At 39.5% G+C, this 114,835-nt stretch overlaps 1 protein-coding gene across 1 annotated transcript; it reads right to left on the bottom strand.

Moving 5' to 3' along the window:
• Positions 1 to 8,043: 8,043 nt before the first annotated feature.
• Positions 8,044 to 86,849, bottom strand: CPXM2 (carboxypeptidase X, M14 family member 2). The gene is made up of 13 exons (XM_076339194.1): positions 86,469 to 86,849; positions 59,548 to 59,657; positions 52,308 to 52,447; positions 38,108 to 38,192; positions 37,425 to 37,575; positions 29,287 to 29,375; positions 23,964 to 24,087; positions 22,304 to 22,500; positions 21,245 to 21,424; positions 19,972 to 20,269; positions 15,658 to 15,797; positions 15,033 to 15,132; positions 8,044 to 9,770 (listed from the first exon to the last, which is right to left on the bottom strand). Exons 1-13 carry the CDS (start codon positions 86,794 to 86,796, stop codon positions 9,517 to 9,519), a joined length of 2,196 nt encoding a protein of 731 aa, XP_076195309.1. The 5' UTR covers positions 86,797 to 86,849; the 3' UTR covers positions 8,044 to 9,516.
• Between the last annotated feature and the right edge of the window lie 27,986 nt (positions 86,850 to 114,835).

Consider the following 114,835-nt stretch of genomic DNA (forward strand, 5'->3'; position numbering starts at 1 on the left):
TTTGTTCTTGTTTCCTCTCTGAAGCCTCTTTACAACCTGACTCATATAAAAACATGGCCAAGTTCCTAAATATTTCAAGGTAGCATTTTCAGATACAGAAGTCACAGGAGACTTTGGGGTTTTCTTCAGCAGGGTGTTTTGGTTTGTTTTTGTTTTTTTTTTTTTTTTTTCTTTTTCCCCTCCTTTTTTTCTTTTTTGGAGGGATGTTAAAACAACTATTTTACATCTTGAGTTTTTAGGTTGCAGCTTCATCACTGCAACAAATTCAACCAGATATAATCAGGAAAGCTGATAAATACTGCAGACTCCTACACTCTGCTCTGATTGTTACTATAATAAGGCTATATTCGTACAGTTTGGTTTTTCTAATGTCAAGCAATTGGCAGCTCTGCAGCGTTGTTGCTCCCTGAGGGCTGCCTGTCCTCGTAATTTCTTCTGTCTACTGAAAGTAAACATATGAAGTGTATACAACATGCCCACACAAGGCACATAAACACATACACCGGTATTGTTGCGGGTCACAGAGACTTATTTCTACTCTATTATTTTTAACATCTTTATTTGCTCCTTCCTCCCCCTCCAGAGGTTATTCCCCCCCCCCCCCCCCCCCCCCCCAATAACAGGCATTTATTTAATTTTAAATTGGGAATGGATCATTTCAACATCCTCAGCAGTTCATGATACTTTTATAATATCTTTCTAGAAACTCAACACGTCTCTCCAGATTCTCTGTTATGGGACAGTGATGATTCAGAGCCATGCCTGTGCCTGGTATGGGCCAAATACTCTGGACAGCAGGAGGTGAACAGAGCCCTGGCTTGACTTATTTCACACATGCTCCACCGACTGTCCATCTTCCTGCCATGAAAAGGATATAATACCATTTCCTCCTTCACACCAAACATGAAATTCATGTCAAAACATAAACTCGTTGAAGGAATGCTTCTTTGACCATCCCACTTCCTACCCTGAGCTTTTACCAGCTCTCCTCCAAGTCCCTTGGTGTGAAAAATACTCAGTCTTCTCCTTCCTGCCAAATCCTAAAATTGAGTCATTTTCTGTTATTCGAAAAATTACAGTTATCAATATTTGGAGAAAAATAAAATATGCCAGCATCTGCTTCTGAACTCTCTGGTTTGGAGTGGAAATCTTCAGATGCCACCATTTAGGCTGTTCCTTGTGGGTCATCTCACTGACTGCTTCAAAAACAAGGACTATTTGAAAATTCAGGAACAGATAAGTTCAGGGAAGATTTTTCAGGACAAATAGGTGAGTAGAAGCTTTCAACTTGAATCCCCTTTTCCATGCTTCAGCTTTTCTCTGAAAAAGTGGTTATCTTTCTCCCCACCCCAATCTCGTGCTTTTTCTGTTCTCATTTCCCAAATACTAGGCCTAAGAAGCTAACAAGTTCCCTGCAGATTACAAGGATGAGTTCCAGGGAAACTCTATTGATTTATATTTTGTGCAGATCTGGTCCTAGTATTTCTTCTCAACCAGCATTAACGGTGCAATTTCAAAAACAGGGAAGTTTGCTCTTCGCTATTGTCCCCAGAGTTAGCACCAGTAAGCCCCCAAGCAAGTGGCCAGGTGAAACCCCATCATTCTCAAGGGCTTATTACATTTGATTTTCCATCTGCTAACAGCAAATCATCCAGCAGTCAAGGAATTAATAATACATCTAAAGAATGTGGTAATCTGAAAAGTAGTCTCTGGAGACTCGTACTGCTTTAAGAATGGCAGATTGCTTCCAAAGCCAAGATGGAAATTCATTAATTAATTTGTATGAACACTTTCATTAGCAAGAAACTGATTTTATAATGCTGGATTTTCTCCAAATTACATATGTTCTGCACATCACTTAATGCTGAAGGTGGCATGGTTATTGACAATATAGTATCATCACTACTCAAATTTACAGTGACACAGAGTAATTAAACTGATCCTTGATGACTTTCTTAGGGCAAAAGTGGTATAAAGTGTGCAATGAAACACTGTTGTGAAATTTCAGTAAAACCAGATACTGTATGTATTTAAAAGACGTGTAGATGAGGCGCTTAGGGACATGGTTTAGTGTGCCTGGTGGTGTTGGGTTGATGGTTGGACTCGATGATCTTAGAGGTCTTTTCCAACCTTAATGATTCTATGATTTGGAGACATAGAATCACAGAAGAGTAACTATCAAAGTTCTAACACTCAAGCAACATATTTTAGCATTTTAAAATTACAATATAGCAACAAACAATAGAAAAAAACATTTAGAATTAAATTGAATAGGTAGATTTAACAGCTTACACTTTGTTTCTGGTGAATCTGTTGACTTGTTGGTCTTGGTCCTTCAGTGCAACCATAGTGGGTTGAAATGATACCAGAAACCATTGTGTTCATTACAGTGGCTCTAGATGCCATGCATTAACCCAATATAGAAAAATAAACTTTTGCATTTAGGCAGACACAGGGTAGATCATAAAAGCAGAGTCTGTTTTTCCATTCACTTCCCACTTCTTTCCAGATTATACTGTAAATCTACCAGTTCTGCTTGTGAGAGGCTGATCCAACCTTGGAGCCACCAGGAGCTTATTAGTGAGCTGGGTTAGAGCTGTGGCATGCCACTAGGAGACAATCAAATTAATGATTCCATTCACCTGTGAGTTAGAGGGCTCACAAAACTATAATAAATAGGAATGTGATTTTAATACTTTTTACATTAAAAAAACCCTAAAGCCATGTAATCAGATCCAGATCCTTGTGGTAAGAAATAGATCTCAAATTTAAATCTCCCTGGTCTATTCAAGTGAGATTATGCTGCCATTGATCCTTATTAACCTAGGTATTGAATTTCTGTCACATCTAAACCACAAAAAGTAATTCCATTTTTCATATTTTTACTTGCTGACAATAAGGCTGGCTGAATTTTATTAGATCTTTAAATGATGGTTTACCCTGAATGCTCTTTTTTGTTGCTCTTGAGGTAGTAGAGAGTTAATGATTGTGCTGTTGACATAATTAGCGTATTGAATGCTAGAAAACAGCTTCTGCAAATTAAGTAAGAGTTAATGACTAGAATAATTAAAATATCAGGTGTTTGATATTACCCCATATAACAATAGGTGGCAATTGTTACTAACTGCTTTCTCTAAACCACATCAGTATTTCAGAATGTCCAGTACAGATTTAGAATGGAAAAGAGAAAGCTTTCTGTTAATAACTGTGATTTGGTATTACTGGTCATAAATATCATTTCAAACATGCAGAGGCGGTTTTTTGCTTGCAAAAAGCAAAGAGTTGATTTGGGTTGTGGGTTTTTTTTTTTGTCTGGTTTTAATTGGCATCTCGTTCTCATGGAACAGCCTATTCTGTATATATATTTTTATCACAAGCCTGGTTGGGCTCCCTCCATATGGGCACTTACCAAGCTGCCATGCTTGAAGCTATATCCTGGGTCTCTATATATTTCTTTAGATCTGCATATGTCTTATACCATATACCTTTTTCTGGCCTTGAAAGCCACTGTGCACATTGATGCTTCACCCTCTGAGACAGCATCTTTCAGCTGCTTTTATCCCCAGTCTACACAGGACATTGCAATTCCTCAGTATGGAGTGAAGGGCAGGATGATTTATTATTTAAGCCACTGGGGAAAAGCGCTCATCTTCATATGGAATTCATAGGTGTTGCAAGACAACTTTAAATATGTCTATAACTTCTTCATAAAGTCTTCATAAATCTAAATGCAAAGCATTCCTTATGGAGCTATCATTTAATCTTATTTTTTTCAACATTTGCTGTTCATCAGTCCTTCAACTTTTTCTTTATCTATGTCCTGATCAGGAAAAATAGAGTTTTCTAAATTGCCCACACCTTCTCGTAGAATAGTATTAAGCTAAAAGAGTAGGCATTTGCAGAGCAGTGCAATGTTTCTTTGTAATATTTTGCTGAAAAAAACCCCCACTTTCAGAAGTGCTGCTGTACCTTGAGAGCCCAAATATTATTTCCAGATGCGATGCTGGCACTCTGGCCATGCTCCAATGACCAACCGATGAGGTTGGACCTTCATCTGGGAGCCTTGCTAATGGGGAGAGGTAAGTGCTTGAAAGGTCTCTGAAGATCAGTTTAGTAAACAGAGTCAAGCAAAGTAGCCTGAGCAGAAAACTCTGTGGGGTATTGTTTAATCCAGCCTGTACAAACCACCCGACACAGGGGAGGGGAAGATGGATTTAACCTCTCAGAGCCTGGCACTACAGCAGATGATTAAAGGCACTCATGTAACTGAAAAGGCAGATTAAGTATGTAAACATGCAGCTATAAAGTACCTTTATGTTCACTGCGTAAACTTTTTTCACGGGCTTTCCAAAATCCTGTTCTTGGCATTTTTTACTGATAAATGTATTCATTTCAGGTAATTATGACTTGAAATGTTACACCAAAAATCGTCCAGTCAATACAGCCCCTCTGAAATTTATGAAAGGCGTAAAAAAAGTCCTTTTTCTGCTAATGACCAAGGAAGAGATAATGAGCATGAACGCATTGTTTAAAATTTTCATGTGAAGCAGTAATCCAAATCTCCATCAAAATAAAATTGGGCAACTTGTCAGGTTAAGAGGACAGAGAAGCTACCACAAAAACTCATCAACATATTGTCCTGCAACTCTGAATGTGGACTTGGTGGGTTTGCAAGTCTCACCTAGGCTTAAACTGACTATGCATGCTGTAAAATAGTGATTATATCAGTGGGAGGTGGCAGAGAATGGCTATTTAGTGACTTACTGTTCCAGGCACAAGATTGCATTCACCGTGATGGCTTCACTGAACATAAATTTTTCAGCTCAAAAATTATATTATAGTGTTACAGTGAAATACAAAAATGTCATCTCAAGCTAAATTACATTTAAAAAGAAATTAAAGACTAGTAAGCACATTAGACTAAGTGTATAATGTGATTTAAGCTTGGAAAATTAAAGAAATACCAGAATAAAGACCCAAAACTTCTGTAAGTTAATCACCTGAAGCCAAAAAGCATTCATAACCATTTATTAAGGACTGAGAAAACTGCTTGCCACTATGATAGCACAAAGAAGCAGAGGCAAAAGTGGTACTAAAATTATCCATGAAATCAACTGTAAAAATCACTGAGCCTCTTTCTATGTATACAGCTGCTCCAGTAAGAAAGGAAAAAGACATTTGGAAAGTTGTATCCTCTTAATGAGTATGAAATAGAGCTTCTTTGGGCTCCTGCTGGATAGTTGGTAGGTGTACATAAAGCTGTTTGTCCTGTGATGTTTCTATGCTGGCATACCAGTGTACTGCAGCAGGAGGTGATGCTACCACAATTTATACGACTTGTATGTGCTTTTATGCTTCCTCCCTCAGGCTTATCGTATTATGACTGAATTCACACAGAGACTGATTACAAAGATAAATGGTAGAGAGGCACATTTGCCTCCAAACTCAGGCATTTTCAGACCCATAGCCAATATATTATATGCTAATTTTTAAAGGTTAACTGGTGAAAGCCATTGGTGTGAAACCACTTGTACCCTATTTTAAGTTAACTCATCTCTGTTGCGGTGTTTCTCAAAAAGGTCAACCACCTACCACAGCACGATAAAAGAGGCAAGTAAATCTGGCTGTATAACTCCATCACTGACTACTGAAATCCACACTTTGGGACGATGTCCCATATTCACTGAAAATAATGAGCTGAAGTTAGAGGAAAAAAACACAACTATACATGGATAAAAGAAGGAAAAGTAGTTGGTGATAGAAGCTGAAAATATGTGACAGGCTTAAAATATCCAATGAAAAATTGCATTTCTTCACCAGCATAGTCAATAACTTCATTTACATTCATTTTTATCAGTGTGTTTTACCCATACAGACCTTAACCTCTGGGTAAAAGGGATACTCGGATACTCCTAACAGTCTTCTGGTGCCAGTAGATTAAATCTGGGTTAGAGATTACCAAGATTCACTACACTTATACTAACCTGTGTAAGTAGATACAGCTTTAGTAGATACAGTTTTATTGGCTTCAGCATTCCCAAGCTGATTTGCAGATACTGAGATCTGTCTTTGAGAGGATAGTGTACTTGTAGTTACTAAGGTGGATGAGAAAAACCGAGATATGGGGTAATAAAAATTATGATAATTAAACAGATAAAAAATGAATAGCTGGATAGCATGACATGGACAGGCAAGGAGAAGACAGCCAGCTCCTACTGTATTTTATGATTGTCAGGGCTCTGCATGGGAGCAGATGACTGATGGCCAGTATTATTAAGGAGAGTGGAATATGTCCTGTTTTTAACCTTTTATTTGTTTAACCTTTATTGTAAGGGTGAGACTGTGCAGCTGAATTTCTTATTACTTGAAAGGTATTGTATTTTTTTCTTTTATATCGGGGTGATCAAAGCTTAGCAAAGTCCTCATATAGGTAGCTGTTAAAATGGATCTGTAATTATAAAAGGAATGTATCCATCCTCAAGTTTTATTTCCTGTCGTTTCTGCAGGGCTGCCTATTTTCCTACAACACTAAAAGGGAAAGAGATTAAAAGCACAGAATTTGGAAAAAATTACCTGTTCTAAAGATGTGGAAAAGGTAGATAAATAGAAAACACTGGTATCCAGATTTATTGGTTTGTGGTTTGGATCTATCTAAATGTTAAATAGTGGTGCTATGTATTTCAAAGAAAATGAACATTTTAACTCCTGAGTGCATAACTATAGCAGTAAATAGGGCACACATCAGTTCAATATTATTATATTCAGGGCAGGCATAAGCATCTTATCTCAGCACGAGATATTCACACATCTGAAGTTCCTAGTAAAATTCCTTTGAACTTGAGTGTTTTCCAGTGTAAAGGTGCTGGACAATCAAAAAATAATTGCACAGACAAGTACACTTGACAGCTATTAGACCATTTATTTAGTAATGCCTGGACTAAAATGGAGTAAGGTCACCTGCATTAGTCACCGTTCTGCTGTGCCCAAGTATGTGTAAGCACTAGTCAAGGCCAGTAAAGAGCACCAAGGCCACTGTCTTCAGCATCTGATGTTACTGAGGTCTTCAGCAATTGGAGTCCATCTAATTTTAGCTAATAGACATCGAAGAATTTCCCATCAAATCTACTTCCTGCTATCAAATAAAAAATAACTTCTCGTTGAGATAACCTCATACCTGAGAACAAAGCATAGGGACCTCTAGGGTTTGTAAAGTAAATCTCAAACCAGCCTGAAACATTATTTCAAGGTAGAAAGAACTGACCTGCCAGGACTAAGATAGTGGTTTCCACCTTCAATCTGATTATCAGAGTGATTTAAATTTGGCTGGTTAGTTCCTCATTTTCCTGTGCATGCCAACCACCCCCAGCAAGATGACTGGGTAGCCTTCATGGAAGTCTAAAGAGAAGCCACTTAAGAAACTCCATCAGATCATAACACAAAAAATCGTGTATGGCCCTGATCTATTGTGATGGTAACAAAATCTACATATGCCAATGAACAAGCCAAATTAAACTGCTAACAGATTGTCTGCTGTCATTACTCCATATTCCAAAATTATTTCACATTGCTACCTGCACTAAGACATCATTAATCCCTTCTCAGCTGCCAAAAAAACCCTTCTTGACAAGTTGCTGTAATATTTGCTATACAAAAATGTATGGCATATAGAATGTTGTAAGGGTGGTAAATAGAGTGAAATAAGTAAAATACAGTTCCAAATGCTAATGTAATGATTGGATTATTTGTTTACCTCTATTGCTTAATTTAAATGATGCTGACTGGGCGCTGGAGTTTCATAATTTCAGTTATAGAAAATTATGTATCCACGCTTCTATTCTCTTTGAGCCCTTGCTGCCAAACACATAGCTGTTATTTAATGGTATCTGCAGAACAAACATGGGCTGGAATTGTCTAAGACATTTAAGAATACGACTATTTATTATGCAAGGGTTCATGATTATATTATTCATTCTGCAATCTTTTGCCTTTTATGTGTTTACAAGATTTGTTGACAAGAAAAAATTTAATACAGACGGCACGTGGTATTTTTACAGTAAGTTTTCTACTTGCACTTTATTTTTTCTGTTTTGAATATGTTGGCGAATGTCTTTTCCAAGAATCATATCAAATAGGCAAAAACTGTAATAGCAATTAAAATGTTTTAAACAGAACTGTATTTGGAAGCGTATGCCGCAGTCTTTCTACCAAGCATATTTATTTAGCCACAGATTTTTGACCGGCTAAAATCATACAGCTAGCCCTTCATTTGGTATAATTAAGGTCATAACATTGAAGTTAACAGAGCAAAGTTGATTTTCACCAACTGATAGTTTGACCAGTGTTTATTTAGTTCATTCTTTCCTAGATCTGATCTGCATCTTTCCTGAACCTCAATCTTATCCTGCTGTAAAATTTTATTACTTAAAAGTCAATAATAAAGCACAAATCCTGCTCTCATAGAGTCATAAGGCCAGAAAAGCAGCAGCAGCTGCAGTGGCAAGATGAGCAGACCATGCAGAGGAATACAAAATCCTTTGCATGTCATGAAAGACGGTGGCACAAGGTGTGCGTGAGCACAAAAAGCACTTATAGGCAGGCCAGAATCAAGAAAAAATAGGATGTCAGTGGATTTGTGAACTATGCACATGCCAGTGACCAAACCTCTCCTCTCACATGCAAGATATGACTGGCTGTATCCACAAGAAAAGCTTTGTTTCAAGTCCTCCTCCTAGGTTAGAGAGGGGATGCCATGCCGCAGTGCTGCAGTGGTCATTATCCCATGCCCTTTTCATTAGATTTAGTTCACGGAGCAAAAACGCAGTCTTAAAAAGCCAGAGGAGAAAACCACTCCTGGCATTAAACTCTGGAATCACAAGACATCCTTAAATATAAACAACCCAAGAAGGAAAGCTAAGGTGGGTTATTTGCTTCAGGTTTTTTCCCCAAATATTATGGTGCTTATTAAAAGGTGGACTTTCAGGGAAAGGGGGACTGAAATTTTGACACAAATTTTAATGCTATTCAACAGAAATTGTCCCCTCTCAGCTCTCCTCCTGTATGAGAATAAAATGTAAAGAGTGTCAAAACTTTTTTGAATTGCAAAAATATACCAATTTTATACTTTGGGAAAAAATTTTTTCAGTTTTTCATTCAAAATGACACTTCTCCTTTATAAGTCTCTTTTTTTTTTTCTTTTTCCTATTTTTAAAGAAAACAGATTTACAAAGGATTAAATAACGCAACAAGCAAAAAAATTTCATTCCAGGTTAACTCAAAACATCTTTCTACATTCTTCCTGCCTCTCCCCGCAAACTGGGGCTTATTTTGGTTCAACTTGAATTTTGTTTCTGATTTTTCACCAAACTGAAAACCCCCACTATTCATTCAGTTACACTAGCAGAAAGGCCTTGTGCAGAGAAATATGTATGAAGAGACAGGCTATGTAACTCTCACTAAGACTACAGCCAGGCTGATAGAAGCAGAGCTCATGGACGCCGTGGGCTGCCAGGCTGAGGTCTATCGCTGCTGCCGCCACTGCCGAGCCCTCTGCCTGAGCCGCCGGATGGACAGGCTGATTGGCTGCTTCCCAAACTTCTTCATGATCTCCTTGATTCTCGCCAGGTTGGTTTTGGAGATGGTGAAGTCGCACTGGGTAGCTCCCATGTCATAGCCGACTTCACAGGTCTTGGTAGCGGCGGTGTAGCCCTCCGCCTTCACACCCACCATGTATTCTCCCGGGTTGAGAAGACGCCAGTAATCCCCATCGGCTCCTGGTAGGAAAAGAGATGGTTTTCAGGACAGTGGCCCTTTCTCCTTGAGGAAGTTGTTGTTTATGAGAATACAGAAATACCTGCACATGGATAAGATGACAGCACAGGCAGCAACCCTGCATCTTCACACCAGGAGGGTGTCAATGAGGCTGCCCCCCATCACACGTACCCCTCCTCGTCCTGCCAACCCTACAGGAAAACACACCTCAAACATATTTTCCAAATGATGAAAAAAGGACAATAGGCTTCAATCTGGCCTAAGATTTCTGTCAGTTGAAGCCAAAAAGATCCTGAGGCAAAGGGTCACCTTGTAACAGCTGGTGATTCCTGAGGCGTATAAAAGACCTTCCCCAAACTAATCCTAACTAACCAATCAAGAGAAGCTCCAGTGGGGTACCCACATCACACTGACGATCCTGGCCAGACCGCCTGAACACATGCATTCACGTGCTACTTAGAATGCAAAGCATGTGCATGCATAATGTCAACTCACTTAGAGATCTAAGTAAATATCCCCTTCCATAAAATCTTACATTGAGCTTTATTACACTAATTTTCCTACAAACTATAATTTTCCTACAAACTGTAATTCAGGGTACTTAACCACTTGCTCGCCTGTAAGTGCATGAAGAGAGCTCCTGTAATCAACTAAACTACTCATGTATAAAGCAAGATGTATTTTAACACCTCGTTGAATTAGGACTTTGTTTTCTTCTTTTTTCCCATATACAATCTCAGGTTACCCATACGTACATAAGGATGGTTTTAGACTTCTTTTTAAATATTATTCTAACTAGCAAGTATGCTGAACTGTGGACTGAAAAAGATGAAACATTAATATCTAAAATTAGTTTTGCACTCTATCCTGGGAAAACCCACTGTGGAATGAAAATGCATATTCAAATATGCAATTCTATATATAAATAGAAATGCAACATCTCTTGTATGAAGAGGGGTTGGGTTTTTTTAACACTGCTAAGAACCAACAACCTTACTATCACTAGCCTTGAGTCGCTTGCAATGCAGTGTATTGCAAAAACTAAAGATGATTTGGTTAAAAATATTACATTTGGGAAAAGATCAGACTAGCTAGCCTCTGTTTAGAGGAATATGATTTTAACTTAGGGCTTGGTAAAATAGTGAATATGTTTGCAAACAGCAAGTGTTAGCAAAACAGCAATATCAACTATACCCTGATATTGCACTCTCTGAATGCAAGTGTGAAATTGTGTGCAAGAAGCACACCCGACCAGGTTAGTTCTTGCATACCAGCTTGCTCAGGTTTTTCTCTCGGCCAGTTTGACCCCAACAGGTGTGATGATCAAGGTCCAGATTTTCTATTTCTCAGGGCTCAGGCATTTTTAGGAACGGGTCTCTGAGAAGCTCTTTATTCCGTTCTCCTTTACTATTGTGTCCATTGGCACCTTAACCAAAACACAAAACATAAAGCTGCCCAGGTTTCTTGAATTTATCCTTAAGGGCTCATTTTTAGCTGTAAATGCTCTGGTGATGCTACAGGGCTGGCAAAAGGCTATGGATCACCCCATGCATAGCTGTGAACGCAGCCTTGCTCAGACGTTGGCTTTAGCCCCTGGACTTCAAAACTGACCCACATTTTTCTGACACATTTAACAGGCAGTTCATCACAATCCCGCACACAAGGCCAGAAAAAAAATCAACGCATTCATACACCACTTGGAAATTATTACAAAGCTGGATATTAAAATGTTAGCAGGATGCACTTTACTTCCTTTCCATTTACAAGTAAGTAGACATTAGTATTTCTGTCAGCTGTCATTGCCCAGAATTTAATACCAGAATAAAAGGGATTTTTTTGAAAATAAGATTAAATACAGTAGGTCAAAAATTTCAGAGCAGATGGCAAGGGAAACACAATTAAAAATACCGATAAATTTAGTAAATAATAGGTTTGCTAAAAGAATAGGCTCCAGTGGGAGCAGGCTGGAGGCAGACTATGTCCTCCTATTGGGTCTGGAAAAGAATTGCTGTGTCTACTTAGATAAAATAACAATACATAAAAATACAAAGACAATATTATTATAAATTAAATGTGCCAGATGACTCCATAAACACTTCAGTTAAGAGGAACACTCTTTGAGCCTGATAGGAAAGACCTTTGTTACAATTAAGTGTCATATTTACACTTAAATGTACCAAATTTTACTAATTTAAACATATTATCGGAATCTATCCTAATGCTCTGTTACCTACAAAAGACTCTCCAGGAAAGCTAGCCATAGTGCTGCACGCCCAATGCATGTAACAACTAAAACTTAACTTTTCTCTACTGAACAGGAAGCCAGGAATGAGGCTGGAGAGTTATAAAACCAGAATTATGCTTAGCTTAGACTAATGTTATTAAATATTACTAAATGCTACTTCAAAATCTTTGGGTTTCATTACATAATGTATACTGAAATCATATGAAACTTACCAAAATAGTCATAAAAATTTCTCTGAACATTGTGCGAAATTAAATTAATTATGCTTTATTGCAGAAATCACACAGAAATGTGCATCTTTCTTTGGACTCTGGTACAGGCTGTGATACAGAAGTGTTTCACTAGAAGGAAACTGTACATTTCTTCATCAAGATTTGCTTTGAGATTTCCAAAATGTGCAATTACAGGAAGCAACCCACAAAACTGCCTTTGCACCATGGGGAAAAAAGGTGTCCAGGTGCATTTGGTCATCCAATTGATGAACTCTTTTTCAAAGGTTATCTCACAGAGCACAGTCCACATCTAATGGTAACAACATGTAATCACTCAGACTTAATCAATAGTTACATCTACATCAAGAGAAAATGGAATCATTTTCCACAAAACTCTTCTTCTCGGAATCAATGGCTTCAATTAGCCTATTAATATTGTTAAGCTTATTGTCAGCAACCCTCTCTTCCCATAAGACATATTGTATGTCCAAGAGAAAGTAAAAAAAATTGCTTTCCATGCACTTTTTTTTTGTCCACAAGAAGCAGAGAAATTTTCTCAAACAAGTAAATGTTATTAGAAGACTTTTACAGACAACTTTTGTCTGGCTCTACAGGGTAGTCGACCACATTAATGTATCAAAGAAATAGTAGATACCTTACAGCCTAGCTCACTTTAAACAAAAGTTATATGAATAGAGATAGTGGCCATAATTCTTCTCCTGCTTGGCCTATTTTTATATCAAGGCAACTCAGAGGTTTAAATGGGTACATTTTTCATTTAAAAAGGTATAAATGAAAGAAGGCTGCTGACAATTTGCACTCTTTCTCTGGAGTTATATGCGCGTCTCTAGTTTTTTGGCTCCAACATAAATCCTCTAGTTTCAAAAACTAATGAGACACACACAGTTATCAGTGTTATATAAAACAAGATAGAACTTTTATGTTCCCATCTACAAAGTGATTCCCAAACAGAGTGTCAGCTTAAACGTCTCATTAAAAAAAGAATGAAAAAGAATGAAATAAGTACTTTTATTTTTACTAACAATTGCAGATGGCCTTGAGCCATAGAAGCTCAGCTCTAAGTCTAGGTGTAAATAGCTGCAAGATTCCCCGAGCATTATAAGGTGGGTTCTGGGGTCTCGCACAGTTATTACACATGCCACCGGGACTCCTTTCCATATGCACGTTTGCTGTCTTTAAACTGTTGATTTTTCTTTCATGTGGTGATCCAGCGTACTGAGAGCTGGAGATTAATCACCTATGGCATTTACTTGGTCATTCCTACTATCATTTCCCAGTGGTCCCATTTTGAAATACGTAAGACAGAATCATTATTGCCTAATTAACTATCTGTCATTCAATGTTTTCTTTTACAACAGAGACACAGTAGCACTGAAATAAAGTTAATATAAACTAAGTTAGATATTCCAAGATTTATTATTGGCTTAGATAATCTACTGTAGCAAACATTAAAGATTTGGAAGTCTCTTATTTAAAGCTCTATGATAGTCCATAGCCTGAAATCAGTTTACATGTCAAAGAGTGCCACACTGTATCTTAGTGGCAAAGCAAGTGAAAGTGGCAGCTAATGAAAGACCCAGAATGCCAGACAGGACATAAAAAACCACATAAAATTAGCATTCCTGTTTCTAAGATTGAACCAAACCTAGAGTACACAACAATATGATCTGTCTGGTTATTCACCATGTTGCTACTTGTCCATAAACATCCAACAAAAACCTTGTTAACTTTTTGCAACCAGCACTTTGAGTGCCAGGCAGCTGTGCTGCAATCACTAGACTCTTGCTAACGTCTTGTTTGGCTATTTCTTTCCACATGCTCCTCTCCTTGCTATATCCCCTCTGTTGTTTCTCTATTTGAGATGACTGTGTGTCTTAAATCATGGCACAGTACCTACACAAACACAATGGCCATTGGACACTATCCCACCTTCTACCTGCCAACAACAATTTTCAGGTATTACTATTAATCTCGTAATTGGCCAGTGTCTATTTAAAGCAGTTCTTTTTTTAGTGCCATAACTACTTTCCAGTCCATTAAATAGGCTTAGAGTTTACTCTGAATATACATATCTATGTCTGGGTATAGATCAAGACTGTGCTAACAAGGCAAACAGCCATTTGTGCATTTTTTTAAAACTATACATATTGAAAAGTAATTCTCTGGGCTGAAATTCATCCATGCAAAGCAGTCTCTCTACTGAGCCCCATTAAATGACCTTTTATAAAGCTGTGATGTTTTGCAGGAGACTCTTCAGGTTGTGAAACTCCCCCTTCCCTGCAACAGCTGTTCTTCCTCTGGACACAGCTCTAAATCACATCTCCAACACATTCACAGTCCTTTAACTGGTAACAACCAGAGAAACACTCTTCATCCACCAAGGCATTACCGACACCCTTGTTTTTCAGCGCTATAATTATTCTGGGTTAGATTTGCACTACGTTTACATGAGAAAAGGAGCAATAAGAGTTCTTTAGTCACAGCCGTATTCAGACTATTGATTTTGGGCAGATAAAAGGCTATTTGCTCAATACTTTAAAAGAGGTGGAGAGAGGAAGAAGGGCAAAGAGGAAAGCCATAGTTCTGTTCTTGTCTACACAGCTGCATCACGGAAAGAAGTGACACCCTCCTCATGTGCCACTCTTCCTGCAACACTCTCCTTGGACTATATAATATCTGCTGGCTTTTCTCAGAAAAGAGTTCAAAGTTGCAATGAGGTTCTGTATTTTGTTTTTAAACCATAAATCTGTTATTTGTACTGCCTTTTTTTTTTTTTTTTTTTTTACCTGTACGAATGTCATGGTTAACACCTTCTACTGAAATAACAGCATTTGGGATTCCCTTTCCATGCACATCTTTTACTATGCCTTTGATGCCTCGATGGACCTATTGAGAGAATAAACAAACAAATATATATTGCACAGCAATGAACAGTACTATCATTAGGAAGGTACAACTAATCATTAATTCCATATGTGAATTAAGTGTATTCTATTCCTACTTTATGGTTCAGCAATTTTGAAATATCGTTATTAACCCAGTATCAGCCTTCCAGGCATCAGCTACTTCTGAACCAGCTTACAAATTCTGTTAGGATTCCTGAGACATCAAATTCAAGAGACAGTTAAAACAAGCAGATAAAGCAGCAGACATAAGGTTTTCTTTTCTGGCAGTCATTTCTAGCAAGCTTTGCACTCACATCAAATTTTAACAAGCGTCATTATTTTGTCCTCCTAAGTTAAAACAGCCTGGATGAAGTGATAAGCCAGTATTGCTTATAGGTAAGGTTTCTATCACAAATACCAATAATCATGTAATTAGTCATGCAAGAAAAATATCAGAAACCTTAAACTCCCTTTCAATCTGAAAGGAGTCATCAAGTTATTCAGAAGTTGTTCTTCTGTCGAATACCTGTTCCATAAAAACAATCAGGGACTCGCGGTTGTTTTCCCATTCTTCGGGCAGCTCGCTCTCGTGGGGATACTTGTCACAGCCAACGTAGATGGATAGTTCAAAGCAGTTTGTGTGCAGATAACTGAAGTCATTTATGCCTGTCAATAGGAGGTAAAAAAGAAACAACTTTATATCCTCTTTTAATCTATTGATCAGATCTGATAATTTATGCAAAATAATATAACTTATTTAAACATAAACTGGGTATTTTTCTAGCTGACTTAGTCTGTAGGCCTGGCAGGGCAAAAGTTTTTTAGAAATGCCACGTCTCCTGTAACAAAGCACCAGAGTAACATCAGAGCTGTACATTTAACAAAACAAGGCTTTCTAAAGACAGCGTCCCATCAACACATTCAAAACAGAGGACACAAGATTGCAGCATGACAGCGTGGGCCACTGTGTCAGCCCAGCACCACATCCCCAATTCCTTTGCTGCAAAGAGCAGCGTCCTTCTGCCACCACAAAACTTAAAGGAAATAGAGATTTAGCAGAAAACAAACAAACAAACAAACAATTTAAGCACATTCCAGATAAAGTTTCTATGACATTGATGGAGAAAATGGGGTCATACCAGGAAGATGTTAGGAAAGGTCTCTCTCTACAGCAAAAAGTTTGTGCTTTGCTTTTAAGAAAGCACTAAGCTTCGCTAATCCTGGACACATTCCCATGGAGCACCTCTCACTTATGATCGCCCTGGGTAGAAATGGGATGGTCTACATTAGTTTGCATGGATGCGCAGCCATTAACCGAATTTATACAACCCTAAATGCCAGGACACAGAGTAATGGGCACTCAGTGATTGTTATGTAAAAATGATTTATCAGAACAGTTGATGAAACAGTTTCTCAGTCTAAATATTTTCCCACGTAAGTAACCTAACTGATAGGAAAGCCAGAAAAATCAAGGTAGTAATAATTCCTTTAAGTCATATATGGTGTCTGTTTTCTTCTAAGGAATGAAAGTATTTATTCTGGTTTTTCTCTATTATGGCTTTGCAGAGGACTGGAATCTGCACCGCTGCTCTGCAGTAGGGATTTCCATTAGAAATATGTCCTAATCAAAACCCAGGAACCTCAGTGCTTCTGACCTCTGAGGAGCTGCAGTTTAAGTCTACGTTACAGAGAGCGCTGTGACCCTTGCAAAGGTCCTGAGCACTAAGGAAGACTGTATTTAGATACAGATCTCAAACATTTCCATTCTCTAGGTTTCTCTCCCGTTTCTCACAATTATTTTTCCTTTGGGAAATTCCATTTATTAGTTCTCCACAATCACACAGATAACATGATACAGTACATGAACACTAGAGGAAGAAATGATGTGAGCTTCATTTCTTATTCCACCTGCATTTCTAATAAAAATTATTTTTAAAAAAGGTTTATTAAAGATCATTAATTGTTATATTTTAAATAGCAAAGATTAGCAGGAAATGCATTCACCAAGTGCTTCTGATTGAAAAGAGTTAAAAAACCCCCGTAGTCCTGTCCAATTACCATGGAGCAGTAGTCAAGTATTAATGAGCCCTCAGTGCCTTCTGGATGCAGAGCAGGAGGATTATATAATACAGATGTTAAGCTTTTCACTTTTGTTGATGGGGAAGGCCTAAATATCAGACAGTGGCATATGTTACTCTGCATAAACGTGCTTCCCCTCCATTTGAGAAACAGCCACAGTTATTTTCCCCTCACACATTGTATTGCATCCTGATTAATATATTGTGAAAAGTTTTGCAATACACAGTAATTGCTCAGTTTTAATACATGTATTTAAGAAAACAGCTTAACGTTGCCAAGAGCAACTCTCCGTGTAGTGTCTGAAATATGCAAATCCAGCCTTGAAAACACTGGAAATAAAATGAAATTCATCTGTTCTTTGCCTTTCTGCAGTTCACCCAGTGCAGAAACGTTACGTGTAAAATTGCTGAAGAACTTGCATTCATTGCAGTCCAAAATATGTGCAAGAAATAGTATGGCTGGGTTTCAAAGGCACACGGAGGTGTTTGATATCTGTGCAAGGTATCTGTGGTGCACATACTTCTCTAGGGGCTCTCTGGTGCTGAAAAGGAATCAGAAAAATCCCTTATAAATTTTCTCATGGCATGAGCAGTGAAAAGTTTATATGCATGATCACTGCAAGGCCAGGCAGCAGGTGGATGAGGAGAGAGAGGATGGGCAGCTTCAAGTTGTGTTACAGCCAGGAGGTGCCACCCACACCAAAAGACACGTGGGGCAGCTTTCTGCAAGCAATATATTGGGGTGTCACCTTCAGGTCAGATATTAAACAAGCAGGGGGTTAGGAGAAGAAAGTGTTACATGTGGATCTAAAAGGCAAATAGAAAAAGTGGAGTGAACTATAAAACTACATCTATATAGTCATGGAATTACAGAGTGCAAAAAAATAGGGGAAATCTGTCTCCAAATCTAGAATCATATTTGGACAACTCTTTACAGCGCAAGGTGCCATTGGTTAACTATCAGCTGCAATACATATATACATACGCGCATATATATGTATGCAATACAAATCATCCTCTTCCATTTGTCTATTTGGAGAAGAGGTCTAAAACCATCCTGCAGGTTGGAGGCTGAGCTCAAATGGAAACCACATCTTTTGAGGCTTAGTCTGGAGTCCAAGGTGTAAAGCATCGAAAGTAAAAGCAATTTCAGCATTTTTCTCAATGACAGTCTTGAAGTCTTATTATAATGGAAGAGAGCAGGATGTAAATTATAATGAGAAACATCATAAAGCAATAAAACAAATCAGATGAACCAAATCCAATATGCAATTGTTACTAAGAAATCAAGATACTATTCAGCATCTATATTGTACATCATTACTTAATGTAACTTAGTGTGACAGCTGTTAGTGACATGGCCAATGTCATCTTTTCTGGATCAATTCATAATCATGTTTCTTATAGCACTTAGGAGAATTGAACTCATAAATTAGATAATTAAGTGGTCAAATTAGCATTCAAAGGTTTTTTTTAGAATTTGCAGAAATGTGAAGAAATGTATTATCAGGCATTGGCCTTGTGATCTAAGAAGTTCAATCTTCCCCCACCTCCGAATTCACCCAGCACTTTTTAACCTCCTGAAAAAATATTTGAAAAGTTAATTCTTGGCTCTAGCCTTTAAAGGCTGGCCAGCATTAACTTTACAGGGGCCAATGTAAAAGCCATTAAAGTTGTGTCCAAAATTTAGAAATGTTTATGCAGTGAAACTACCTGCAAGTTACAAACAAGAGCCAGCTCCAATAAAACGCGGTCTGCACAGATGCTCACTTGCATCTGTTTGCCATTACTGCTGTAGTTGTTCCTATTGTTATTCACATGATGGCAGATACACAGCTCATTTCTTAATTTCATAGAATATGTTTTCTAACTGATGCACTTATAAAAACCAAAGATTTTGAGCAGAACTGTGATGAATCAGCAGAGTGCCTGTTCCGAGTCTGCTCGAAGTGTACACTCATAGAGATAACCCGCCTATTGCTGTTAAAAATGTGTTTCTAATTGGGCTTTCCTAGAAATCAATGCTTTCTCTCCACTCCAGGGACACGGCTTCCCCTTCCCACTCCTTGACAGGGCAACAGGCTTGGGCATATGGTGAGCAATGCAATCTGTAATTTATTCTAACAGCAGAAATACCTACGGAACCCACGCAAAGTTTAAGTGTAAGCAAGTCCAGGTCTTTTAAAAATAGGATGGTAGCAGCCTAGCAGCAGCTTTTTCTGGCTTGTTTTTACAACTCAAAGTGAATGTGAGTGGGGGCTGATCTGCAACTGAGTTCAGTGAGCAGGAGGCTGAAATCATGATTTTCTTATCCAAGGGCCACTGGAGTCTCTCCCCAGGCTCCCAGACTGGTTTGGGAGTCGCTGCTTCGGCTCTGACACTGGTTACCTCTGCTGTTTGACAGCATTTTTCTGTTGACAACTTCTGAGATGGCAACCGACAGGTTCCCCCCTGCTAGTGGGTTTAGACTGGGTTGGTTTTGTCCTGACAAACCATCTTGAATGTATAGAACCCATAAAACGTATTGCATGTGCACTTTTGGAAACCTCAGTACTAAATGAAATGATCACCAGGTATTAGTGACACAGTCTCCTTCAACCCTCTGGTACCTGATGAAATGCAGTGAACAGACTTTCAGACAGGGAAATTCTCCTCTTAGTGCACATGTTTTACCACCATTGCCGCTGCAATGTACACCAGACAGTGATGGCATTATCATACTTAGCAAGGTAATGCTAATTGCAGTTTCTACAGACACTTACTTCCAGCCACGGTATGCCAGGAGGCACCATTAACAGTGCCATCCTCCTTTTGGAAATCCTCTGTGTGACACGCTCTCCTTCTCGCATCTGTCATCAGGCGGTGAGTGGAGGCATAGGAATATGCAAGCCAGCGAAAGACGTGGTCATCTGGGGTAGGTGTGTAATCCTGGGTTTTCCACATCGATCGCACCATATCGTAGGGGTACGCCACCACCAGCTCTCCTCCCTGCAAATTGCCACCCAGCACAAAAGGAATTTTTTCCATCCATGCTATTATTGCCCGTGTCTCAACTGCCACCTGAGAAAAAAAGAAACAGCAGCTTTGATTCAACCTGTGAAATTTGATAATCTTCTTTCAAAGGTAGACCAGACGCAGAGTCCCGCTGTGAGTTTCTTAGCATGGAGTGAGTAGCCAGCACAAGAGATGTGGCCAAGGAGAAGGGCTTCTTTAAATTATGGTGCTTGCCAGCCATGCTTTGGAGGTCACTGACAACCCATAAAAACTAACAAAATCTTAATGTTTGTAATTTATGCAGCAGGAACATCTTTGAACAGCGAGGCCAAGAGCAGCAGCTGACAAAGATGTCAGACCATGATACTGCTCCCCCTGCCATTGGCTGAAATGAGTTTTCGAAATAAGGGATTTTAAACACAGAAATGTTTCTAAAGCCCACAGAACTGCCACAGTTAAGTGCCTTCCCCTCAAACTAGGGGAATCTCAGCCACTAGAAATAGTTGCCATTATATTTAAAAGGCCATGCAAAAATAAGTTAAATTTTTGGCACTATGATCCAACAAACAACTTTAGCATAAGCCACTGCATTGGTTTTGCATATGCCTCAGTGTTTGCTGTGTTATTTCAAATAAGAACATCAAGAAAACCCCAGGAGAAATCTGTACAGCAACTGAGTTTGCAAAGCGCTCATCTACGCTGCAAAACTAGGGAGAAGCCCAATTCACAGGACAGCCCTGTGGTGGGTTTCTCTTTGTCTACCTGTTGCTACCTAAAAGTTGGGTATTGAGTCCTCCAGGTTCTTGGAATAGCCCAGGGAAAAGAGGATCCTCCAGGAAGCAGATGCCTTCACTCCCTACGGGGGTGAATGGTACTTTTGCAGTGTATTTTTATTTCCGTTGACTAACAAGGAAGCCTAGACAAGTAGCTTAGATCAGATATGTAACTTCACCCATGAGTTACTAATTTCTTGAGAAATGTAAAGCTCACTCCTTCAGCCTGCCCCAGCCTTTGTGTTCCCCGTTCTCTGGTCTTACTCACAGTGGCATTTTCGGACAGGTACCAGTCAGGGATTGGGATGTGATGGTTTGGAACTTTTCTTTTACTCATCTTCTGGTCTTCTGACTCCCAGAGCAAAGAGTTTAAATCAGGGAAATTATTGTTGATATCAATGCCATCCTGAGTCCATCGTCCTAAAGACCAGCCCCCTAATTCTGAACCCTTCGATTTAAAAAAATAGAAAAAAAAAAAGAAGAAAAAAAAGACAAATGTTCATTCAGAATGCGACAACCTGTGACCCTCAGCAAAGTGTCTGGGGATGTGTCAGATATAATTCTATACAGAGAAACGGAAGGATGAATTATTTAATTAACTGAAATGAATAATTTGCTTTTTTTCATTTTGTATGAAACCTTGAATGAGGTGAAGCAAAACCCATGAAAAATTACTTGGGGTTAGCCAAAATGTTCTGTTTTGTTTTCAAGGTTTCTATTTAAGACTGGTTTTCCCCTGGGTTGCAATAGGGATGGCATATATTCCCTTCCATGGCTGTGAGTGCAACTTTTGTATTCCAGTCTTCTACAGACTGCCCTGGAATATTTTCCAGTGCATTTGTCCAGCTCCTGCAATTTTTCCTCCTGGTGTCTGTCGTCTTCCAGACTGAATTATTACGATGCCCAACACATTGTGCTCTCCTTAAAGACGTACTATTAAATTTCAGCTGTGGAGGAATGCAAATTTTCATGTGCTTAGCTTGTTTTCTCATGAGAAAGAGACTGCATGAATTTTCCATTTTCCATAATGGTGTTCCCATTGATCTATACACCTCAGTATGGTTTGTTCTGGCAGTCTTCATGACCCTCCTTTCCATATACATCTTCCTGTTAGCCAATGTCACATAGAATACTGTTTCATTCAGCTTTTTTTCTGAGTAAGTTGTTTCAGTGGCTTATGCTTGCTTTGATGTGTTTATTTTTTAATTTATTTTGATTGCTTGTAAAATACGATCTTTGAAAAAAAAAAAACCAATGACAACAGGAGCATGTTTCATTAATCTAATACAACTAAAATAATTCCTTGATATGTCCATAATCATATTACCGCTTTATATGCCTTGTCATATCCATCTGGGTTGACTGAGGGCAGGAGGTGGATTCTGGTATCCTCAATGAGATGTATGATGCGTGGGTTCCCAGCCAGGTATTCCTGACACATGAACTGCATTAACAAAAGGATTAGCTCACGTCCAAGTACTTCATTCCCATGAGCTCCTGCAATGTACCGAAATTCTGGTTCACCTGTTGAAAACACGCGGGGCAGAAGTGTAGTCAGAGCAGCAAATCAAATATCTAACCAAATTTCATTAATGTCAATCAGCAACATTTCATTTAAGGAGAGCTGGAGAAATGCCTTAACTGAACAAATGATAGGTGAAAATGTAACTTTACAGAAACAAATAATTACTTTCTGTTGCTATTTTAGAAGAACTGGCTTACGTATCAGTGATATCTAAAGCCACTGTAAAACCTCCAAAACCCATTTTCCATTAAACAGATTTTTAATTATACTCACAATTTCAGCATGTTACAGGTATATTTTAAAAGCTCTAATAGTCTAAAAATAACATGAAAAATACATTGCTAGTAGTTCTTTGGGACAGCTGTTAAGGGTCTTAGAAGATAACAGTCAGTAACTGTACATAATTGATCTCTGACTTCACACACTCCTTTTCCTTCACTAATCGAAGAACAGGTTCACATGTATTTTTCAAGGTTATACTGAATACCTCAATACTTGCACTCAACTATAAAATACTTCAAAGATGATTAGGAATAGTGCCAGCTATTAAAAAAAGCCCCACAATTTGGTTGTCCTTTGTATGAATAACACTTGCAGACATCAACAGGACAGACGCTAACTGGCCAAACTATGTTTTGTGGCTGGATCCACCCTCCCAGTTTGTCTGGTCCATGATATACTCCTTGCATGTTTTCTGCAGGACTCTCAAAAATAGGTAAGTGGACAAGGCAGATTAGATGAATTATTCTGGTGTTAACATCTGAGATTCAGAGTGCAGTCTAAGGTCAGCCTCAAGTCTACTGAGAGATTACATCTACTGTGCTCCATCCCTTATGGCAAAGTAAAGAGATGTCTTAGGAGCACGTCGCAGCATTCTTCCTTGGCTGGGATGAATACATATCAGGTACTTATGGACATGACAAAGCACAAGACGCCTTTATTCCAACAGCTGCCCCAGGCACTATTATAGCGAGATCTTTCTTTTTCTCCACAGAAGGACCAAAGACCGAATGAGTTTCTATTCTGAAGAATTATATCACCGTAGGAAATTGTATGCCAACACTCATCAGTGAAAGATGATTTGGGAGATTTGACCTGTCCTTTCTTGCAATGCATTCACCCCATATAAAAAAGGTAAATTTCTATCCAAAGGTACATAAATCCCCACCACTAAAATCCATTCCCCAGTACTAAAATTCACTTTTATTTTTTTATTGTAAAGAATAAAACTCATTATCATTAAAGAATTTGATCCCACATTCAAAATGCCTTCTATTTGTGCTCACCCTCCTCTTCCCAATTTAGAAATATAGTGCTGAAGTTCCTCCCACATACATTTGAAATCTTTGTTGCCATGAATATAATTCCATCAGTGATAATTACTGCAGATACAGAGAATGAGCATACAAAAAAAGCCAAATCCCAACACCCTTCAACAGATTTAGTTAGACTAAATCCTAACCAACTTCGTGTTCTCCTGGGTTGTCAGAAATCTCGACAGCATACAGCTTTAGTCCTTGGTTGCTTTTTCCAATATTGTAAATCCTTGTGATATTCGGGCACATTTTATTCACAGTTTTCATCAACTGCCAACAAAAAAATGACATATAGTTAGACAATGCAGCATCAAAGTAGATCCACTACTAATTATTTCATTCCAAATTGGTTGTGGCAAAACCTCTTCAGTTTCTTTTCTGATTATTTCTTAGTTGTAAAAGCTTTATGTTTAGTTCATGAATTACAGCTCTGCTATCACACAACATTATGTTTGTTCAGCTGGAACATGCTGAATACTGTCTGCTGAAACCCCACAGCGTAGGTGAGGTTCAAGATCTTTCTTACATGAGATGTATTTGTAATATTATCACAAAATTAAGGACTTGAGGGGGAAGTCCAATAGGAATAAACCCAACAAAAACATGACTACTATACAACCAAACACATTTTCAAAACATTATGCAATGGAGGATAATTAGCTACCTTAACACTTCTACACAGTCTGTGATTTACTGTAGCTAAGTAACTTGAGATGGCCCGGGGTGTTAATGGCATGGCAATGCATACACATTACAGGTTGCCACAGACACTCTCTGGCCAGTAAAGGAGATTTCTCTCTCCTTTGCCCTATGTGGCAGCAACTTAATTCAAAACAAACTAAGAGACTGATATCATCCATTTAAATACGATTTTCCCAGTGAATTCTGATTACACCTGCCTCCACTGAGGTAGAAACCAAGCCCCCCGCTTCTTGATTTACAATGTGAAATCTCATATGGAAAAATTGTTAATTAAGGCAGTGTTGATGTGGCCAAAATAGTGAGATAAATATAATCTGAATGACTCCATAAACACAGCAGGATATACTCCTTCAGTAAATAACAGATTCCTCAGACTTTGTTTACCAAGTTTCAGCAAAAAAGAGAATTAATAATGGAAATGCGAACAGACGGTCTGAAGACATTCCTATCGTCAAAATCTATTCTATTCATTGTTTCTGCAGATATTGCATGACATAGTCAAAATATAATCGAATAGCCTTAGTGCTTACTAAAGTGCATAAGGAAGGTCATGGTTAAGAGTATAGTTCTGTTCAAATGAATGGAGTCACACAGATGTCATCCAGATAAGGGTATCTGGAATCTAAATTGTCCCACAAACACTTTACTGTGACATTTCAGCTGAATGTTAAAATTTACAAACAAGACTGAAAATTTATGTGTTATTAATAAGAAGTTATTGCAAATAGCTTTAAATGACATGAATTTATCTGTCTTCATTTTTTTTTTCCATTGGAAGGCATTAAAGAAAGAAGTAAGGAATTTACTGTAAATTGGAACCCTAGAGAATATTAATTAGACAATCTTTTAATAAATAAGGGTGCATACATTATTGAAGAAATATTGTAGCATAACAAAACTCTTTCCTCATGCAGTGTTAATTTAGAAATAATATTGGATGATCACAAGGCTGATGGTTTAAAAAATGCAGTAATTAGATGTGTCCGATTCCCATGCCACCATTTAGCAAATCTAAGTGGAAACACAATTCACATTGGGAAGAACATCATTAAAATTCCTCTCATAAAAGGCTTCACTTCTATTTATAATCATGTTGCAAAGAGACCAAAAAGATGCTATTTTTATGTGTTTGTTCATCTCACACGTTGGTTTTATACATACGAGAAACAATTTCTTTTGCAAATCTAAACTCAGCACTCGTCTGAAAAATACAGCCAGATGTGCTCTTTCAGTGTATTGTCTAGTTTCATATCTACTTTTTTTCACCACTGTCATCATCATGCGTGTGCTGGTATTATGGGTTCCCAGCTATTTCCGTGAAACTCTCTTTAATGTTCTGGGCATATGTAAGTAACTACATCATCATTTGTTGTTCCAGCTGAAACACATATGTGAAGCCAGAGGACATTGTTTTATATTTTCTAGTGCTTGGTTTAAACAAGTCAATTCCCAACTTTTTGAGACAGACTGCCTTAAATCTTCACGGTCAAGAGCTACCACATCTGAACCCACTCATAATGAACCAAAAATACTATCAACAGATATGGAACTATGGACCTCTTACTAGAGCCTCACAGACCAAAGCTTATCCAAGGTCTACTGTGTGGAGATTATAGATTTATGTTCTACTGACAAGAGGATGAAATGGATTATTATTAGATCAGACACCGTGGTTTTCTCCAATAGAGATAAACATTATTTTTTTCACTCTGCCAATAAGTACAGATATTGCATTAAAAGAAGGTCTATTTTAGCAGGCTAAAACCCTCTTTCTGTAATGTATAAGTAAGTTACTGTCTCAGCTCTGTGTTTACTAGTTACTAGTTCCTCTCCTTACACTCTTTTCAAACCGCAGGAAAGTCTCTCCTGACTGATATATCTCTGCATCCATGCAGCTCCCCAAGATGCGAAATAGGGAAGATGAGCCTGCCTTCTCAGAGCTGTCTCTGAAATCAAGCTGCAGAGCAGAAGCTTTCCTAACATGCCTGGCACTGCAGTGGGCACAGGATACCCAGAGCATTGATTTAGGAAAGCAGTTAAATGTTAGAAGTTCATTACCAGTGAGAAAAATGCCTAGAACCAAGTTCAAAGTATATTACAATCAGTGGAAATATTTGTATTGGCCTCAGTAAACTCCCCATCATCTCTTTAATTGCAAGCATGTGATTATTTTTTCCGAGTCAAACAAAGAACCTTTCCTGAATTAGGGCCTCTGTAGTAGACTTCACCATGGCTCTTTTGATAGCAGTATGGATATAGTAATGTAGTTAAATGTTTATATGTAAATACAATACTGAAAATGAACATATTTCATATTTGCTTTTCTCATACCCATTTCCTACAAACGGCACAATAGGTCACCTGAAATGTCACAGTGTTTTCTTTGCGCTTTGTACAAACTGTCAAAGACAATTGATGATAACAGTCAGTCAGGGCTTTATTAACAGCCAGCAGGACTGTAAAACACTTCCACAATTACATTCACTAGCAGTTCTTATTTGACAGTTCCCATTTGTTTGTCACTACCAATTATTTACCCTATTAGTGCCCTGGAAAAAGACTGCATGCAGTCTTTGAAGAAGCCCCACAAAACTGGTCTCTGAAGGTCCAATTCCTTCATTTTGCAGAAAAGGTGCATTAAATGTAGGTCTAAGTGCCATCTACACTTAAAGGAGGCAAAAGGGCTCTCAGTCAATGCCTTTCAGGTTAGGGCTATTCGTTATCCTCTGTGGAGATCTCCATATTTCTTGTTCTGCTGCGGGCCAAACCAGAAACTACCTCCTCCTTGAGCCTGGAGACTATCAAATAGAGACTGTCAACCTGGCATTGCATGCAACCTAGGATGTTTGCTGGGTATCGCTCTAGTCTTCTACATTTGGTTGTTTCACCCTCAAATAAACCTGTTCAACTGGTAACATATGCAGTGCTCTTCAATTTTCTGCATTATCATTACATCACTTCATAAACACAGCTGGCCATGAAGAGCAGCACAAGACTTCAGGGGTGCCTGGAGTCTGGCTTGTCCAAAGATGTGAGTCACATCCAGTTAAATGGATTTCAAAATTAACACTCCTATTTCCTAAGAAAGATATGATCCACATTAGCTATTTCAGTCTATTTCAAAGACAGTTGTACTCAAATGTCCATCTCAAACTATTTCCAGGGATATCTATCAATTATTTTAACAGCTTTCTATACAGCATGAATACATCATGTAAATATTTTGGACTGTAAGACAATCCTGACTTCTGCATACAGGATACAGTGAGTGTTCCCATTGACCGAAAGAATCTTGAATGCTCTTTTAAGAGAAAAAATTGGTGCTATAAATTTCATCTTCCTAAACAGAAAGTTCTATTAAAATAATCTGACACTGAGAAAACCCCTCCCCCTCACAAATACTTGACATATTGCAATGTAATACAATGCTTCCTAAACACGGCCCAGGGAACCCTCTTCTCCTCCTCTTTCTTTAGTGTTTATGATAAAGAACTTCAAAGAACAGTGTTTTTCTAAGATGGTTGGCAGTGAAGTATCTAACAAAACTGACAAATAATGCACAGTATTTTTTAAAAAAAAATAAGTTGACTCTGGAAATTGACAATTATTGTTCTATTTTACACTCAGAAAAGAAATTATTAAGTTCTGAGAATAGTTTTGAGTATATAAGACTTATTGCAAACCCAACCCACAATCTTCTTTCTACCAGCAGCAGAACCCAATCAGAATCCCATAACCACTAAATAAATTAAGTATTTTGTCACACAGAAAACCAGGACTTGGGAGAGCACAAAGACAGTTCACAACTGACCAGCTCTCAGCCACAGTCGCCAATTTTCTGCTTCTATGAAAAGTGGAAAAACATTTTGTTTTAAAGCTGTGGTTTTTTCCCCAAAGATATTTCTAACCTGACCAACCTGTCTTTCTGCAATAAGAATCTAAAATACACTTTATTTTATTGTTCTTGACAGTAATTATGCCAATTGAGTTTCTACTTGTCTAATCTTTGTGCTAAGAAATATAGGCCACGAAATCTCTACCGAAATAAATGTGTGACTCAGTACACAATTGCTCAATAAAAATGAATGGTGATTCATGCAGTATAAATACACTGAAAATTCAGCACACAGCAAATGATTCACACACTTCAAGTCCAAACATATTATCTTTATATTTGAAGAGAAAACAGGCAGAAATATTTCTTTAGCACAACCCATACCTGTGTCTGTGGTGATATGAAGCAAGATTAAAAACAACAAAACCAAAAATAACAATAAGGTTGCCTGTTTGAGGTTAAAGGAACAAGATTAACAAGGCTGGTAGATTTAAAATTATACTAATGAATTTTTTTTATTCTTTTATAATATTCTTTATTTTAATTTTTTTATTTTATTCTGATTATCCAAAACCACTGAAATATAGGAGAATTCTGATGGCCAAGTCAGGGTCAAATCTGAAAGGAGAAACCACTGTAACATTCACCACTTAAATATACTTGGAAGAAAAATGATGGCACATCATGTGTAAATACTCCCTCTGTCATGTAATGTCACTGTTTAAGGTTAGACGATGTACAAATTAAGACTTCGGGATTTTAATAGATTGCTGCTTTTAACAGATGAAAACAGAAATAAATGATTTTTAAAATAGATTGCAGAGACCGTTTAATAATATTTTTAACAGGTAGAATTCAGATTCCATAAGGGCTCAAAAGCCTGTACCCATCCACCCTCCATATCCAGGTCACACACCAGCCTCTTTGCCTACCTGCCTCATTTCTTTGTAGTTGTGATGCTTAAAGTCAAGATTATCTGTGGTTGTCATTTCATTTCTTCTGTGGTAATAATTATTTGGGTCTAGGAAAAGAAATAAAAGAATTTTCATGTGCTTATTAATTTCAAATATAAAGATGCTTAGCCATAATGCATGCAAGGAACATGGAAATCTGAATTCCACTGTCCTATATGTATTTAAAACAGGTTTTCAAAAGCAAAACTCAAAGAAACAACAAATTTGAAATATTTCTAATTACTGCACAAATCAGCTGATATAGATCCAAACAGAAGTAAGGAGGCAGAAGGCATCAGCTTGCTAGACAGCTACTCTGCACAAACAACTAAACTTCAATAAAAAAGCAGAAGGGCATCCTGAGGCTACAGAGGAGCGCAAAAGACACTGGAAAACGATGAGTCGGATGCAAGATAAAAGAGTGGAAAAAAATCACATCAGAGGAAAAATCCCCAGTAAATGTTTTGCGTCTACTTGATTAATTTACTGTTACAAGGAATTATCTTTTCATTTTCTTGATGAGTATTTTCAGAGTCTATGCACTGCTTGCAAAATACAGAAAGGATCTGCTGTGCATATTAAACATTCCTGATTATTTCCTTAAACATTTTTTGTGGAAGTCAAAGGTCTTTGTTACTTTAAAATTAGCATATTCATTTCTATATGGATATAATTTATAGTTTGCATGTTTTGAAGTATCAAAGGAGAATATGTGGATAGAACAAAAATCTTTGTTTCCTTGACTTTCCAGGCCATTCACCTGGAAAAAAAACAGGCCAAGACTGTTAGGGCTCAGCTTTATATTTCCTGATATATATGCTCCTAAACCTAATCTATTATGATTTATTTTTAGAGATAAACAAGTCTATTTGGAAAACATCGGAGACATTCCTTAATTTACCATATCTGGGATGTCTGGAAGTTTGAGTAATCATTTGTCAAACCAGTGGTTGTCAGGCTGTTATGATAAATTTTTTCCCTTCGCACAAAATCATCTTCATTTGATTTAAAATTATTGGGAAAAAAGCCAAATATTGAAGCTTAAGTATCACCCTGTCTTATTGCAACACAGCCAAAAGACACTGTCTCTAGAGAAGAAAAATTATTTTTTTAAAACAGTATCACCTAACAGTTGTGATTTTTTTGGGGGTAACAAAAGCATAATTATTAGTAGAAAGAATACACAGATACTACTATCCTGCAACAACAAACACTTAATGAAATTATGGAGAGCTCATAACATAAAGGTATCTTATAACAACATTTTTAAGCTTCATATTTCTGACATAAAACCCTCTAAATTCTTAAATTTGTTCTTGCCAAAAAAATTTAAAAGTTTTTTTTTCTTATGTGGAAGGAAAGCAAACTTTGAACTATTTAAGTTATTTATGAAATGAAACATGCAAGTTCCATTAAGCTTCACTGTAACATTACCCATGTTCTCTACCACTTATTTACTCTTCACTCGCATACTTGTCTCCACTTCTATTCCCTAATCTACAGCAGAAATACTAGAAGGTCAGTTGAACACTGCTCTACAAATATGACTGAAAAATGTAAAAAAAAAAAATCTTGCCTCAACAAAATCTGGTTGTTCAATGCAGTCTGTCCTTTCCAGTGAGAACTTACTCTATAGCAAGACCACCTGGAAATGGATTTGAATTAAAGCCTAACCAGGTGAGGAAACAAGATTTCTTTGCTTACTAAAAAAAGTTTTGAAGAATCAAGAGGGTTAAGTTTCACATAATTCACCTGCATTTTTAGGTCTTCTTTCCAACCTAACTGCAAGCTAAATTGATGCAAGTCCACTGACAGCAATGATGCTGCACTAACCCTGCAGATGATTCTGGAATACCAACTCTTAAAGGTCAACCCATGTTAATTTGTAGAAATTATTCATTAATATATTGATGACTGAGAAATGGAAATAATAAAAAAACCACTTCTTCTAGAAAGAGACAATGTGTTTAATGCCACACAGAATATCTTCACCATTGTAAAAATATCCCTCTGTTGTAAAAATATAAACATAATAAAACTGCCAGGATGCTGAAAGGCTTTCTCTATCACCACCAGCCAAAATATACAGCAACCAGTATTTTTCCCTAATACTTTAATCCCATTCCTTTCAAAGTCTGGCACTTTTTCCATACATAAAACGTTGATATAATGGGAATGACTGTGAATGCTGTAGAGTTGGTGGAAACTTAAAAAAACCATACAGTGAGAATGATTGTATCTTTGGTCCTTCCTCAAAAACAGTGTGCAATTTGACAGCTCCCTAGAGAATTAACACTCTCATTTTGCCAGGCTCTACTGTGAGTCTGCTTGGATCACTGGATTTCTGTTGCAGCAGGAATACAGATTAGAAAATTAAAAGCTAAAATGTAGAAAGGCATACAAGTCTTGTGCACAGCCAGTTAGGTCCACTTTGGCAAAAATTATTTTCTTTAACAAAACAGAGAATAAGAGACTAAGAAACTCAAACCACAGAAGAATTAGAATTGAAATACACTCGTTTATTCATGGCACTACCTGAGACAGTCTCTCTTTCTTCCAAGAAAAAATGATCCTGCAAAAGCGTGGCACTCCCATTTATACAGAGGAATATATTAGTTTTTTCTACCACTAATCTATCTTTACATTACCAGCAGAGTTAATTAAGTTTGCAGGTAAAGGTAGCTTCTTACCTTCATACTTCTATTTGTAAAGATGGTCAAGTGACTAGGAAGCTCCAAAATGCCCAACTACTTTCCAGCATGAGAGCTCTGGGGACTGCCCATATAAAGTACCAGAGCGGATCAATTGCTCAGCAGTTCGACATATAGAAGGAATTTTCTGTTATATTACAGCTCCACACAGCACCTCAAGCAGTGGAGCCCTGATACTTCCAGTGGGTTTCCAGTTATTATGCTAACAGCAGCAATGTGTGTTGGTCTTTTTTTCCTCCTTTAGTTTTCAGTGTTCTTTTAACTGGCACTGGAAAGGTATGAAGTGAGCTTTGCAATGACTTGAAGATTAAATCAACACTCACAAACCAATATTATCAAAATGCTCTCATTTAGTAAGTAAAACTTGCATCCATTCCCAACGTGATTTGTTCATATGCTTCATTCTCACAGAAGTGCTACAGTGAGTTGTATGGTATCATACCGATGGAGGTTGCAGGTTCAGAAATGGTGTTCATATGGTGCTCCAAATGGATGAGATAATGAAGTCAATCCAAGTGATTTAGTTAAGTTTTTAATAAAAAGAATATTCTAGTCTAAATCCTTTAGACTGCCTTAAAAACCTCAACATGCCATTTTGCAAATGACTGATTTTTTCATTTCCGTGTAATATAAGTGAATTTGACTTGTCTTCACAAAACTGAACATGTCACAGACAGCAGACATGTAATCTTGAAAAAATCTTCTGGCAGACATATCAGATGATTGTAAGGTTTTTTCCACATGATCTATTTCATGGCAGTCATAAGCATTAACAACATACAATAAATCAGCAATGAAATAATATTCTTCAACTATAGATGGATTCTTGTCTATATATGTTGATATATAGTCAAATACCAAACAACTAATTTCAGTTAAGCGTAATGAATGACAACAATGGGTAAGAGAAAACCCAAACTCTTAACCTGCAGTAGTTGCTTCTTAAAGGTTTTCGACCAACATTTGATATTTCTAATGATTTCCTACAGTTTGATTATGATAATAACGGTAATTCTGAGGATTATTAATACTTCTTCAGAATAGTATACACTTCATTTTACAAATAAAATATGAAAGAAAACCTTTTAATGACACCCACTGCATTGCTGGGGGATGTTACACATCTGTCTTGATGACTATGGAGAAACATAATACATTGGCCTTTCCCAGGAGAATTATTGGTTTTGGTCTCATTTTTATTCAGTCTTTGCTCAGGCAAACTCCCAAAAAAGTTTTAAACTGCCCAAGATTAAGATTGAGCTTTGTAATGATAAAAGCAGAACACAAGGACAGACTGTCACTCTAAGCAAAAACTTACTCTCACAAGTAGTAGCTCACTGAATTTAGTACTGCTGTATACACGATCACTTATAACCAAAGATAGTTGTAGAAAGTCACAGTTTTATACAAAAAGAGCACACTCCTAGACTTAACCAGGTAGACTGGCAAGAAGAGTCAAGCAATGAAAATAGGACTGAATGATACATCCACGGCAAAACACAGTACTCCATTACAGAGTAGTTCATCTTTTATCTTGGGTTGAAAGTGATGGCATAATCATGATACTAATGATAGTTTTCTATATAAGAATTATTAAAAATTAAATTTAATCACAAATTTATTCCATTGAAATAATTGCCTATTGCCTTGAATACTCTACAGTATAAATAAATGCATGAAGAGCTCAGCTAATTTTCTCTCTCCTATCTCTGGGTACTTTTGATCATATAAAGTTTCTTTTTGATTTTCCTTAGGTTTGAGAAAGAACAGGCAAGGAAAGCACATCCATCCCTCTGAGGCAATTGCAAAAGACTCTGCGTGTCAGTCTACATCTATGTAAATACTAACATTTTTGGAAACTGGAGAGGGAATTAAATGCTGGTGTTTTTGTCTTCTTTTTCCCCAGTGAGAAATGGCACTGATCCTCTGCTATAGGTAGGATTTTCTGGCATCTTTCCTCCACAGATAAATTTTTTCCCTCGGTGAAACAGCAAATCACTTCTGTTGCCTGAAAGACGTTACTGACACAGTTGGATAACACAGCTTTTTTTGTAGAGCTACTGTAATAGTCTAGAAAAGGTTGTTTGTCAAAACTAGCCTACAGTACACCAAAAATGTATGTTATGAATAATATATAAGCATTTCACTGATGAAAATTACAATCATCGTATATAATACTGATTAGATAATCAGTAACTTCTCTGTTCCAATTGTCTAAATAGTGTTTTCTCACTATTTGTCCAACTTTTAGTGCACCTAGCATATGCAGAAGGTTTTATTAACAGAACCCTACCCACAGGAATGGGTCTTAGCTGTCTTTAACCATTTCCATCACATTCTGCCAGTGCTAAGTTTTCCTAGAATATTAATATCTTATTCAGGTTTCTCCTTTATCTGGTATTCCTTTCTTACCCTCCCTTGTGAGCCTACATGATAGAAAGCTGATATAGAGTACAGACTGAATGCAAATCACTTAATTTATTCAGGGATTAATAAAGACATAAAACCTAACAATACAAGTTTAAAAGACATGAAAAGAAATTCACAGTCATGGAAAATGACTTACTTTCCTTCAGACCCACTTTTTTCTTGAGGTATTTCCCTACGCCCCATCTGCCTGTGCATTGTCATTGCCTCAGGAGGACACAGTGCGTGGGAGCTCTAAAACATGACCAAACTGCTCCTCCTGACAACTCGATTTCTTGTATGTCCACACTCAGGGTGCAAATATAATCAGAAACACCCCAGGTATTCAAGGAAACTGAGCATCACAAATTCTTTCATGGGCCTTTGGGCTTCGGAAAGGATAGAGGCGTGTGAACCGACAGCGCTCCACCTCCTGATTTTGATGAATTTAGGAGACTTGCCCAGTGTTATGGATGAAACCTCTGTCAGAAAAGAACCCTTGATTTCTAGTTGCACAGTCAATACAGTGCTATCAAAGATGCTGGACCCATGGCCAAACCAGTCGGTTATCTAACTTGGGACTAGCAAGATGACACCAATAAAGGGTGAGGAATCCAGTTACAGGGAACTGCAAAAAATAAGTCATGTCTGACAGGAAGAAAACATGCACGGAAAGGCCTCTGCAACCTGGGGAACAGCTTTGTTTTGAGACCCTTGCGTGTGATGAATAAAATGAGCCAGAAGAAAGAAATGTCAGTTCTTTCGAAGCTAAAAAGACGGGTCAGCAGCTTATCAAAACCTATTAGTTCTTTCAGTCCAATTATATTTTGAATAAACACACCCCATTCCCATTGTGTTTCTCAATGAATGATTCTGGTATTTTCTTTCAAGAATAAACTGAATCAGCCACTGCAGGCAATTAACTCAATAAATGACTACCATGAAGAAACATTGATACTGTTTCTATGCTAATCCAAGACCTGCAACAAGCCACAACAGCACTCATTGCAACAGTGGTGGAAATGCAGATATGTTCTTACTTCCGTAACACCTTCACCCACTGATACAGCCCCGTGACGCTGAAGGGTGACAAACGCTGACACTGCAAAGCAGTATCTGGCCCTGTATGGGTGTATACCCAATAAAAATCTGGTGTAAATAGCTGCTGCACTTAATAAAAATCACATTTCTAAATATCGACATTTTTGCTCTTTCCTCTTTACGTACAGGTTTATGGAACTGAAAAGGATTGTGAGAATTTCCCTACAACTTGCTCTCCAAAATGGTTTGAGTGTCATCTCTGTTATTCTCTGGAGACCTCCGTGCATGTCCTGCCTGCCAGTAAAGTCACGGTGCTGATGAAAGCTACGCTTTTCCTTCAGCCTCACATCCTGTGTTATGGAGAGTGGATCCTCTGCAAACCTGCATAGGAATTTGGGATAGATCACTGCTCTCTGACAGCCCTTTCAAGAGCTGAGGGAAAATACTGGCCCTGGAATTGCCCTTCCAGGGTAAAAGGTACAGTGGGAAACAAGCAACCCACAGAGCTAGAGTCTTCTAAACCGACAGTTGAAATAAATCAGAATCCTACTGAAAACATGAATATTCACATACACAGGACACCCCTCATCACTGCCATTCAAGTCCAGGATGTATTTGTTACCCCCAGAAAAGCAATTGTCTAAGTGCTGCTAACTTTCACTGCTTCATGGTAATACACCTACAGACGAAGTTTTATGACAATACTTGCCCCATACTTCTCTTCGTCAGAGAATTATCCCTTCCGTGCCCCAGACTGTTGTTTGGGTTTTTTTTTCCCCATGAGTATTTAAACGTCTAAAGGACAAAAATCAGGCTACCTCTGCTTGCAATGTGAAGACCCTACATCAACAGTGGAATCGGAGACAGCAAGTCTCTGAACGGCAGCAGGAACAGTTAAAGCAGTAATGATAGGCTCTGGAAAGGCAGTTCTCTTTTTGGCTCTCGTATTTCTGAAAATACTATTCATAGCCCCCTGCAAAAAAATGAGAGCGCTATCCCCAAGGTGCCAGAATTTAAGATCAAAGAGAAAAAAAAAAAGCAGATGAGAGATGTGGAATGAGTAGTGGGGCAACTTAGAAAAGATTTGAACAAACAGTTTTTCAAATATTTGTATACAAACACACACGTATGAAGACACAAATCCACCATGACACCTATTTACAATGTGTTTAACAGAAACATGGCTTTGTCATAATTTGCAGTATTGAATGCCTTTTTTTTTTTTAAGTGGCCTTGTATAAGGTTTCACTTTGTATGCACTGTTTAGCAAAACCCTAATTGTATTTTGCACTCATATGATAAGAGAAATAGCTAACACCTGAAGCTTGTGCTAACATCAGGTTGTGACTTTTCTACAGTCTTTACCAAGGATAGGACCATTTACCTTCTTCACCTGAGGCTTAACCAGGGATCATGCTGGATTTGATAACACTTGAAATTTGCTAGAAATTCTTTACATCCCCAACTCCCCTCCTTCCCCCCTACAAGATAAGCACTAGTTCAGTCACAGTATTTGCCTTCAAATAAATTCAGGGAAGTCCTATGGCCTGTACAATGAAATAAAAAAAAAAAAAAAATCAGACTACATGATTATAATGGTTCTTTCTTGCCTTAGAAGATTAAGACATCTGCAAGTGACTGTCCCAATACTTAATTCTGTTGCCTCCCTAGTACATGTGCACTCAGTAAGATTAATTGCACTGCACTTCAGCCCAAACAACAGAGAAAATCTTGTTGGATCATCCATGAAATCTTGTTTTATTAATAATGCCACTTATAGATACTATGCGGTTGCATTTGAAGAGTTATCCTGATACTGTCCATATATCTGGACAGACATTTTTGTTTCTTTTTGCATAACTCTACTCACTAAAGACAGGTATTATACTAAAAGAAAAGATATCCAAAGGAGTCTTGGTGCAGGCGGCCACATCAACATCAATTGAGAAAGACTCTTACCTGGCAAAGGACACCCTAAGATTTCCAGTCTCATACAGATGCTACCTTCTTCGAACCAGGACCGAGGGTTTATACGGATATAACGTGCAACCAGTGGCACCGGCAACATATTGAGAACTGGGATCTCTTTCTCACTGTTTCCTTCAAAAATCTATGCAGGCCAAACATATGAAAATGGCAAGATCAGTTCTTCAAAAAGTCTTTTAGCACTTTTGGTAATAGAAACAAATAAAGTCACCTGGTACAGCCCCAGGTTGATGGTGGCCCAGGCCAGAACTGCTCTTCAAAGAGCACAATTGCCCCATGCCCCTCAGAGAGGGGCAAAGGAGCCAGAGCTCCACACCCTCTCTCTGGCAATAGGTACCTCATGGGCATGACATGTCCTCAGGGATCAGCAGACTCATGCTAACCCTTGTATGGGCCATGCAACAAGGAACATATCATAGGCAAGACCGCTGCCAGGGTGGCATTCACATCCATAGGCAGACACATGCAGATTTGCTATATAGGATATTCTGGGTCCCTCTCTGCATTATGTGATTTGCTCTTAAAATTAGTGGGACCACTGAGAGATGTTGCCTTATAGTCTTACATTGACTAATCTTGCAAATCAAAACTCCACGTGGACAGTCCCCACTTTCCCATCTCTGCTCTATTTCATAAAACTGTTTCGTGATACTCACCACATCTCCAGATTCATTTCTGACAGCAGTCCATGCATGACTGTCATTGCTCACCAATACTCTGTAAGAGGTCACCCAGTTACTCCTTGAAAAAGACAAAGAGTATCTAAGTTATTTTTTCCTAACTTAGAATGACTGCAAATTGTGTTTAATGCAATAAAGCTTGTAAGACTGCTAGCAATGGAAATCCCACTTGGCAAAGTCATGTCAACACTTGGCTGAAAAAGTGACATGCAAATCTAGATTCAACAGCTAATTACAAAAGCCTAGCACATAGAAGCAAAAACCCAACAAGATAATATTCTGGGATTCCAGGATTACTGCTCTCCTTTCCTTTTTCTATGCAGAGTTTGGGATAAATGGCTTATCTAAACCAGATGCATCCAGTGATCAAAAATCTTACCTTTTCAGCTACAGAACATTTATTGTTTCTGCTGTTATTATCAGAGAGGATGGAAAAAAGTAATAAATACTCCAGGATGAAAAGTCTGTGAATTTCAACCAGAAAAATTTCAATTTCTTCCAATACAAGAATGACTGGAGCCTGCAGTCATTCCTGTATTTATTAGCAATAGATAAGAACAAAGAGACAATTCTGTCTCTGCACAGCAGAGTCCAATTGATCACAGTACTAGTGCACTACTACAATATCTAGATCAGTCTTCAGTAGGCTGATCTTTCTAGTGGCCTGTTATCTGATTTACAGCAAAATCCCCTTTAATCTAAAAACCAAAAATCTTCATTTGTACTTAAATTATGTCTTGTCTGTATTCAGCTAAAGAAGACTACGAAGAGAAATAAAATGCTGCTTCCTATATTCTGAGTGGAGTTAAAACTACGTAGCTTTTACACTGTCTGGGCATTCCCCATGGTAATATGTATACAGCTATGGAGAAGGTAATGCCCTGACTCTCCTGTCATATTTGTTGGTCTGAAAGGGCAGAAGTAATTTATTTTTTTTCCTAACACCTTCCTGGTTTCAATAGGCAGTGACTTGGAAGAGAGCTGTGGCTTGGAGGTATCTTTGTACTGTAAAGTCAGTCCAGGATGATTAAATTCTATTTTCATGTATATAAACTGATCATGCGTATCCAGCAGTCCTCTAGAGCAGTCATTCTTGAACACAGGTTCTTAGCTAAGCTACACAGTCAGTTGCTGGGAGTGAAACAGGGGTAAGGAAAGCTCTTGGGACTAGAAAGAAGAGGGGCAATTTGGGCAGTTATGGGAGAAGCAGCAGAGCATATGGATCGGAGATAAGGGAGTATCCGGAAGGACAGACACACCTAAGAAAAGCTTCCCCTTGTACTGCACCCATACAAATGCAACTTTGCTTTTCTTTCTTTTAAAATCAACAAATAATCTTAGCAAACTACCCATGAACACACACATTAACTTCACTGTGCTTATGCTTAAAGGGACAAACTAGCTTTTATGTGTTCACTACAAGAAAGTCAGGCTTCTAGTGAAGACCAAAAAAGGGGCAGGGGTGGAACAAGAGCAAATTCATCAGCCACAAGATCAGCACAAGTTCGTCCAGCTTCGTCTTGTACAAAATAGTGACTTTCAAATAATGCCTAAGTCAATGCATGGCAGCAGAGAATTTATAACTTTAGATTTCTATCTGCTATTTCATTTTCTGAGTAACAGCGGTCCCACTTACACAAAAGATTCAAACTGATGTCCAGACTTACAATGACGCCTAAATCCAAATATTAGGTAAGTGTTCAGTAGGATTTAGAAAAACACTTCTGTATGTAGTTTACTAATACTCCCAAAAGTCAAAGATGAGATATCATATGATTATGAAAAAATTACTGAACAAACCCAGCTCTGTTTTACACACTAAACTAGTCCTTTGCAAATCTTTCACCAGCCTTCTTCAATGAATAGATTTTGCCATTCATGTTGTTTTAAATGGAAAAATCTTGACTATTGCCAAGCAGATTGAACTTTTTATTATTGTATTGAAAAGATTAATATATCTGCCACCTGTAATGCACACACTACTTCAACATTTGTTAAACAACTTTAACAAGTTAACAGCCTTCTGAAAATATTGTCTGCCTGTTAGCAGAAAATCTCCTGGGGTAGGAGATTTGCCAGAGATCTTAAAGTGCCATGCTGGCATCTCAAGTCTTCATGACTGTAAAATGATATACAACAAAATATATAAACACACTGAAGTCACTGTCTTAAGTTTCTACTAACTCTTGTAAAGAACTTTACTTTCTTCTCTCAGCTTCTGCAATAACCTGGCAGCTGCACCAGAAAATTTCACTGCGATCTTAAGTTGAAGGAAGGCAGATTTACATCTAGCAAAGATGGAAGTTAGGAATTTTGGAAATGGCCAACATCAAAACTCCAGGAAGAGGAAAAATAACTTTTTCTGATTGAAAAAGAAACCAAGTTTGAGAGCAAAACTCATGGGTGTGAATGGGGGTGGTCATATACATATTCAGTGCACATGAAATGGTGCTGTGGGTTTTTTTGGTGTTTTGTTGGGTTTTTGTGGTTTTTTGGGTTTTTTGGTTTGTGGGTTTTTTTTATGTTCTTGGCCATTTTTCAAAATCAAGGTAAATGACCAAAAGAGGCAATGTTACAAACCAAGAAGACATCATTGCTTCTGAAGTATTACAGAATTTTTTTTACTTCAACTGCACAAATAAGATTAGGAGGACAAACACAATACATCCATATTCATTACTCTACACCTGAAAAAAAAATTTTCAAACAGAATATCACAACCACATGAAAACAAGATAACAGTGGACTCTGTATAATTGAGAATTTTGTAAGAAAATCATGGCATATATAGACAGTTTTTAAAAGAACCAGATCATTTTATTGGCATAAGAAAATGTTACTGTTACGCTAATACTTCCAGTCTAGGACTTTTATTCACTATATTTTAATTTTTTCACTCCCTACAGTTACAAAGGTTCAAACTTCTCCCAAAAGAAACTGTATACTAATCAGTGTACACATATTCCATTTTGAGTGACAAGTAACATGCTTTTCAGAGGTAGTCTGCCAACTAAAATACAAATGGGACTACACCCAGTCTTGTATATTCTCAGTATAGAAGGACTACAGAGGGTCATGGGGCAAGATAAATCAGCGTGATATATTAGGTCACACACCACATCCTATTAACTATGCTTGCCTGTAAGGAATAAGCATCCACTTTGCCTTTGTTGAGTTGCAGAATAAAACCATCACAGGTGACCAGATCCTTCTCCCACTGGCCCTAAATGCAAAACCACTTCTAGGGGCTTAAATTCTTCCCCCTTTTTTCCAACGTCATAAGAAAAACAGCTTCTGCCCATATTAAGAAGGCTGCTGTAAATTCAGACTCCCCTCAGAAATGGCATCTTCTGCCTTGAAATCACATTCCCCATGGTGGGGAAGGGGAACACTGCATGAATTCATGTGTTCAGAGTATCTGGAAAACCAGCAGAAGCTAATGCACAGGGCTTCTGACCAGGCAGCTACCTTTAAAGATATCTTTATATCTACTTTAAAGAGTATCTTTAAATCCCAGATATTTCTACAGATACGTATCAGCAGAAGAGCATTCCCATACTAAATCTTCTTGAAAGCTGCAGATTTTCTACACATGTGCGGCACAGGGGTCTGATGCTTCCAGGAAGCAGATGGATGTGTTGCACATGCTCAAATCAACAGCCAGTCTCTTTACAGTAAGCACAGTGCTTCCTGGAATTGAAGAGTTTAATACATACATGGTGCTCAGTTTTTTCATGTAGAAATTGAAAGTCTTCAGGGAAATCCATCACAGAAACATGACAGCTAAAGCAAACTCTTGTACTAGAAGAAGTATCGGGGAATGTCATCTGCTTTGTGTTGCTACCTGATGACAGGAAGATCCATCTCATTGGCATTGGGATTTGCAGACATTAATTTCTGCAGCACATCACATTGAATCTTTTCGGGGCCCATCAGCATTGAACAATAAAGCTATCTAAGGAAAGCTGAAAGAAAGCTATAAAGCTTTACAGTACTTAGGATGTCCCTACCGTTGTTTTAGAGAAGCTTTGCTGAATTCACTCTATAAAATCTCCCTGGACCTACTATTATATTCCTCAGATATTTGTTGGCTTTATAGAGTCAAGGAGACATAATTCAGGGCAAGTCCTATGCCAGTATTCAGAAAAGAGTGCGTTAATTATCGAGCTTTTTCTTGGCAGGAAGCTAGGCGATACAGAAGTTATTGCATGACTGTATCTTCAAAAGTACTCGAGGTTACCCCTAGTTCATCATGCTCTAGCACAAAGTGCTACTCACATGACTGCCTCACAAATTTCATTAATGCTAGAAAAGGATCACGACATACAGATTTGACAGGAATCATTTGGATTCAGGTGCTTCCCATTAATAATCCTTTTTTAAATTTATGCCAGCCTTATCTCCTCAGGAGAAACTTATCTGAAAAATCTCAGTATCTATTGCAAACATTAATCAATTCATTTCACAGAAAGTAAATGCAAAAAATCAAAATATGATTCAAATTCACTTAATGTGATGGATTTTTTATTATTATTATTAATTAGCTGGTTTTTATCTGTAATGCATTAGAGCTTTAGACAAGGCTTATTTGAACAACTTCGATTTTAAATTCAGTTTCTTGTGATGCATGGAAATGTCCAGCTTGTCCATTTGCATCCAAAAAAAGACAAGCTGAGGGATTAAGTGACTTGCCCAGGGACAGAGAGGAAACCTGAATCAAAGCGGAGAATTAAAAACAGATCTCCTACAGCCGTGGCAGGTTCCTGTCCAGAGGATCAGCTTTTCCTTATGTAACCACATCACCGGGCCACTAAGCATAGGGAAAGACATCATGACAGCACCAGAACAACAAAACATCTTTCTGCCTTGCCTTGCCTTCCCCAATATAATTTTCTTACTTTTCTTCATGTGTATTAGACACATAGATGAATCCCAACTCAGCACAACACACAGCGAGTGCTAAATGAGAAGCAGTGGAGAGATGCCAGGCGTTTGGCTGCCCGGCCTTCAGCAGGCGAGTACATCAGCTGAGACTTCTGACTATTTGGATATGGTTTTATTTTATTTGAACAGCATCTGCTGCATGTAATATTTTAAGGCCAAGCTTCTCAATTATGGAAAGCTGAATAAACAAGTGAATTAAATCTGATACTCTTATCGTAGTCTCTAAGGATGCTTTTCCACATCGCTAAAACCCCACATGATTTGAGATAAACAAGGAAGGTTGGCAGGTGCCGGTCAGTAGAAGCTCCAGCCCACAGTGGTAGAGATGCTGGGGATGAGACTAGCAAACACTGGCAGAGTTCACATTAGCATCATCTACAACGGACATGGTTCCAGCTGACCATATTATTCTTCTGCTGTCATGATAATCTGATTTATCTGCATTACAAAACCCTAAAATTAATAGAAAGCAGAACCAGACAGGCACACAGATGTGTATCCTCCAATAATATATAAATTGACAAGCCAAAACACTCGAAATAGCAGAATCTCTATACCAAAAAAATGCTAGGCAAACCTTAGATTAAACTGTACTCATGCCACAGAATCAGCATGCTGGCAATTAAATGGCTTTCTGCTTGAAAAAGTAATTTGTAGTCTCATGCAATTAAATGTAAAACCATTAATATTTATATTCTATAATAATATTTATGCTGATAAAATTTTAAATCACCCACTGCCCAACAGTTTCAAAAACAAGCCAAGTCAGAAAATGCTCAGGCTAACCGCAGGTAGCCCAGCAAGTTTTACAAACTAATTAAAATAAATATGATTTAAGAGATGGAGCTTGACTAGCAAGCAAGGGTATTTTTTTTAATAATTGAAATCTTTGAATGCTTAATTTTTAAAATTGCTTCTAGCTGACTTAAATGACTATACTGCTGTGAAATCTGGCTCTTCAGAGGCCCTATGAAGAAAAGCTCAAGGCCAGAATTTCACTTGCTCGGAATGAATTAAGCACAGATTTTTCAAACTCTCTTCTCAGTGAGGAGGCTTGGGGTTTGCAAATGCATTTCCCACCCAACAGCTGCCACTTACAGCCAGGTTTTTACAAGGTTTTAATCTCCGACTTTCTGACCTTTCTAGAAAATCTGGTGCCAGCTGTAGGTGTTTCCTTTTGCTGTTGGACATTCAGACAGTAACACCTGAAGGTGCCAGGCCTCCTGCATAGGGTCAGAGACGTCCTCTGCCCCAAACATTTTATGGTCTTAACACCTGTCATTTCAGGCCACTCTTTGCAAAGAGATCTGCACGTGTTTGAAATTCTGCCTGCACCAGACTTTCCCCTTTCATGTCTTCTATATCTGCTAAACACAACCAAGCTGTGATTCCTTTTCTTCTAAACCTCCTTTTGTGACATTTTCAATTTTCCATTCTTGTTTGTGCCTATCACACCTTCATAAATCGGTCACGTATTTGAGGAGAAAAATCTGAACTATATAGGCACTGCCTCACTATGCCTTTTCGTCTCCTTCCCGTGAATTTTAAAGTAATGGAAAATGAAAAGCTCTGACAGTAACCCGCAAATACTGCCATTTGTGTGCACAGCTGTGAGCATATTTAAAGTAATGCTGAAAGGGCTCACATCTACCAAGTGCACACAAAGATGTGGCTGAGTGTCACTTGGTGCATGCAGAAGGGATGCTGACTTGGGAAGGCTGCTCAGGGCGCAGGTGGAGAGGAAAGGAGCAGCTGCCTGATGTCCTTTAGGTAACACCCCCCCAGTCACTCTGATTGCAATGAGTCATAATGCACATGCAAAATATACAAATCAAGGCTGTGATTAATAAGTGTGATAAATCTGTTGCACCAGAGGCCTGTATTCATTTGATGCATCCTTTTCCTAAAGGCTTCAGCTCATGATTTCAAACTGCCTGTTGTAGTCCCTTCCACAGAGGTTAAAAAGCTTTCCTTCCTCTTCTGAACATTCCCAGCAAGCCTCACTGTGCAAAGCAGGTTCTGTCCACACACCACCACCCTTTCCCAGTGCAAAGTGGTGTTTAACCAAGCAGGAGCACTCCTCATGGGGATGGCAGTGACCGGCTGCCTCCCAGCGCTACACAGTGAGTCACCGAGTCTCTGGCAAGAGAGTCATAACTGGAGCAAGAGCACCATGACAAGTCATACCCACAACGGAACATCATCAGTTTTGACATTTTTGTCAAACAAACTTGTGAAAGTATAAATACATTTCTGGGTGTGCTGTCAGAACTCCACCTACGCGGGATCATCTGAGCTGGTCACAAACCCAGCTCCCCAGCGCCAGGAGTGGATGGTGAGTGTTCATTGGCAGCGATGAACGCTGTACCAAAATCCTGTGTAGGGCACAAGAATCAAGATGGAAGATTAACACGGCACAGGGATTGAAATTGAGCAAATAGATAGAGAGCACTCAAGGCTGAAGCTGCCAAAGGCTGACTCTCAGTGCTGCAACAACTGAAAACCCGTGAGATGGCTCCACCAAGCCAGAGTTAACAGAAAATATAACTTATTAAGAAAAGCAATCATAAACACTAGTATAATATGTAACTGGTGACATTAATATATCAAGGGAGGTTTTTTTCTACGCTGAATTCAGGTTGTTTTATAACTCCCATCAATATACTTGATATGATTTCAGTGGATTTGGAACAATTCACTCTGAGAGTCTGACTTTGGGGAAACTGTAATAATCTCTGCAGTCCTGTCACCCAGTCAGGGCAAATAACAGTTTGCACTGATTTAACGCACCGTAACAATTCAAGTCAGTACACAGCAGCTGCTTATTTTATTATATGATTTGGGTAAAACATCAAGACATTTTCATTGAATTTGCTGAAGTTTCATCAGAGTGTGTTTTCACAGCCTCTGCGTGGGGATAGGAGGTACTATTTTGAAAATCAATGCCACATATGCCTGTTGTCCTTGTGAGGTAGACAAGATTTAGAGTTTTTTCTACCATGCTTTCAAAAGCAGCATTGCACTGCTGTTATATTTTGTCCCTTCTTCTTGCATACAGTGCAAAATGCTGTTTTCTTAGGTATCTGTAGAAACAACTCAAATACCTATGAGTAGCCACTATACGGTCCCAAATGCCAATGCAGTTACACTGAATGGATTATCACTGCTCTTTATACTCTGATTATTGGAATACTGAAGATGCTGATGTGATTCTCTCTTCATGAAGCCAATCTTACTACTGAGGCCATGGTCTTAATATTATGAATGGCTGATGAACCAGGGAGGAAGCAAGGACTTTTACCCTCTTGCAAGCAAGGAAGTTTACCATCTTGCAATCCTCACATACAGACTGTCCATAAAAGCAGATCTTAGCTCCTCAGGAATTGCCAGTGAGTATAGCAATAAATTAAAGTTTGGGGGAACACATTCAATTTTTTGACTAAAGAAAGAGCAGAATGCTGTACTGCCAGAATTAGAAGCAAGTAAACTACACTGACCTAAGTTTATCCTCAACTATATCTCTGGAAGGTACCCAGCTTGCTACAGACCTACAATTCCCTAAGGACAGTTTGTCAAAAGGGATGCTGGGGGATCATGAAGGGCTACACTACACACAGAACAGGCTGAGTATGAGGGTATACTATAGAAAATTGCAAAATTATTCCCCTATTCAATTACAAATATCTTGTCTTTAGCAAAAGCATGATCAGACGCAATATCAAACCTGCTGGATATTTATTTGCTATCTCTATAGAGTAGCAAAGTGACACAGTAGGGAGCACATAGTAGTGTCTACACTAGCTTCTAGTTAAAACATAGCTTCAACAGTGATGAACAAGACTGACCAGTTTAAAAGTGGGTCGGTTTAGAGTAAAGCAGTATGTGTAAGCCATTGTAATTATTTCTTCCAGCCAGCAACTTCATTGATTTGTTGTCTCCTCCAACCAACTAGCCTTTTAAGCCCTGTTGCAGGTTTGCAAGGCACACGGACTAACCTCTACCCAAATCAGACTTTGAAAATTGCCACCCTTTTTTTTTTTTCTTAAGGACAAATATCTTGCATAAAAGTAAAAAAATCTTCAATATTTCCATAAGCCTGAAAGGTCTTAAAAGAAAACTTACTTAGAAATAAGTCTGTTTTGATTTTTTTCTAAAAAATTTCAGAATTTTGCTTTGGAATTTGAGCTTTCTGCACAGATTATTTCACCCATGCTTTCTATTGTTGTTGTCATTTCGTTATTTCATGACATGCAGTGATAACACATAGTTTAACATGGTTGAAAGATTAATTTTAATAAAATGCATCGTCACAAATACATCTTACTCACTGAAACATTGCATCTTCTTCTAAAAATCTAAACATCACCTGCATTGAAACAGTCTGAAGCTTTATATTACAGTCAGTACACAGTAAGTCCATTTAGACATGTGGGTCTTCTCTTGACACAAAAGATGGTGCTGAATTATCAAAAGATTGTTTGGGTTGTGGGAAACATGTATTCCTATGTTTTTTAGATTCTTGCCAAACTGCTAAGAATGATTAATATTTTTTTTCCCCTCTCTGTCAAGAGAGTGTATATTTTAAGCTACCACGATTGCTTTAAATATATGGCACAATTCCACAGTGATGCTCCCAGTGTCCCACTCAACAGCCTTGAACAGTTGTATAAAGATACTTGGTTCATAAAACTGAAGAATATATTGGCAGCAATATAAAGAATTACATATAGTATTTCTCCCCCAAATATTCAGCCATAAACCAGCTATGGCACCACCCACCTCTCAAGATGAGGATGTCACATGCCTTTCTAAAAGGTCACATCACTCACATAACTTTCTCTAGCCTGAGAAGGCAAACAAAACAGCTCTGCAAAGAGAGGTCTCCAACATCTGTCTATCAACTACTGGATATTCATAGTGAAACAGTGTGGTAACTGCCCACAGACACTGATCTCCAAATGTTCTCAGGTCATACAAAGGAACTGATATTCTGCCCACTCTCAAGGTGTTAGCTTTTATTCATATCAACCCACACTTGTGGCACCTCTGTGTTTTGGATATCCTCAGTGTAAAAGGCAAAAAGGAGTCCTGGTTCTTGCAGTTGGGCCCCACTTTATCTGAGAAATTCAACATCTGCAGATCTTCTGGATAATCTAAGCAGAGTTCACCATTTATGATGGTAAAAGAGTGCTTTGCCATGATTTCAGGTTTCCCAAGAAAGTCTGAGGTGCCTTGAGCAGCAACAGCCCTTGAGTCCGCATGGTTGCTTTGACTGGTAGAAGGAAGGACTCCTCAAATTCAGGAGTTGTGGTTTGTTGGTTTTTTTTCCCCAAAGCCTGTTTTTTCTTGTTACAGGAGGAAAAAAGAAAAGCAGAAAGATTTGATTCCACATGACTATCATGGAATTCACAGCCAGGCAGTTTGATCACAAAATTTGACTCAGCAGTGTTTTTCCTTATAAAGGAAGTGATTAAACAATTCAAGTATTCATTACTAACCAAGCATGATTTCCTTCTTTCTCTAGGCAGGTCATTTGTGTTTTCAAGAGCTGTTTCTGCACCTCGGCCTCTTCCTCCTCAAGGCTCTCATGTCTCAAGCACAAGAGACCTGGACAGGCAAGCAGAACCACAGCCTGCAGGGGAAGATAGACAAGAAGTAGCAACTTTCCAAGTGAGATTGGGAGAGGAATAACTGAGGTGAAGCAGTTCCTGCCAGCATACAGAAAGCGACAACCCCATGCATTTGTGTTCTTTACATTGTGTCAAGTGTAACCTTCAATTCATCCATTGTCTATAAAGCTCCAAAAAACCAATAAGCAAGGATTGATGTGAATAGACTGTCTCTGGGTGGAGTGGGCGATCAAAAAAAACAGGCTGCAGTTGCCAGTGCTGCTATAGAGGAGTAAAGGGTTGCTTCCACCTTCAGTATACTAGCTCTAGCTACAGCATCAGAAAGACAAGCAGAATCAAAGGCCAGACTGCTAATAACTCAGACGTTGCAGCCCTGCAATGAGGGACAAAGTTATTTTCTGCAGGATTCAGCGGGGTGTCCTTGTTTGCCCTCCCTTGTAATTTTACATGTTCTCACTGAGTCAGCAGCAGGAAGCTAAAGGGACCAGGAGAGGTACAAATCTGATTTAGGCAGAAGCTCAGAGAGGACTTTTAGTTAAGTAAATTTTTCCACTTTGTTAAAGTTTCTTCTTCAATACAAAGAGGAAAAAGGAAAAAAGGCTGTTTTTCTGATTCTTTATCACTATCGCATAATAGCATTGGTGAACTTAGCATATATCCTAGTGTCTTGATTTCTTTTTATATAAGGCTGGGAAAGTCTCCAAGGCTTAAATAAAAATCTTACCTTGGCTCTCAAGCTTGGCAGGCTTTTACTTCTAATACACAGATCAGAGGGTTGTTTTTTGGCGCTCCTACCTGAAATAACTTATTGTCCAACATATGTTTCTATTAGTTATGAAAGCACTATATTCTTGTCACATAACTTTACGAAGTTGGGAATGTGCCTCAGGTAACAGAGTGGCATCTTTTTGTACAAACTTTCATATCATAAACAGTCCTTTTTGATACCATCACAGTCAGTAGCTAACTATAAGAGAAGGAAGCTAATGAGTCTCCTTTGCTTCTAGTGCCCGTTATAGCAGAACAGTCACAAAAGAACCTGCCCACACCAAAAGTCCTACCAGCCTGTTTCTCCCAGGCTGGCTTACAACTCAATTCACTGCATACAACCCTTATGACTACAGTCAGGTCATTATCTTCTGAGTTTGCCACAATACCAAAGCTTCCATCAGTGCCTCTGAACCCCACCCTAAGGCAAATTCTGCTCCAAGCTCAGGGACTCTACTGTTGTCTGGATTCAATTTCCCTTTGTGTAGCTTTTCTCCACACCAGGATTTCATGTTTTTTTCTTTTCCTCTTGCTTTCTTGACTGCTGGAGGAATTGGGGTAGAAAGTCATACCGAGAAGATCATCTTTCAGATGCAACAACATAATTAATTCAGAAAGCAGCATCTTCCATCTTCTTGGGTATGATGTTCCGAGGTGCTGAGACTCTGGAAACCCCAGGACACCGCTCTTGGCCCAGATGAGGGCTGCATACATCAGCCTAAACTCTTTTGAAAACATGAACATTAACTTTGGTACCTTGGGGAGTACTAAGTTATTTTTAAAATCTAAGGATTTATACATGCAGAATCAGAGCATACAAACATCAACTACACTGATTTTATCTGTTCAATCTGATGAAGGGAGAGAGAAAAATGAGGTGGACTCCAGGGAAGGCAGTCCTGCAGCCAAGGCTGTATCAAGAGACACTAAGTGAGATGGAGGTCATCACGCCCTGACAAGAAAAGCCACCTCCATGGCAGTCCCTCATGTGCAATCTGGAGGTAGGGAAGGAGGTCACCACTTCTTGGGGCTATTTCTCCCCACTCCCCCGGCCCCTCCATGGGACAGAGCTTGGTTTTACAGGATGTGTTTTCCAGGAGACATTAGCCTGCCCCACAGTGCAGCTGAAACTATCTTTGCTCCTGTGAAACAGAAATGTGCCTGTTTCTCCGCAAATCTGAGTAACAATCCAGGGGGAGCCTGGACCTGCTCTCCCAGCACCAACCCTGCTCTTCCTGCAGACCCTGGGGGTTCTGACCACCAACTCTTTACAGGGCAAGAGGGCAAAAGCAAGATTCAGTAATTTAAAAACCAACCAAACAAAAAAAAGATGACTGTGAATACCAACTATAAATAGAGTGTCAAGTCCTGCTGTAAACTCACAATAGAGCTGAACTAAAAATAGCAATATGACAAGACGAAGCAGTGCAGCACTGGTGTTGATAGGAACAGCAATGTCAAGAGTATTAATATAGAAAAGAATAAGACTTTGCTACAGTAATTATCTACCTAACACAGAACAATGTGGAATAAATATAGAAACCTTATTGCCAAAAAGGCTCCTACTCCCACAGCAATGTTAAAAGAAATTAAAAATCCCCCCGAAAATTAAACTATAGAAGGAAAAAACCACTCTTTTCCTTTTTTCTTAGATATAATGGCATTTTTCTGGTTTGCCTTTTATTATATGGCACATTCATTTTCTTAAGCGAGAGATCTGACCAGAATGGATCTAAGGCTGTGCATCTCCTGCATACTTGGTCAAAAGGTCTAGCAGCACAAGCAGGATTACTTGCTCATGTAATGCAATGAGACCCAACGATAAATTAAAAGACTGAACAAACACTGTAAGAGTCAGGAAAAAAAAATTAACTCCAGTTTATTTTTTCCAGTTCCTGTTTATGCCAGCTGATTGCTGTATTCCTGGTATATAATTCTTACCTCATTCACACTGGCTGTATTCTACAGTAATCTGGGCACCTACGCTCAGAAGCGGGTCACAAATGAGTAAAGGCACACAAGTCTGTGCAAAACAGTTATTTCCCAGTGCAATATACTCATTCTGTAACAGAAGCAGTAACCAGAAAGCTCACGAATGCTTTCAGCATTGGAAGTGGGCAGCACTATCAGACCAAAGTTAAGTTCCTGGGGTACTCATGGCTGGATTGCCTCCTTAGGCCAATGCAGCAAGGCAGCTGCCTTATTCCTGACAAGCACTCCTTCCTAAAAGCAAGCTCGAACTGAATAGAGTCTTCCTAGCATCCATAAATACAGCACAACATGCTCCCTACCAAACATTGCAATCTTGGTCAGCAAATACCGTGTGGGTTTTGGTTATTATAAATTCCTCTATAGAACAAAAAAAAGTATAGATATAGAATTTGTTTTAACTGCTCATTTAAAAATCATGTTGTTTTGGAATTTCACCAATTATTTGGTGATTGCCTATATATTAGGAAATCTCAAAGATGAGTGGTTATTCTAAACTAATATCTAAAAAACTAGTATCTAAACTAATCAAGTTAAATATTGGAAAAGAATGAGGAAGGTTAACACAAGCAAATTTGACAAGGTAAGTATAAAGGCATATAATCTGAGGGAATCATGTTGATTCTTTTGCCAGATGTAGATAGTGACTATAGAAGTTTGCTACCCTTAAACTTGTATTTTATGCCATATATGATGACTTTGTCTTTTACCGTTCCTCTGTTCAATTACTTGATGTCACACAGCATTTCCATTGTTTTTTCCTTGAAGAACCAAAACACAATACAACATAAATTCCTTGCTCTGAAAGCTCAGGATCTCATGGAGACAAGTAAGCATGTACTTACGACCAGAGAGAGTTTCTTCCTTGTGTGATGACTCCAGTGAATTTTGTTAGCCTTCGAGCATCTACTTCAATCCACTGATATGGGTCATTTCTTCCTGCACACCAAGCACCATCATAAAAATCATTTTCATTAACACCTGCCTGAAGAGAAGGCAAAACTGTCTTCACAAATCAGAACCAAGAAACTGAAGGTCTTTCATAGGAAAAAGAAAAGAACCCATGAAGTCATCATTCATTCCACTTACTCCTTTGGCTCCAGTTTAAGACCCCTGAGACTGTCATTCTCAATAGCTATAACGAGTGACCAAAATACTTTCTTACTCAAAGCGGGGAGGCGAATTCTGCAAAGTCCTTTTAAAAACTAAGCAGCATTACATAGAAATTTAAGTTAGAGCATAAAGAGAGCTTCAGTTCAGTCCACCTGTCTGTGCCTGTGGCCTGATACAGCCTTTATCCAGAACAAGTTATCCACATAGTCTTCAGGGTTATGGAAGTCCTAAAAAGCCATCTCCAACCCATGTAAATAATGTTTAGTGCTGGAGCAATCTCCTTTCCCCTGGAAGCAGCAAAGGGGAGTGTAGGGCATATGGAAACAGCAATACCATTTCCCACCAATTTTCAATCCCAGAATTATTAATTTTTATCACTAGGGATATTCAAGCCTTAAGCAAATTAATATCAAAGGTTAAAAATTTAGGAATGCCCAGCTGCACTCCAACTTGTGTACCAATCTATATCCCAGTTTATGTTGGCAAGAACACCACAAACAGCCTTCTCAACATTTTCAAAGAAATAGCTGCAAGGTATTTTGAGCAAGCTGTATTCTAAATACATCTGAAACAGCATTTAAAGAAACATAGCATCTGAGGTCTTCAGATATTTATCTTATTACTAAAGCCCAGGAAATGTTTGGCACCAAGCTGGCTACTACCATAGAGAGCACAGAATATTTTCCGTATGGTCCTCTGAGGCTACATGTATTTTTATGATATTTCATCTGTGTTTAATGTGGATTTATCATTGCCATCCATGCAATTCCAAGAATGGATACCCTTAAATATTTCCCAAATATAAATTAAAAGTCCGGAAAACTATGTAGGTTTATATTAAAGACAGATCTTAAAGCTCTAGTATACAGTTCAATGGTATATTTTCAGTTAGTGTGTGTATATACAAAACATAAATGAAGTACCCAAGAATACAACTGCCAGTTAAGTTTCCTGAATTATCCCTCAGCTCCCCACTGAGCAGTATTAGCAGATATTACAGCCATAGCTGGGTTACAGTGGCAGAGACTGACAGGTCTGTCTACCTCCATTTTTAGACAGTTTCTACCAGAAGGGCATTGGGTAGGTCTAACTCCCAAAGAAAGGATGCAGTTATTAATCTCTTTTCCCAATGCGAGTCTGGTGCCATCTGAAGGAAGTGCTGCAAAGCAATTTAATTTATTCCTAAATTTAATTCCCAAAACTTCCTGTTTTCTCAGGTATTCAACTCTGAGATAGGGCATCTTAAAAGTTACTTGTTTTCCTGCATCTACTAAATTTACATTAGACCACCTACTTCTATGTACTAACTCTGATATTTTAAAGTGAAGTTTGTATAAAAGTCAAAGTACAAGATATAGAGAAAAACTCTATTAACAATGGAAGATAAATTCTTCAAGGAGAAGTGAACAATGGGAAAACATGAGAATATAAATATGATCACTGACCTGAGTTATACCCTTTTTCAAGAAAAGGTCTCAATGCATTTTAAAATAAGATGGAATTTGAAGTAGCCTTAGGGTTTAAAACCAATGCTTGCCAGGAAGCATTAAGATCTGCAGAGCACCTTGAACCAGCATTGTGCTAATCCCCTTCACACTGATGAAATTCCACCAGTTTCTGCAGACCAAGTACCCATATCTGTCATTGCTTCAGCTGGGATCCTTGGTCCTTATTCAGACTGAGGATGTTGTCCATTAGTGTGACCCTCATCAGGGTGTAAACCTCTCCTCTACGTTGCAGTGAGAAAAGGAAGCAGAGGAGAGAAAAAAGAGCTTATTTGCAAAATACCCCTAAATTACATACTCAAGCCTCCATGGTCTCAACTGGACTTCAACAAAGCTAAGCATGTGTTTAAGTTGTATATCAAACACGGGGAGTCTAAAGGATGTGCTTACAGTTACGTACAGCTTAAAGTACTATGGTCTTAAATAGCGGCAGAGAGAGCATAAAAGAAAAAAGAAGCTGCGGTGCTACTTCTTCCTGCTCTCTTATTTCCTGCCATCAGCTTCTCTGAAGCTAAAAGAATATTTTTACTAGGTAAAAAGAAGCAGGTGTCTGTGTCTAACTATCACAGAGTACTACTTGGAAAAAAAAAGAAGAGTTTAATCAATGAGAAGATTTATTAGAAATATTTCCAAAGGAAAGGAATTCCAATAAAATTGTGTTGAAACATTTCTTTTCAAGCTTCAAGTCTGTATTTTTTCTTGAGGTGCTTGAGGTTTTGGGTTTGCCCTATGGCCACCTTCAAAATATTGTTTCTATAAAACCCCCTTATAAACTCAATCAAATATTTAGTAGTTAAAATTGCTATTAGATTTCTTTGGAAAAATTTTCATTCCTGAAAGACGAGAACAATTATCACCAAATATTCAATCAAAGAATATAGATCAAGATACCTTTTCCTCAGTAAGATGTTTACTTGAATTTAAAAATTGTATATTGAATTAATGGAGATAATGGATTCAAGTTATGACATACATAAGCTTTAAGCTATGCATTTTAAACATTTACATTATCTTCATAAGTAGGAAAGTGAAGGAGCTAATGAAAACTGGAGGTAAGGACTAGGTCTCAAGCAAACCCTTTTGTCCTTCACTGAATTTTCAAGAATAACTCAAAGTCCAACCCAGCTTATATTTCACTTGCAGCCAAATGCAAAAACATTTCTCGATATGCAGTGTCTTATGAAAAAATACCTTTTTGATATAGGAAAAGGGACTTTTTTCTGTCACTCCTGAATAAGTTATCTATAAATGTGAATGTTGAAAATTGTAATTCAAATAAAACAAATCAACTATTTATTATGTACCCAGAAGATAAGATGAAGGGAAATCAAAAGGTTACGATTCCTTTACAAATGATATGACTTCTGAATTTAATTCATGTTTCTTTTCTGAGTTAGACATGTGCAAGACAGAACGCTCACATCATCACTGTTCCAAAAGCCTTATTCTATAATGAGGAGAAAGATATTACTGCCTAAATGTATTCAAATGAAGAAAGAAATTTCAGTCTTCTGCCACAAGTCAGCTAGAGCAGCAATAAAAATATACCTAATATCAAACCCCTTCTGCTTAAAATCTTCATTCTCAGCAGGGTGATCACAAACATTATTTTACCATAGGAAGTTTGGGAGGTAAAAAACAAAAAAGCATTACTCATCACAGGTATTTATAACAACCACTGCCAGTAGAGAACAGAAGAATTGAAGCACACAGGCTGAAAGTAGAACTTCAATAATTTTGTCTTTTGCTTGTGTTTTGACAATGGAGCTTTTCAAAAGGAACTAGTGAAACAAAAAACTAAAAAGACAAAAAGCAATACATCCTGCTTATTTGCAAACACGATTGCATTACTTGATTAATCTTCAACGTTGTCTGGATTTCTCCAACTAGGAAAATGAGGACGGGGAAGAAACATAATTTGACTAATTATTTCAGGTTTTAACCACTGCTAATTATTGCACAAGTGACAAATACTAATGACTTTTATCCCTGAAGGCAGAGCGCCTCACTGAATATTATTTTATGCTGTGATTTTTCCTGATGATGTTAAATTACTACTAGTTGTGCCACTATTACGGTTGCAGGCTAGATCTCCAATATACTGGGCTCTACAACCCAAGTAGCATTGCTCCTGCCCTCAAGAGATCTCAGCTTAATCACCACATCCAAATAGGACTGGGAGCAAAATCAGGTCCCATATAGTGCAAGGTCACAAGAGAAGCAGATCCTAGAAGGTCTTATCCAGTCCTGCTAAGCCTGTTCTTCTTCAGAATAAAGCATAGGCTGCCTGATTAGTTTAATATGCTTTAAATAATCTGAACAGAAAAAAATAACCCTCAGAAGCCTTTGAAAAACTTCATTATTCTGTGAATTCCCTGTGAATAGAGGTAGTGCCAGTTACCTGGGGTGAGCCCTAAGCTTCTTGGCTGACTTCGCATCAGATGATGGGGTTGATCAGAGAGTGGATTTTGTCTTATTTCAGGGAGGAACACAATAGTCACATGAATATTGCAATGGCACTGCGGTGGTACCCAGACCATGCCACAAAGGCAGCAGCCCACAAAATTGCTCATCACCATACATTTAGCATAGTGCTCTTGTGAAACTTGAGCGGCACATCAGCCTCTCAGAGTCTCTCCCACTTGGGCCAAGTGTTTTTCTTCACATACAGTACTAAACAGCATGAAAACACAGCTGCTTAAATACAGTACCTTTTGCCTTTCCCCAGCACACTGCAACCTGCGCTTTTGAGCGGCAAACAGAAAGCACCATGGACCTCATTATCCATCTAACACACCAGTCCCCTGTAGTACCTATTCTTGGTTATAAGTATATATCTTTTAAATACTACTGAAATTCAGAAGTCCTAATGCAAAGTAAAATTAAGCACTGAAACCCAAGTGACAGGGAAGAGATCTGCAAATTCTAAGTGGCTTTGAAAAATTTTAAAGTGCCATTAATTTTAAGTTAATCCCAAGGGAAGCAGTATCTAAAGAAATATAAATGCAAGCCCATACTTTTAACACTGCCAGTCATAGTGGTAACTCTAAGTGGTCAAGGGTTTAAGGAATTACTCTATCTATAGTATACAGATAAGCTTCCAGTAAGGGTAAAAGCCTTTGATTCGAGGATTGCTAGAAATCTTTATTAGGGGTAAAGATGTAGCAGAGAAAAAGGGCTACATTTAAACAAGAAGAGTAAACCAGAGAAGTCACTTTGCTATAAACCAGGTGTTGTTGGATTATTTGTATATGAGCCTCCCACAGTCCTGGGATCAGGTAAGTCCCTATACCAGAAAAGAGTAAAAACAGCTTTTGGGTAATAAGGAGAATCAATCCATGTAGAATTCATACAGCTCAAGAAAACGACAACACGAAAGTCTGTATCAAGCAGAAGCATGACATCATGAAGTCTTTGTTCACAGCAAAAAAAAAAGGCACCATCTTTTGAACAAAGAAGAATAAAACCCCAATTTGCACAAGACGGAAGGTCCTTTCATCCGAGACTCTGCACAGCACTCCAGGGAGGGTACAACAGCCCCCACGCTGCAGAGGTGGGGACCTTATTCTCACAATAAATGCAAAGGAAGCCACTGCCACAGAACCAGCAGAAGCATTATGGTTATAACCAGCAGGGCCCAGGCATGGCTGCTACCCAGCAGGTGAAGGTGGGATGGGAGAAGTGCAGGCCCCGAGGTCCTAGGGGACAGAACACCAAAAGAAACACGCTTGGTCTAATCCAAGCCCCAGGAGCTTTCAGGAAGGAAAAGCTGAGTGGCACCTCACTTCTGCTTGCTTCCCAGCAAGAGACTGTCCCCTTGGCTTTTGCTGGAGGGTCTGAATTATATTTAGGGGAAACATCATCCATAGGTAAGACTCTTACACTTCTCTATTTATTTTAATGCAGTGTTACTGGTGATGGCAGGACACCGGACTAGATAGACTCCTGGTCTAAACCAGTATGGTCATTCTTATGTTTAAATAAATTGAACTTTAACACCAGCATGAAAAATGAGGAACCACAACCAACAAAGAATTCCAAGGTTTGCATGACAGTCCTTGGTCTTATGCCACTATATAAACAAAACTGTAATAAAATAGTAAACATTCTTATAGAACCCATCTAAATATCACCCGCATACCGTTTTTGTTCATGAGGGTTTTTTTTTTTTTCCTAGCAGACAATATGAAGTAAAGAAGTAAGCCACCTCACTCAGATCTCAAAAGGAATTAACTACGAAGGCTGCAGGTGAGACCTCACATTGCACCCAACCCGTTGTACCTGCACACTGGATTGGAAAGGAAGAGCCTGTTCCCACCTCCATGCTGCCTGAGGGCTCCTGCCACTCACCTCTAGCTGGCTCTGTTGATCATGTGGCTGCATAGCAAAGTTGCTTACTGAACTTTTGGACCAAAATCAATTCATTTAAACAAACAATGGAAAAAAAAAAGTTGTTTCTCCCCCCCCCCGAGAAGCTCAGAGAGCTGTTTATACAGAGGTACTAGAAGAAACTGAAGCAAAGAGGGGCAGCTGCACCGTGGGATTTTAACCAAGAGGGGTCCCTCCTTCCAGCAGCTGCCCACCATTACACTGCAGCAGGCACCATGTGAAACTGCACTGCTGATTAGAGATCATCCTTCCTAGTCCCAGTCTTAGTTCATTAACTAGCAAACCCCTTCAGCTGGAAAAAAAAAAAAAATCTAATGGAGGGTCTAATAATGAAAGGTAACTAATAAATGAAATAAACTTTAGAGATATTTCACTGTTGGCTTGTTGCTAGTATCCTGTTTATGACTTTGAGTTTTAAATGTTGTACTTTATTACACAAAAGTAACATTTTTACACTGGAAAAGATTGTAACTCAGAAAGCAGCACTAATGAAGTGGAAAACAGAAACACAAGAAATGGGAAAATAGAATTTGGTCCTGCAAAGCACCTAAGCACATCTTTAGTATTAAATAATAGAAGCTAAAGCAGATTGTATGCTAGCGATTTCTGAATTGAAGCATTTTTTCGTAGCATAATCATTGCCTCTGAAAAGCTGCCTTAGGGCAGGTGCTTCACTTAAAACCACACCTGCAATTAACCATTGTCATTAACTACAGGCAAACAACGAAAAAGCAGCTTGCTGTGTGAGCTTCCTTCCAGGCTGATTGTTAAGGGAGCTGAGATGATTTCCCGCAGCTTGGAAGGGAGCAGTTCTGGGCTGCCTCCACCTTTGCTTTACTCAGAGAGGTGTTTGGATTTGCACCCTCAGCACACTAAGTTTGGAGGTTTTTTTAACTGAGGCCCACAAATCTAAAGGTTATCCATCAACCTTATTCACTTCTATAATTCCAGTGTTTCCCCTTCATTTAAATTACATGAGCTGACAAAGTAGTCAGAACCAATAACCATCCATTGGTTCTCTTTATACAACAGTACAACCTTAAGCCATTCTCCTACTTAGGAGAAAAATTGATGTTACCTGAATATTAAGCCTTCCTCTGTGGGCCCCAAGGCCATACCGCTTTGCTGTAGAGGCATGGAGCTGGAAGTCAGTAATTTTTAATGTCTCTAGACCAAGTGGAGGACAATCTATAAAACAAAAGATTGATTAAAATTTAATTAAAAAAAACCCAACAACAAAACAAACAAGTAGTCAAAGTTTCTGGATTCACTTGTGCCAAACTGGCTGGGGTCCTCAGCTGCTATAAATGAGCACAGCACCACTGAAGTCAATGACAAATGGCAGCTCTCATAAAATCAATGAAGCAATGCTGATTTACACCAGCTCAGGATCTGGCTTTTTGAGGGTCTCAGTTATTACTGCTTGCTCTATGCTTCAGTTTTTTGTGGATATGCAGTCTTTCCTGTCAAGTGCTTTTCTGTACAAAATGTCAGTTAAAGGGCCTTTTATTTTTCTCTCTTTCGGCATTTTCTTTTTCATCTCTTGTTTTGATTCCCCCTCCCTGCCCTCCATTCATTCCAAGCTACTGTATGAAGTTATGTTTTTAATTAAAATCTGTTCTGGAAACTTCAATCACAGTCCCTCATGTTGCACAATATCATCTGTTACAGAGGTCTGAGAGGCCGGACAGCTGAGCTCTGCAGAGGTAATGACTAAGCACAGAGGGCAATTTTGAAACAAGTGGCCATCTCTCTAAGCTCCAAATTGTGCAAAGCCTTGAAGAAAGAAAAGCAGATGCCATTACTTTAGCTGCTAGCCAGCAATGCAGCAAACTAGAGCCTGGAGCTCTGGCTTTGGAAGATAAGATGTTGGAAAGAGTCTACTTCATGATTATCAGAAAAATATTCTGCTCTAAAATGACCCCAGCCACTACAGTATTTAAGTCCCTCACAATGCTTAGCATATTTAGCCTCAAAATACCATGGTGAGGTGGGGAAGACCCACTCTCGGTGTTTCACAGGAGGTGAACAAAAGCACAGAGAGATACTTTGGGAGCACCTAAACTGTACAGCAGAGCACAATTTAGAGACCCCGAAGTCAGTGCCAGCTGGAATTGGAAAGTCTGCATGGGGCAGAGGTGGAAAGCAGTGTCATACTTATTATTTAGATCAGGTACTTGTTAGGTTAGACTAGGTTTTGCACTGCCATGGCCGTGTAACTTCTGGGTTTGGATAGAGGACAGATTTTTTCTGCAGTTGAGTGTGGGAGGTTTGCTGTAACTTGCACAATGGGCTCTGACAGAGACAGGAGCCGAGCACCAGTCGTAGAGCCCAGGCCACATTACCAATCCCCAGGCCGCCCCTCCAGTCCCCAAACCATCCCTCCTCACCGCCTGCCTGACAGCTGGGATTGCAATCTCCCTTGTGCCACAGTTGCTGGACAATTGTCAAAGAAAGAGCTCACTCCCACGCTCCACACCTGTATCCCACTTACATATATATTTTTAATCACTCACCAAAATGTCATGAGGGTATGTACCTGAGAATCTCATCCTGATCATGTCTAGCTTTCAGATGTAGTTTTGCATTACTATGCACAAACTGGCAAAACATATGAGATTTCCTATGCTTCTCCGTAGCGCATAACAACCTAAAATCCCTCAGGGAAAACGTTACGTGCTGTCAATTCACGCTAGTATTTCTGTGTTCATCCTTAGGAAAGTTCTCGCACAAATCCAGGGCCAAATGTCTCCATCAGAAGCAGTAAAGACAAATGCTAAATATTACTGTATTTTCTAAAGTACCAACAGTGATCTTAGTCTTACACAAGAGACAAAATGTAGACAGTTCCTCATTTCGAAGAGCTTTCAATCTGATTATCCAAACAGAGAAGAGACAGGATGTATAAGGAAAGCCAGAGGAAGGAATAGCTCAGAGGATTTTTGTTTCATTGGCTGATTGTTTTAATTGCATTTCCTTATAGGGTGTTTCATCTTTCATCGTACTCTGACTGGAAGAAGTCTCAGGCTCTGACAGATCTCTACTGGCAGTAAATAATGTAGCTGGGAACTGCCTGCCTTTCTTTAACAAATTCAGTCCTCAAGACAGGTTTGGAAATCAGTCTCGTGGTGTAATCCTGCAAACTCTTGTGTACTTTGGTGTATTTTGCTCTATGAACAGTCTCACCATTCCCAGGCACTCAAAAGCCACCCAGAAGTACCTGTGGTCTGAGCTGGAAATAAAAGCAAGCTGTTTTTACATACTCAGTTCATAAAATATCATAGAATCATAGAATCATAGAATCATTAAGGTTGGAAAAGACCTCTAAGATCATCGAGTCCAACCATCAACCCAACACCACCATGCCCACTAAACCATGTCCCTAAGCGCCTCATCTACACGTCTTTTAAATACCTCCAGGGATGGTGACTCAACCACTTCCCTGGGCAGCCTCTTCCAATGTTTAACCACTCTTTCAGTAAAGAAATTTTTCCTCATGTCCATATCATTTAATTCAATATTTTTACTGCACCTAACAAGGCTAAGGGGCAATCTACAGGTACTGCTAGGAGTTAATAAAAAAGTAGAAAATTTCCCACAAAGTGAACAGCCAGCTCCATCAGCAACAGACCCACTGAAGCTTAGTCTCTTCCAGATCTCTTCACAGCCCGTTCTCCACTACCGAACAGGAGCAAAGACTTACGGAGCTACCCCGGGGGCAGTCAGCACATCGCTGCTCTGCAGGACACACAGCCACGCAATCTGCAGTCCCCTTCCTCACCATTGCTCTCTTCTGTACAGAGACCTATTTTCATGAAACCTGTAGGAAATGCGCTATTTTTGAGCCTGGCAGCTGCCTGGCAGACCTGGCTGAAGTTACCTGGAGTGACATACACCTGCCAGCGTATGTATGAGAAGTGGATTTGGTTTTATTCAGGCTGAAATGTTACTAATTTACTATAAAACTGCAATATTCTTGGGTTGCCTGTGGATTTCAGGGAGGGTTTCTTAGACTGCAAGGTGGGTATTTACAGGCTGAAAAAATTGCCTGCATATATTTGTGTGTATTATCTCTGTTTCTAGAGAAACTGAAGCCTAATAATAGACTCAAAAATGTTCATATAGATCTCAGTTAAACACGCCTGACTGCTCTTTATTTTTCAAGGATGAATTATTTGTATTGTCTGTGAATGCATCAGATTAACAGGCCAATATTATGAAATGCTCAATTTAACAGGAGTTTTCAATGAAAGCAAGATTAGGTTCTAAGAGCAGGCAGGAACTATCTATGATATGCAGTATAGATACCTTTGATGAAAACTGTGCAATAGGTTGTTAACAATACGCTGTCCTTTCTCAATGTGCTCAAGCCTTACGATATGTCAAGTGAAATCATTAGGATCTTTACCATCAATTCAATAGTATCCAGGAATTTATTTTTTACTGTTATTTATATAAATTAGTAGGAGAACACCTAACTTGCTTTCTCTGGAAGTGAACTAGACTTTAAGCTGTGACTTCATTAACTTACCAAATCACATAAAGAGTATTTTTCTTTTAACTTGGTAAGAAAAATCAAGTATTTTGCTCCAATACTTGACTGAAAATTAATGAAAAATTAATGAAAAGCATTCCTTTCACAGTTGGCCGCTCTTTCTCCAGTGACCATCCCAAACTGGGAACAGAACAGCAGGATGCTCCATAAAAGACCACTGACCTTTAGATGTTTCCATCTGTGCAGCTCTGCACGGGGATGATATTCTTGGAGTCACCAAGCCTATTGTTTGCAGTAGCTTTGATGTATGGAATTTGTGCTGTTTTCCACAAGAGAAGACCTTTGATTTTGCTTTTAAATGAAATTATGTCTTCTATTTATAGCCATAATATTTGACTATTAACACTTTAGGAATATTAATTTTTTCCACATGCATATGAATTCCAGCACCAATAAAGGGATGAAAAGAGGAGCATATTAGACCAAAACATCAATCTGTAATGTACAGAGATGGTGGGGGAAAATTTTTCAGTATGGCCTCATCTGATTAACTCCAGGTTACTCATTATAATACAACACAATCCAATTAAAGTTGCCATTTCACTACTGAAAAAAACATAAATCCTGAGTCATACTGTGAATTTAATTTTAGATAAGTTATTTTGTTGGTGCGTGTCCCCTCTGCTTCTTAAAGCTACTAGAGATAACCAGGACAACCTATTTTTGACAAACATACAGGAAGAGAAACTGATTTATGTCATTCATAAAGATGGTACTTTTTAAAGTATTGCTATAATGTATTTTATTTAACTTTAAGAAATCTTCCATATAACAATGAAAATTGCCACACAAACAATAAGACTGTCTTAATGATTTTGTATTCTCCATGCTAGTTTGAAAAACACTTGCAGAAGCTACAGAAATTTGATAGCATGAATCATCAGAGCAGTTCATACCTTATAGATTCAACCGGAAATGACCTAGTTATTTGGTCATTTCTTTAACTGGTTGAAAAAGTAATAATTGTAAAATACAGGAAATTCAACTATGGCTTTGAAAGACATTTAAATCCACATACTATGTACATAACAACTTACTAACAAAATGCAGCTAAAGTATTTGTGTTTTAGAGCGACCAAAAAGCAAGCATTAAGATTGCAGGTGTAGGGAAGAGGCTGAGTTATGGACATTTCTGTCTTCCTGGCCCATATCCAGCCATGATTTTGTGTGTCATCTGCAACCATGAATAGGTATTCACTTTAGAAACAAGCCATTAATAAGATGTCTGGATCAAATTAATTAATTCCAAGACCTAAAAAGAAATGGGGCTTGGATTCAGACTTAATAACATTTGTATCTTGAATAGTGTTCTTGTGAGGTTTCCATTTTGAAATAGCTGTCCTATTAGCTATGTTAAATGGCTATATATCAGTACCCACTATTTTCAATTATGCTTCTGCTAGCCAGACAGATGATTGTATCCCAGCTAGGCATTTCTGATACTTTGACACTGTTAGCAATCGCCTGACCCTTGAAGTCGGGGTGGGGGGGGGAACACTTGAGAATTACTTCAGTCACAACCTCATCTCTTGAAATCGGAACTTACCACTTACAATTTAGGGCTTGCCTATACTGAGAGCACTTCCCGAAGGAGCTACTGAGCTCCCTTCTCAAGCCAACATCAACTCAACTCGCAATCTCAGCATGGCTCCGTGCAAGGATATTAGCCCAGGTTTTGAAAGCAGTTTCAGCCTCATGATGGCTGTGGCCTACTGATGCAGCATCTTCCACTGAAACTCTGGTCAAAAAAACCACCTTCTGCAGAGTCAGCTTGGTTGTCCTTACACCTGCAGTATAATTACAGCTGCTCTGCTGCAACGTTAGCTGTTCTTTATGATAAAACTGTATTAGCAGGCGTTCTTAGAAACATATTAATTCCGTAAGTAGAAGATATATGTATGAGCAGGGCAAGGAAAACGCTTCTGTTCATCTTTATTGCCTATATTATTCATTTATTTTATTTTCTTCTGGTCTAAATAAAGATTGTCTTTATAGCTTTTGTATCTAATAAGGATGCATTTAGGAAATCATGCTGTACTGTTCTTTCGGAGGCATAGCAGACAAATTATTGTTTTATTTAAAGAATATTTTCCATCAATTTAGGAATATGTTCAGCTTTTCGAAGGGAAAGAAAAAAGAAGCATCATGTTTCCTTTTCACGTACATTTTTAAAAGCCATACCTATAATCCTTTTCAACTCCCGCAAGTCTGTGCTTGTCTAGCTCCTCGTGCACAGTGATACTCAGATCTAGAAATGGGGAAATATCAGCCTTGTGCAGTCTGACGGTCTGCTTGACATTTGGAGGCAGAATGTACTCTTTATTTTTTATGATTCTAAATGTGTTTTAGCTCCAGGAGCTTTGTCATTTTTAAATACTTAAGAATCCCCTTGCATTTCAAAGTATTTGTTTGGGGAGAAGGGATGTTACACTACAGAGATACAGCAGTTCAGAGAAGACGGGAGGAGGTCAAGGCAGTGCTGACGGTGAGTTAACACAGAATTTTATCTATGCAAAGAACGGGTTTAGTGCCAGGATTTTTTGTTGTTGCTGTTGGGATCTGTAGCTTTGCATTTGGGGCTTGAGCTTGCACCACCAAAGTCAACAGAAGAACATCACTATGATAAATATGAAGACCTCATCACCCTCCCAGTGTAACTATTTCTTTAAGTTGAGCATTTTCCATCAAAACATACATTGCCAGTATGATTTTCAGTAATGCAGCACATCCCAAGTTATCACTGCATTCAGCAGCAACAACGGACACTGAAGTATCTTTAAAAATTATGCTGGTCAGTTTAGAGGATCAAAACCACGTTGCACATCTTGGCCTTATTGTGGCCAGAGTATGCCCAAGTAGGGGGATGACAGTGGCCAGCAGGCACCTACAGCAATGGAGATGATCTGTCATCTCTGGGAAAGGAAGCAGGTATGGTGCCAGCATCATATGCTCTAGGATGCTATTTCTATTTCTAGTAACAACCTATCACTGTAATTAATACCAGTTTCTTCCTTCTGTAAACCCATTTGCCTATCAGACATGGCTATAGACTCGTCCCTTCTCTGGACACCTTGCTTGTCTGGGGACTCAACACATATCTTGCCGACACAATATGGTCGGGTATCTCACGGCACAATCCCATGTAATAAGACAGATTTAGTTTTAGGTTTTGATTCCCTGTTTCTTTTTCTGGGCTATCCCAGGGTAGATGCAGAATTTAGGCCTTGTTTAAGCAAAACACTTAAACATATAGTTAATGAAGAAGATGCAAATCTGTGAAGCTACTGATATAGATAAGTTAAGCACACAATTAGGTATGTATTTTGGGGGATGAAAACTTTAACACTTATTATACTATTCATACTATTCTTAGATCTTTATGGTCTTGGACAAAAATTCTTAATGAGGTCAATATAATAATTTTACCCTAACAGCTAACTTCAGAGCTTCTCCTATGAAAAGTGTGGTTGATAATTCATCTTTCAATAGCAGAAACTTTTAGTGGAAACTCTGGCCATCTAATTCTTGTGTCTCAAGTAATACTTAGGTCACAGGTATGCAAAGTATTTTAATACTGCAATGCACCTGAAAGGTGAAATAACAGTAAAAGCACATTTCTGCTGACCTGCTACTTGCTGAAAATATCTTTTGATTGCTTTTCTGTGAGGCACAGCCCTTGTGGGGGCTGAATTAAACAGAACAAGTTTCTCCATTTTGTAAATAATTTGTTATATTTACAGTCTTAGGACATTTGTGGGGGGAACGCGGTCTAGCTAAATTTTGCTGTTTTGACAATGTGATCGTGGAAGTGTGAAATTTCCGCAGATGTTTATGAGTCACATTCTATACTTGGTATGGCCCAGCTTTTCCCTGGAAACGGGTCCATGCGTTTCAGTCTGAGCCGCTTTCTGACTTTGTTCACATCCAAAGTGTTGCTAGCAATACATACTAGTTTCTTTTCTGGCCAGAATTCAGGCCACCAGCCCCCATGCACCCCAGATTAATTGAAGCAGTACAGGCAGATGAAGGTTCTTCAAGCACACACAGTTTGCTTTTATTTGCTTTTTCTTATAAACCCATTCCCTGGGCACTAAAAGAACAAAGCAAGCAATGTCCACTTACAACAAATCCCCTATATAGAAGTTAAAATACTGAATTACAGTCCCAGATCAAAGATCAAGTAAAGCGTTAAATAGATGCCAAAATTTTCTATCCTAAGATAACATTAATTGTTCTCTAATGTTGCATCAAAGCTGTATATTTTTCTAGGACAAGCAACAAATACTGCACGGGTGTTTAAGACATCGGGGACTTCTCTCGGAAGGAAAAGGCAATATTTATCACAGCACTGCAGCATACATTTATCCTCACAGTTGCTGTTGAAGATTAAAAAAAAAAAAGCCACAAACACTTTTGGTTAGAAGCCACAAAACCCAGCTCTGTTAGAGGTCTGACCCAAAGCCTCCTTAAATCAGGAGGAACATTTTCATGGGCTCTAGGTGAGGGCGACGCCTGAGTAAGGCTACCACAAATGTTACCCATCTGATATCTCAGAGCTGCTTTTGATGATCAGATATGCTTCTTTGCAACCATCTTCTCCAGGAGCTGCCTCTGGGCCAAGGAGCTGTGTTTTGACAGCCCCTTAGCCTGTGGGGGAGGGAGGGGCTTTTTAATCCTAGCTTGCTCGCTAGGCACTGCTTTGTCTTCTAGGTAAACACACTCCTTTCCCTGCTAGGAGTCTCACCAGAAGACTTGCTGCAATGGTCTTCCACGTGTCCTGCACTATCCATGCTTCAAAAACTGAACCAGCTCTTTAGGAAAGGAGGTAGTTACAGAGAGGTTGCAAACAGGTCCTGCCTGATGGCACAAGGCCAGTCCTGGATAGGGAAGGTGTCCACTGGAGTCAGAGGCAGCAGACAAGAGTGAAAGCCCTGAGACAGTTTCAAGGCCACCAAAGTTGTGTCCTCACCATATCTGATACCAGTGACACACAGAGCTCTCCTGTGGTGCAAAGACACGGCACCTAAACACTGTGTACCAGCTGGCAGGATTGGGCACAACAGTTACTTGAAAAGTTGCAGGGTACAGACTCTATGCAAGGGTAAAAGTGTCTCTTGTCCTCCTTCCAAGGTTGAGGGAAAATTCAGCAATTAAAGGGAAATAAAGAATAAATTAAGAATTGTCTTGATCCTTTAGGTCAGGTCTGACATGAAACCAAACACTTCTGAGATTCAGAAAGTACGCTATTCTTTTTTTCTTTCATTACTTTTCACATTTTTGCTCCCTCACAAAGCCAGGTTGTGGCTGGTTCTAGAGGCAACAAAACAGCACATTTAGCAGGAAGAGCTTCTATTATTCCTGGCGCAGCTGGAAGCAGGCATTTCCAGAAAACCTGTTCTCTGGGAGTTTTCTGGCCAAGCTTTCAGACTCAAGAGGCTCATCTAAACTCCAGATACCATATACATTCCCTGAGCTGCCTACTGCTGCCATTGTACAGCCTGCCTAGGAGATGACGTGATTTATGACGTGGACAATGCAGGAGCCCAATCCCACATGCACAAAGTCAGCATGTTTGGGAACAAGAAGCATTTCCCATTTTTCCTCCTGGCTCTGTTTCTTGCTGCCTGTGGTCCTTCTGCTCAGGGGTAGGAAGCAACCATACCCATACGTGCCTGCAGGCAGCAGCCTCCTCCAGGTGGAGAGGTGGGTAGGTATGGAAACACCGTCCATAGCTCTTGCATGTCTTAAACTCACTTCATCTCTCTTTCCCCACGTCTCTTTAGGAGGAGAGAAAGGCAGAGGAAAGGGAGGTGCAGGCAGGCACCCCAGAGTTTCTGCCTCACTGCCCGGGGGAACACCACCTTGCTGACCTGACCTGGGAAAGGACAAGGGTGGGAATTTATTGCAAACCTGGTCATGGCATCCTGGCCATTAACAAAAGAAACAATGCGAAGACAAGCTGTATTCTGTGTGGACCATCAGCATATGGAGGCATTAAGTATCAATGTAGGCATAGCCCCAGGTAAGGTATCCAGATGCTCGTGATACAAGGTACCCTCTCATTTGTATCCAAACCTGACAAGTCTTCCACTTTCTCTACAAAGGAATATGTGTATTTAGTTGCTCTGAAAAAGACATATTATTCCCTTTAATGGCGAAAAAAAATGCAGCCTGAAAAATACCGTATCAATTCTTAACTTTTTATTATAAGCTTTGACTAAGGCTGACTTCTGTGCTATTAATTTTAAAATGTCTCCTCTGATGTTTTTCTGAAGCGCAGGATGAAGACTTTCTGTAATTCCAGCTAAAGCCACAAAACTGAGTACAGCCATCAAAAAATGAGAACCATCCTTTTTTTTCCAGAGTTAAACAAATAGACTTAGCCAAACAATGGAGAAAAAAACTGAGACAGACCGCTCGCACAATGGCTGGGTAGAGGTCTAAAATTACCATTAAAAACACATATCTGTCCAATGTCTTCATGCCAGAAATAGCTTAAAATATCAAATCACTGAGGTATACTGCAAGACCAAAGCTTCTACAATAAGAACATTAATTGTAGCCATTAAAAATAAACATTGAAACTTGGAATACCATTAGCAAGTATAAAATCAAGACAGAAAATAGCTACTGTCTTAAGATACAATCCTGGCTCAATAAATGAGACACCTTAAAAGTGCTAAAGCTTAACCACTTTAACAATTCCATTTGAGTGGATTTTACCAAAAATAGTATAACTGCATAAAAACAGTTGTATGAGTATAAAATTGGCTTACGGTGCAATGATTTTCCTCCCCCTCTATGAAAGCTGTAGTAGCACCTTTATACAGAAGTAAATATATCCATAGTTAGGTATAGCACGTTCACTCTGCAGCTGTACAGAGTGACAGCATAGTCAGGAAACTCCTTAAACATAAATAACCTGGAAAATGTCCGTAACTTCGGGCCCTGGAAATATACATCTACCAAGAATTCTGCCAGCTTTAAGGATTTTGCAGCAAAGCCACTCTTTTGGAGCAAAACAGGGATCCCAGGCGGCACAAGGGAAGTATCCAAGTGGGAGGACATAGGAAAGGGGCTGTATATGCTCCATCACGAGGATCAGAATTGCGCACCTGGGGCTATAGTAGACCTAGTGGTGAAATACACATGAAGAGCTTCAGCAGTTCTCTAAAAACACCTAATTTCACTGAAATAGATGGAACCACTGATATCACCCAGTTGTCACCTTCTCACTCTCCCTTGCACACACAGGAAGCCCACACACATACAGCAGGAAAAACTTGAGAGATTGTAAAGGAGGTCTCATTAGTACTGACGAGCCATTAAATTTTATCACCACTACTATAGTTACCTCCATTCCTATGTGCTAAATTTACACTTGAGAAAGACTGAAATCAGCTGCTTCCCGGTCAGAACTACTTAACGTTATTCAACTTTTAATCAAGTTAAACTCTAGCATAGACCAAACTGTATTTCTTTTACTTTTCTATAAGATGGAAAACCTGGTATATACGATATTGAAACAGATTCATTAGCTTCCTTTGATGAAGCAGTCCAAAGCCTAACAAAAGTAAATCAAGGATGAAGAGAGCATCACTTTGCTATTCAGTTTTGTGTTTCATAGTAGGCTGTTTAGCTTTCTGACTTAGCTCTTGATGGGAGCCAGCAAACTTCAGAACTAGCATGATGAAGTAATATGAGCTACGCCTTTAGGCGACAGACAGTCATTAGTCATCTTAGGTGTGAGTTGAAATGTCATCTTTCATTTTTTCATGATTAAAACTAAAAATACATGTTTACCAACAGAATGTAGAATGGAAGTAGTCTGTATCTGCAGTGAGACCTAGGTGAATAGTACAGGATCATCCTTCCAAGAGTCATTCCTCCCCTGCTGGTTTGTGAAAAACTAATCTTTGCCAATTTTAAATCTTTCCAAAAAATATATTGCTAATCAGAAGTGACATTAAAATTTGCCTCCTCTGCACGTAGACAAACACATAGTTGCAAACACACCTCCATGCACAAGCAAGAAGACCCTCAACGGCAGGCTGACCACTTCAGCAGAGATTGCCAAGCCAACCATCACACCCCAGCACCCAACTGTGCTTATACCCCTTGCAATTAATATCCCTCCTCCTCTCACAGCAGGAACTGTGCTGCCCACTACAGGGAAGCATCACTGAGGGGTGGGGACGACTGCTCAAGCTTCAGAGTTTATTTGTGAGTCGTCACCCTGCACAGGCTGGTCTCAGTGGCTGCCTAGCCCTCCTCCAGGTTGCACATCTGGGCTAAATACTTGACCTATATAGAGAGCCTGTGACAGGAAATACCTAAAATCAATCCAACTTGGTTTTAGGACCTTTTATAAAGTGTAAGTCTCAGTTTTATGGAGACCTGGTGTGTCTGCTCTAGCAGTGAGTTTAAACATTTATAATACTTTTTTTTCTAAAATCACATCTGTTGTTATTATTTCATATGAAATAATAAGAGGAATGAATAAAAACAAACACTTCTCATAAAGCATAGAAATCACTGTAGTGCCTGGAGCTATTCCTCAGACAATGATTTCAGAAGAAAGTTGTGTGGTTACAATTAACCTGAACTCAAACTTTGTGCTCCTTCCCAACCCTGAAAAAAGAATCAGTTTGTATTTTCTAGAGCACAGTAAAAGAAAAAATAAGTTTAGTTGGCTTGTTTGCTTTTCACTTAATTATTCTTTTTGATGGACTTTATTTTTAATTGCATGGTTGATTCAAGCGCAGCTCCAAGACAGTACTAAAAAGTCAGAAGTTGCTAATAAAATTGAAGTCCCAAACAGTGGAAAACTGTTTTAGTGAAGGGATGAAAAATTGGCCAAGTGCACATAGAAAATAACCAGAGGTTCTTTGGATATACCCAGAAGTCCTGAAAAGCAAAAGATTTAGAAACTCATATAACAGAGCTTTCTTTCCTTTAAAGCATCCTATGTCCAAGCTGTTGCACCCTTGAGAAGCACCCTGAAAGCAGAGTACTTAAGAGTTCAAAGCAAAAATTAAAATTTCAAGGTACAATTGCATCTCTAAGATTTGAGAAAATCAAATCCAGGCCTGGATTGAAATGTGACTACTCTCATTAAAAAAAAAAAAAAAAAAAAAAAAAAAAAAAAAAAAAAAAAAAAAAAAAAAAGGGAAAAAGAAAGGAAAAGCCTAAAGAGCAGAGGATTGGAATTGCTGGGGTGCAAGGAGGGGTGCAGGAGGGATACTGCCCCTAGGAACAGGTCTATGACTGATGTTTGGGCTCACTGTGGGGACACAAACCCCAGGGGAGCACAGGAATCCCACTGGAAAATGCACCGTCGATGAAGAAATCTAAGCACAGAGCCCAGCTTGCACAGGCAATTAATTATTCCTTAAAGTAATTTCTGAAAAAGACATGATTTTTAAGGAGCTCAGAAAACACACACGTACTCTTTCCCTTTCCCACATTCCACCAGCTGTGCTTCCCATGAGCTTTTGCTTAACTTCCCAAAGGATTTCAGCTTCCAGATGACTTTTTAGCTTTCAGATGTTCATTGTCAGAAAGGCAATGGCACATACCATAGTCCACCCATGTTACTTCCCCCTCTCTACCTACCCTCAGGCTAGTCATGGAAAAGCCAATTTAGGGAACTAAAAAAAGTAATTTAAAAAAATGCCCCAAGATCAAGCAAGCACCAGGATTCTGTGGTTTTAAAAGCTCAGTTAATATCTTTTAAATTTTGAGCACTCGGCATTTTCACAAGCCTCTGAGCTTCCTGCCCACAGAAAGAGAAATGCTAAAAATACCGTGAGAAAGACATGGCTCTTGATTTTCTAATCTGATCGGAGGGAAGAACTGGAGGTTCAGCAGGGAAGCACTTATGAAGCTCCAGCTCCATGTTACAGAACGAAGGAGCTGAAACAGTTCAAGCAAGGTTCAGAAAAATATCTCAAAGGGTGGGCGTCTCTCCAACTCAAATGACTGAGTGTTCAGAGGTCCTTCTTCCTTATTCCAGCTTTCTATGATCTTGCAGCTTTGTGCAGCCCACAAAAGATTCCCAAAATTTATTCTGTCTAAACATCTTTTCTGCTTTGTTTAACAATTCAGCCCTGGTCCAGCAAAGGCTAAACATTTAGCACATAGGAGGTTTCAGCGATTCAAAGCTAAGTTTGTCAGAAGCTTCAAATGATGCAAAATGTGAGTTATTAGTGAGTTTAAAATTGCATGCATGCATGTCTGCTTGCTCAAGTCTGGAAGCCCAAAGATCCAAACTGAAGGCAATGCACTTACCAGCCTGTGGACCCCATGAGGACTGCTCAGGAAAGCATTCAAATAAACCCTGATTTATACTACTTGCCCAGTGAGGTTTGACATCCTTTCCCTGGAGGATAGTGTCATGCTAGCAATAGCCCATGCTGGCACCAACAGAGCCCTTGTCTCCACTGCAAAACATGAATGTGCTAATGTGAAAAGCACAGGCTATGATTTGGGACTTATCATTAACACAGCTGCTGCCTTGGAGAGCCCACCCTCCTTCCCACCCACAGGAGCTGGAAGTATTTAGTAAGCATAGGTATTCTGCACTTGAAAAGAGGTGGAATAGAGAAAGCTTCAAGGTAAACCTCCCTGAGAATAACCCCCCTCCCATTTTTCAACTTGCTAATTGGGAGGAAAAAAGTCTGATTCAGGATTAATGAACAGAAATATGGAATGGTTTTGCAGAGGAATAGTTCTGTGCTATTTTCTCTCCCCTTTTTCAAAGAGCTCTGTGACATTTTATCTGCATAACTCCATACTAGCATTTTTTATCATATTTTGAAAAGTTTCCCATTCTATTCCTCTTGTAAGAGTGTAGGGGCTCTTGCTCAATCAGTCAGTATGATTGCCTAGTATTGACTAGCACTCAAGCATCAAAAAACCCCAAGTACATATTTACTGTTTGCCTATTAGCAATATCAAACAATTCAGACGTGTGTGCAATATTTTGTATTCCACATGTTACTAGCCTTCATCACGGTTTGGATTATTTAGAAAGTAGACTGTCCTGGTTTCGGCTGGGATAGAGTTAATTTCCTTCCTAGTAGCTGGTACAGTGCTGTGTTTTGGATTTAGGATGAGAACAATGTTGATAACACACCGATGTTTTAGTTGTTGCTAAGTAGTGCTTACACTGGTCAAGGACTTCTCAGCTTCCCATGCTCTACTGACTGAGAAGGCTGGAGGTGCACAAGAAGCTGGGAGGGGGCACAGCCAGGACAGCTGACCCAAACTGGCCCAGGGGACATTCCATACCATGTGACGTCATGCTCAGTACATAAACTGGGGAAAGCTGGCCGGGGGGGGCCGCTGCTCGGGGGCTGGCTGGGCATCGGTTGGCAGGTGGTGAGCAATTGCATTGTGCATCACTTGCTTTGTATATTACTATTATTATTACATTATTATTATTGCTGTTATTATTTTATTTGAATTATTAAACTGTTCTTATCTCAACCCATGAGTTTTTCTCACTTCTACTCTTCCAATTCTCTCCCCCATCCCACCGGGGGGTGGGGTGGGGCGGGGAGTGAGTGAGCGGCTGTGTGGTGCTCAGTTGCCGACTGAGGTTAAACCACGACATAGACCTACAAGACTTTCCCCCCCCCTTTTCATTTAATAGTTTAAAATAACACTGAATGCCTTCAGCTACTGTTTGAGAGCTTTGCTCTTTGTTCATGGTGGACTTGAACTATTGCTTGCAGACAGACATCACCCTTTATTTTTCTAGAAGTGTTTTCAAATCCTAAGCAACAAGCAGTAATTTTGCAAAAAAATTGGATCAAGAGTATATTACCCCTCATATTTTCTTCTTTTTTTAAATAAAGAATTCAGTCATTCAGGCAGAGAACAGATGCTATACCTCATGATTTCAGTGACCAGATACCTCAACCCTCATTCCTCCTGGGCTGCAAGTTGGGCAACTGAGGAATTTATCCATTTTCTTCTCTGAGCCTCGTGCATCCCACCCATCTCTGAGCCTCTGCAGTACCTGGGCTCACTTTGTCAACATTTTCAAAGGTCTTTGGAAGAAGACTCATAGCTTTCTGCCTCTATATATGATCCCCCAATCATCTGTTCCACTACAAGATGGAAACAAGATTTTTTGGGGGCCCTTTTTGTCACTTACATATATCTAATGAAATACCTGTTGCAAATGAACTGGACCAGATGTCAGACACTCACCTGAGGAGCCTGCAAGAGTTTTGGACTGCAGTCCTCTGCTGGGATTCAAAAGCATCCAGAGGAGCCTGAGGAAAAAATATCTGTCGAGAGAGCCGTAGTAAGCAATTTTTCTCTTTGTCTTAGCTGGGGTACGTGCTGGACCCCTGGCTACGACTGGCCCTAGCTACTCCTCTTCTTCTCTCCTCTCCTCTCCTCTCCTCTCCTCTCCTCTCCTCTCCTCTCCTCTCCTCTCCTCTCCTCTCCTCTCCTCTCCTCTCCTCTCCTCTCCTCTCCTCTCCTCTCCTCTCCTCTCCTCTCCTCTCCTCTCCTCTCCTCTCCTCTCCTCTCCTCTCCCTCTCCTCTCCTCTCCCCTCTCTCCTCTCCTCTCCTCTCCTCTCCTCTCCTCTCCTCTCCTCTCCTCTCCTCTCCTCTCCTCTCCTCTCCTCTCCTCTCCTCTCCTCTCCTCTCCTCTCCTCTCCTCTCCTCTCCTCTCCTCTCCTCAGCCCTCTATTCCTCAGCAGCGTAAGAGCTGTTGTCTCACCTTAGGGGAAGCCTCCTTCTCCAATGGCATCCACTGAAGACTGGGGCATGTCCCCATGCTGTTGGGTCACCTGCATCCCGGAGCAAGTCCGAGTCCAGATTTACTATGGGAAATTCCAGGCTTCCCTCCAGCCATGTATATAGGCCATACATAACCCAGACATAATTTTGGCAGAGCTCTCGATGGAATTTTTGCTTGGAATTTAAAGCATATAAAGAGAGTGAGGTTTAAATACTCTGTGGGATAAAACTGGGTCTATCCTTTGCAGTAGGGTACTTGTCATCCAGCTTGTGATGGCAAATATCATTCTAACTGTTTCTGAAATGTTTTCTGTAACTTCTCAGTACATAAGCAATTAAGGGGAAAAAGAGAAAAAACATGTTGTCAAAGGCTGAAGTTTTAAGTTCTAGTTTTAGACAATCACATATGAAAGGCTGTTTGGCTGAAATCGAAATTTCTGCTCTAAGCCAATAACAAATCATCGGGACAGTTGAAATCTGGTCCTGTGTTCAGACATCCTCTGTCACGTATCTGGGGCAAACTCATTACATTATTGAAAATTGTCTTGGGGAAAAAAAGTGTGTTAAAGCCAAATCTGGCATAAGGGGTGGTCACAATGGTGGTGGTAAGAAGTGCTTACATCCAGATTTGAGATCAGCTCTTCTAAGATACTTTGAACTTTTCCCTTCATTTGACAGATGTTTTAGGAGGACCCTGACAGTAGAGAGGAGTCATAAACCTGTCACCATAAAACACTGTATCTCTGAAGAGGAGAACATAAAAATACTCTAATTTCTGGGAAAGAATGAGAAAGAGGGGTTTCAGTTGCTCCTATTGTAAACAACACTGCCTCCCAGCATACCGCAATAATTAATGCACTCGGGCGGTTTACAGTAAATCTTGGATGTGTTAGAGGAAGGAGATACTTGGCCTCACTCTGTACTCTCTTGTCAAACATAACTCCCATTGAAATGCACAACTGTTTTGCTTTCTAAAGTTCATATGAGGAAACAGGTAAAAGGCAAATCTGGGGATGACAGAGACCGCGGACTTCCTAAGCACCTTCATCGGCCAAAGAGAACTCTGGAAGTCAAGCAGGGACATTTGGGGTTCCCCCTCGGGTTCCCCTTTAAGGTCCCAGCCAGGAGGATCAATCTGGTAGAGCCAAAAAGAAGGGAAATGACAAGAAAACTACTAAATTTGTGATACGTGGGAGTGTGAGGAAGAAATCATCTACAGGAAACACCCAAGCCCCATAATCTAGGCAAGCAAATCAGATTTAGGAAGCTCTGTTAGCCATTGTCTGGATGAGCTATTGAGGTCCAAAAGAAATAAAAACAAGCTGAATACAGGACTCTGGTGCTTAAGCCAACTGAGTCCCATTATAGAACAGCTGAACACTGTACCTAGAGTATCCAGTAGTGTCTCTTTCTGGATGGTGAAGATCTGTCTGCCATGTACTAGGATTCAAAACAGAGCATTTGTCTATCCACATCTCCTGAACAGATCAGTACACTGTGAACATGTCCAACACACCAGGCTCTGGGTGAAACGGACACCAGACAAGACATGGAACAGGATGTTTCCCTTTATCTGACTTCAAACGATTGCCCAGATGGCTAAAGCACTCTCATTGCTGATGTGAACAGGGAAAGTTGCTGAACATCAAGCTACTGAGGCACACAGGTGCTCTCAGCCCATGCTGCAGGAGATACACCTCTTTTCATAGAGCTCAGAAGGGGGTTTGGAGAACAAAGAAAGATGAGCATGATTCTCCAACCTAAGGGCTAGGGGATGAGAATTCCTGCCCTGACAATTATTTTGATATTTTTATTGACTCACAATGGATGAAATAGAGAAAGATCAACTACAGTTTCAATCACCACTACCAAAACAATCACTACCTGTGGCCATATTCCTAAGGACAGGCTCTTCCCTCTTAGATTTTAATCTGTCATCTTGAGCACACTTCTTTCAAAACTCCTGTATTTTTTGAAGTTTATAAATATAAAAATGCATATAACCCTTTAATATCGACTTCCTGAAGATTTAAGTTGCGTTGTTAATTGAACTTGGTCCTTGGGAATCATGTTGATTATAGCAGAATAACACTATTGCCAGGTACATACCTCACATAATTCACAAGCAGCCCAAGGCTGACGTATAGTCATACAAGAAGTCTGTCAGGCAATTCATCAAAAAAAAAAAAAAAAAAAGATAAACCACAAAATAGATCTGTAAGTGATTAACAACAAAAAAAAAGAGCTGAATTAATCAGGTTCACTATTCACTTTGAAAGTAACATTCTCTATGTTGGTAGCTAGAAACCACAGAGCAGATACACTGTGTAGCAGAAAGAAGTAAAAAGCCATGTAAGCTGCCAGTACATGAACTATGTTTAACTTATGTATACAACAACTTTTATTACATTCCTTGTTTGGCCTCTTGGATGCACCAACACATTTGCAAATGCAGCATCTTGCTAATGCTTGTGTGAAAGCAAGAGCAGAACTATATTATTTACTATTTACAGATTTGTACATTTACAGGATTCCCATACTGTAAATAACCACAAGTAAACAGAAGATTAATCCTGTATCTGTGTGCTTTCACTACTAAATCAGATATTCAGCTTCACCCATAAGCAATAGTTACTGGAAGTCACTATGGTCTGCTGAAGCTTGCCAGCTTTTGTGTGATTTTCTGCAATATGAAATCCCAGCGAACACACTGCATCACAGCCCCACACAGACCATGCACTGCAAGTCTGGGGCTCACTCACGTGTCAGAATAGGAAATCTTTCACTCTGTCTAATCCAAGAGTAAAACGTGTTTCTCCAGCTCTGACATGTTAGCAGTATCTCATATAATTTTTTTACCAGACATTCTTGTAAAATATACTTCACAGTGTCTTGGGCCTGATTGCCATTTATAAGACAGCTCCATTAAACACCCCTCCAGAATCAAAAAGTCACTTCAAATCCTCTTTTTGTTTAGAAAAATGATGCAGATCACTGTGGAAATATGGAATAAACCCCTTATCTTTCCTCATCTCCATTTAACCTATAATAATACGGTACAAATCCTTGCTTGCCAATGCTAGCATGTTACCCACCAGAAGGGAACTATTTTATGTCCAAAAGAGGACTTAGACATCTATCAGCAGACTCTCCAGAATATCCTTTGTAATTTAATTCAAACAGGGCTAGAGAGATGAACAACTAAAACCAAGTACTCTAAAGATCCTTTAAATGATCCCCACATACTTCCTCTGATGTCTTCATAGGCACTCTGACTCTCAGAGTCACCATCTGGCATCTCTTCATTCCCCCTCTTGTTTTTCTCACCTTTTTTTTTTGTTGCCATTTTTAGCTATGGGTAGAAAAGAGAAACAGTTTTCCTTTTACATCTGTCAAGTTGATTTAGCACTGCCTGGTGACTGCACGAAGAATAAAATGCCTTGCTCCTCTCTCATGGTGCTCCAGCACTGAGCAGACACCCAGAGTACCCTGTTCTTCCCCACAGTGGGATGATAAAATCACAGGGGAATGGAATCATGACTGCTCCTTTTGCTGTGCCACAAGGAAATTAGAAATGTGCTTGCATCAGAAGTAATGTATTAGTATTGCGGTGTATTTTACTAACAGTTAGGTGTTTTTCATTACTTGATCAGATACGCAAAAACCCCACCAAACACCTCTTGAAGTCAACAGAAATAGCCAGAGAAAGGCTTCCAGAGGAGCTAAGCAAGCCCCTGAAAGAGGTAGCTGTGGTGCTCAGTGATCAGCATCATCTGTGGCTCAGGAAAAGAAGTCCCCATCAGGAAAATAATCAGACAGCAGTCATATTAGACACCCATCTTGGGGCTGGCCACAGTGTCCTTTAAACACCCTTATTCCATTATCCATACGTTTCATTCTTGTCAGGGCATGGATAGTGTGTTCAGGCAGGTTACTGAGAAGTAACTTCTACATTGGAGATGTAACTGCACAGATAGGATGGCCATGACCATCCCTGAATGAAATCCCATGCAAAAATGAAGGAAACTCGAATGCTGTCTTTGATTCATGGCCTATTGAATTAAACAGGACCAAACTGTCCATTAAGATAGCTCACAGGGACAGAAAGATTAAAGGTGATTGTCTGTTTCTAACATGAGTGATTATTCCTATCACCGAGAGAAAACAGAGGCTATGGAGTGTTTTGCATGTGTAATCACTGGATTTTAAAAGGCAAATAATTTCAGCTACATCAGAGCTTTGCTTGTTCCCGTTTTCCTTGAGTGCCCAAAAACTAGTGTTAAAAGCACATAATTATACATTCATTTCAAAAAAACCTTGCTTTATAAAACATGCAGTGCCGCAAGACATAACCTCACCAGAGGCCTGACAAGAAGACCAGATCTGGTGCATCCTTTGCATAATAATAATACAAGCACAAGAAACCACTATGTGTGAATATGACAATCAAATCTCAACTCTGTACCCAGACAACAAATCTTTTGGAAGTCTGCTTTTCACATAGACAATGAATTGGGCAAGGCTCAAAACTCCCAGCAAGAAAAGGCTCAGATGTTGAAAATTCAAGAAATTTCTTCTTCTGCCCCATACCTTCCACTACTTCATCTTTTTGACAGATTCTAAGTTCACATAGCTGACAGAAGTCTTCATTCCAAAACAAAAAAAAAAAAAAGAAATTTGATTGTGAACCATCGGATTGACCTGTCTAACCAGCTCACTGAACAGAGAATAACATTAAAAACCAAGAACCAATTCAAATAATGAGTGACTTGTAATATGCTGGCATTTCAGGAACAAGTCTAGACTCAGGTTCATACTATTAAAATCTATTCAGTAAAACCGTCCTTTTTTTAAAGAGGTATTTTTCTCACCTTAAAAATTAGTTTGAATTCAGAGAAGGCTGCTAGGAGAATTATCATAGAAAACGGTTTTCTCTAGCATAATCAAATCTGTTTATTCTGATTTTTTTTCTCATGTTACTTTATTCATTGAAGTCATGGGTAAGGAAAGATGCTAATCAAAAAAGTTTGGCCAATTTTGAGGGCATTGCTCATTATTCATTCTCAGTCATCCTTTGTCTTTTGTTGTGACATTCTTTAAAGGATGGGCTCTTAAATGGAATGGCTACGTTACATTTCCTTATTCTACGTATTTGTAGAAGTGCTGAGGAGAAAATAGAAGCTGGTGGGTGAAAAAAAGCTCATTAAAAGCCACGTTTTCATCTTTGCTTGTCACATCTGGCAATTACGACATGATACAGGTGATATTAAAATTCATAGGATATGCACCTAGGGCCAATGAGTTCATTCTTAAAAGTTGCTAGTATAAGAAGTTTAAGCAAAAGCTTTAAAATTACAATCTACATTCTAGGTCACAGGAGTGCTCTACTTTCTCTGGGCTTCTCAGGAATGGAAGCTAGCTACAAGGTTTGAGAGAGATGATACCAATGGGCTAGAAAACAGCAGCGCTGGTAATTACCCAGCATATGGGTAATTCTGTGCTTATTTCTTCTTAGTTCCTATATGAGTCATTTATCACTGAATAGCCTTCACTTAAATACCAGCCCATGCACGCAGACATTCCCAACTTTCATTTTACCCTCCGATTCAGTTCCGTAACCCAAAAGCCTGTTTCCTGTTACTCCTGAATCTCTTTTGTATTTCCAGCTCCTGCCCCATTTCCTTTCACACCTTCCCTCTAAGCTCCCTGACACTCTGCCAAAGGCCATCGCTGGCTCTGCTCCCTGCCAGACCCACGCCAGTCGCCCGCCCAGTCTGGCTTTCAGCCCTTGTGCTCCGCTCAAAGACACCTTGCCAATGTTTCTAATGATTTCTTCCTAGTCAGAGCTCTGAGGCATTACCCCATCTTCAACATGCCAGCAAAGTTCAACACGCTGGACTTCAAATGTCTTTGGAAAACTTTGACTTTGATGACTCCCTTTGCTCCTAGACTTTCTCCTAACTCTCTAGGTATGCTTTCAGCTTGCCTGTCTGTTTTCAATCTCCCACCTTTCCATTTTTGCTCTAGCTAATCCCATCCAAACCCACAATTTTGGCAAGCCATGCTGATTCACAGGCTACCTTTTCCTTCTATGTTTCCTTCTGTTCTAGCTGGAAACCTGGTCTATCTTGGTAACCTCTTCTTAAGTGCTTTCAGCCATCAGTTCAATGCCTTATATATCACTCTCTCCTATCTTCTTCCTAGTGAACAAATTCACCACTCAAATGCCAGTAACACCATAACTTGTCATGTTTTTAACTTCACACTCTCTTCAGGTCTTCATCACCATTTTGCAACAAAATCTTTCCAGTTTTTCCTGAGTAATGTCTCTGTGATTCAGCTTTTCCTCCTTATTCACTCATTGATCTCTCTCCAAGCCTTCATTATCTCATATCTTGATAAACACCTCAATTAATGTATTATCAGTCTATTCTTATACATTCAAATTCTTTCCACAAGATAATTTTCATGGTTGCTTGCATTGGCCGTTTTATCTTCTTTTTGCCTTCCCTCAATGACTCCTCCTCAGACACCTGGTCCTATGAGATCCTGACCCATCCAAGAGATTCCTGTGCCCTACATAAATTAAAAAAACCCACAAACAAAAAACCTTAAGAATTACATTGTTAAACAGGTGGCAACATTACACAAAAATAAACAAATGTGGGGCAAGTAAACAGTGATGCATCTGAAGAGTTTCATCAAGCCTGGGGAAAGCAACAGATAAGACAAAGGAAATCATGACTATTACACAGACACATACGTTGGATTACACAGAGATCAAGCACTGGAAGACCTGTGAAATACAAAATAAATGTGCACTAAAACCCTTTCTGAACACTGCCATATAAATAAACATCACTCCTTTATTTTCTAAAGGCAGTCAGAATTGAGGTATGGCCAGAACAAGAACTACTATAACAAGTATAAGTTTTGTAAATCAAATAAAAAATAATTACAGATTTTATTATGGCAGATTTGGGCACATTAGGATTGACAGTGGGAACTGTTCAGTCATGAACCAGAACAATGTTCAACACTGAGCCATGTTTGTGGGGACCTCAGTCCCATAAACCTCTCAGTGTATGCAGACAGACCCCCAAAGCATTTGTAGGGGTCTGCCACACAGATGGTAGCTGGGACATCATATATTAAACTCTATTAAAGGCCTCATAAAAGAAAAACATTGACGTTAACAAGACTCTTTCCACTGATTTGAATGGGCTTTGGATAGAGGCCTAAACAAACAAGGATGGAGTTAGAAAATGGAGATATGTATATACAGAAATCTGTCAATCCAACTGTTTACCTTCCAAGGATGACCTAGTACCACTTCATTTATGAGTCATTTAAAGGGCAAGGAGGCAGACTGATATTTTTAACTGTTATCTGAATCGAGTATTTGCAAATATTGATTCTAATAATACTTTTAAAAAAAAAAAACATTGCAACCCCACTGGCATCAATAGGATTTCTTTCTAAATTAATATTTCACAGATTGAAAATACCTGTATTCTCACCATCTTCAGTAATTAGCTTAAATAAATCGAGTCCATGTCATCTGTTATGTGCTGTGTCCTTCAGACTGCTATGTTTGATTTCAACTTTGATTCAAAGCTAGGGCTGATCAGTACCAGCTGCTCAGCCAAAGGGCAGATCACATGTTCCCGTTCCTCCGCTTTCTTCATCCCAGCTCCCAGCCAGACTATTGTTTGTTACAATTCATTAATCCTGCATGCCCGGCTGCCAGCAAGCCTCACAAAAAGCAAATTTTTGTATTTACTGCATGTCCAATAAATTAATTCCAGTTCCAGATAGATGTATAAACACATAAATGTATACATGTATACACAACACACACATTTACACAGCCAGATTTACAGTTACTATTCATGGATATCTGTTCGGCAACTGCTATTATTATTTCTAGCTGTCCTCTTAACAGGTCAAATGTGAGAAATTATAGGTATGTATTACTATTTAGGCACCTCAGTGAGGGGCCAGTTCTTCAGATCTTCATTTTAAACCAATCCCCGGTGACATGGTGACATGGCACTAAGCACTGGAGTCACTGCACCAGCAGGACCTGGCCCTTGCCTGCTTTTGGGGCAGGGGAAAGGAGACATTTCAAATATTACAGCCAGAACTTTTAACACTGTCCGCAGTTAAAATTGCCTGACACTTCCTGCTAAAAACCTCCTGTTTTCACTTACATCTTTAACAAATGGTAACCATTCTTTTTGCTGGGTGTTTGCCTTAGGGCTTATTATGGCTATTTCGGTTCAAACAGTTCAGCTGCTCCCGAGGAAATACACTGCATTTTCCCATATTAAAGTAAGTCTAACAGCCAGTTTGTTGAGTTGGTGTCAAGTCTCCATACACTGGTGCAAGGACTGAAAGTTTGGTGGAGGGGACCAGTTGTTTGTTGTACCTCTGGCTATTTTTTTAAAAGCTCATAGGCTTTAAAACCTCTTATTGCACATGGCTGGTGAAAGTTTGGAAGCTCAGCTGTGTCACAAGAGCACAAGCCTGCTGTGGAAGGGGGGGACTGAGCTATTTCCAGCTGCTTTTGGTGGTGCACTGCAAGCCTCTCCCATGCTCCCTTTGACCTTGTGCTTGGCCATGCCAAGGAGGAGGCTGAGGAAGGACCTCACCTGACTGAATGCAGAAATAAAACGATTCCCTGGACTCAGAGAGTCAGGTAGGGTGGAAAGTAAAAAGCAGTAAATTAGAAGATGAATCTTGCACAAGTCAATTGGTTGGCACACAATGGAGTGTTTTCTGGGGAAGTTTTGAGGTCTTTTTTTCCCTAATTCCATAATTTCCTGTATAGAAAAATGAATGTGATTCCATTTGTAAAATTAAACATTCTTAGGAAATGACCAAATTCATATTGCCTGTAAGACCTCAGTATGCTCCCCGGTAGATCAGCAGTGTAATATAGTTTGAATTTTGTACTGCTGTGTCTACAGTGCATAAACCAAACCAGGTTTGGAAGGGATGAGTGCTCCACAGTGATGGAGATAGTTATTGGTATGGCTGCTGCCTTCTCTGCACCTGTAAGGTGCTCAGTGCAGCGGGTGGGGAACAAGGAAGACACCTGTCTGTAAAGATGAATGAACATTGCCCTCACAGATTGGATGCTATCCTCATCACTCTCATGGTGCTCCATGTTTTGTGGAGTGTGAAGCCATAGTGCTGGGGAAATTGAGAAAAAGCCAACAGGGAAGGTGAAAGCAGAGCTCAACTACAGAACATCCCACTACAGGCTGGAAATCTGTATTGTCTCCACCACACTGAAGAAGAAAAAGCCGGGTGCCTAATTAGGTAGCTTTAAAATCCATGTGTTGCCCATGGTTAGATAATAAATCTAATAAGCCAGGCAGTACCATCTGCTTGGGAAGCTGCTGCTGGCTCTTGATGGGGCCAGGGTCACAGATGTCTCGTGTCCCTGCTCCCCTGGACAAGGTATATTCGCTGTCATCTGTGATTTCAGCCTTGAGTTACACCGGCAATCCAGACAGCCTGTCCCACAAACGGTTTTCCAGATTTTAGAAATGGTATTTTCTTATCACTATTAATTATTATAAAAGCTCAGATCTTTGCTAAACAAAGGCTAATTAATTTCTGTTAGTGTTAGCGTTAAATTGAAAATACTTTGTTTGCTATCTGCTAGATGTAACTGGGAAAAGTTAATGTCACTCAACAACCCTCGATCCTCTGTTTTGCTGTATTGCATGTATTAATGGCTCTAAATTGCAAACTTTGTGCCACATGCTCCAGCTGTCAACATTAATAGTTTCCTTCTGAAGTAAAGGGGAGTTGAGCTGTAGGGGAGTGGGATTTGGCCCCAACTTTTCCAACTCTAAAGTTCATCACATGGGCCAAACTCACTCCTAAGGGTCCCAAACCTACCATGCATTTGGGAAACACAGAAAGAAATTACTCTTCTTTCAGGGTGGTGCAATTAGCTCTTAACGGGAACAACTGGATGGTAAAAGCTGACCAAGTTTCTGCAAACTTTAATAATTGCATATTTTCATCCAATCAAATGCAGAAAATAGAAAATGGAATTAAGGGTGGCCTTTTTATTATAAGGCATTTGTGTACTGCTTAATTTCTTTATTTTACAGGTCAATAATTAGATTGAGTTGTTATGCCTTAGTCTTTTACAGGAAGATCTTTGTTTACATATCTTCCTCTGGAGGGCTTTAAAATGAAATCTCAAAGAAATTCACAAGTTTATAAGTAAAATTGATTCAGGAACCTCTCTTTGATTAGAATAACAAGGGATAAAGTAAGGTGTCATCATATACAATCAGCTTTTACTACGAAATCTGTCTCTCTTCTTTTGCTTATAGAACAGCAGCTTTAACAGCAAGCCAGTTGTCAAGTGTAATTAAGAAGGAAAAGTCCATATACTAGCTAGAGTGCAGCATAATTAATACGTTACCACTCTGAAATCTCTTTACTTGATGAGGAAAGGGTTAAAAAGCCTATAAAGTTCTGTAGATCTGTTCTGTGGGATATTAAAAATTAATGTGTTGTCATCATCATCACCACGAGCACATTTATTGTTATTATTACCAAGACTGCCATTAACTGGATATTCATTAATGCTAAAAGTCACAGTCAGCATGAGATTCAGCAGTCTCCAAGCTCTGGAGGAGGAGGTGGAAAGTTACCTGGTGGAGTTTCAAGAATGGATTTTCCTTTTTTGTTGCTTTTCTTCGGTTTTAACTCTTTCCTGCTCGGTTTGAACCCTGGGTGCTCCTCTGTCTCTGCAGCACGGATAGGTCCTTCCACTCCAGGTTGCTCCGTGAAAGGAAAAAACTCTTCACCGGGATATGGAAAGGAATAATAATGATCCCTGTTGCTAATCTCCTGCAGGTAATAATCCTGATCGTCCATGGGTACAGCCCGGGACACATCCCCCAGCAATGCCAGCCCAAAGGCGCAGAGAGCGAGGCAGAGTTGGGAAGAACACGAGCCTTTCTTTCTAAGGACAATCATTGTTTGCTTTTGCAGAAATCTCCTCTGCAAGTCCCAGAACTTTATTTGGAAACAGGGAAAACAGAGAGCCTTGGCAGCTGGCACCCCGCTCCCCCCCCCCCCCCCCCCCTCCAGGAGACGCAGAGGGCTAAAGGAGCCTGCTTGCGAAAAGTGCCTCCGCTTTGGGCTAGTTTTGCAAAAGTTGCGAGGAGCGCAGCGGGACGGAGGGCTGCGGAGGGAGGGGGCAGGACGGGGATGCATGTGATCGTCGGGCTCACCAGCCAGACAGACGGACAAGCACTCCGCTCCGCCGGCATTTGGCAGGTGGGATCTCCAGCGCGGTTAGCTTGCTGCTTTTCCTCTCCTGCCTTTCATTTTTCTGTTGTTCCTGCTTTCTTCCGAAAAACAGAGTTCCAAGACAGTTTCAGCTAAATCCCCTAACAGCTTCTTTAGTCTTCCCGCACACAGCTAATCCAAGAGAGCATTTATTCAAAGAAAAGTAAACTTGGCAGCCAGCCTTTGCCTCCCAGCCTGTGTACAAAACTGTTTCCCTCCCCCAGGAGATGCTGTGCAGATGCGGGTGGGCACACAGAGCTGGGAGTGAATCCTGCCTGCATCTGGCAGGGTTCATCTGTCTGTGCTTTGACCCTGGGCATACATGAAGATACGTGTGATGTGGGTCTATGGCAAATAATCCTCATTCCATATATGTTGTGCTATATCCCCTTTCATGTTTGGGGTTTTTTTTCAGCTTTTACAAATGTAGGATCCCTCTCCAGCACCGATCTCAACCTCCCTTGTTTATATTAGTTTATACATATATATCATGTATAGTTTATATATAGCTTATATTAGTTTATATATATTTTTATATATATAAAAATATATATTAGTCATATATAACTAAAATAACTCAACACATAGCATGTGCCAATTTATAAGAGGCTTCTCCTAGGGTATATGGGAGCTCCCTGGATTCAGCCCAGCTGAAAACCAGGAAGGACATGTTTCATCAGTGGCCCTTTTTCTCACCCTTTTTGGAACGATCCTGACTTTTGTTCCCTCTGAAACATCTTCTAAACAGATCAGGATGTATTGTGCTATCAGCTGCACACATGCAACCCGGTGTTGTTAATGGAATCAATCTGTCTGAGAATAAAATCTTATCTTTCGTCTTTTTCATACCTCTAAAAAAACTTTAAGTGCTAAAGGAAATGTGCAGCAGTTGGCTTGCATGAAATATGAATCTTTACTCCCGTGTTGAAAATACCAGCTTATAGTTTCATCATGTATACTGTATGTCTTGCCATTGTCCAGTCAGCTAGGAGAAAGTATTACATCTGTTACCCCACTCTTTATTCTGCCTTTGCAATCACATTTCGTGTGTGTTTCACATAACTTTAGTACCATAATAAGCATAATTTAATATCTCAGTACCTCTATCTCTTGGTATATTTGGTTTCCAGACTGTGGGTGATCCAGCCCTATATATTTAATGATCATCATTGCTTTCTTAGTCACTATCCCAAAAGCAATTCAGTGATTATATTGTGTCTGTTGTCCTTCCTTTTAGACAAATGAAAACATGTTTTCACTAGCAATTCTATTTTCATCCTTCAGTTTTACATTTTTTAAAATCTGAAAACTGTGACTTTGTCTATTTTAAATATGGGAATTTTCATTTTCTAAAACTAGAATAAAATATACTTTGCTTTTTCACTGCTTTACTGAATTATATATTTTTTTAAATTTCATTTGATGAAAAACTGCTTCCCATCAAACTTTTTAGATAGTTTTACCTGGAATAGATGGCTTTGTCACCTTTGGCACAGTGCACAGTGACTGGGTGCAGTGTGGGAGCTAAGACCCACTGGATAAGATGTGTGAAACAGACTGCTTGTTCTTTGTATTCAGTGGCAGGCTGAATATCCTGGATATCCCATCTTAGTGATTTCACAGATGTTCTTACTTTGTTTTCCCTTTCCAAAGCATCCAGTCCTCTCTTCCCTTGGTCCTAACTTCAGAGGGCAGAGCACAAGCTACAGAAAATGTATATAATTTTGTTACCATTTCCAGCACAGTCACTCTTTTGCAAATATTGTGGACATTCACATACCTAGAGAAGTAATAGAAAAATAGACTTTTCCGTGACATCATTAATGACCTATTTTTTCGGTAACTAAAGGAGATTTAGCTGCAAATTATTATTTAGCTCATTGCAGTGGTCAAAGAAGGATACATAGAAACAGAAGAGGATTTACATTTCCAAGCATAACAAGAAGTATTTTCATAAAATATAGAGTCAAGTGTACATTAATTAAAGACCTGAGGAATGCGATTTGGGGGAATTTTACATTATCTGCTTTTGGCAACTTTACATGTGTACAATTCAATAATGTATGTATGTAAACACCAGGTATTTTCTTTCACATACAACAGTCTGATTGTATAAAATAGCACCTCATCTATAAAGAGGCAACTGGGGGGGAGCGTAATTTATCCTATATATTATAACAATGTGTCATATTGGATTTGGACCTCTTCAGTAGGTGAGTATGCATAGTAGCTGTATCTATGTTGATGCATGACTATAGCTGCATACAGTATAACAGTAAAAATCTTCTCCTGCCAATATCAGACCTGTTCTTATTTAATATATGTAAAAAAATACATTTAAGTGACAGAAATATCCACCCAAATGTTACCCAGATCACCCATCACAATTCCTTATTATCCATGTACCCAACAACTCATTGCTGTATGTTCATGTTGTTTAAGTGAGGTGTTGGTGGTAAAATTAGGGGTCAAATCATGTGCCAGCAGTGTTTCATCTCATTCTTTCACCTCGCCCCTAATAATTTCTGAATTCGTTGGCAGATTACAAGCAAATTCATCAAAGCAGTGAAGATCTCAGTGAAGTTTCCATGCGTTGCAGTTAACTAAGAGTCTCTGCAAGGGCCTCCCCACCAAGTGATCTGAGGAGAAAGGCCACCACGTGAGCTTGCATGCTGCTGGAAACAAGAGAAGCCATACCCGAGCCAGGAGAGAAGCTTGGTGAGGAATTCACAGTCAGCCATGAGGACATACCCAGCAGGACACATCGAGAGACTCAAGGAGCAGAAGTTTTGCTTGCACACCTCCTCTTCTGCAGGTAAGAACTTTGCAGAACTTCAGGCGGTGCCGTACCCACTCCTGCACCTCCCACAGTCACCACAAATAACTCTCTTTTCGCTCCATGTGTACTTACCTTAAGAAAGATTTATTCACCCAAACATACCTATCAATATCTATTCCTGGGTCTTGCCCTGCGTCAATAACCAGTTCCCCTATATTTCTTTCTCTTGAATTTTGATATTTTCTGTGGGTGTGCATATGGATGCACTGCTGCTCCTTCTAGACCCACCTCTGCTTTTGGGGTGTGCATACATCCAGCCAGATGGAACTACACAAAAGTCTGTCTCTAGGCAGAATTTTGGTCTTCCTCACTGCAAGATGTTTTTAGCGTTTTTTTCTCTCAGTCAGCATCCTAGTAACATACAACTTACAGGAAAGGAGATGATTTTTCTTCTTAGAGTGGCACGGGAGTATTAAGTTCACTGAAGGCTCAGATGTTTTTGGCCTAAGGGCTGTTCCTTATTTTTGCCTGTGAAGCATCACAATAGCTTTTAAAAACTTGCAGTTGATGTGGAAGGAGATGAAGCAAACTAATATTTTTGTAGAACAACTGTAACTTGCATTATCCTCCCCTCCTGGACCGATGCCAGTGATAATGTGTAAGTCATTCCACACTTTGCTTTAAACCTTTGTCCTGCTGAAATGAAACACAACATGCTGTTATCTGCAAACAAACAGGGCTTTTCCCCGCTGTTCCCAATAAGTATTTATTTGAAAGATGATGGTTTACCCTCTAAGCTGAGTTAACACTTCTCAAGCCATGTATTTTGAGCCAGTTTCAACAACACCCCTGGAAAAAGAGGCACCCCCAGCTCCCCCTCGCCCCTAGCCGCAGGCAAAAAGTTGTCTTTAGCTGGACCAGTCCCCGTGTCACCCCCGAGCTGGAGATGCTCAGGTGCCAGCAGCGGGAGGGCACGTGTGAGCCACCCTTTCCTGCCTTTCCTATGCCCTGAGATGGTGTTTCCCAGCTCTTATTTCACATATACCATTTTGACAATATATGGCTTTAGTGGAACTAGTGGTTTGTGTTTAGAGAACTGGGCTCTACGTGTCGTGCTTTTCCCCTCCCACATCTGCAGCCTTGTTTCTTTCTATCTGGTTGTCAACAACTGTAACTTCACAAAGATCAGATTCAGGAATGCACTTTTACTGAAGAGAGGCAGAGTTGTATGTGTAAGCACTGTCCTGGTTCAAGGTCTTCATTTGTATTTATACTACACAATCAATGATTGCACGTTTATGCTTAATTCAACCTCAAACTGCTTGGTGACTCCTGCAACTTCTCCTTTGGAATATGTGCATCACTTTTTAATTGGAGAAAAACTTCGTGGTTTGAAAGAAAAGACAAAGAAATAGGCATCCCTCTTGCATTGCCATTCCACAGTAACTTTCTGAGGTAGCGCATAAGGTTTCTATGTGTCTTGGCAACAAAACAACACTGAAAATAACTTTCCTTCTGAACACCAGTAAAGGTTCTGTTCCTTTGTACTTCAGATCTGTAGTAAATCATGGAGCACAGAATGGAGCAAGAAAATAGAATTACACTTTTTAAACAGTCATTTTCTTTTCCACAAAAAACATTTACCCCTGCTGTCAACAAGGTCAAACCACCTCAGAGGAAATGGAAACCTAAAACTGACATTGGGAAATACAAAGTAAACTGCATTTAACATTTATGCATCTTTTAGATGCCTGTTTCTTACATATGTAACAGAGACAGATACTAGCTAGTTGTCCTTCTGCTTACTTGCGTACACTGCCTGCATCCCTGGGGTATCCAGGCATTTAAAAGCCTATCTGCACTTGTTGATAAGGCAGATCCTTGAAAGAGTGGCTCTTTCTCCAAAAATGACTGGAAACAAAAACAAGCTCTCATATGGAGACATTTTACTCATTTTAAGAGGCATTTGACTTTAAAGGGAATTTCATTATTTTACCAGGAGAGGGATGCCAAAGATACGTGGATCTTAACATTTGTCTCTGAGCATATCAAATAATGATACAAAATATGAATGAGTCTAAATAACAGCCAGTTATGTTCCCCTACCTCACGAGCAGGCTGCTGTTTCCTTTAGGAAAACAGATTTTAAAATAAAGAGATGACATTAATGAAGGCAATTATTTCCTTTAGCAATTGCCTATTTTAACTGTTAGAAACGCAGCATGCATTCTGACCGGGGAAATAACCTGGTGTATTCTCTCTAACTTTTCTAGTAAGAACAACATGACCTTCAGATAATCATTCAGCATATTGCTTTTGTGCTTGTGTCTGAAGAAGGAACTCGGATTGCCATGGAAACAAAAGTTCCTTGTTCTCTTACACTTCCCTGTGCTATGATATCATTTTCACTATATGAACCCTTTTCTTAGCAAGAAATGGAATTGTGGGATTTTCATGTTTTGAGCATCCCAAAGTCATCATCTTAGGTGATGGCTCAGTTCATGGCAGAAATGCTTTGAATACGGAGCAGAGACTGCACCGATCATCATTATTACTTGGGGATATTTAGATCGGATACATCTTCATCAGTTCACTTCTGTTGGAGAAATGAAAAATCTCTACTTACTCTTTTCCAGAGTTTTCTTTACTTTTCCTTCCGTGCTGAACAGATGAGAAGAAATGGCATTTTAAGAAAGACAACATTAACCAGTGACATAAACAAAGCCAAAAAGAATTTCTGGCATTTTTGCAAAGAATGCAATAGTTCTTTTTTTTTATGATGGTAACTACATTTCTTCATGCCTCAGAATGCCTGTAGATTTTATGTTGACAACGCATTGCCCTGGCATTTGGCAGCCACTGCTGGATCAATGCCAGCAGGATTATCGCTAGGAAAGGGACTGAAGAGGCTGCCTTGTGACTAAAGAATCTGTAATGCTAGCAGTACAAAAAGGAGAACAAATAATATTTTTTTCTAATACTATTTATTTTTTGTTGATTTATCAGCATTTGAAAGACTGTAGGTCTGCATTAGTCAATGGTTTAAAGCAGAGGCTTTTTGCATTGTTCAAAAATGGGCAAATTTTATGTGCATTTTATTTTAACCGTAAGACTGAGCCAGCATTAGGACGACAGAGATTACTGGATGACAGTGGTTTTATGGAACAGTGGAGAAAATGGGACAAAATACCCCCACTGTGCACACAGCCAGGCTGCGGGTGATGTGCGGCTGAAATGTCCTTTTCGGTTTACTTGTATGAAAACAGCCACTTCCAGCAAATTCCCATGGACATCACCTACCTGCCAACATTTGAATTTCAAAAAGTAATGACTCTCACATTTCAGTCTGGTATTTCCTGGACCAAAATTGCTGTACGTGTGCCATGCGGAGTGTGAGCAGTATGTTTAACACATCCCAGGCAGCAGCAGGGAAATGCAGTGCGGAGTTTGTCTGAAACCTACTCAAAGGCCATTTTTCCTGGGATTTCTGCAACATCCACAGCCTAAGTGTAGCCCGAGAGGTCATGGACAAAAGTCCGGTGGGAACTGAAGATGACACATAAATGTAGTAGTCTTTGTCATGCTAAATGCAATAGAGCTGGCAAATGCAATGTCATCAGAGAGTAGTCCTTAAAATTTCTGTATTTAAGGATTGCATTTTAAAAACAGAACAGCAGGGTTATTCCTTTCAGATATACTACTTTCAGTAGTATTCATGGTTGTGATTCATTTGGGTGAATAAATACATAATGTGATACTTCCATACGATAACTACGTCTCTGCATAGCTTACGTCCAAATCCAAACAGATTCAATGTAATTTAGTGAAGTTTCATTATTTATAGATAATATATTTGTTTGAAGGTGGGAAGAGCTGATTTTGTTTATATTCATAATCACATATTTTTGACAATATGCTGGAAGTACCTTCCATAATGCATTCACTTATGAAAACAGTGAAAATGCAAGGATTTATGGGAAAGAAAAGCTCTGAAATGAGTTTCACTTGTCATGCAGAAGGCATCAAAGATTCATGTCAGACTTACATTACCAGATATGTCAATATAATTTCACAACTGTGTAATAAACTTATTTGAACCTGTCTTATAGCCATTAAAAAAGGGCTTGTGCCAGCCTGTTGGATAAAGCTGTTTGAAAGGTGAAGTGATAGGCTCTAGAGATGCAGTGAAGCTTTAAGGCTATGCAGATGTTTACTAATATGTGGCATAACATAAATTATAAAGTTCCAGAGAATTTTTTGCCATCTCATATCACAAATGCCCAACTGTTTGAAATGCACTAATATATTTTTCCGCATAGGTCCTTGGCACTAATTCTGCCAAGGAAGTGTGATGGTGAAAATTGCCTTGCATTTTTAAATCTATCATAAGTATTTAGTTTCCAAAAATCATAGAATAGCTTAGGTTGAAAGGGGCCTTTGGTAGACCAGCATCTCCCTTTTTAATCCCCTTTGTATGTTTAGACTATAAGATCTCTAAGACAGACTTTATTTCTCACAGTGCGGTTGTATATCCCACTCATTAATGGGATCAACACTGTTAGAGATATTATTGACTTCAACAGAGTTATATCATAAAGAGTATCATTAACATTTGGGTGACTGAATTTGAGTTTTGGAAATATTGAAACTTAGCCAAATATACCTCATAGTGCAGTTCAGATTGGTTTTGCTTGCTTCGTACTGGTTATGGCAAACACAGTCCAAGTAAAATACCTGGCATTAACTTGAGGCCAGATAAGCTTGTCAGCTGATTAAGGAGTAATTTCCAGAAGCATCCATCAGGACTTAAATGACTTATCTCAGAAATAATGATAACAACAATAACAACAACAACAACAATAATAATAATAATAATATTTTTTTAAAGAAAATCACTTGTGAATAATAGTAAGAAGAACCGGTGTTTCCTCCTGCGATAGTATCCAGACAAGTGAGTTTCTTATTTCTTTTTTACTGCTATAACTGGATTAATAACTGAACTGGTACAAAGTAATTTCAAAATTCTCCCAGCATTTTTAAGGACGTTGTTATGTGGTGTTATTGCTTATGACCTTCTCTTCCTCTCCTGCCCGTAGTCCCTACACATTTGCCTTGAGATGGGCCTCCTTTTCTTTAGCCATGATTTGTATGGCATTGACCACAGCGCGTCGGGGGAGAGGCTGAGCCCAGAGGGCTGGCAGAGCAAGGACCATGTTGCTTCTCCACATGGTGAGGCATTACATACTCAAGCAGGCTCCCCAATTCTTCAGTGACACCTTCCCAGATTTTAATACAAATATTGCTACCGAGACCTGCCTTCACACTTGTGATTGTGTTCTGCTTCATCGCTCTTTTCTGCTTCTCGGTGGCCACAGTCTCAGGGCTCCATTTCATGGGAAATCTCAGAAGATTTGCAGTGGTTTTGGAATGAGATCAGCAGAACTCCTGCAAGGCTGGCAACCCCGGGAATGGGACATCTGCACACCTGGGCCTTGAGGTTGGCCTGATATTTATGTAGGCGTAACACTGCACCATAATTATCTTTCCCATCTAGTTTCACAGGTGATTTGAAGCCATACTAAATATGATGCTTTTTCTGAATATAAACAAGCAGTTTCAAATGCATTCATCATCCATATTTTATTCACTTCGGACGAAATCCCAGCAGAAACTCACAAGAGGCTCCAGATCATTTGCAGGGAACATTACCAAAGGCCTCTTTGCCAGCAAATGAGGAAAAATGAAAACTTAGCTCCTCTCTCTCCAGAGAACTCCATCATGCACTCACATATTTTGATTATTTAATGCTGAGTGACAGCTTTAGGTTTTAAGGGTACTTTACATGTATTTTAAATGAGATTACAGGCATACAAGGTCATGATGTTTTATAAATTGTAGAAGTCACTTGCAAACACTCACCTGAAAACTATGATTGTATCAAAAATGTCACACCCTTCCTATACATCTGGATTATCTCCAACAAATTCAAACTGCCAAGGGTGTTACAGAAGCATCACTTTTCCATTCTTATTCCCTCAAGCCCCATGGAAGATCATTTATTTAGTAGGGTCTTTGGAAATGCCTGTCCCATTGTGTTGCACTGTCACCAAGCTGTCTGTCTGCTCGTCTTCCCAGATGTCAGTCCATCTGCAGTGCTCTCGTCACTAGTGATGCTGGAATCCCTGATGGATTTCATTTGAACTGAATGGAAAAATCAAGATGGCAAATAAATTCCCTTCACATAGTATGAAAACTGGCTGAATAGTGAAAACACAGCCAAATTTTTAACCCCAGAGATGGAAAACTGCACTGTGAATTTAACAATTTTCTGTTATGTTTAGCTAGTTGATTTCTCAACATACAGATATCTTCAGACCAACCCAAGCACATGAATCCTCTTGCCAAGATGGCAATTTGGGGATGTGGAAGAGAGCTGAAGGTACTCAATCAGGACAGGGGAGCAGGAGATACGAAGAAAAACTGCACTCACTGTGATGAGCAGCCATAGGCATCAAGTCATTAGAGAAGAGGCATATAGGAAACAAAGAATGGAGATCCAGAAGAAATTATGCTCAGCGTCCTTTCTGCCTGCACATGCTACCTGTGCCTCAAGTCCCCCCAGGACACTCGCTGCAAGCTTAGGGGTTTTTTTCTTATTTCTACATCAGCCTCCCTTTTCCTAAAGGCTGCAGTGGTCTTCCAGTCCCCCTGCCCCTGGCCAAAATGTTGTGTCATAGGCCTCCTCTGGGTGAAAATGCACCATCTGTAGAAGGGAGGTACTGCTCCTCTTTTCATGCGAGAGACAATGATGGTCCGAAGCTGCCATTTCTGCACCAACATTTCTGGTGTGTGATTTCTACACCCCTCGCAAGGCTAACAGGCAGGGGAGGAGGGCAGACTGCCGAAAGCTCTTCCTGAGTGAGCTTCCAGACATGGAGGCAGCACATCACCAAACGGAAGGGGGTTTTATAGGCACATTTGATTTAAATCACATATATTCATCTTAAGTGCAGAGGAAAAAGGAAACTTCACCCACAGTACCTGTCCTGCCAATGAAGTTGCCATATGTGGAATTTAGGTTGCAGCTAAGAACTTCTGGGCTTTTTAACAGCTGTGAGGATGCGTTGTGATTGGTTTAATAAACTAATATGAATACAACCTTTGGCAGCAGATCATCTTCCCTGAATTTTTACAATGAGCCGAGCTGTCAGCCGCTTCTTTCTTTAATCCCAGAGTTGCAATTATTTTGGTTCTTGATTCAGCAGGCACTTTGCTTCGAGACCTTGGTGAGTACCATTTGAGCAGGGTGGAAAAGTCCTTCCCTGTCCTGAGCTGCTTGGCAGCCTGTGAACATGGGCGAAGGGCTCTGAGCCATGAGGAGGAGAACGCTCGGGTAGATGTAAGGCTCATCAGTGGTCATCTCCTTACATGCCCATACACCTCCTCGCGTCTCAGCAATTCACTGCAGGGCAGTGTTAGTTATTCAAGACACTCAAGAATCTGCTCAGACAAACTAGGGGTTTTCCAGTGTCATATTTTCCTGTGAGAAATGCTCCATGTCATGAGCCTTCCCATATCCACAAACATCTACTGCCTCCGGGGCTGCACAGTGAACTCTGTCTAAGCAACCTGAGGGCCAGCACAGCAGCAAAGAAGGATGTGATGTGCCTAGAAAGTTTTCTTCTGCTGTAGCAGATGTATCTTCACGTTGGTAGTGGAAAATTAGCTTCGAAAGTTAGGGTCAGCTGGAGCATCACTTACAGCTACTTTCTACATGGTTCACTTCTAACTGTGATCCATCATACATACCAGACTAATGGATTACAGTGCAGCAAGTTTAGCTTCATCTTCCTTTATCTTGGAAAATCTGAGTAATGATATTAAGTGTATTTTTCCATAAATAATTTGTATGAGGAGGCCAACCTTGTAATTGCAATGGAAAATATTCTTTTCCTGTTATTTCGCCCAATCATGTGTAAATTCCTCCTGCCTACTTGTGTAAGACTGTCACGAAAGAAAAAAATACTTAAAAGGCAATGTTGAAAATGCCCTGGAAAACACCAGAAGCATAAAACAAAACAGTAGTGTAGAGAAAGGCAAAGCAAGACACAGTAAATTCCAGACAGCCAGTCAAATTCCACAGATAATCATTAATCTGGGAAAAAATCCTTGCAATTTCTAAGATTATTGGAAGCGGGTGTTGGTTGCTATTGGTTTAAACTTTCTAGTATTTAAATACTTAATCCTGCATAAATAGCATTGCCATTGCTCATCTACTGCAGCAACAGCAGGAGAGGTGAACCACGTGCAAGGGTTCAGATACAAACCGCAACTTCATCCTGCCTGTGACCTGCCGGGAATGCAAAGTCCACTGGCTGCAAACCTTGTGCAAACATCACTCCCAGCTCTAATTTACAACAATTCTCTTTTCAAAAAGCTCTAATGAGATAGTGTTTACAGAGCCCCACTTGTGCGTGTCAGCGGTGCCGGGAAGGCCAGCGGCTGGTGGTGCAGCCCTGCCCGGCGGGCAGCCCCGCAGTGCCGAGGCGTGCAGCCAGCTCCAGGCTCCATCAGGCCAAAAAGACTTTCTTCAGGCCACATCAATTAATGATCCTCTGAATTTCTATCTTAATTCCCTTTCAGACAACCCAGTTATTTTGTAGCTTGGTCCTTAATGCCTGTGCCATTATTTCACATGGCTCCTTACTTCATTTATTACAGTGTTGGTGTTCTCAGCGCCTCAAATTTGTCCAATAGCTGTTTTTGGTAAGAAAATAGGAAGAAACCAGAGGGTTTTATTATCAGCCCAACAGCAGTCTATTGAGGTAACACTGCCTTTACAGACAGACCTTTCTGCTTGGTTTGTCAGTCTCTTTCATTTCCTTGTCAGAAAATAAATATCTGTGGTATAAAGGTAGGTTTAAAATGGGACGGTTGTGATTCTGGTCTCTTCGGAGTGAACTGTAATTGTGCTTCTATAAATAAAATATCAAAAGCTATTAATTCTGGAGAATCAGAAGTGCATGTTCATCTTTAAACAGATAAGCAGTGATACTGCACTCTTTCAAAATCAGATTTAGGACTTAAGAGAGAGAAAACCTTTTTTTTTCTCTAAGTTTCTCCCTTTCCCCCAGGCACAAAAGCGCTCCTTGCAGATTTTCTCTTTGCCCAGCTTCTTTGCACTAGCAACAACATGTGGTCCAGCCAAGAGCACAGAAAGCTGAGGAATAGCAGAGCTGTGTTGCTTTGAACTCTGGCACTGACTTGCTGTGTGAACCTGACCATGTTGCTTAAACTTTCTGTAACTCGTTTTCTCTGTTTATTCTCCTTGGAAAAAGTGCATTTTTATCCAGCTGATAAGAGCTGTTAGCATTATTCACTTGTACTTTCATGTGCATTTGTATATTGAACACAGGTTCAATATCACCAGATAACTTTGTTTTTGAAAATTCATGTTAGGAAGGTTAATTAATAGGTTGCCTATGAATGGTGCTCCACCTTCCTATCAAGGAGAAGGCAGGAAAAATCTTGGCATCTGTCCAAATAGTGTCACCTGGTTGCAGTGAGTTCTCCAAATTATTTCTTGAAGAACTTACAACTTGTAAACTACCAACCAGTTTTACAGACATCCTGTTTATAAAAGGGATTGTAAGAGTCTCCCTCCTGTTAACACGACTTTTGAGGTCTCATCTCAGTGCAAATTTCCTGGCTAAATTTGCCAGGATAAAGCATAACCGTGGTTCTCCTTTGCCACAAAAGAAAAAAAGAACAGGTAAGATGCCAGCTATATTAATAGTTGATTCATATAAAAGGTACTTCCAAAGCAAATGAGGCAAAACTGAAAGTTTATGCTTTTCACTGAAATTAGGATATTTCCCTAATGGGGAAATTTAGCATGCAAATTTTTGTATTACACTTGTTATATGCAGAAAGTTATATTTTTGAGTATATTATGTGTATATGTTTTTATAGAAGGGTATAGGATTACTTGGTGGTTTTATAAGGTTCCTATAAAGTTGTTGAAGTGTAGTGTTCTTAAATGTTTAGTTGTATGATGGTGGCAGTATTTTATATATATGTAAATTTGTAATTATAATGTATATTGTATGTCCTATATATGATAACATCATAATACAGACTATTAGGAAACACATCTGTAGTAAATAATGGATGAAGCTGGGAGCACACAGGTGGACCGTGTTTGCCAGCAAACCACAGTATAAAGGCTGCTGTTAAAAGACAGGCTTTTTGATAGACCTCAGGAGAGGGAGAGGGTGGGGGTGGGTATAAAAAAAGAAAGGGAAGAAAAAGGAGAAGTTAGTTTTCTGAAAGCTTCACGGTTCCTGAATTTAGGGTTAATATCACAAGAGGATCACATTTGTATAAATTGGACTTCTCATAGGTAGTTGGCTTTGTCAGTGCTGATTTCTCAGAGGTACTGGCCATGGATCACTGTCATTTTAGATGTAAGATAGATTGCTAAGCCTTTGCCCAGCATCACGAAGAGGTGTTTCAGCGAGAGCTGCCAGCTGCCTGAGCCTGATGGACAGTGTGCCCTGGGCAGCACAGCCCCTGTCTGCTGGGGCAGGCTCTGTGGGCTGGATGCAGAGCAGACTGACCTTCTTTACAAGCGCTGCTAATGAGGGTTTAAAAATGAGGTCAGGGATTTGTTTTTGTCCAGAAAAACATACAGCTGATAATGATGTGCAATGTCTTCTTTCTCCACGCTTATCATTAATTCAGGCTAATTCTGAAAAATTGGCTCATGATCTGGATGGTAAAAATTGTTATAATTGGATATTTAACTCCCTTTACAGAAGCTCAGAGGAACTGAATGCTCTTGGACAAAAGCAGCAGAAACTCTTAAAAATGTCTGTTGACATTCTTGAAGGCTGATGTCACCATGCAGCTTTTCTTAATAAAAGGGTGATATGTGTGGGTGCCTGCAGTATTAATTAACTATTCTTTCTGTGTAGCTTTGGATAGTTAATGATTAACACTTCTATCACATGATAGTGGTCAGAACAGATTAGCTCAAATTGCTGCTGTTACATCTCTAAATAAATGCAGATCATAATACCAAATAAACAGCAGCAACGGCCAAGCCAACCTTTAAGTATAACATGCAAATGAACTCAGTACAAATAGTGACCCTGGGTCATTAGTAAGAGAGTGTGAGCGTCCTTCTCTGTAAGGGTAGCCACAATTTCAGGGTTTTTTTTTTTTCCTTCTTGATTGTATTGATACTTGTTCTAAAAAATATCCCTCCTGTCCAGACCTGTTTGAGTCCCCAGATGCCCCCCAGCATGTATCCTGTGACAAGCCCAGGGCTGATAGATTAATTTAAACTGTAAATGGAATTTTTAGAAGATGCCCAGAAAATGTTACTGTATCCCCCAGACGGGCAGTGAATCAGCCCCGTGAACAGCCTAGAAGCCATCTTCATGCGAGAATAGCTGCAGGAGTGCGAAACCCTGTCTGCTTTTAATGGCCTCCCCAAGAGTGGTGTCTGTCCATCACAATGCCAAGCTTTCACCAGGACCTTGCCGTGCGCTTTGGGGCAGAAGTGCTGTGGAGGGTCACTGTCAGTTATTTCAGACCACTTCGCTATTCCTGACCGTTTCAAGAGCAATTAATGTGGCAGCTTAGGGTTTGTGTTGCTAAACACCAGGTTTCCATCATTTGCCTCGTGTTGTTGGAATGGTGAGTTGTGATACACTTTTTCCTTTTTTTTTTTCTTCCTTCTTCTATTAGTATGTTATTGTGTACAGCCCTCTGCTCTCTGGGAGTTCACCACGTGGACATTGGTGGTTTGGAGCTCCCCAGATGCAGTAGCCTTGCTGATTTTCCCTGAAGTCCATGCGCCATGCTGAGCAGAGCTGCGTGTAGGCAGACACCAAAAAGCAGCTGTATTCCAAGATCAGGCCAAATATTGTCTCAAAACCAGAACAGAAACTATGACAGTTTACGTTACATAATGACCCATTGCAATAAAAATTACAATTAATAACGTTTTATTGTGACTGACGTACTTACGATGTATCTCCCCACGTAAGTTCTCTCTTAACAAGTCAGTTCAAGCTATGGGCTGTTCCTTACCCAGAGCATCACTAATCTGTATTTCATAAAAATAAGAATGTGGGAAAGGAAATCAGTAGTAACTTTAAATCTCTGCAGCCTCCATATTCTCTGTCAAAATCCAATGAGCCAGGCCAACTGGAACAAAAGTTATTAGAGAAAACATTCTCACAGTATGGATATAAAAGCCTAATTAATTAACAAAACAGGCTAATTAGAGAATCAAACTGGGATTTGGTAACAACACCCAGAGCACTGGTAAAATTAATCACATGTGCATAATTAAGATGCTGTGAAGATTTGGGCCAATAGATCATAACTTTGGAGTCTCCTTTGAACATCAGGAAAAGGTGAGGAAGATCTTGCGACTGGGCCATTGCTCAGATTGACTGTTGGGCAGCAATTAACACAGGAGGCACTATAGGCTAAGATCCACAGAGATTTCTGCAGTGCCAGGTCAGCTTGTATGGCTCGAGGGAGCCTCTTTACTTTCAGATTCTTGAACATTTCCTTGAAATTATCTCAAATGTGATGGATCCATTTAAATGGGATCGTACATAAATGCCCATTATAATTAATAATAAAAGCAGCTGCAAGGACCATACATGTTCATTTACCCAGCTTCCAGAATGGCTCATGCTGAGACCCATCAGTGCTGCCACAGCTACGTACACCAGACATGCTGCTTTGAACTGATCATGTAAGACTGAAGCACATGTAGGTATAAATTGCTGTAAATCTGGTACGGAGAAAATTAGTATTTCATTTTGGCTGCCTAGGTTTTCTGAAATAGATGACCCAGTCCTGGCTTCCACTGCGTGAATTTACTCTCCAAGCTGTTGGAGGGAAGAAAGACTGTCCTTAACGATGTGTCTGCAGCCAGCTTGTCCTGTCCACTCCTCCTTTCTCTTCCTTGATGTGCCCCCTAACGCTTGTGGTGGGCAGAGGGATGGAACAGGCTGTGACACTCCTTCTGCCTGCCAGAAAGGGTCTTCATTTCTTCCTTGTAAGCTTCACCATGGATTGCTGTGCGCGACTCAGCCCCTGGAAGCCCCAGAGCAGGACGGAGCATTCAGCTGGGTGATGCAAGGGAAAGCCCAAGGGGACTCAGGTCCAGCCGTCAGGGTGAGGGTAGCAGCAGCCGGAATAGAAATGACTCTCATAGCTAACATTCAAAGAACATAAATCCAGAGCTTCAACCAGCAAATTGCTTTCACTTTGCAGAAGCAGAGCTTTTGTTAAAGGTCCATTTCTACACTTTTAATGAGAACCATATTTTTATGAGAGCTATGAAAATAAATTAGAAAGCTTCAGCCTTTGGACTGTTGCTAGCCTTGCCTGCATTTGCAGGCGCTATCATCTTACATTTTTAAAACTTCATGTCTGTCTTCTACTCTGGATGAAGTGGTTATGCTCTGACATATAGTCCAAAACAATACTGCAGAAAGGTGCCTTCTCTGTAACAGTGAACAGTGTCACATACACATCTTTACTTGTGGCTGTGTGGTTCACACTAAAGACAATGTCTCAACTTGAGCCATTTCTCTCGATGTTGTTTTGAAGAATAACTTTCAAGGCAAAATCGGAGACTTAAAAAATTTGAGAAGGGGAGACAGGGGAGAAAGTGGTTTTGAATTTCACCACAATTGAAATGCCAGTGTTTGCAATGCCAACCCACACAACTGTTGGCAATTTTAGAAATGTTTCAGAACAGAGCTACATAAAAGATGCCAGCATAAGAAATGCTGCCTTCCAAAAACTAAAAAACCTCTGTTTTTCTGCACTGTGCAACCAAACACTTGACTGTGGGCTAGAAGCCCCCCGGGTGGAAGTAGGTTTCCAACAGCAGAAGGCTCTTTTGGTTCAGCAGATGATGGAATTATCAGCTCTAGTAGCTGAAAGCGACTGATAAAACAAATACCAAGCAGAACAGAAATGAGCTGCAAATTTGTAACGGCAAGGCTAAACTTTATTGAAACAACTTAACTGGTGACAGATGTGATAAAGAAATGAGAATGTCTTTAAAAGTTATGAATTTTGGTGTAGAAATAACCTACAAAACTCCCTTTCTAGCCTGTATTGTGTAGTAGATCAAAATGGATAACCACAAAAATCCTTCCCAAATTTACAGCTTCTCATTCCTCTATGGAAAATGTCATGAGCTGAGGATGGGGGGTTAACATGATTCTAATTTTTAGGTTTTATATGTTGGTATTCTAGAAATGTGTTTTGATGGAAATGTTGTCCACAGAATTTTCACATTTGTTTGGGTTTTCGTTTACGCAAGTTCACCAGCCTGATACGTTTACAGAGTGTTTGGAAATATCATCTGAGGCTTGAATTTAAGATTTGGAGACAAATCAGGGTAAAGTAGTTGAAATCATCTAACATAGGGTTCTTGGTCACTGGAAAATGATACTTTTTTCCCATAGGGGCATGAAGTGGACATTATAGATTTGTAATTTAGTAACAACGAAGTTACCTAGTGCCGAAACCAGGACACCTAGTCATATATCTTTTATTCCTGAGGCTACTTCGTGCACTCAGGATCTTGGAAGATAAGAGCAGAAATAAGCAGATGTGCATGTAGATGCAGAAAGTTTATACGCTTGTGGTGGCTGATTTCATCAAGATCTCAACCAAATGACTGGCATAGATATGACTTCTGTGTTATTAGGCACACTTCATCTCTCAGCAGGACAAGCATTAGGAAAGTGCTCTGATACATGTTCCATCTAAACAATAAAAAGTGGTCCTACTTAATGGGAGACTCCACACCACTTCTAGATCAAAACTTGGTATTAATGCTTGATGCTTAATGTCATGTCAAGAAGTTTCTTACAATAAAGTGAATAGCATGTGTTTGGTGCATAATCCTTTTCTAAGAACTGGGATAATTTTTTTCTCAGTTCTGAACTTATTACTGATATTTACTATAGAAAATATTGCTGTATCTCTCTGTACTGTGTGGAAATTGTGATTAATCTTTGCTTAATCTGAGTCTGCCAATTAGAGGTTACCTTAGCCCAGCATCATGTGTAAATACACCAAAACAATCTGATCATGTATACAACCTATACGTGGGGTCTCTTCATGGGACATAGGGAATATTTGAATGAAAACTACATACAGGCAGCTCTTTGAAATTCATAAATAAATACCATATGTCAAACCTTTTCACATGCCCTTGTGTAAATTGTTGTTTTGTTTGTACTATGTAACCAGATGTTGTTTTATAAAATATCTCCCATGCTGAGAGCTGTTACTAGAGCCTGCAAAGACCACATGCCGTTAGCAAAAGAAACAGTGTTCTTGCCTTTTTTTCCTTCTGTGTACACCATTTTGTAATGTTTTCTCTCTTACTCAGATTAAATTCAGTCTTGATTTACATGCCCCTGAAAGAAGAACCAGGCTATATTTATGCAATGACCAGTGCCAGCATTTCCATTGGCCTTGAAGACTGCTCATTCTCCTCCTCCTTTGAGGTAATGTTGCCTTTTAGCTCCCAGCCATTGGCCTGAGGCTGATGCAGAAACCTGTTCCCTTTCACAAGCAAGAGCAAGTGAACAGCTGTCCTTCCCTCCTGGGCTACCCTGCCCAGGAAACGGGGTGCAACTGCACGTCGCAAAAAATGAACAAGTTATTGGCCTTAAGTTAGGACACAAGCTTTGCCTTTGTTGCTGATTCTTTCAATATATGTTCTTGGGCTCACATTTTCTACTTTCACACAAAGAAATAATATCAGAAAAACTGAACATTTTCCATTCTGGGGTATTTCATTGCAGACAACTTGACACCACACTTTTCACCTTCCTGATGTATTGCAGAGCTGCCATCTGTGTGCCACATTCACAGCTGGAGTTTCTGAGCCGGGTGGCGGCTGAAGATCTACCCTGGTCTTTAACCTTCCCAGGATGAAGGGGTGGCTTTAGGGAACAGAGCTGGAGACTTTGCAATTGACTTGAAAGATTCTTCCCCTTCTGTTTCCAAGGGCCTCCTTCATAAGCAATAAAAGGCTGAAAAAAATTGACATTTGTGAATATTTCTCTCTCAAAACAACTGTGGACATTTCAATGCAATGCAATGAATTGCCAGCAACTTTTCAGAACTAACTGCTCCTTTTGGAAACACACAGTTTTTCACACACAAAGGGATCTGAGGCAGGACCTGCACATATGACCTCCTTCAAATTATTAATGTTGCAGAGCTTGAACCCCACGGAAGAGGACTTTACAGATTAAAGGGAAGGATGGGGGGAGCTCACAGACTTTGTTAAGTGCTCAGAGGGGTGAGAACCCATCTAAGAAGGACTCATTCTCCCTCTGACAGCAAAAGGCAGATCAAGCCACATGTGAGTCTTGTGACAAAGGAAAGACTTTCTTCAAATAGTGAATACAGTATCTCACAACGATCTTCTGCTTTGATCTGATCAGCTATCCTTATCACTGCTCACTGCAAAACCTTTGTGCTGTCGTTCGCATATGGAGATGTTTTAAGCAATTAGAAGAAAACAAGACAAGCTGTTCTGCCACTTTATTTTGGAGTTCATTGAAATGGCCCTTGTCGTACAATGTAATGGACCACCAACTGCTAGGAAATTCAATCAGAATACAGCTTTACAGTGAAAAATTAGCCTCCTAAGGAGCAAGTTCAGTTCCGTTTGACTGAACAATGTGTTAAGAATATCTCTGAGCATATGACTCCCCTATGATCCCCATTTAAAAACAATCTGAACTGATTGATGAGGAAAATTAAAGGGTACATCTAAGCATTTCCTACAGCTGTTGAAGCAGAAAATTATTTATTTGATTTTTCCCCTATAGGAATATAGGACTCAAATTTCTATAAGGCCCCCAGCTATACCAGCATGTTTTTCAACATGATCAGCAATCGGGGCATAAGGCCTGGGTAATGCTTAGCCCATAAACGCTGCTTTTAACCACCTACTGGCTTCACTCATGTCTATCGCCATCAGAGAGCAGAGTCTGTCTCTGGAAATGAAAACATCATGTATTTCAAATTAGCAATGTGTTAATATTTTGATTACTACTATAGATATCCCTAAGCCCATCACAAGAATTTCTGGTCTTAGGTTTGGATGCAGAAGTGGATCAAATCAAAGTCGACGGTTCAATAAGGGGAAGCGCTCATCTTTTTGGATTTGAACAGGCTTGATGCACTATACTAGGGAATCCTCACACCCAATTTTTGCTGCTGGTGTTTCCATTTTATGCAGATACCTGGGACCGGGTGATTCCCAGAGAATTCCGCCCCACAGACTCTGTAGGGGCCAAGATGTGCTGGCTCCACGGCCACTACAGATCACCATCATTGTAGCAGAGCTGGCAAAAGGCTTGTAATGTGCTATGGAAAGTTCTTACAGCAAAAGGGACAATAATAACCTACTGTTAAGCAGTAGCCATAACAGTTACCTGTTATACCTTTTAATAAGCTAAACAGTCATAATTCAATGAATCTCAGACCACGTGGCTGAAGTAGCTGGATATTATCAAATGTGAGGTATCAGGAGAGAAAGGTGAATCGGGGGGAATGTAACAGTCACTGGTGAAACCTGTAAGCTCTTAAGCCAGGATCTTCAAAAATAGTTTGATACCCTAATTTTAATGGTAGTTGGGAGTAAGCTCTTCCATAGCAAAATGTAAGTTCTACAAAGAAAACAAAGAGAAGCAGAACTCTTTAAAAGTAATACATAATTCAAAGCCTAGAAGAGATGCCTTATATTGAGAAACTTCACGTTTGTTCTGCTTAACAAAGTGAAGATTGAGAGTCTCTTGTTCGCGTTGAAAACATCTTTGCAAGTTACAGAGATAATCAAGTTATCTCTAATCTATTCTATGTTTAGAAAGGGGGTAAGTGAACTTATTGGTCTCTTTAGCTGGCAAGCCTATGAAAAGACATGCAAAGCTTTTTTTTCTGAGTCTGGTAACTATTAATGACTGTGAGAAATGCACAGCTACGTATAAAATCTCCATAGACTGGAGGTAGCACAAGCATTTCGTAACACTTCCACTAATGTCTTTCATCTTCTTCCTTTTCTATTGCCATCCAAACTGCAATTTCTCCATTCAATGCCTCTCTTTATACATCTCATCTCCTTCTTTACCTTTCTCACCTGACTATGTTTCTCTGTCCAAAGGGATGAAAAGGCAATGCTTCTGTGTCATTGAGAGACTGGAGGATGCCTAGATCTATCTCAGCTGACAGATGACTCTACAAAACCTTTTATTCTAGCTCCTTCAGAGCAAACCTCAAAGAGTATATTTGCCTCCTTTGCAAGGTGCGCTAGTCAGTGCTGGCTCCTTTGTGCTCTTTTGGCTTTTGTGGCCTGAGTAACAGGATGATTTTACTAAGGATGCTGGAAAGGTTTATGGCACTGGACTGCTGTGTAAAAGAGCACAACATATCCCACAAAATGTTTTTTAAAAAGTCAATAGAAGTCAGTGTTCTTAAACTGGAAAAGATGTTGCATTGCTTCTCAATCCCAGCTTGTCCTAACACTGTCCCTGCTGCTATATATTGATCAGGGTTGGTATCCTGATTTCCTGATTAATATCAGGAAAAAGATAAATCTTAATACATATTATAGCATACAGTGTAAACGGCATTGTTTCAATCAAGGTGCCTTTTTTGCTGGCTTGTGCTAACGATAAAACTGCTTACACATTGTAATTGATTGTAAGTAGAGCTGACTTGAACCATTCATGCTGTCTGAGTGATTAAAATTCTCCAGGTGGATCCTGAAAATACAAAGGTCATATAATTAGTCTCCCTTTAAGTGAGAAATTCTTTCTTCGGGGTCTATCTTCAAAATAGAGTGTAGTATATAATATACATATCTCTGCATAGTTCAGTTTAGAGTGTCTTTATGCTGTAACACTTCTCAGGTTAGGAGAATGGTCCCAACTGAAAAGGCAGACACTTCGTACTTACTACAGCACAGAGTTGTATTCTCCTGTCATGCTTATGAATGTCATATGAGCAGCAAAGGCCTTTATTATGAAGTTGTTAAGTAACTAGCTTAACATTTTGTGCCATGTTTTTAATCTCAATTTGTCTGCTCCTCCTCCCCTAGATTGCCATGAAGAATTTTGTGGGAGTTTTGATTTGTATTAACTACAGATGCATTGACAACAAGCAAATATGCCTTTAAAAAGATGCCAGATTTTTTTTTTCATAATTGTAAGTAATGGAAATAAATACTTGTTAAATTATTAAAATAATCTAGAAAAACTTCAAAAAGTCATTGGCCCTCCTACTCAAAATGTTCTGTTTTTCCAAAAGCTTTCATTTAGATTAAATCACCAGATGTTGAATCTAAGTGTAGATCTAAGCCATGAGTTTTCTCCTTTATTTTCTGCCACATATTGCCTCTGATGTATCTGTAGATGGTTGAAATTTTTCTCATACATAGGACAGGTACAAGTCCTCAAAATAGAACTTAAGTGCAACTTTTCTAGTAAAGCAGCAATGGACTTCCACTCAGACCAGAAGACAAATTTTAGTCGATGCTTTCTGAGTTGCAGAAGGGTTGAGAAATATTTATTCTACTAAGTTTCAGGCAGAATTTTGTGATGATATGTGTGGCAATGTAAATACAGGCAAAGTGATTACAAATAAAAGCTTCACCTTTTGAGGTCTCATAAAAGGCATGGAGTAGGGGACTCTTCATTTAGTTATGTACAACCTCAGCATCATCCACCACATTTTTCTTTGTTGCCATATTACTTTTCACTACTATTTCCTTCTCCACCTTGCTACCTGGCAAGTGACTCTTGCACACTAAATCACTATGTCTTTAGGTCTCCCCTTAAGCGTTTTTAAATTTCTTTTAAAATTCTAACTCTACCGGTTTTTAATTCTAATTTTAATTAAATTCTAGATACAGTTAGTTTCTTGTGGTTTGGGATGGATGACTGTCATGGTTTAACCTCAGTCGGCAACTGAGCACCACACAGCCGCTCGCTCACTCCTCCCCCGCCCGGTGGGATGGGGGAGAGAATTGGAAGAGCACAAGTGAGAAAAACTCGTGGGCTGAGATAAAAACAGTTTAATAATTGAAATAAAATGATAATAATAATAATATAATAGTAATAATAATAATACACAAAGCAAGTGATGCACAGTACAATTGCTCACCACCCGCTGACCGATGCCCAGCCAGTCCCCGAGCAGCGGCCCCCCCGGCCAGCTTTCTCCAGTTTATGTACTGAGCATGACGTCACATGGTATGGAATGTCCCTTTGGCCAGTTTGGCTGTGCCCCCTCCCAGCTTCTTGTGCACCCCCAGCCTTCTCAGTTGGTAGAGCATGGGAAACCAAAAAGTCCTTGGCCAGTGTAAGCATTACCTAGCAACAACTAAAACATCGGTGCGTTATCAACTTTATTCTCATCCTAAATCCAAAACACAGCACTATACCAGCTACTAGGAAGGAAATTAACTCTATCCCTGCCGAAACCAGGACAATGTCTTTATTTGGATATTGAGGAATGTCAATGGCAGATGTACAGCGGTGGTTATGCTCTAGCTTTGGACTCCTTCAGGCAATTTTCCCTGTAGATGCCAGGGCTCTCACTGTGGCCAGACTGATTTTTTTTCTTCAGGAAGGCTTCATTAGGAACTGAATTCCTTTAAATTATTATATATTTTTACAGATCTCCAGTTTTATAACGTGACTAATTTAATCTCACTTAAAGGTAATAGTAATCTCATTCTAAAAGCCGACAAGATTCTGTTCCTGAAAACAGAATGGTCCTTATGGTTTTAAAGGACCATATAAATTTTAGCAAGGCTGTTCCATTAATGATTTATTTCTACAGTTTCTCTCTTTTCTTTCAGAGTTATATCCATTGTCTTCTATACTTCCATCTTTTGTTTCTCTCTTTCCCTTTGAGTTATCTGGGTGAAGGAGGAAAACTTGTGAGGCTATTATTAAACTCCATCTAGAGTTGTCTACCCTAGATAGGCTCAGATATCAAGGTCACCTTTCTAAATTTTGGCCAGTGTGAATTATATAAAGAACAGAGTTTAAGACATCTGAACTTTTAGTCATCGTATTTAACAAAGTGCACATCTTTGTACATTTTAAAATGCATATAATGCTTCTGACATTTAAAAAGTATCCTAATTATATATATATATATATTCATTAAAAATGCAAATCAGAGAGGAAAAAATGGTCAGATTAACCCTTGAGAACTGAACTGCAGTATTTTATCATGGATAAACCTATATGTCGTCTAATGGAGAGAAATAAGGCACATCTAGAAAGTTGAAGAGTTTGGGGAAAGCAGTAGCTGAAGATCTTGAAAAGTAAAAAGGAAGGTTCTAATTTTTAAAGAAAATCTAAAATCTCTCTCTTAAGCTCTAAAAATGTATGTAAAAATGTATAAAATTCAATCAACATTTAAGTTTAGAATTCCTTCCTAAAAAATACATAACATTCATTTTAAAATAGAAATAAGAAGTCCGGGACAATCAATGAATAATAAAATACTAAGGGGTCTTTTTGCAAGTTGAAGGTTTTGCGTTAGCCTAATTTCTTGTCTCATTGACCTGTGAGACAGTTTACATGCAGATAAAGTAAATGGTGTGAGCCTGCCAAAGAGAATGGCATGAGACAATCCATGATGGACAATTATGGAAGAACGTGTCCTCAGAAAGAATTCCCTGCTACAGTTGGCCAATCCACAGGGAAACGAGGACATTTACAGTAAATCTTTGATCCTCACTAGTCATTCTCGTAAGCTGTCTCTTCTTCAGGAACACAAGGAAAGGGATAGGGTGCCCTTCAGCCCTCATTAATGAGCAAAAAGCTCATCTAGGTGCCACCAGGGATCAGCTATCTTCTCTCCTTTCAGATGCAAAACTGAAGAGTTGCCCAGACTCCAGCTGTCACCACAGTTAATTCCCCAGTACCGCAGGTGGACTGAAAGCAAAGCTTCTGTGCTAGAGCTGCTTCTTCAAGGCTGAGGAGTGATCTGTCTTCTCTGTCATTTGGATGGAAGGATTTGGGTTTTCCCCCTTGTACAGTGTGGGAACAGTTTTACATGTACAATTTTGCACATACACCTCTCTGCTCAGCTCTGGGAATTAAGCTAAATATTGTTTTCAGCCAGTAGTCTGCACTAAATAAACCCTCTGCTGCCTTTGAAATATGCTCATAAATTTAAATCAATATTGAGCCTGGAGTTTTCGCCCCTTGATAAGAGCACATTTTTCATGTTGCAAGCATATTGTTGAGACTAGAGGCTGAATCCTTGTCTGCCGGCCAACATCTGGGGTATCATTTTTTAAGGCAAACATTCTAGGTCATTATAAACTGCGCTAATCTCCCTTGTTGAAATTTACATTTCTAAACCAAAGAGTGATCATGATGAATTTGTCCTGTCACATGCTATGGCATTTAACCAGGAGGTTAATTCGTTGATTGACTTACCGCCTCTCTTCAGCCTGCTTTGCTACTAATGTTCCATACAAATGGGGTTAAGGAATATAATTTAGATTTACCAGCATAAACAAAGTGTACAGCCGCCCCGCTTGGATGTAAAGCTTAGGGAATTCAGGGGATAAGAAGAAAACAGCATAGCTGAAGAAGCAATAAAATTAATGTTAAAATCCACATGCTGAAAATGGTGAAAATTAGAAGGAACAAAGTGGGGAAAGGAAAGTTGCTGCTTCCAGCAGCCAGGGCTGGGCATAAAGGCAGAGGGGATGGAGAAGAGAGCAATGTCCCTCCCACCTTGTAATCTGTGTTCGTGAGCCATCCTGGCTGCAGATCACAGGCTCCCCCTTCTTTTGGTGTCTGAAATCAGTGCCCAATGGGTAGGGCTGATGGTTCCCCTGTTCCCCTAGAAGTCCATGGTGGCTTGAAGACCCCCAAAGGACACTGCCGTGAGCGCCAAGGGGACTGTCACTGCTGAGCCATGTCGTGGCAGCTGCACTGCCATGGCTGTAACGGGCAGAAATCTGGTCCAGTTGACTTAAAGCTCCCAAAATACGCAAACTAAAAGAAAGAATGAAATTAAATAATCTCATTGTTTTGAACACCTTCCAGCAAAAGCCCCCAGCAGGGAGGGCTTGCTTCCTGGAAAAAAGCAAAAAATAGAAATGCTAGGTTTGTTTCTAGCTCAGTTTCTCTGCCCACCTCTCATCCTGCACTGGCGCAGAGCAATCCTACCCCTGCAGACTCCAGGGGAGCCATGAAAACCCAGCACCTCTCCACATCAATCCCTCAGTGCTGCTGTTACAGTTTCAGAGAAATTTCTACCCTGAAGGTAGATCCTGTCTGTCTATCAGCCCAGCCACATGGGAATAACTTCTGATTATTAAAAGTATCATGACCACACCAGCTTGGAGACCCAGCAGGCTCCAGGGACTCTCTAACATCAGCCAGCATGAAAGAAAATAACAACTTTTGTCAAAGTGACACAGGTTTTGCAACGTGCAGGAAATATTCCTTTACGTCCACCGTCAACCTTGTGCTGCTGTGGTTGTTGCTATCAGCCAGCTGTGCCATGCCATGCCTTGATGAACCTTGCCTCTCCCATGCCGTGGGACCGGGGCGCTGAACTGGGACCTGCAGATTTCACCATGTGCACTCAAAGCAATTCTCAGACTTACGGCATCTTCACTTTTGACCCCTTAAGAGTAACAAGGCTGTGGGGATAAAGCCGAGCAGGTTGTCCCACCACTCGTCCAACCACAGGAGCTCTGTGGAGATGGCAATGATGGAGGGGGAGGCCGTGTGTGCTGACATCATTTGTGTTGACTGATGCTTTGACATGGTTTGGGAGAAAGACTGTGATCTCACCAAAACACGTGGCATGAACGTGTGAATATATGAGGCAATTAGCAGCTTCCATCTCAATTAATGAATAAGGGTTAGGCCAAGTATTTTTCCCCCTCTGCCTCCATCTTCTTCTTTCTCCCATCCCATCTTAACCAGAGGGTTAAGATGCTTTAACTATGGAAGTCAGGAGATTTTTTCCAATGGGTAAATAAGGGGAAAATGAGTATATCTCAGGTTCAGAAACAAAGGAAGAAATTGTTGGGTGAGGAGTTGCAGCTGCCTTTTTAGAGCGCGCTGTGTTTGAACAGCAATCTCCTGCTTTCTCTGGCAATGAAAATCATCTTCTCAGTACATGGTGGCAAAGACCGCTACTGAAAAAAGCTTAGTGAGATTCCGACTTCAATCTACTATCTGCAAAGCATTCAGTCTTTTTTGCAAAAAAAGCAATGAGTGTGCTTTGAATACAAACTGATGAAAGCAAATCCTTGCCAACTTAGACTTTTTGCCAGGTGAGAAGGGGAGAAACTGTCTCTAATTTTAGTGTCTTCGGTCTGGTCATTGTTCTTTAGTCTGGGTCACCTGTCATCTCAATTGTTGGTTTTTTTTCAGAAACATCAAAATAAAGTTCTTTTTGCCTGTCTGTGCCTTATATTCTAATAAAAGTGCTTTACTGGAATTATAAACTGGCAGAACTCTGTCTCAGGCCATAGCCCATGCAGGCCACAGGCACACAGTTGCCTTTACAGGCATTGAGCCAATCTTAAAAAAAGAGAGAAAACTGAATTTTAATGGAATTTTAAAAAACCTGTATATTAAAATTAAAAATAACTTAAAAAACTGTATTTTAATGGAAACATCAATTTTTAATAAAAATCACATCGTAATTGAGAAAAGATTATTCCAGCAATTCTATTTTCAGCTAATCAGAGAATATCTAAGACATCTTTAAAAATTACAGAATTTTGATAGAATTGTAAAAGGCTGCTGTTCACTGGCTTTGCAGATTACTTTTCAAAAAATCTGTAGAAAATTATTAGGTAACAAAAGGTTTTCCCCT

Source organism: Aptenodytes patagonicus, chromosome 5 (assembly GCF_965638725.1).
Source record: "Aptenodytes patagonicus chromosome 5, bAptPat1.pri.cur, whole genome shotgun sequence".
Classification (NCBI taxonomy): domain Eukaryota; kingdom Metazoa; phylum Chordata; class Aves; order Sphenisciformes; family Spheniscidae; genus Aptenodytes; species Aptenodytes patagonicus.

Excerpts from the sequence above, each read along its gene's own strand:
- CPXM2 (XM_076339194.1), bottom strand. The coding sequence starts at position 86,796 with ATGATTGTCCTTAGAAAGAAAGGCTCGTGTTCTTCCCAACTCTGCCTC. Across the intron at positions 20,270-21,244 it reads ACCTGTCCGAAAATGCCACT|GTGGCAGTTGAGACACGGGC; the intron begins GTGAGTAAGACC and ends TTTTTTTCTCAG. Across the intron at positions 9,771-15,032 it reads TAACCATGACATTCGTACAG|GAGCCGATGGGGATTACTGG; the intron begins GTAAAAAAAAAA and ends TTTTCCTACCAG.